A 125,178-nucleotide genomic window follows, 5' to 3' on the forward strand; every position below is an offset into this window, starting at 1 on the left:
GTAAATAAACCAATGAATGATGCTTTATTGTGTATATTTTAGTAAATAAACCAATGAATGATGCTTTATTGTGTATATTTTAATAAATAAACCAATGAATGATGCTTTATTGTGCATATTTTAGTAAATAAACCAATGAATGATGCTTTATTGTGCATATTTTAGTAAATAAACCAATGAATGATGCTTTATTGTGTATATTTTAATAAATAAACCAATGAATGATGCTTTATTGTGTATATTTTAATAAATAAACCAATGAATGATGCTTTATTGTGCATATTTTAGTAAATAAACCAATGAATGATGCTTTATTGTGTATATTTTAGTAAATAAACCAATGAATGATGCTTTATTGTGTATATTTTAGTAAATAAACCAATGAATGATGCTTTATTGTGTATATTTTAGTAAATAAACCAATGAATGATGCTTTATTGTGTATATCTGAGTAAATAAACCAATGAATGATGCTTTATTGTGTATATTTTAGTAAATAAACCAATGAATGATGCTTTATTGTGTATATCTGAGTAAATAAACCAATGAATGATGCTTTATTGTGTATATTTTAATAAATAAACCAATGAATGATGCTTTATTGTGTATATTTTAGTAAATAAACCAATGAATGATGCTTTATTGTGTATATTTTAGTAAATAAACCAATGAATGATGCTTTATTGTGTATATTTTAGTAAATAAACCAATGAATGATGCTTTATTGTGTATATTTTAATAAATAAACCAATGAATGATGCTTTATTGTGTATATTTTAGTAAATAAACCAATGAAAGATGCTTTATTGTGTATATTTTAATAAATAAACCAATGAATGATGCTTTATTGTGTATATTTTAGTAAATAAACCAATGAATGATGCTTTATTGTGTATATTTTAGTAAATAAACCAATGAATGATGCTTTATTGTGTATATTTTAATAAATAAACCAATGAATGATGCTTTATTGTGCATATTTTAGTAAATAAACCAATGAATGATGCTTTATTGTGCATATTTTAGTAAATAAACCAATGAATGATGCTTTATTGTGCATATTTTAGTAAATAAACCAATGAATGATGCTTTATTGTGTATATTTTAATAAATAAACCAATGAATGATGCTTTATTGTGTATATTTTAATAAATAAACCAATGAATGATGCTTTATTGTGCATATTTTAGTAAATAAACCAATGAATGATGCTTTATTGTGTATATTTTAATAAATAAACCAATGAATGATGCTTTATTGTGTATATTTTAGTAAATAAACCAATGAATGATGCTTTATTGTGTATATTTTAATAAATAAACCAATGAATGATGCTTTATTGTGTATATTTTAATAAATAAACCAATGAATGATGCTTTATTGTGTATATTTTAATAAATAAACCAATGAATGATGCTTTATTGTGCATATTTTAGTAAATAAACCAATGAATGATGCTTTATTGTGTATATTTTAGTAAATAAACCAATGAATGATGCTTTATTGTGTATATTTTAGTAAATAAACCAATGAATGATGCTTTGTGTATATTTTAATAAATAAACCAATGAAAGATGCTTTATTGTGTATATTTTAATAAATAAACCAATGAATGATGCTTTATTGTGTATATTTTAATAAATAAACCAATGAATGATGCTTTATTGTGCATATTTTAGTAAATAAACCAATGAATGATGCTTTATTGTGTATATTTTAGTAAATAAACCAATGAATGATGCTTTATTGTGTATATCTGAGTAAATAAACCAATGAATGATGCTTTATTGTGTATATTTTAGTAAATAAACCAATGAATGATGCTTTATTGTGTATATTTTAATAAATAAACCAATGAATGATGCTTTATTGTGTATATTTTAGTAAATAAACCAATGAATGATGCTTTGTGTATATTTTAATAAATAAACCAATGAAAGATGCTTTATTGTGTATATTTTAATAAATAAACCAATGAATGATGCTTTATTGTGTATATTTTAATAAATAAACCAATGAATGATGCTTTATTGTGCATATTTTAGTAAATAAACCAATGAATGATGCTTTATTGTGTATATTTTAATAAATAAACCAATGAATGATGCTTTATTGTGTATATCTTAGTAAATAAACCAATGAATGATGCTTTATTGTGTATATTTTAGTAAATAAACCAATGAATGATGCTTTGTGTATATTTTAATAAATAAACCAATGAAAGATGCTTTATTGTGTATATTTTAGTAAATAAACCAATGAATGATGCTTTATTGTGTATATTTTAGTAAATAAACCAATGAATGATGCTTTATTGTGCATATTTTAGTAAATAAACCAATGAATGATTCTTTATTGTGTATATTTTAGTAAATAAACCAATGAATGATGCTTTATTGTGTATATTTTAGTAAATAAACCAATGAATGATGCTTTATTGTGTATATTTTAGTAAATAAACCAATGAATGATGCTTTATTGTGTATATTTTAGTAAATAAACCAATGAATGATGCTTTATTGTGTATATTTTAATAAACCAATGAATGATGCTTTGTGTATATTTTAGTAAATAAACCAATGAATGATGCTTTATTGTGTATATTTTAGTAAATAAACCAATTAATGCTGCTTTATTGTGTATATTTTAGTAAATAAACCAATGAATGATGCTTTATTGTGTATATTTTAGTAAATAAACCAATGAAAGATGCTTTATTGTGTATATTTTAGTAAATAAACCAATGAATGATGCTTTATTGTGTATATTTTAGTAAATAAACCCATGAATGATGCTTTATTGTGTATATTTTAGTAAATAAACCAATGAATGATGCTTTATTGTGCATATTTTAGTAAATAAACCAATTAATGATGCTTTATTGTGTATATTTTAGTAAATAAACCAATTAATGCTGCTTTATTGTGTATATTTTAGTAAATAAACCAATGAAAGATGCTTTATTGTGTATATTTTAGTAAATAAACCAATGAATGATGCTTTATTGTGTATATTTTAGTAAATAAACCAATGAATGATGCTTTATTGTGTATATTTTAATAAATAAACCAATGAATGATGCTTTATTGTGCATATTTTAGTAAATAAACCAATGAATGATGCTTTATTGTGCATATTTTAGTAAATAAACCAATGAATGATGCTTTATTGTGCATATTTTAGTAAATAAACCAATGAATGATGCTTTATTGTGTATATTTTAGTAAATAAACCAATGAATGATGCTTTATTGTGTATATTTTAGCAAATAAACCAATGAATGATGCTTTATTGTGTATATTTTAGTAAATAAACCAATGAATGATGCTTTATTGTGTATATTTTAATAAATAAACCAATGAATGATGCTTTATTGTGTATATTTTAGTAAATAAACCGATGAATGATGCTTTATTATGTATATTTTAGTAAATAAACCAATGAATGATGCTTTGTGTATATTTTAATAAATAAACCAATGAAAGATGCTTTATTGTGTATATTTTAATAAATAAACCAATGAATGATGCTTTATTGTGTATATTTTAGTAAATAAACCAATGAATGATGCTTTATTGTGCATATTTTAGTAAATAAACCAATGAATGATGCTTTATTGTGCATATTTTAGTAAATAAACCAATGAATGATGCTTTATTGTGTATATTTTAGTAAATAAACCAATGAATGATGCTTTATTGTGTATATTTTAGTAAATAAACCAATGAATGATGCTTTATTGTGTATATTTTAATAAATAAACCAATGAATGATGCTTTATTGTGCATATTTTAGTAAATAAACCAATGAATGATGCTTTATTGTGCATATTTTAGGAAATAAACCAATGAATGATGCTTTATTGTGCATATTTTAGTAAATAAACCAATGAATGATGCTTTATTGTGTATATTTTAATAAATAAACCAATGAATGATGCTTTATTGTGTATATTTTAATAAATAAACCAATGAATGATGCTTTATTGTGCATATTTTAGTAAATAAACCAATGAATGATGCTTTATTGTGTATATTTTAATAAATAAACCAATGAATGATGCTTTATTGTGTATATTTTAGTAAATAAACCAATGAATGATGCTTTATTGTGTATATTTTAATAAATAAACCAATGAATGATGCTTTATTGTGTATATTTTAATAAATAAACCAATGAATGATGCTTTATTGTGTATATTTTAGTAAATAAACCAATGAATGATGCTTTGTGTATATTTTAATAAATAAACCAATGAAAGATGCTTTATTGTGTATATTTTAATAAATAAACCAATGAATGATGCTTTATTGTGTATATTTTAATAAATAAACCAATGAATGATGCTTTATTGTGCATATTTTAGTAAATAAACCAATGAATGATGCTTTATTGTGTATATTTTAGTAAATAAACCAATGAATGATGCTTTATTGTGTATATCTGAGTAAATAAACCAATGAATGATGCTTTATTGTGTATATTTTAGTAAATAAACCAATGAATGATGCTTTATTGTGTATATCTGAGTAAATAAACCAATGAATGATGCTTTATTGTGTATATTTTAGTAAATAAACCAATGAATGATGCTTTATTGTGTATATTTTAGTAAATAAACCAATGAATGATGCTTTATTGTGTATATTTTAGTAAATAAACCAATGAATGATGCTTTGTGTATATTTTAATAAATAAACCAATGAAAGATGCTTTATTGTGTATATTTTAATAAATAAACCAATGAATGATGCTTTATTGTGTATATTTTAGTAAATAAACCAATGAATGATGCTTTATTGTGTATATTTTAATAAATAAACCAATGAATGATGCTTTATTGTGCATATTTTAGTAAAGAAACCAATGAATGATGCTTTATTGTGTATATTTTAATAAATAAACCAATGAATGATGCTTTATTGTGTATATCTTAGTAAATAAACCAATGAATGATGCTTTATTGTGTATATTTTAGTAAATAAACCAATGAATGATGCTTTGTGTATATTTTAATAAATAAACCAATGAAAGATGCTTTATTGTGTATATTTTAATAAATAAACCAATGAATGATGCTTTATTGTGTATATTTTAGTAAATAAACCAATGAATGATGCTTTATTGTGTATATTTTAATAAATAAACCAATGAATGATGCTTTATTGTGCATATTTTAGTAAATAAACCAATGAATGATGCTTTATTGTGTATATTTTAATAAATAAACCAATGAATGATGCTTTATTGTGTATATCTTAGTAAATAAACCAATGAATGATGCTTTATTGTGTATATTTTAGTAAATAAACCAATGAATGATGCTTTATTGTGTATATTTTAATAAATAAACCAATGAATGATGCTTTATTGTGTATATTTTAATAAATAAACCAATGAATGATGCTTTATTGTGTATATTTTAGTAAATAAACCAATGAATGATGCTTTGTGTATATTTTAATAAATAAACCAATGAAAGATGCTTTATTGTGTATATTTTAGTAAAGAAACCAATGAATGATGCTTTATTGTGTATATTTTAGTAAATAAACCAATGAATGATGCTTTATTGTGCATATTTTAGTAAATAAACCAATGAATGACTCTTTATTGTGTATATTTTAGTAAATAAACCAATGAATGATGCTTTATTGTGTATATTTTAGTAAATAAACCAATGAATGATGCTTTATTGTGTATATTTTAGTAAATAAACCAATGAATGATGCTTTATTGTGTATATTTTAGTAAATAAACCAATGAATGATGCTTTATTGTGTATATTTTAATAAACCAATGAATGATGCTTTGTGTATATTTTAGTAAATAAACCAATGAATGATGCTTTATTGTGTATATTTTAGTAAATAAACCAATTAATGCTGCTTTATTGTGTATATTTTAGTAAATAAACCAATGAATGATGCTTTATTGTGTATATTTTAGTAAATAAACCAATGAAAGATGCTTTATTGTGTATATTTTAGTAAATAAACCAATGAATGATGCTTTATTGTGTATATTTTAGTAAATAAACCCATGAATGATGCTTTATTGTGTATATTTTAGTAAATAAACCAATGAATGATGCTTTATTGTGCATATTTTAGTAAATAAACCAATTAATGATGCTTTATTGTGTATATTTTAGTAAATAAACCAATTAATGCTGCTTTATTGTGTATATTTTAGTAAATAAACCAATGAAAGATGCTTTATTGTGTATATTTTAGTAAATAAACCAATGAATGATGCTTTATTGTGTATATTTTAGTAAATAAACCAATGAATGATGCTTTATTGTGTATATTTTAATAAATAAACCAATGAATGATGCTTTATTGTGCATATTTTAGTAAATAAACCAATGAATGATGCTTTATTGTGCATATTTTAGTAAATAAACCAATGAATGATGCTTTATTGTGCATATTTTAGTAAATAAACCAATGAATGATGCTTTATTGTGTATATTTTAGCAAATAAACCAATGAATGATGCTTTATTGTGTATATTTTAGTAAATAAACCAATGAATGATGCTTTATTGTGTATATTTTAATAAATAAACCAATGAATGATGCTTTATTGTGTATATTTTAGTAAATAAACCGATGAATGATGCTTTATTATGTATATTTTAGTAAATAAACCAATGAATGATGCTTTGTGTATATTTTAATAAATAAACCAATGAAAGATGCTTTATTGTGTATATTTTAATAAATAAACCAATGAATGATGCTTTATTGTGTATATTTTAGTAAATAAACCAATGAATGATGCTTTATTGTGCATATTTTAGTAAATAAACCAATGAATGATGCTTTATTGTGCATATTTTAGTAAATAAACCAATGAATGATGCTTTATTGTGTATATTTTAGTAAATAAACCAATGAATGATGCTTTATTGTGTATATTTTAGTAAATAAACCAATGAATGATGCTTTATTGTGTATATTTTAATAAATAAACCAATGAATGATGCTTTATTGTGCATATTTTAGTAAATAAACCAATGAATGATGCTTTATTGTGCATATTTTAGGAAATAAACCAATGAATGATGCTTTATTGTGCATATTTTAGTAAATAAACCAATGAATGATGCTTTATTGTGTATATTTTAATAAATAAACCAATGAATGATGCTTTATTGTGTATATTTTAATAAATAAACCAATGAATGATGCTTTATTGTGCATATTTTAGTAAATAAACCAATGAATGATGCTTTATTGTGTATATTTTAATAAATAAACCAATGAATGATGCTTTATTGTGTATATTTTAGTAAATAAACCAATGAATGATGCTTTATTGTGTATATTTTAATAAATAAACCAATGAATGATGCTTTATTGTGTATATTTTAATAAATAAACCAATGAATGATGCTTTATTGTGTATATTTTAGTAAATAAACCAATGAATGATGCTTTGTGTATATTTTAATAAATAAACCAATGAAAGATGCTTTATTGTGTATATTTTAATAAATAAACCAATGAATGATGCTTTATTGTGTATATTTTAATAAATAAACCAATGAATGATGCTTTATTGTGCATATTTTAGTAAATAAACCAATGAATGATGCTTTATTGTGTATATTTTAGTAAATAAACCAATGAATGATGCTTTATTGTGTATATCTGAGTAAATAAACCAATGAATGATGCTTTATTGTGTATATTTTAGTAAATAAACCAATGAATGATGCTTTATTGTGTATATCTGAGTAAATAAACCAATGAATGATGCTTTATTGTGTATATTTTAGTAAATAAACCAATGAATGATGCTTTATTGTGTATATTTTAGTAAATAAACCAATGAATGATGCTTTATTGTGTATATTTTAGTAAATAAACCAATGAATGATGCTTTGTGTATATTTTAATAAATAAACCAATGAAAGATGCTTTATTGTGTATATTTTAATAAATAAACCAATGAATGATGCTTTATTGTGTATATTTTAGTAAATAAACCAATGAATGATGCTTTATTGTGTATATTTTAATAAATAAACCAATGAATGATGCTTTATTGTGCATATTTTAGTAAAGAAACCAATGAATGATGCTTTATTGTGTATATTTTAATAAATAAACCAATGAATGATGCTTTATTGTGTATATCTTAGTAAATAAACCAATGAATGATGCTTTATTGTGTATATTTTAGTAAATAAACCAATGAATGATGCTTTATTGTGTATATTTTAATAAATAAACCAATGAATGATGCTTTATTGTGTATATTTTAATAAATAAACCAATGAATGATGCTTTATTGTGTATATTTTAGTAAATAAACCAATGAATGATGCTTTATTGTGTATATTTTAATAAATAAACCAATGAATGATGCTTTATTGTGTATATTTTAGTAAATAAACCGATGAATGATGCTTTATTATGTATATTTTAGTAAATAAACCAATGAATGATGCTTTGTGTATATTTTAATAAATAAACCAATGAAAGATGCTTTATTGTGTATATTTTAATAAATAAACCAATGAATGATGCTTTATTGTGTATATTTTAGTAAATAAACCAATGAATGATGCTTTATTGTGCATATTTTAGTAAATAAACCAATGAATGATGCTTTATTGTGCATATTTTAGTAAATAAACCAATGAATGATGCTTTATTGTGTATATTTTAGTAAATAAACCAATGAATGATGCTTTATTGTGTATATTTTAGTAAATAAACCAATGAATGATGCTTTATTGTGTATATTTTAATAAATAAACCAATGAATGATGCTTTATTGTGCATATTTTAGTAAATAAACCAATGAATGATGCTTTATTGTGCATATTTTAGGAAATAAACCAATGAATGATGCTTTATTGTGCATATTTTAGTAAATAAACCAATGAATGATGCTTTATTGTGTATATTTTAATAAATAAACCAATGAATGATGCTTTATTGTGTATATTTTAATAAATAAACCAATGAATGATGCTTTATTGTGCATATTTTAGTAAATAAACCAATGAATGATGCTTTATTGTGTATATTTTAATAAATAAACCAATGAATGATGCTTTATTGTGTATATTTTAGTAAATAAACCAATGAATGATGCTTTATTGTGTATATTTTAATAAATAAACCAATGAATGATGCTTTATTGTGTATATTTTAATAAATAAACCAATGAATGATGCTTTATTGTGTATATTTTAGTAAATAAACCAATGAATGATGCTTTGTGTATATTTTAATAAATAAACCAATGAAAGATGCTTTATTGTGTATATTTTAATAAATAAACCAATGAATGATGCTTTATTGTGTATATTTTAATAAATAAACCAATGAATGATGCTTTATTGTGCATATTTTAGTAAATAAACCAATGAATGATGCTTTATTGTGTATATTTTAGTAAATAAACCAATGAATGATGCTTTATTGTGTATATCTGAGTAAATAAACCAATGAATGATGCTTTATTGTGTATATTTTAGTAAATAAACCAATGAATGATGCTTTATTGTGTATATCTGAGTAAATAAACCAATGAATGATGCTTTATTGTGTATATTTTAGTAAATAAACCAATGAATGATGCTTTATTGTGTATATTTTAGTAAATAAACCAATGAATGATGCTTTATTGTGTATATTTTAGTAAATAAACCAATGAATGATGCTTTGTGTATATTTTAATAAATAAACCAATGAAAGATGCTTTATTGTGTATATTTTAATAAATAAACCAATGAATGATGCTTTATTGTGTATATTTTAGTAAATAAACCAATGAATGATGCTTTATTGTGTATATTTTAATAAATAAACCAATGAATGATGCTTTATTGTGCATATTTTAGTAAAGAAACCAATGAATGATGCTTTATTGTGTATATTTTAATAAATAAACCAATGAATGATGCTTTATTGTGTATATCTTAGTAAATAAACCAATGAATGATGCTTTATTGTGTATATTTTAGTAAATAAACCAATGAATGATGCTTTATTGTGTATATTTTAATAAATAAACCAATGAATGATGCTTTATTGTGTATATTTTAATAAATAAACCAATGAATGATGCTTTATTGTGTATATTTTAGTAAATAAACCAATGAATGATGCTTTATTGTGTATATTTTAATAAATAAACCAATGAATGATGCTTTATTGTGTATATTTTAATAAATAAACCAATGAATGATGCTTTATTGTGTATATTTTAGTAAATAAACCAATGAATGATGCTTTATTGTTTATATTTTAATAAATAAACCAATGAATGATGCTTTATTGTGTATATTTTAGTAAATAAACCAATGAATGATGCTTTGTGTATATTTTAATAAATAAACCAATGAAAGATGCTTTATTGTGTATATTTTAGTAAATAAACCAATGAATGATGCTTTATTGTGTATATTTTAGTAAATAAACCAATGAATGATGCTTTATTGTGCATATTTTAGTAAATAAACCAATGAATGATTCTTTATTGTGTATATTTTAGTAAATAAACTAATGAATGATGCTTTATTGTGTATATTTTAGTAAATAAACCAATGAATGATGCTTTATTGTGTATATTTTAGTAAATAAACCAATGAATGATGCTTTATTGTGTATATTTTAATAAACCAATGAATGATGCTTTGTGTATATTTTAGTAAATAAACCAATGAATGATGCTTTATTGTGTATATTTTAGTAAATAAACCAATTAATGCTGCTTTATTGTGTATATTTTAGTAAATAAACCAATGAATGATGCTTTATTGTGTATATTTTAGTAAATAAACCAATGAAAGATGCTTTATTGTGTATATTTTAGTAAATAAACCAATGAATGATGCTTTATTGTGTATATTTTAGTAAATAAACCCATGAATGATGCTTTATTGTGTATATTTTAGTAAATAAACCAATGAATGATGCTTTATTGTGCATATTTTAGTAAATAAACCAATTAATGATGCTTTATTGTGTATATTTTAGTAAATAAACCAATTAATGCTGCTTTATTGTGTATATTTTAGTAAATAAACCAATGAAAGATGCTTTATTGTGTATATTTTAGTAAATAAACCAATGAATGATGCTTTATTGTGTATATTTTAGTAAATAAACCAATGAATGATGCTTTATTGTGTATATTTTAATAAATAAACCAATGAATGATGCTTTATTGTGCATATTTTAGTAAATAAACCAATGAATGATGCTTTATTGTGCATATTTTAGTAAATAAACCAATGAATGATGCTTTATTGTGCATATTTTAGTAAATAAACCAATGAATGATGCTTTATTGTGTATATTTTAGTAAATAAACCAATGAATGATGCTTTATTGTGTATATTTTAGCAAATAAACCAATGAATGATGCTTTATTGTGTATATTTTAGTAAATAAACCAATGAATGATGCTTTATTGTGTATATTTTAATAAATAAACCAATGAATGATGCTTTATTGTGTATATTTTAGTAAATAAACCGATGAATGATGCTTTATTATGTATATTTTAGTAAATAAACCAATGAATGATGCTTTGTGTATATTTTAATAAATAAACCAATGAAAGATGCTTTATTGTGTATATTTTAATAAATAAACCAATGAATGATGCTTTATTGTGTATATTTTAGTAAATAAACCAATGAATGATGCTTTATTGTGCATATTTTAGTAAATAAACCAATGAATGATGCTTTATTGTGCATATTTTAGTAAATAAACCAATGAATGATGCTTTATTGTGTATATTTTAGTAAATAAACCAATTAATGCTGCTTTATTGTGTATATTTTAGTAAATAAACCAATGAATGATGCTTTATTGTGCATATTTTAGTAAATAAACCAATGAATGATGCTTTATTGTGTATATTTTAATAAATAAACCAATGAATGATGCTTTATTGTGTATATTTTAGTAAATAAACCAATGAATGATGCTTTATTGTGTATATTTTAGTAAATAAACCAATGAATGATGCTTTATTGTGTATATTTTGATAAATAAACCATTGAATGATGCTTTATTGTGTATATTTTAGTAAATAAACCAATGAATGATGCTTTATTGTGCATATTTTAATAAATAAACCAATGAATGATGCTTTATTGTGCATATTTTAGTAAATAAACCAATGAATGATGCTTTATTGTGCATATTTTAGTAAATAAACCAATGAATGATGCTTTATTGTGTATATCTTAGTAAATAAACCAATGAATGATGCTTTATTGTGCATATTTTAGTAAATAAACCAATGAATGATTTATTGTGTATATTTTAGTAAATAAACCAATGAATGATGCTTTGTGTATATTTTAATAAATAAACCAATGAATGATGCTTTATTGTGTATATTTTAGTAAATAAACCAATGAATGATGCTTTATTGTGTATATCTGAGTAAATAAACCAATGAATGATGCTTTATTGTGCATATTTTAGTAAATAAACCAATGAATGATGCTTTATTGTGTATATTTTAATAAATAAACCAATGAATGATGCTTTATTGTGTATATTTTAGTAAATAAACCAATGAATGATGCTTTATTGTGTATATCTGAGTAAATAAACCAATGAATGATGCTTTATTGTGTATATTTTAATAAATAAACCAATGAATGATGCTTTATTGTGTATATTTTAATAAATAAACCAATGAATGATGCTTTATTGTGTATATTTTAGTAAATAAACCAATGAATGATGCTTTATTGTGCATATTTTAGTAAATAAACCAATGAATGATGCTTTATTGTGTATATTTTAATAAATAAACCAATGAATGATGCTTTATTGTGTATATTTTAGTAAATAAACCAATGAATGATGCTTTATTGTGTATATTTTAGTAAATAAACCAATGAATGATGCTTTATTGTGTATATTTTAGTAAATAAACCAATGAATGATGCTTTATTGTGTATATTTTAATAAATAAACCAATGAAAGATGCTTTATTGTGTATATTTTAATAAATAAACCAATGAATGATGCTTTGTGTATATTTTAGTAAATAAACCAATGAATGATGCTTTATTGTGTATATTTTAGTAAATAAACCAATGAATGATGCTTTATTGTGTATATCTGAGTAAATAAACCAATGAATGATGCTTTATTGTGTATATTTTAGTAAATAAACCAATGAATGATGCTTTATTGTGTATATTTTAGTAAATAAACCAATGAATGATGCTTTATTGTGTATATTTTAGTAAATAAACCAATGAATGATGCTTTATTGTGCATATTTTAATAAATAAAAGAGAATGAAAGCAAATAAGAGTAATACTTTCCAGTTCATGAAATGGTTTCAGTCCTGTTACTGGTTCGCGTGCAGCCTCATAATCAAGTGTCGGATGTCGTCACGTTTCTGTCGTGCCCGTTGTCGCGGAAACCAGTTGAGCAAACATGGAGGGAGGTCAAAGTGCACCACAGGGTTCTGAGGAGTGAAACAGCATTTCATTCTTTGCTTGTGCAAATATGCAAAGTGTGATGACGTGGTCATGTGCCCATGCATCACCTGAAGGAAGCTCTCCACGTACTGCAAGAGGTACAAACCACAGTCACTGCTGTTGTCCTGGCGTGGGACGTTGCAGCTGCAGCTGCGCATGCTATCTGAGCAGAAGACACGACGCTGCTCCCTGCGCTCCTCCCACTCCACCTGTAGGTAGCTGCACACACGTGATTGGTCAGCACTCGTGTGACTCTGCTTTGATGCAAACGAATCTTCTTGAAAGGTAAACGCTCACTCTCTCAGGAGCTTGCAAACACGTTCATGCTGCTGCATTTTCAGAGAATCCATGACCAGGATGCATGGCCTGTAGCGGAAGAACAAACAAGTTCAAAGAAGCCACAGCACAGAGAGCTGATCCGTGGCAGAAGACTCACCGTGCCAACACCACCTCCCTCATGCAGCCTTGCTGTGTACACGCCTGCAAAAAGACACATTTTAAACCTCGGCCTCAAATGATACATGGATTTGATATTCATTCATTCATTCATTCATCTTCTATGCTGCTTCATCCTCATTGGGGCCGCGGGGGTATGCTGGAGCCAATCCCAGCCGACTTTGGGCGAGAGGCGGCGTAAACCCTGGACTGGTCGCCAGCCAAACAACCAACCATTCACGCTCACACTCATACCTATGGACAGATTAGAGTTAACCAGGTAACCTCACACGCATGGGAGGAGAACATGCAAACCACAGAGATTCCAAGCCATCATCTCCCACATCTCCTGCCTGCGTGTCCAACATGCTAAGCACATCTATTCCATGTGTATATGCTACGTGTATGTTCATTCCATTCCATGCTCACCGGCTGCTGCTCTGATGTCCGACTGAGGAGCTTGGATGCATCTAAGACAAAAGATGATGCATTCAAGTGCCACGTCTCACTTCTGTTACCACTGATTGACAGGTGGCGTGGAAATGACTTACTTTTTTGCTGCTCATAACGAACGCCATCTTGACCGGGGAAACAAACCACTGCCAGGAACCAGTGTGCTCTGCACAAAGTACAAAGTATAAAGTACTAGACGCAGTCAGGAGAACAAAGACGGAAGCCAAAGAAACAACTTTTCTTACTCCTGATTGATGGGCACAAACAGGAAGTCTTTGCTGAAAACATCCACATGGCGAGTCCAGGTCTTCACTCGCTGGTGCCTGCTGTATGGATCTCTTATAACAACACAGTATCATCTTCATATAAAACATGATATCAGGCGTTCTTACGTGGCATCAGTGAGACTGATTGTATCATCTTCATATAAAACATGATATCAGGTGTTCTTACGTGGCATTAGTGAGACTTTGATTGTATCATCTTCATATAAAACATGATATCAGGCGTTCTTATGTGGCATCAGTGAGACGTTGATTGTATCATCTTCATATAAAACATGATATCAGGCGTTCTTACGTGGCATCAGTGAGACTTTGATTGTATCATCTTCATATAAAACATGATATCAGGCGTTCTTACGTGGCATCAGTGAGACTGATTGTATCATCTTCATATAAAACATGATATCAGGCGTTCTTACGTGGCATCAGTGAGACTGATTGTATCATCTTCATATAAAACATGATATCAGGTGTTCTTACGTGGCATCAGTGAGACTTTGATTGTATCATCTTCATATAAAACATGATATCAGGTGTTCTTACGTGGCATTAGTGAGACTTTGATTGTATCATCTTCATATAAAACATGATATCAGGCGTTCTTATGTGGCATCAGTGAGACGTTGATTGTATCATCTTCATATAAAACATGATATCAGGCGTTCTTACGTGGCATCAGTGAGACTTTGATTGTATCATCTTCATATAAAACATGATATCAGGCGTTCTTACGTGGCATCAGTGAGACTTTGATTGTATCATCTTCATATAAAACATGATATCAGGCGTTCTTACGTGGCATCAGTGAGACTTTGATTATATCATCTTCATATAAAACATGATATCAGGCGTTCTTACGTGGCATCAGTGAGACTTTGATTGTGTCATCTCCATATAAAACATGATATCAGGCGTTCTTACGTGGCATCAGTGAGACTGATTGTATCATCTTCATATAAAACATGATATCAGGTGTTCTTACGTGGCATTAGTGAGACTTTGATTGTATCATCTTCATATAAAACATGATATCAGGCGTTCTTATGTGGCATCAGTGAGACGTTGATTGTATCATCTTCATATAAAACATGATATCAGGCGTTCTTACGTGGCATCAGTGAGACTTTGATTGTATCATCTTCATATAAAACATGATATCAGGCGTTCTTACGTGGCATCAGTGAGACTTTGATTGTATCATCTTCATGTAAAACATGATATTAGGCGTTCTTATGTGGCATCAGTGAGACTTTGATTGTATCATCTTCATATAAAACATGATATCAGGCGTTCTTATGTGGCATCAGTGAGACTTTGATTGTATCATCTTCATATAAAACATGATATCAGGCGTTCTTACGTGGCATCAGTGAGACTTTGACCACAGACTTGCTGTCTGCTGAGCTGTCTGAAGAAGAAGCTGCTGAAGATGTGACTGCGCTCTGCCACAGCACGGCCACCACCCTCCACCAGGAGGTACCTGCACCAAGATAACAGTCAGTGGTGAATGCCAGTCAATGTCTTTGATGACTGAGACCTCCTGTTGACGTACTTGAGGTAAAAGTCAATAATGATATCATTCAGGAAGTGGCCCTTTTCCAAACAGGCCAAGTCCTCCTTTGTCACCGTGATACGGCCTTTGGAAGGCGCTGGCGGATACTGGATCAACCTGTGCACCAAACAAGGTCACACAGGGGCTGCAATGATGGCCGCTATGGTAAAGTTGAGCAATTCACCTGCTGGCCACCTGCAGAACAGAAGACTGCTTTGTGTTGCTGCTTATTCCCGCACTGGACACCACCTGGAGCACAAGCACAAACTCACAAACCACCCCTGCTCCTTCCCCCTGAAATGTTCGTCTTACTGGCGACTGGCCTAGCAGACCAAAGAGGTGTTCATCCAGGGGGGGCGGGCAGCTGTGGAGGAGCAGTTGGCCATCACTCCAGTCCAGGGGGGAGGTCAGCTGCCCTGCTGAGGTGGAGCGGCTCTCCCTGAACTCCATCATCTCCAACATGGATACCAGCAGTGCAGCCTTGAGGTCAGGTAGCTGCTCTGTCATCACCAGCAGCAGGAAGGAGCAGGCTGGACCTGCAGCAGCAGGAAGAAACATTCCAAACATCTGCTAGTCTGTCTGGAAGAAAGCTGAAACATCTGCAATAAGCATTCCATTGCTGGATGGCTTTGCAGATCTGACAAGCTTAAACGTACACATCAATGGTCCAGAATAGAAACACAGGTTACTATGTAGGTTTCTTCTCTACGTTGGGTCAGTGAACAAAGACCATTAGCTATGGTGGCCTTGCAGTATGATGAGGAGTCTTTGAAGGTGACAGGGTGATTAAGTGGCTTGGAGATGAATGTGTTTCACCTGTGACAGTGGTGTTGTGGATGATGGCCATCTCCCGCTGCAGCATGTTGGCCTGAGCGTCCGTCACCCACAGGAAGAAGAGCGAGGGGGCCTGCCCATCCAGTTCATCGAGCAACGTTCCGCCTCGAGCTATAGCCCCACTCCATAAACCATAACCTCGCACCTGCGACGCAACGACAGTGACCTCCCCTTCCTCCTCTCCTGTTGGACAGACACAGCAGCATATCACTTTCACGCTCTCAACACAGAATCGTGAGGAAAAATACAAATGTTTGGTACCCTTTAGAGGAAGATGGATGCCGCTTGACGTAATCTAGGCCCAAAGACACCCAAGTCCCATTAGAAGCACATTTGTCTCATGGAACAGGGCTCCAGACTGCCGTGCATGTGTGGTACCGGTTTATTTGATGATTTGCTTTCATTATTATTGAACATTTTACGTTGCTCCACACTAGTTGATGTAACCCAGGGGCTTTTTAACATGAAGGACACCTGCAACACACTTCCGGCCTTAACTATAAAAGCGCCACATGTTACATTCTGTAACATGTGACTGCACCAAGCAAAAGGTTCCGAAAACAGAACAACACGGTGTGAATTTATTGAAAGTGTTGAAGAGGCCTTCCAACAGCAGGCTGGCTAGAGAAGACAGTGCTATTTATTCTCCAAGTATTTACTTGTCATGCAGTGGCAATGGGAAGTCCATTTTGGTGCGTGCCTGTACCTTTTCTGCTTGCCAGTCATGGGTCACTGTGCCCCTAGTAAAAACAGCTAGTTTGGAGCCCTGTAGAATCAAGTGTATTTCCTGTTCCTGTTGAATTAAAGCCATGTAGTCACCATCATCTTGCCGTTGGCATCAGCATGCGACAGGCCGGCGTGAAGCAACAAGAAGTCCAGCTCCAGGAAGGAAGGATGTGCCCCTGGTATCTGATCAGGAGTTTTGGCCATCTGGCTGCTCTCACCACCTTCGCCATGCTCGTCTTCCTCACTAGACAAGACGACTGGAAGGACAAGGAATCGTGTCAATAATTTGTGTTGCAAGGAAGTTTTTAGGTAGAGTTGGCTGGACTCACTGGGTTGGGACTTGGCCGCTTTTTTGCGACCGGGACGATGACCCACCAACCTGCTGCTTTTCTTTCTCTGTCTGAAGGCCATCCACCTCCTTCTCTCTTCCTCTCCCAGCTCTGCATCGGCCTTGCTCCTGCAGGACTTCCTGCTATCTCTTCCTCCAGCAGGTGTTGTCTCCAGCCGTGGAGGGGACATCACTGAGGAGGAAGAAGGCCTGTAGTGGTTTGAATCAGATGTTTTGTTTGTAGCAGGAGAGGCAAAGTCTGCCTGGCCATCTGAAGCACACTGAGAAGAAGCAGCAAGATACATTGTGCCAAACTTTCTATGACCTCAACCACAGCCAACGATTTCATAACCTTTGAAGTTCACCTCCTGCATGGTAACAGCTCTCATCCATGGTTTGTGTCCTGGCAAGGAGAAAGTCAAGCTCCCATCATGCACATGTCCTCTTAGCTCAGCAAGAGAGTCACGTGCCTCCACAGATACACTTTCATTAGGTGAACAAACTCCTTGGAGGGACAAACGCACATAATTGTGTTCTTTATGTAATACAGGGTGCATCATTTCATAGTCTAATAACTGCCAATTGTCTCTCACTGAGCACAGATCTGCCTTTGGGTGACCTCTACAGTGGTATGAAAAAGTATGTGAACCTTTTGGAATTTCTCACATTTCTGCATAAAATCACCATCAAATGTGATCTGATCTTTGTCAAAATCACACAGATGAAAAAACAGTGTCTGCTTTAACTAAAACCACCCAAACATTTATAGGTTTCCTTATTTTAATGAGGATAGCATGCAAACAATGACAGAAGGGGGAGGAATAAGTAACTGAACCCTCTGCCTCAGGAGACTTAAAGAGCAATTGAAACCAATTTTTACCAAACAATTCAAGTCAGGTGTGTGCCCAATCACTGATGAGTGGTTTCAAGCTGCCCTGCCCACTATAAAACACACAGAATTGGTAAGAATTGTCTTGATGAGAAGCCTTGTCTGATGTGCACCATGGCTCGCTCAAAAGAGCTGTCTGAAGATCTGCGATCAAGAATTATTGATTTGTATAAAGCTGGGAAAGGATACAAAACCATCTCTCAAAGTCTGGATGTTCATCAATCGACAGTCAGAGAAGTTGTCTACAAATGGAGAGTTTGGCACTGTTGCTTCTCTCCCAAGGAGTGGCCGTCCACCAAAGATGACGCCAAGAGTTCAGCGGAGAATACTCAGAGAGGTAAAAAAGAACCCTAGAGTGTCCATGTGGAAAAATGAATTCAAAAGTTTATCAGGATGTTTTGCAGGAAAACCTGAGGCCGTCTGTCAGACAGTTGAAGCTAAAAAGAGGATGGATGCTGAACCATGACAATGATCCTAAACACAGAAGTAAATCAACTTCAGAATGGTTTCAGAAGAACAAAATACACGTTCTGGAGTGGCCAAGTCAAAGTCCAGATTTGAACCCCATTGAGATGCTGTGGCATGACCTCAAGACAGCGATTCATGCCAGACATCCCAGGAATCTGACTGAACTACAGCAGTTTTGTAAAGAAGAATGGGCCAAGGTTAGTCCTGATTGATGTGCAGCTCGAGGAAGTGTCTGGTTGAAGTTATTGCTGCCAAAGGGGGGGGCCCACAAAATATTAAATGTGATGGTTCAGTTATTTATTCCTCCCCCTTCTGTCATTGTTTGCATGCTATCCTCATTAAAATAAGGAAACCTATAAATGTTTGGGTGGTTTTAGTTAAAGCAGACACTGTTTTTTCATCTGTGTGATTTTGACAAAGATCAGATCACATTTGATGGTGGTTTTATGCAGAAATGTGAGAAATTCCAAAAGGTTCACATACTTTTTCATACCACTGTATATCCAGTATGTCCTCCAGCAAGCATAGAGACATGAAGGTAGCATGTTACATAAGACGTGCTACCGGGTGTTGGGTGGTACGACTGGCTGTGTGTCGTGTTGCAACGCAATCTCACCATTTGTCCAGCTTTGGAAAATCTCTTACATAGAGGCAGTGTGAATACGTTGTTGGGATTTTCATTTGCAAGACATTGTTTTGAATTCTACTTCATGTGGTTTGCCCTGGGCATGCGTTACTCGGATATTCATACACTCCTGATATCAGTGTTTAGACCAGTTGAACAATGTGAAGAATGTCAATTTTGCACTGTTGGATCTTAATGAGGTTCTCAGTAGAGCTTGAAAATGCAAGATGAAGAAATAGGAGGGAAACAAAAAGGAAGCATTCAAATGAAATAGGCTGTCCATCAACCTTTGAAAGGCCAAATGTTGGTAAAAATGTGGATTGAATGTGATGTAGTGTCAGGTATTCACACTATCCTGAAGATGGCAAAGACAAAAAAGCTTTCTCTCTTTGAGTGCGGTGGGATTGTTGCTCTCAGCGCACCATTGCTGCTGAGGTTGGACGGAGTAAGACAGTCATCCCAAACTTCTGAAAAACATCCCGAGGCTCATGTAACAAAAAAGTCAAGTGGTAGACCCAAAAAAATGAGCTGGAGGATCCCATTGGCTGTCCGTCAAGAAACAGGACCGTCCTCGGCCCAAATGAACGTTGTTACTAGTGTTACTGGTCCTCTCATCTGAATCCAATGGAGAACATTTGGGGATGGATTTTGAAAAATGAACATGAGTTCCAGGCAGTGAAGCCATCTTCAACACATGGAGCAACAATGCCATTCGTTCATATGCTGTAGTAATAAAAAAAAAAATTAAGGGAACACTTTATGCTCATCATGACGGAAACTACAAACAATTGTGCTACTTTGTCTCTAGTGTTATGCAGAGACTGAACTAGAACTGAGACTAGAACAGAATAAAACGTCTTCTCTCACCTTTGCATTCACTCACTTGCATTCTGTGGTGGAGAAAGGCCCTGTAAAGCCTTGGCAGGGCGCAGAAGCTGATCTGAGGCGGTCTGTGGGCGCCATCTGGTGGACGACGTGCACAACAATTCATCCAGTAATCGTTAGCATAGTTAATGTCTACAGCGTGGGGTCAGCACGGCTGCAAAGGTGACTGAATGGTTCCCTGTGTCTTCGTCACTCCACACATGTCTTTATTTTCCTCTCAATATATTTACTGTATGTGCGTCTATTTGTCTCTTTTCATCTCAATATGCTTCTGTATGTCCCCTTAGATCCAGATATGTCTGTGTGTCTCTATACATGGTAGTCTGCATAAAAAGGTAACAAACCGTAATATTAGTTTGGCTGCTGTGTCATCCTTTCCACAAACAATCTGCTTAGATCTTTTCTCATGCTTGTTGCTAATATTTTCAGATGAAGATCTTTTCTGTGACCACAAGGTGCGTCTTTCCACATGCTTGTTTAGCAAACTCGTCACTGCTGCGGTTAGGCTTAAATAAGGTGTTGCCATGCACTAATCATCTTAGCAGTATCTCCAGCTCAGTCTAGCTCTACGTGTGGCCTGTGATAGGTTAGAGTTAGGTCCCAGCTACACCCAGCAGGACCGTATGGTGGACAGGTGCCTTTTCACTTCAATATCCAAATCTTTTTGAATGCAAAAAAGCAACAATTGTGATCATTTGCACATCATTTCTATGAATTCAAAGTTAGTGCTTTTGCCTAGGGACTGTCTGACAATTACATCTTTAGTTTGACAGTGTATGCTGGGTATAAATAATCATAATGGTTCATCACACATTTCCCTTGGGCTTTATAAAGTCTATATCTATTGATTCATTCGGGCTGTCAAATGATTCAACATTTGACTCAGATTAATCACAGTTTTTAAATGAATGAATGATGATGAATCCCCACGAGCTACTAGAGTGTGTGTGGAATATGGCCATTTGGACTGCATAGGAAGATAAATGATGATATATATTTCTACTGTATGTATTATGAAGTGACTACAGTATGTCGATCAGGCACACAAGGATCTCCATCTGTCTGCCGTCGTAACACAGTACTAAATACTTGCCAAAACTTCACAAGACAAAAACCCTCACCCTGACGTTAAGGCCGAGGCTCCGGAAACGTTGATGGGCCGAAGCAAAGGTTGTTGTCGTCTCAAAAGGAGACGTCATGGATCTGAAAAAGTGTCACAATTAATTGACAATAAAGAAGCCAATATGTTATAATAATAATAATAATGTTGCAAAATACTTCAAAACTATAATTACTACTTACATCAAGGCTACACTTGCTAGTCTTCCATCCATCCATTTTCTATACCGCTTAACCTCACTAGGGTCGCGGGGGCATGCAGGAGCCTATCCCAGCTGACTTCGGGTGACAGGTGGGGTACACCCTGGACTGGTGGCCAGCCAATCGCAGGGCACATATAGACAAACAACCATTCACACTCACATTCATACCTATGGGCAATTTAGAGTCACCAATTAACCTCACCTGCATGTTTTTGGAATGTGGGAGGAAGCCGGAGTACCCGAAGAAAACCCACACACACACACGGGGAGAGCAAACTCCACACAGAAATGCCCAAGGGAGAATCCAACCAGGCTGTTACTGTGTTGGCCAACGTGCTAACCACTAAACCACCGTGCGGCCCACTTGCTAGTCTTGTCAAAATATTATTCACAAAATACTGGACAACACTTCTCACATTCCATGTCACTTCACTGAGCACTTCATACTTAATATTATATTAATATTTCAGTATTCTGATTTGATCTTATACCTACTCTACATGTATCTATTTTACTTTTAAATCGCATTGTACATGTGTATATGACAATAAAAGCCATTCTATGATTCTACTCTTTTTCTTACCTTTTCCACTACTACAGAAGTCTTATTTGATGGTAATACCACTACTACAGCAGCCTTATCTTCTATCATTACTTCGGTTCTCTACTACAGAACAGTGCTTATTTAATCTTCTACCAGTACTAGTCAGAGTAGTATAGTAGGAGTACAGTACTGTTATTTGCTCTTATGGCACTTTATCTTGATCTGGAACAGTGGAACTACATGACCAATTACATCCCCTACCGCACATACAACACGACTGCATATTATCTATTCAGTTATGACTTGACAACCGCAAGACACGGCCTACATAACCTGTATGTCCATTTGTTCCTTGTAGCTATATAACCATTACCGGTATTAATGACTAACGGCGGTTAGTATTGCCGTTTCAAATGAAAATGATGGTAAAAGCGTGATTGATAACCGTGTTTGGATAAACTCACATACCAGTGACATTGCTCATTACAGCGAGGAAAGTATGGAGGATAGTAGTGGCTGGTCAGAAGTAAGGTCCCACAGAAAAAGTAAAGGGGAAAAAGTTTTTAGGGCATACAGTGGCTCAAGTAGCATGAGCGAGACGGAGAGAGTGGTGCTGAGGAAGATTGAAGGCGAAGACTTTAAAGTGCTTCTCCAATTGAAGGTAGAAAAGTGGGATTGCTGTATGAAAGAACAGGTGAAGTTATGACAGCAAGAGTGCACACTGATGGTGACTAATGATAGGATGTCTCAATGAGGGTCAAAGAGAGAGGCCGCTAAAATTAACAAACATTTGTAAGAAAGAAATCGTGGCGAGGGAAAACGAAGAAGTCAGGAGAGTAACTAGAGGAGTGATTTATGGAATACCAGTGGAGTATTAAAGGAGGATAAGCAAATCACCTGAAGAGACTAAAGACATGGAGAGTTACTTTGTCAGTGTTGAGAGAACTATAATGTGATTGTGTTGCTATAAGTGCCAGTAATATGGACATATACCGTAGCAGCATATTGCAAAGGAAAGCAAACATAAGGAAGGTGTGGAGATCACAATTATGGTGCACGTGGGGTAAGTGTTTGAGAGAAATGTGTGAATTGTGGTGGAGCACATAGTGTGGCCATAGAGACTGTAGGGCAGCTGAAATACAGCAAAAAAGAACAGAAGGGAAAATCTCATATGCAGAAGCAGTCGAAAACCTTCAAGGCCCTCTAACTGTTAAAAAGGAACATTTTTTGTACTTCATGGTGGATGTCATAAACCGTACATTTCAAGCTAATCAGAGATCTGAGAAAACAGCCATTGTGGTGAAGTGCAGCTCCATAATTGGGCATTAGGGGCATCTCCTGGGAGCAAGCATATGAAGTGCTTGGAAATCAGGAAAGGACAGAGGAGGAGACAGTATCCCATCCATAAACTTAAAAAGACATAAACATGAGACTGATAAAGGTGACAGTGGTAACGTTTTTGAGACTGTAGGGCATGTTCTTATACACTGCACAAGGTATGACAGAGAAAGAAACAACATTGTGGCCGTAGGAGAGACGTATTCAGCATGAAAGATATCCTAAGTAAAGAATCAGGGCATAAGGTTACAAAAATACGGTACATGTTCAAAAAGCTATTAAAATTAGCAATAGAGTATAATCCGATTCTATTTGTGTGTTTGTATAGATTGTGGATATAGCCCGTAAGCCACAGCGATCATTCACATCATTATTAGTAGTAGTATAAGTAGTCTCCTCATAAGTTAGTATAAAGTAAGATACTGTCTATGGCCCATGTTACATACTCTGGTACAGTAGGTGGCGGTATGCACCTTTTAAAGTCATGGTTGCAACCCGCCATTAAACTAAAAGAAGAAGAAGATCATTCACATCCGGAGGGTGGCGGTAGTGCACTAACATAGCTTGCCGTTAAACCACAAAGAAGAAGACGATGGTGCGCATGCGCAGTTTGCAATGTTGGGTTTGGCCAAGTATATTGTGTGTATACATATATTTTTTAAATTAAAGATTGTTACACTTGATTGCGTGTATCAGTACTTAAAAAAATGTTGAGTACATTCAACAATATCAGTGATCATTTTGGTCACAATAATTTCTAGTTTCTTCTTTGTCATACCACATCAACAACCAAATACTCACTTTGCTTTGGGAATGGATTATGTTCCACGGTTTCATTAGAAACTTGGCATTTGGACAACATACCGCTTTGTAGAAACTTTGTAGCCTAACTAGTGTCTCTCTGTGGAAGCGTTAACATGACTAGTTAGTGTCTGCAGGTAACCACGAGACGGTTCACAACTAACTAGCCAGCTAAACTAATAAATTAGTCCACCTAGCTAAGCTAGCCAGCGTAATGAAACCTCCTGCCTGTGTTTATGTCATTCCTAAAAACTCTAAAGTCGGTATATATATATATATATCACGTGCTGACTATCCGGGAGAAAAAGATTACGAGTATATTACCATTACTCCACAAATATGCTGGAAATCTGCCGTTTGTCGCCGAGGCAGGTAGCTGCACAGGCTAACTACAAAAATGACGTAATGCGTAACCACGTAATTTCACTACGTCGACGTTGTTGTAACGTTTAGGGGGCACCAGAGTGTCGTAAAAACGGAACTCCAAAACACATCATTGAACTACAGTACAGTACTTGAATGAATTACGACGACGTAGAATTAATCATGTATTGTTTGCAGGGTAGTTCTGATTCCATCACAAATTTCGATTTAATAGACTCTGATTCTATTGATTCTAGACCAATAATATGACCTGCGTTGGGCAAAGTAATAATTCGGTAATTGTCAAAGCACGTTAAGGGCGGTAACTAATTTATTAAATTAATTACGTTAAATTAAGTCATTTTGGAACTCTTAATACGAAAGTACAATTTGCTGCATTAAGTATACTCGGAAATCCCAGAAAATAACTCAAAACAAGCGAGTACAACTAACTGACGTGGTGTCTTTGAACGCAACGCCTCACTGCTCATAACGCGGTTCGAGTGTGATTCAAATGTTGTGCTGCTATTATTATCTTTTAGCTTCATTTGGAGCTGTTACTAAATACAAATATACATTACATAATCCTGTCCTGCCATTTTTCTTTCAATAAAATACAGTAACAATGTATATTTACATATTTCAGAGATAGTTCCAATCATTAATTTGAAAACTGCAATTAATCTAATTACATTTTTTAATTGACATTGACAGCTCTAGTAGTAATAGTTACTATTTACTCCCCACACCCACAAAAAAGTAATTGAATTAGTAATGGAATGACTCTTTGATAAATGAAGTGGACCTTAGAAGAAGCAAACAACGTGCCATAAAAGTAAACATGGACCCAAAGCTCAGGTCCATGGTTGAAAGTTGAAATGTAAAACAAAAACATGAACAAGTCAGCATGGAACACACAAGGCTGACTTTCAGCTTGCATGTCAAGGACTTGGAGTTTATGTTCAACCAAGATGATGACCTTTGACCTCCCCAAAAGCATGTTTTGTGTTTGAAGAGCATGAGGGCGTGACCTTTGCCCGCTGGTAAATGGAGTTGTTTTGTGACTCGGAATCAGTGACTTGCACAGGAACGACGACGTGAATGTTTGATGACGAGCACGTAAACAATCACCTACTAGTAGTCAGCTTGCAGCACACGAACACGCACGCACACACACACACACACAGGGGTGCATCTGTTAATGATTCAGCCCTGCATAGCAGTGTGTGTGTGTGTGTGTGTGTGTGTGTATGTGTGTGTGTGTTTCAGGAGAGAAGTGAGTAGTACACGTCGTTCCTTTTGGAGTGAAGACATCATGGCTCAGCTGGTCGAATGTGTCCCAAACTTCTCAGAGGGGCGCAATCAAGAGGTGAGTTCTTGTCCTTCATCTGATATTCTGTTCCATTCACATCTTGGCCCACTTTGGCTCATGTCCAACATGTGATTGATTGATTGGTGAGGAACAGAAGATCAACATGTGAGTGGATGTAGGTCCTGGCCTCATCAATGGTTTTCATGTTTTGCTGGTCTGAGAAAAGAAGAAATGTTTTTCAGGTGATTGACGCCATTTCAGCGGCCATCAGCAGCACGCCTGGCTGCAGCCTCCTGGATGTCGACCCCGGAGCCTCCACCAACCGCACCGTTTATACTTTTGTGGGTCCGCCTGAAGCTGTGGTGGAAGGCGCTCTGAATGCCGCTCATCAGGCCTTCAGCCTCATTGATATGAGCAGACACTCAGGTGAGTACACAACGTCTACAAAGATACGCTCTACCATTTCATGTGTGTGTGTGCGTGTGTGCGTGTGCAGGGGAGCACCCTCGTATAGGAGCGCTGGATGTCTGTCCTTTCATCCCTGTCCAGAATGTCAGCATGGAGGACTGCGTCCGCTGCGCCAACGTCTTTGGACAGAAGTTATCGTCCTTGCTGCAAGTGCCTGGTCAGACGTCAACCCCAGAAAAGAAAATCCCAAATGAAAATGAAAAATTTTAAGCAGTTGTGTGTTGTCAGTGTTCCTTTACGGCGAGGCAGCACGTAGCGAGGCAAGGAGGCGTCTTCCGTCTGTGAGAGCTGGCGAATATGAAGCTTTGGCGGACAAGGTGACAGCCCTGATTGCATTTCTTTCATTTCTTGGTGTGAAAGGATCAGCTTTGTTCTCCAGCTCAAACAGAAGGAGTGGGCTCCAGACTTTGGGCCCAGCAACTTTGTGGCGTCTTGGGGCGCCACAGTGACAGGAGCTCGTAAGCTCCTCATCGCCTACAACGTCAACCTGATTGGCACCAAGGAGCAGGCGCATCGCATCGCGCTGAACATCAGAGAACAAGGACGGGGCAAAGACCAGGTGCATGCTGGGAAATGAATGAGTAATATCATAGTAATATGATAGACGTGATAACATGAAGCATGGATGATGTCAGCCAGGGTTGCTGAAAAAGGTGCAAGCAATGGGCTGGTACCTGGAAGAAGATAACCTAGCTCAGGTGTCCACCAACATCCTGGACTACCACCACACGCCCCTCCACCGCGTCTATCAAGCCATCTGCAAGGACGCCCAGGTACATCCATATGACACATGCTCATTACGTCATCATGTCATGATGTATCATGATGTGGAATTATGATGCCATGATACCATGATGTCATTATGTTATGATGTGTGATGATGTTAAATGATCTCATACATCATGTTACGATGTCATGTCATTATGTGATGATGTCATGATATAATTTTATGATGGTGCGATATCATGTCATGATATCACAAAGTCCCAAAGGAGACTGTACTTCCTGAGAAGACTGAGGAAATTTGGCATGTCCACCACAATCCTGAGTTGCCTCTACAGATGCACTATGGAAAGTGTCCTTACCGCCTCCATCACTGTTTGGTACGGTAACTGTACAACACGTGATAGGAAGGCACTCCAGCGGGTGATCAAGACCTCACAGAACATTGTTGGGGCAGCCCTCCCCTCACTGCACGACATTTATAAAACTAGAGTCCTACGAAGAACACACAACCTCATCAAGGACAGCACACATCCACAACACTCATTATTCACACTCCTACCGTCAGGCAGACGCTACAGGAGTTTGAAGTCCAGGACCACAAGGCTGGCAAACAGCTTTTACCCACAGGCCATCAGGCTTCTCAACGAAGCACTCACACACGCCGCACGCAACACAAGCACACACTCATAGCACTTTATTTATTTATTTGTATTATTTATTTGTCTTAATGTCTCTTCTGTTGTTGTTGCTTAATTTATTGGTATATATGTTTATGTGTTTATGTTTCTTATGTTCTTATTCTTTCTTGTGTTTTCTTTCTTTTCTTGGGAGAATGAACAGAATAAGATTTTCATTGCATAGTATAACTGCTGTTTTACTATGCACATGACAATAAAACTCTCTAGAATCTTGAATCTTGAACAATGTCACGGTGTCATGAAGTGATGATGCCATGGTATCATGTTGCGATGATGTCATGATGTGATGTGATAATGACGTCATCATGTAAGATGCCATGGTATTATGATGTGATATGGTATCACGACGTGATGCTGTCATGAAGTTTTGATGCCATGGTGTCATGATGTGATGATGTCATGAAGTGATGATGGAATGGTATCATGATGTCATGAAGTGATGATGCCATGGTATCACGATGTGATGATATCATGTTGCGATGATGGCATGGTATCACGATGTGATGATGTCTGAAGTGATGATGCCATGGTATCATGTTGCGATGATGTCATGATGTATCATGATGTGTTGAAGGCATGTCATGATGTCATGTTGTGATATCATGATGTTATGATATCCTGATGTCATTATATAATATGATGTGATGTATGATGCCATGATATCATGATGTGACGTGATAATGACATCATAATGCAATGATGCCATGATATCATGATGTGACGTGATAATGATGTCATAATGTAATGATGCCATGGTATCACAACGTGATGATGTCATGAAGTGATGACGGCATGGTATCATGATGTCATGAAGTGATGACGGCATGGTATCACGATGTGTTGTCCTGTATCGTGATTTCCAGAACTGTGGTGTGTAGCTTGACATGCACCTACTAAAAACCAATGTAATCCTGGGCTGTAAAGGCTGTGTCTCACACCTTGTCTGATCAGGAATGAACATTTTCAGTAAAAGTGAGTGTTTAAGGTCCCATCCTTTAGTTCCACCTTCAGACCTCAGCGGAAAACACTGCAACTAGCGTCTGAGCGGAGAATTGTACGTCCCTCGCTCAACCCGGACTTAAACATGGAAGGATGACGACGCCGGAAGGGACAACGTCGTGACTCGGAGGAAGACTAAAGCAACCTTTAGGGAAGTAAGATGAGATGGGCAAGCTGACAAGTTCCGCTCATGTCTTTAGGATCTCAAGCTGCCAGTTGTCGGCTCTCAGGTTGTTGGTTTGATTCCTCTCCAAGCTCTTCTGGACGCTGCAGACTTCTACATCCACACACAACAACTTTTCATCCTGGAGGAGGAGCACAAAGTGCGGCTGGTGAGAATTCATGATCCTCAAGGCTGTGTCTCAAATGGAATACTTGCGTATACTGCACTACACTTCAATAAATACAGTATACTGTATTGTAGTACCCTTCCAGATCTGTTGCTGTGGTTGTACACGTACAGACAATATTCACCTTCTTCTTCCGCACACTGCTTTGCATCGCTTTGCGTTGCTCTTCATGAGTACAAGTTAGTCTCTCCACTTGCACTACATAACCAAGATGGCGACCATTTAGGGTAGTAAGCGTCCATCACCATTTTGAGCATTTGGAGTAAAACATCCAGGTACTGACAGTGTACTGCATTTTGCAATACTTCACACTTATTGTGTGCACTCAAAATGCTGAGTGTAAGTACGCAAGAGCACCAACTGGGACACAGCGCAAGAGTTCATTGGTTCACAGCTTCTAACCTTCTCAACCTCGTGTGCGTGGTCAGGTGATCAACAAGCTGGGTCTGGACTCACTTGGACCTTTCAAACCAAAGGAGCGAATCATTGAGTGAGTTTGACTCATCTGATGTTGTAAGACCTGCAAATGTTCCATGCTAATGTTATAAGATGTGCACATGTTCCATGCTCATGCTAATGTTGTAAGACATATAGTAGTAGTAGTAGTAGTACTTTATTAATCCCATAGCAGGGAAATTCACCTGTTACAGCAGCAAGCAAGATACACAAGTAAAGAATGCATAGTCATAGCCAATGCATGCAATGCATAGACATAGTGAATACAAAATGGTTCAGGTGTTGTAGAGCCTGACAGCGGTCGGTATGAAGGACATGCGGAACCTCTCCTTCTTACACCGTGGGTGTAACAGTCTGCTGCTGAAGGAGCTGCCCAGGGAAACAACAGTGTCATTTAGCGGGTGAGAGGTGTTGTCCATGATGGATGTCAGCTTAGCCAACATCCTTCTCTCCCCCACTTCCTCCATGGAGTCCAGAGGACCGTCCAGGACAGAGCTCGCTCTCCTGATCAGCCTATTGATCCTGCTCCTGTCCCTGTCCGTGCTGCCCCCTCTCCAGCAGCCCACAGCATAGAAGATGGCTGAGGCCACCACAGAGTCATAAAAGGTCCGTAAAAGAGTCCTGCACACACCAAAGGACCTCAGTCTCCTCAGCAGGTGGAGGCGACTCTGGCCCTTCTTGTAGAGGGCGTGGGTGTTGACGGACCAGTCCAGTTTGTTGTTAAGGTGAACACCCAGGAATTTGTAGCTGTCTACCAACTCTATGTCCGCTCCCTGGATGTTCACCGGTGTGAAGTGGGATGTTTTCCTCTGGAAGTTAATGATCATCTCCTTTGTCTTGCTGGTGTTGAGTTGTAGCTGGTTAAGCTCACTCCAGCTGACAAAGTCCCTGATGACCGTCCTGTATTCCAGATCATTCCCCTCCGAAACACAACCAACAATGGCTGTGTCATCGGAGAACTTCTGGATGTGACACTGTGTGGAGTTGTGTGTGAAGTCCGAGGTGTAGAGGGTGAAGAGGAAAGGGGAGAGCACCGTACCATGAGGGGCACCTGTGCTGCAGAGTACCATGTCAGACACACAGTGACGGAGCCTCACATACTGTGGTCTGTTGGCGAGGTAGTCTATAATCCATGCAGTCAGGTGTTGGTCCACTCCCACACTCTCCATCTTCACTCTGAGTAGTGACGGCTGGATGGTGTTGAAGGCACTGGAGAAGTCAAAAAACATGACCCTCACAGCGCTCCCGCTGTCCTCCAGGTGTAGCAGTACATATGCATGCATGCATATACATGTTCCATGCTAATGTTGTAAGACATGCACATGTTCCATGCTCATTCTAATGTTGTAAGACATACACATGTTCCATGCTAATGTTGTAAGACGTGCACAAGTTCCATGCTCATGTTGTAAGACGTGCACATGTTCCATTCCATGCTCATGCTCATGTTGTAAGACGTGCACATGCTCATGCTCATGTTGTAAGACATGCACATGTTCCATTCCATGCTCATGCTCATGTTGTAAGACGTGCACATGTTCCATGCTAATGTTGGAAGACGTGCACATGTTCCATTCCATGCTCATGCTCATGTTGTAAGACGTGCACATGTTCCATGCTAATGTTGTAAGACCTGCAAATGTTCCATGCTAATGTTGTAAGACCTGCAAATGTTCCATGCTAATGTTGTAAGACATACACATGTTCCATGCTAATGTTGTAAGACATGCACATGCTCCATGCTAATGTTGTAAGACATGCACATGTTCCAAGCTAATGTTGTAAGATGTGCACATGTTCCATGCTCATGCTAATGTTGTAAGACATGCACATGTTCCATGCTAATGTTGTAAGACATTCACATGTTCCTTGTAAGAGGTGCCAACATGTGGCGTGTGGTGTACCTGTGCAGGTACATGGTGGGGTCGCAGGACGACGGCCGCCTGGTGTCACTTCCCCTGCAGCAGTTTGTTCGCAGCGTGGGTGCTCGGACAGCGGCCCCTGGTGGAGGATCAGTGTCTGCCGCCATTGCCGCTCTGGTAACAAGTTGTTTGCCCCACAGCATGTTTGACATGGTTGTCATGGTGACGTGTGCACTGCAGGGAGCGGCGCTGGGCGCCATGGTAGGCCAGATGACGTACGGCAAGAGGCAGTTTGAGAGCGTGGATGCGGTGATGAGAAGGTTGATTCCTCCGTTCCATCAGGCCATCAATGAGCTGCTGGACATGGTGGACAGCGACTCTTCTGCCTTCAGCGCTTACATGGTGACCATTCACTTCATCCATTCAGCTACCATCACCAGCTCGTCCTCTCATTTGTCCTTTGGACCGTAGGCAGCGCTGAAGATGCCCAAAAATTCTGAGGAGGAAGTAAAAAGGTAGACAGGCTTGTTGTCACGACGCAGCAGAGAAAGATGATTTGATGGAGGTGGTGTGCGTCCTGACAGGCGCGAGGCGGCGATGCAGGATGGCCTGAAGCGAGCAGTGAGTATCCCATTGGCTCTGGCTCAGAGAATCAGTGTCCTCTGGCCACCACTCAAAGAACTTGTCCTTCATGGAAACATGAGCTGCAAATCAGACGCTCAGGTGTGTAATCATGACGTTTGAGGAGCTTGAAGCAATGGTCACATGTGTGACATCTGCGCGTGGCTTCTAGGTTGCGGTCAAAGCGTTGGAGACGGCGGTTTTTGGGGCATACTATAACGTCATCATCAACCTTCAGGACATCACAGACCACACTTTCAAGGTGGAGGTAGGTGTCCACACGTGAACGAGACTCCCGTCTCAACGCCTGACCTTCTGTCCTGTGCTGCAGACTCGTTCCAAAGTGGAAGCGTTGTTGCAGGAAGCCACAAGCTGCGCTGCCACTATCCTCCATGACGCCAACAAGCGGACCTGAGCGCTGAAAATTCTTCATCCACAAAGTGCCAGCGTATTCTTGGCATGTGGCAAATGATCAAAAATACAAGCATCAACACTAAAATGTTCCAAAAATTAACATAAATAAAAATAAAATACAAATAAAAATAAACAGCTGAAAGGTCCAGCTATGAAAATGTCTTTGCTTCCTGCGGAGCATACCTTTTGTTTCGGCAGGAGGTCGAAGGCCGCCACAGCAGCTCATGGCGTCACCTCTTCCATTAGAAGAGCTTTGGAGACACTTGGTCCAGTGAAGATGCTCTACACCCAACAGGAAATGATTGCTTTTTTTCAAAGCTACATTTACATACAACTTTACAACATAAGGAAAACACGTACAAGTTGAAAAGACATTGAGATAGGACTTTACCATGTAAAGATGACACGTATAACATAACAAGACATTGAGATAGGACTTTACAAGGTAGAAATGACGTGTAGAAGATTGAAAGGAAAGAAGGTCAGGTGGAAGGTGTGTGGAGAATCATCACCAGGAAGGCTGAGCCTTCCAACAAAAGAAGCACGTCGACGTGTAGGGTGTGTAGGCCTCCAAATGCATGTTCCTGTCCCACTGACGACATCCCAGCCTGGTGCTAATCTACACAACCTGATGACTGACCTTTAACACATCATCATGCGTGTTTGCATTCACTCTTCATCATCGTGCACCACCGTGACATTGTGCGTGTGTGTGTGCGTGTGTGTGTGCGTCCTTGGCTGACAGAATAAAAGCGGACCAAGAGGAGGATACAAGAAGAAGACCGCATCCAAAAGAGAACAACAATGACACAGCACAGGTCAGACTCAACTTTTATTTTTTTTACTACTCATTGGCTATACACATATACAGTACCTGTACTATGTACTGTACTGTATGTGTAGTAACACACACATATATACACATATACAGTACCTGTACTATGTACTGTACTGTATGTGTAGTAACACACACATACTGTATATACACATATAACACATATACAGTACCTGTACTATGTACTGTACTGTACGTGTAGTAACACACACACACATATATATACACATATACAGTACCTGTACTATGGACTGTACTGTATGTGGAGTAACACACACATATATACACATATACCTGTACTATGTACTGTACACTATGTGTAGTAACACACACACATACAGTATATATACACATATTCAAGATTCAAGATTCTAGAGAGTTTTATTGTCATGTGCATAGTAAAACAGCAGTTATACCATGCAATAAAAATCTTATTCTGTTCATTCTCCCAAGAAAAGAAAGAAAACAAATGAAAGAATAAGAACATAAGAAACATAAACACATAAACATATATACCAATAAATTAAGCAACAACAACAGAAGAGACATTAATACAAGTAAATAATACAAATAAATAAATAAAGTGCTATGAGTGTGTGCGTGTGTTGCGTGCGGCGTGTGTGAGTGCTTCGTTGAGAAGCCTGATGGCCTGTGGGTAAAAGCTGTTTGCCAGCCTTGTGGTCCTGGACTTCAAACTCCTGTAGCGTCTGCCTGACGGTAGGAGTGTGAATGATGAGTGTTGTGGATGTGTGCTGTCCTTGATGAGGTTGTGTGTTCTTCGTAGGACTCTAGTTTTATAAATGTCTTGCAGTGAGGGGAGGGCTGCCCCAACAATGTTCTGTGAGGTCTTGATCACCCGCTGGAGTGCCTTCCTATCACGTGTTGTACAGTTACCGTACCAAACAGTGATGGAGACGGTAAGGACACTTTCCATAGTGCATCTGTAGAAGCAACTCAGGATTGTGGTGGACATGCCAAATTTCCTCAGTCTTCTCAGGAAGTACAGTCTCCTTTGGGACTTCTTCAGAATTTGTTGGGTGTTGTGAGACCAGGTGAGGTCCTCGCTGATGTGTGTGCCAAGGAACTTGAAGGTTTTCACCCTCTCCACCTCAGTCTCATCAATAAACAGGGGTCTATGCGGCTCCTTTTCCCTTGTTCTTGGGTCGATGATCATCTCTTTAGTCTTATCTGTATTGAGAAGGAGATTGTTAGCACGACACCAAGCTATGAGGTCCGCCACCTCTCTTCTGTATGATGTTTCAACACCACCAGTGATCAGTCCGATGACTGTAGTCTCATCCGCAAATTTAATGATGCTGGTATTGTTCTGGGAGGCCACGCAATCGTAGGTGAAGAGCGTGTAGAGGAGCGGACTCAGCACACACCCCTGTGGGGTCCCAGTGCTCACAATTCTTGAGCTGGATGTGCGATTGTGGACTCTGACTGACTGGGGCCTGCCTGTTAGAAAGTTAAACACCCAGTTACAGAGGGAGGGAGACAGGCCAAGTGTGAGGAGCTTATCTGTGAGTTTGTGGGGGCTGACTGTATTAAAAGCAGAGCTATAGTCTATTTGTATTTGTACTTTATTTATCCCACAGCGGGGAAATTCACTTGTTACAGCAGCAAGCAAGATACGCAAGTAAAGAGTACAGTGTAAAGAACTGAACAGTGTAAAGAACATATGTCAGAATGCTATGAATAGCATTCTGACATATGTGTCCTGGCCCTGTAGGTGAGAAAGGGCTGTGTGGATGGCAGTGTTGACTGCATCATCCGTGGACCGGTTCTGGCGATATGCAAACTGTAGAGGGTCCACTGTTGCCGCCGGGATGCTCTTTTTGATGTGGGTCATGACTATTCTTTCAAAGCACTTCATAACAATAGGAGTGAGTGCTATAGGGCGATAGTCATTCAAGCAGGTCACATTGCTCTTCTTGGGTACGGGCACTATGGTGGTGGGCTTAAAGCAGGTCGGTACAGATGCTTGTGCAAGCGACAGGTTAAATATGTCAGCAAGCACATCAGCTAGCTCTGATGAGCAAACCCAAAGTGCACGTCCTGAGATGTTGTCTGGGCCTGCTGCTTTTCATGGGTTTGTTTTGTTCAGAACCCTGCGCACATCAGCTGATGTCACCATGAGAGGTGAGTCCTGTGTGCTCCCCAAGTCCAGCCACCCTCTCTGCTCATCAGGAGTTTGGGTGTCAAAGCGGGCATAGAACTCATTCAGTTCATCTGGAAGTGTGGTTTGGCTGGACGTGGCTACGCTACTCCGCTGTCGATAGTCTGTGATGTGCTGGAGCCCCGCCCACATGCGCCGAGGGTCTGAGGTGGAATAGTAGCCCTCCAGCTTCTGTCTGTACTGTCTTTTGGCCTCCCGTATGGACCTCCTCAGGTCATATCTGGCCTTTTTGTAGTCCTCAGCGGTGCCCATGACAAATGCAGTCGAACGAGCACGTAGCTTAGCCCTTACATCACAGTTCATCCACTGTTTTTGGTTAGGGTATTTTCTGTAATACTTGGTGGTGGTAACAGTCTCTATGCATGTGCAGTACAAGCAACAGTACAATCTTCCCTCCCTGCTGCAGTTTTAAACACATCCCAGTTTGTGCAGCCAAAGCAGTCCTGAAGTACTTGATCAGTTTCTTCATTCCACACTTTAACTGCTGTACTTACAGGGGAAGCTTTTTTAAGAAGTTGTCTGTATGTTGGATAAAGGAATATAGAGATGTGGTCAGCCTTTCCAAAGTGGGGTCTTGGAACAGCCTTCAAAGCACCTTTCATGTTGCTGTAGACTTGGTCCAGGATGTTATTTTCCCTTGTGGGAAAGCTCACATGCTGGTAATATTTGGGGAGGACAGTCCTGAGGTTACAGTGGTTGAAATCGCCAGATATAATGAATACAGCGTCTGGGTGTTTAGTATCGTGTTTATCAATGATGTCATGCAGGAGGCCTAGTGCGTTAGCGGTGTTAGCTCGTGGTGGAATGTAAACAGCAGTTAAATACACAGGGCTAAACTCACGGACCATCATCCAAACTCACTCATAAGTGCTGGGGGGGGCATGGTCATGCTTTGCTGCCCTCCAGGTAAATAAAAATCTGAAGGCTGTGATTGGCCGGCACGGGATACATTATTTTCTGGGAGTATACGACTCTTTCACAGCCCACCTCTGCATTTCAGATCAGCATTTGCAATAAAAATGAGTGTTGGAACGCATCCATCTGCAAAAACACCCCCCTTCTCCCTTGAGGGACACACAGCACACCTCAATTTCATTGACGCGCATGGAGAGTCCAAAATACTGTACTGTACTGTATATTCAACCCTTTCATCATCATCATGGGACCTTTCATTACATCACAAACACCCATCAATCATCCATCCATGTCTATCATCCATCCATATCCACCATCCATCCATCCATCATCCGTCCATCCATCCATCCATCCATCCATCCATCCATCCATCCATCCATCCATCATCCATCCATCCAGCCATATCCATCATCCATTCACCATCCATTCATCATCCAACCATCATCCATCCATCATACATATATCCATCCATCATTCATCCATGTCCATCATCAATCATTCATCCATATCCACCATCCATCCATCCATCATCCATCCATACATCCATCCAGCCATATCCATCATCCATTCACCATCCATTCATCATCCATCGTCCATCCATCCATATCATCATCCATCCATCATACATACATACATCCAGCCATATCCATCATCCATTCACCATCCATTCATCATCCAACCATCCATCCATCCGCTTCTACTCAAGAGCTTCTCCCGGATGACAGTGCTTCTCACCTTATCCCTGAGGGAGAGCCCAGCCACCCTACGGAGAAAACTCATTTGGGCCGCTTGTACCCGCCATCTTTGTGTCACTACCCAAAGCTCATGCCCATAGGTGAGGGCAGGATTGTAGATTTTGGGAAATGAGCTCGCTTACCTGCTGACACCACTGATCTGTATTATATATCTGGATAGCTCATTGGCGATGACTTGTGAAGCCACACGGCCGCCATATTGCTACTCGCAAGAAACACTTCTGGACAAGCTTTTGCATTTGTGGTGAACTTATTTTATTAATTCGGATTGGACACAAATGTTGCCTTAAGATGCCTGCATGTGCAGCTATTAACTACACAAATCGCCAGTTCAAAGGCTGTGGACGAACATTTCACCTGTAAGTATGATTGAAATGTAGATTTATGATTGATCATTTAAGGGTTTTGCACTGTCGATCTCTCAGATATTTTCGATCGTGTAAAATTCCTCTGATTAAATGTATGTCCAGAATTGATACGTTTATATAGCTCTATAATAGCTAAGAGGAAATGTACTTTTTTGTTATATCGTGATATATGTATTTCTTTAAGGGACGAAGGTTGCGTTATTTGAAGGAATGGGAGAATCTCAGTGCTTCCATGATGCTTACCAGGCATTGTATACAGTGCAGTTAGCAAGCCAGTTTGCATACAAGTGACCCGGCATGACCCTTCATTTGGATAAACAACCTTTTTTTTTTGCTGCTGAATGACTGACGTAAAAGGATTTTCATATGATATGTTCTGGAAAATAATATTACTGAACATGCATACCGGTATGTTTGAGATTGCAAACAACGTATTGTCTTACCCAAAGCATATGGTTTTGTTTCAGTGTTGTTGTTTTTTTCTGTGTGTGTGTGTGTGTGTGTGTTTATGGTTATTACACATTATGGTTATCACATATGATTCCTGTGGTTTTTGTTCAAATATATTTCTATATCAGAAAAGAGGTTATTTCTATTTCATAGCACAAACAAAAAAAATCAGCAAAATGTTAAATGATTTTAAAACTTGTCTCTTTTATCGAGGGAAAGGCTTCTTGAGATGTCATCTGTACTTCTGTGAAGAAGGTGTCGGATGTTTCGCTCCTCATCCGAAGAGCTTCGTCAGCGAACTAACAAGTGCTGGTAGCCTAGGCCTTAAATACAGTACGAGTGGGCAGAATTGGTGTGCCAACACCCTCCTCCTATTGGTTCCTTACACTAAGCCTGGGCGGAGTTGTGGTCTAACCCTCTCCTGCCATTAGCACCTCCGATCAAAGGGAAGTGTAGCTGCCTGTAGTTGGGTATGAACGACTCTGATACTGGCTCGTTAGCATCTATTGTTCTGGCTCGGCCCTGGCTCCACCTCATTTGCAAGACTAAGAGCTGTGGGTTTTGGTCTCAGTAACCTGCTGAACACAGGGTCCAAATTAAACCTCAAACCACCATTCCGATTCAATGATGGCTTCTGTTGTTTGTTTCTGTTGTAGCATCCTTTACTCCTCTTTCAAACCATCTGTTTTCTTTGGCCAAAGTCTTTACCTCGCTGTCCTCAAAAGAGTGATTGGTTGCTTTAAGGTGTAGATGTACTGCTGATTGAGGACCACTAGAATTGTCCTTGCAATGTTGATAAAGCCTTTTTTGGAGCATTTGCTTAGTTTCCCCAATGTAGTGCTCTTTGCATTCCTCATCTTTACAGTGGATGGAATAGACCACATTGCTCTGTTTTTGGTTTGGAGCCTTGTCTTTAGGATGCACTCATTTGGTCTCAGGGTATTTACTGGTTTGAAATAGGTAGGAATTTTGTGTTGCCATAAGATCCTCTGGAGTTTTTCGGAGACCCCCACTACATAAGGGACTACCACTCCTCTCCTTTTTGCTTCTGTGGGCTTTTGGGTTTCTTTCCCTACTCTCTTCTTTTGACATTTGTTAAAAGCCCACCGCGGGTACCCACAGGTTGAGAGCGCTCTCTGGACATGTTGTGTCTCTTTTATGATTCATATTTTGTACAGACGAGAGCATAGTGAATTGTATGAAAGTAAGAAAAAAAGGTAAAGCATCATAACCATGGATTTTAGTGGAAAAAAGGGATGGGATATGCAGTTCAAATGAAAATCTCTTTCTAGAGGAGTAAAACTATCATTGCTATAGGGGAGTGCTGAGCCAGGGTGCACAGTAGAATTTTGTCCCAAAGGCAATGAGAATTGGAAGGGAAAACGTACATTTAATATAGCAAAAGATAGAGAATAACGTATCAAATGGTTTTTAAGGGCGAACGTTGCGTTACTTGAAGGAATGGGAGAATCTCCCCGCTTTTTAATTTAAAATATAGATGTTCTGCGAACCTTTTCATCTGCTTTGACATGTGAGTGGCAAGATGGCGTCTCTTTGCCTTCAGGGCTTGCACGGGTGGGTGCGACGTATGAGCTATCCAGATATATTATACAGATCAGTGGCTGACACACTGCCATTTTGGAGACACAGCATGGCTTCTTATAGGTTAATACTAAAAGTTAGCTAGTTCTTGTAGCTTGTTCTCTATGAAATCATTGAAGGAATATAGTAAGAAGAGTAGAATTGTAATATTGGACAGCCTGTAAGTGCATTACAGTTGTTGTATAGATTTAAAATGAGCTCTCATGGTTAAAAAAAAAAAAGCATTTAGAAATGAGCTAGCTTACCTGCTGACATGCTGCCATTTTGAGGACACACCATGGCTATAAAAGCTAGCTAGCTTCTGTAGCTTGTTTTCTATGAATTCGTAATATTTTCACAAAAAATTGTAATATTTGACACGTCACTCTGTCACATGACAAGCACTCGATGTTTCTTCTATCACGTAAAGACTTGATGTACTTATTTACTGTACGCCCTTAAGCCTGCATAGCACACGTTTGAACACATTTAAAATCTTTTTGTGTGTTCCTGCTGAAAGGTGGGGTTAAAAAAGCTAATGTAATCAAGTATTTAAGGAATTATTGACTGACGTTATGCAGTAGTTGAGGTGGTTCCTGACCGTGGCCACTGGGGGGCAGTGGTATGCCACACGTTGAAAGACGGTGTTGTTGTCTTGCTGGGGGGGATGGAGCGTGTAAGAGCCGTCATGGGACCATGTTTGCTGTTGTCCAGACAGCACGGTGGTCATATGAGCAGCAGCAGCAGAAGAAACAGTGATGGAGGGCTTGTTCCGCTGGATGAGGTGCTGCTGTGGCGAGGGCGACGCGGCGAGAGAAACAAACAAGGAAGAGGAAGAAATGGAAGGGCTGGGGATGGAGCAGAGCGTCGTCAAGAAGAGCAGAAGTTCATCATCTCTGCCAGCTGCTCAGGTAGCACATGGAACTTATGACAGTTTTTAAAAAATCATCTTGATACTTTTTAGTGGACAAATACAACTTGCACACTTGAACAACAATCTGTCCCTCCTCTCTCACAGCTACAGACTGTATATTATATACAAAATGTACAAAATGTTACAAAAATACTTTCATTCCATTCATAACTAAATACATCCAATAAAAACATTTACAGTTATATAATTCAACTACATACGTACAATACGTCTAATGATAATGCATTAAAGATAATCCATATACTGTAGATGATATAGATAAGAATGCATTACAATTAAAACATTTTTTCCAGACCCGACCGCAAGAAATGAATTTCCGCAAAGCAGGTTTCAATATTAATAAATAGAATATTTTCATAGTTTTGGCATGTTTACCACCTTCGAAATATACATTTTTAACATTATAGAGCCCTCTACACATGAAATAACACCCCTATAGTGACCTTTACACTCCTATTAGCCAATATAGTAGACATAAGAGAAAATAAGACATATTAGGCATAATAAACCTGTTTACCACCTTCTAAATACACTTTTTGACATTGTAATTTTGTGCGTCCAACCCCATAGATTAGATTTGAATTTTAATTTGAAGGAAATGTGAATTTTGAGTGTTTAAACAAGAGAGAAATGTGAGAAAATGTTAAGAGAAAAGTGTATCAAGTGTATGGTGAGGGCTTTTACAGCTGTAAAACATACAGTATATAATGATGGTAAACAAATACAGTGTGCTACTTCATGGATTTCACTATTTTGGGAACCTATCCACTGCGATAAACGAGGGAACACTGTATATTTAAGTTGAATATGCTTGAAAACAACTCTGTGAGAAAGTCATTGTGAAGTTGATCAAACAATTCATGGACATTTCATCCAAACAGAACTCTGGTTAGCACCCTCATTTAAACCATGCCAACTTTCATCACCGTGCCTCTGAAAAGCATCGGAATGGAGAACCAATAGGGACCAAAATCCAAAGGAGGAATCAGAATCAGAACTGGAATGGTTGACATTCAAACGATGGCCAACCGTAGTCCAGACAGTAGGGCCACCCTGTAGAGTTCATTGATCAGCTCTGGATTTTTCTGTGTCTGCCGAGCCCAGTTGGATCAGGATGGTCCTGGCAGGGAGCCTCACTGGTTCCGCACGCTGCAGATGCGACGGCTTCGGGTGCAGCGAGGGCGCAGTAACAGTGACCCGTGGAGCAGGAAGAGCTGCCAGGATCCCTCTGTCTGGGTTGGCTGTTACACAATCCTACACCTCATGCCACACTTCATGCCACCTTTGCTAACCTTAAGCTGTGCGTGTGTGTGTGTGCATGCGTGTGTGTGTGTGTGTGTGTCAGAAACCACAGCTTCAGTTCGGAACAGCTACCTCGTACGTGAGTCTGGAGAAACTTGGTGAAGGCTCATACGCGTCTGTTTATAAAGGCATCAGCAGGTCAGATGTCACATGGTTGATGATCTCATCAGGACACCATGATGATGATGATGATGATGATGATGACACGTCCTTGTTCTTTTCTATCCAGGATTAACGGGCAGCTGGTGGCGCTGAAAGTGATTGAGACAAAGACCGAGGAGGGCGTGCCGTTCACCGCCATCAGAGAAGGTGATCAATTCAATTCAATTCAATTCAAGAGTTTTATTGTCATATGCATAGTAAAACAGGTGGTTCTGCTGTGCAATTTAATTCTTGTTCTGTTCATTCTCTCAAGAAAGAAAGAAAAACACAAGAAAATGAATAAGAACAGAAGAAACATTACTACCAATACTGTAAATTAAGCAACAACAACAGAAGAGACATTAGCTTTTCCAAAATGGGGTCTTGGAACAGCCTCCAAAGCACCTTTCATGTTGCTGTCGACTTGGTCCAGGATGCTATTTGCCCTCGTGGGAAAGCCTACATGCTGGTAACGGTCCCGAGGCTCTGTGTCCACAAGACGCTGAAGTCCGATCTCCTCGGCAAGCGGCAAGAGAGAGCGGACGCTGGCCAGCAGCAGGCGCGGTAGCGGTGGCCGAGTCGCTCCAGCTTTTAGCCTAGCACGCAGGCCGCCCCTCCTGCCACGCCTCCGCCCCGGACGATTCGCTTGCCGGGCATTCAGCTCACCAGGCCCGCAGGCTACTGCGTCCTCCCGACGCAGAAGAAAGCCAGTCCGAGAGGCTGAACGAAACCTCATGGTGAACCCCGCCTATGCTCAAAAGTTGCCTTAGCAAAAAAATAGAAAAAAAACGGGAGAGTGAAACAGAGACGTCTGCCACGGAGGGCGCCATCTTGCTTCATCAGCGCTTTCACATGCAATATCACATGATGTAGATGATGTTCTCTTGGGCACATTTCAAGTCCTCTTACGGCCTAAAACATGCGTGTGTGTGTGTGTGTGTGTGCGCGCAGCCTCTCTGCTCAAAGGCCTGAAACACGCCAACATCGTCCTCCTCCACGACATCATCCACACTAGAGACTCGCTCACCTTTGTCTTCGAATATGTGGTGAGACATACGTAGGTGGTCTTCAGCGGCTGGTCACCTGACAGTACGCCTGGGATGGATGTATTTGTTGATGTAAGGTGTTGTGTTGTTGCAGCAGACGGACCTGGCCCAGTACATGAACCAGCATCCGGGGGGTCTGCACTCTCACAACGTACGGGTACGAGTACTCGACCGGCGATTTTTCACAGCATTCCTCCTGAAGGGTCACAAGCTGGAGCCTATCCCAGCCGGCTCTCAGTCAGTCTCAGGCTGACACTTAAAGCCATATAGAAGTCATATAGGAACAGAAAACAAAAATATTGGTGTGCAAATCTGTCAATATCATGCAGCACAACAATATGTTGAAACATAACGATATTGAAAACACGATATGCGACATAACCATATCATGCAGCACAACGATATCGTGAACTACACGCATATTCAAAACACGATATCATGCAACACAACCATATCATGCAGCACAACGATATCGTAATACACAACGATATTCAAAACACGATGTCATGCAACACAACTGTATTGTGAAACAACGATATTCAAAACACGATATCATGCAACACAACCCTATCATTAGCACAACGGTATCATGAAACACAACGATATTGAAAACACGATGTCGTGCAACACAATATCATGCAGCACAACCATATCTTGAAACACAACGATATTGAAAACACGATATCGTGCAACACAACCATATTATGCAGCACAACGGTATCATGCAGCCCAACAATATTGTGAAACACAACGATATTGAAAACACGATGTCATGCAACACAACCATGTAATGCAGCACAACGATATCGTGAAACACAATGATATTGAAAACACGATGTCATGCAACACAACCATATCATTCAGCACAACGATATCGTGAAACACAACGATATTGAAAACACAATATCATGCAACACAACCATATCATGCAGCACAACGATATCGTGAAACACAATGATATTGAAAACACGATGTCATGCAACACAATATCATGCAGCACAACGGTAGCGTGAAACACAATGATATTGAAAACACGATATCATGCAACACAACACATTATGCAGCACAACGATATCGTGAAACACAACGATATTGAAAACACGATGTCATGCAACACAACCATGTAATGCAGCACAACGATATCGTGAAACACAATGATATTGAAAACACGATGTCATGCAACACAACCATATCATTCAGCACAACGATATCGTGAAACACAACGATATTGAAAACACAATATCATGCAACACAACCATATCATGCAGCACAACGATATCGTGAAACACAATGATATTGAAAACACGATGTCATGCAACACAATATCATGCAGCACAACGGTAGCGTGAAACACAATGATATTGAAAACACGATATCATGCAACACAACACATTATGCAGCACAACGATATCGTGAAACACAACGATATTGAAAACACAATATCATGCAACACAACCGTATCATGCAGCACAACGATATCGTGAAACACAATGATATTGAAAACACGATGTCATGCAACACAATATCATGCAGCACAACCGTATCATGCAGCACAACGATATCGTGAAACACAACGATATTCAAACGCGATATCATGCAACACAACCATATCTTGCAGCACAATGATATTGTGAGATGCAACAATATTCAAAACACGATATCATGCAACACAAGCCTATCATGCCGCACAACGATATCGTGAAACACAACGATATTGAAAACACGATATCATGCAACACAACCATATCATTAGCACAACGCTATCGTGCAGCACAACGGTATCATGCAGCACAACGATATTGAAAACACATCAATTGTGTGCGTATTCAATCCAAGGCAGATCCGATGACCATGTGGTGGGCAGCACAACGGTATCGTGCAGCACAATGGTTTCGTGAAACACAACGATATTCAAAACACGATATCATGCAGCACAACGATATCGTGAAACACAACGATATTCAAACGCGATATCATGCAACACAACCATATCTTGCAGCACAACTGTATCATGCAGGACAACGATATCGTGAAACACGATATTCAAAACACGATATCATGCAGCACAACGATATCGTGAAACACAACGATATTCAAACACGATATCACGCAACACAACCATATCTTGCAGCACAATGATATCGTGAGACGCAACAATATTCAAAACACGATATCATGCAACACAAGCCTATCATGCACGATATCGTGAAACACAACGATATTGATAACATGATGTCATGCAACACAATATCATGCAGCACAACGATATCGTGAAACACAACGATCTTGAAAACACGATATCATGCAACACAACCACATTCTGCAGCACAACGATATCGTGAAACACAACGATATTGAAAACACGCTATGCGACATAACCATACCATGCAGCACAACGGTATCGTGAACTACAAGGATATTCAAAACACGATATCATGCAACACAACCATATTATGCAGCACAACAATATGTTGAAACACAACGATATTGAAAACACGATATGCGACATAACCATATCATGCAGCACAATGATATCGTGAACTACAAAGATCTTCAAAACACAATATCATGCAACACAACCATATTATGTCAGCACAATATCGTGAAACACAACGATATTGAAAACACAATATCATGCAACACAACTATATTATGCAGCACAACCGTATCATGCAGCACAACAGTATTGTGAAACACAACAATATCCAAAACACAATATCATGCAACACAACCCTATCATGCAGCACAACGATATCGTGAAACACAATGATATTCAGAATGTTCGGGTTGCGTGTGCGCAGGATCACAGAATGTGGAGACAAGGTGAGTTGCCGACAACGTTTAATTGTCTTTCAGCATTGAGATAGTTGCAGGAGTAAACAGAAAGCGCTGGCGTCCGCAGCTTGCGGAGCTCCAGGAAAAAAGTTTCAAAAACACAAGAGGCTTGCAAAAGGGTCGAGTCAGAGGGACAACTGGAGCACCAGCTGTGGAGACGCCGAATCTTGAAAGACTTGTGTTGACGAGCCGCAAATGCGCTGTTCGAGCAGTAAGGAAGGAACCGGCGTCTCACAGCTGCCCCTATTCAGGTAGGTAGGGGGAAGGATGGCCGCTTACTTAATTTGTCGGGAAACCTGATATAAAAATCGGTGAGGAGACGTGGGTCGAGGATGAATGCTCTCGAGACCCAAGAACGTTCTTTGGGGCCGTACCCGTCCCAGTCCACCAGGTACGGAATTGTGTGCGTATTCAATCCAAGGCAGATCCGATGACCATGTGGTGGGCTGTTGGTGGCATACACACCGGATTGCTGCCTCCAGGTCTTGGTTGTTCGTTGTGGTACCCCCAGAGCAACGGCGGTATGGAGAGCAAATGCCCTCTATACCGCCGACGTGAACTGGGGTCTCTTGTCCACCACCTCTGTGGGTATGCCGTGGAGGTGGAATATGTGGCGGACCAGTAGTTGTGCTGTCTCCAAGGCTGATGGTAATTTTGGCAGGGCCACGACGTGAGCCATCTTGGAAAATCTGTCTACAATTGCCAGAATGGTGGAGTTCCCCCGGGAGGGGTGCAAGCCGGTTATGAAATCTAGGGCAATGTGTGACCAAGGCCAGGGTGGAATGAGCAGAGGGTGGAGGAGCCCTGCCGGTGGTTGTCGGAGGCCTTGTTTCTGGCACAGATCGTGCAGACGGCCACGAACCTCTTGGTGTCCCTAAGGAGCGTGAGCCACCAAAAGCGTTGTCTGAGGAGGAAGACTGTGCAGGTCACGCCTGGGTGACAGGCCAGCTTGGACTCATGAGACCAGCACAGTGCCTCCGAGCGGAGTTTGGGGATGACGAAAAGGCGTCCCACAGGGTATCCGTTGGGGATGTGACTGTCGGGACTCCTTGACCCGCTTCTCTATGTCCCATTGGAGAGCCCTGATGATGTGTGCGTCCGGGACGATGGGTTCTTGATGGGTGGGCTAGGTGAGAGGGGCGTGGATGCGAGAGAGGGCATCCGGCTTGACATTCCGGGACCCCGGATGGAAGGTGATAATGAAGTTGAATCGGGTGAATAGCAGGGCCCACCTGGCTTGACGGGGGTTGAGTCTCTGTGCCGAGCGTAGGTAGGTCAGGTTTTTGTGGTCCGTAAGTACAGTAAATGGAAGTTCAGTCCCCTCCAGCCAGTGCCTCCACTCCTGAAGGGCCAGGACGACAGCCAGGAGTTCCCTATTGCCAATATCGTAATTTCTCTCTGCCGGGGTCAGGCGTCTACAGAAGAAGGCGCAGGGGTGCAGCTTCTGGTCGGTGGCCGAACGCTGGGAAAGGACGGCCCCCGCGCCGGTATCGGATGCATCTCTCCCTCTCTGCCGCCGTGACTCTCCCTCCTCCCAACTGCATGGGCTCCTCCGTTGTCCAGGTGGGCGTGGCAATACGGCATGCGGGCTGGAGTGGCTGCTGTGACTCCCTGGCGTGGTCCTCTGGAAGGAGACCTCGGAGAGTTTACGGCGCCGGTCAAGCTCCTCCCCGTGGTCGCTGAGGCGCTTGTAAATCCGTGTTGCCAATTCTAATAAATCATCCAAATTTGAAGGCAGTGCAAGTGGAATCATGTGTATTCTGATGTGCTCCGATAGTCCAAGAAAAAACGCGTCCAGGAGCGCGCCCGCGTTCCAGTCACTTTCCGAAGCCAGTGTGCGGAATTCTATGGCATAATCGGAGACTGGACGCCGCCCCTGGCGCAGCGTGAAGAGAGCCCGAGAAGCCTCTCTGCCGGGCGGGCTGCGCTGGAACACTTGCTGTAGTGCTTTTGCGAAGGCGGGGTAGGTCATACTGGAGGGAGCGTGGCGATTCCACTCCGCCGTAGCCCATGCGCTGGCTCGGCCCGTGAGGTGGGAGACGACAAACGCCACCTTGGCGCGTTCCGTGGGGAAGGTGGCAGCGTGCAGTTCAAAGTGCAGCTCGCACTGCGTGAGGAAGGGGCGGACGTCGCCTGAGTCCCCCGAGAACCTCTCCGGTCTAGATATCGGCGTACCGGATGCGAGTCGCTTGAATTGGTGGGGCCGGCGGGATGGCAGGTGTGGAGTCGTGGCCCTGGGGAAGCGCCGCAAGCACCGTGTTGATTCGAGAGCCGAGGCTCTCCATCATCACCTCCTGGCGCGCTGACAGTTCTTGGAGGCTTGTACCCATGGTGCTGAGCTGCTCTTCCTGTTTGCCCAGGCGCTGCGCTTGGCTGCGCAGTGCCTTCTTTACGGGGTCTTGCTCCGCGTGATCCATCTTACTGGCCGGTTCCTTCTGTTAGGGTTGTGTGTGCGGAGGATCACAGAATGCGGAGACAAGGTGAGTTGCCGACAACGTTTAATTGTCTTTCAGCATCGAGATAGTTGCAGGAATAAACAGAAAGCGCTGGAGTCCGCAGCTTGCGGAGCTCCAGGAAAAAAGTTTCAAAAACACAAGAGGCTTGCAAAAGGGTCGAGTCAGAGGGACAACTGGAGCACCAGCTGTGGAGACGCCGAATCTTGAAAGGCTTGTGTTGACGAGCCGCAAGTGTGTTGTTCGAGCAGTAAGGAAGGAACCGGCGTCTCACAGCTGCCCCTATTCAGGTAGGTAGGGAGAAGGATAATTAGCTGCCGGTGTGTCCAGTTGTCCCGTCTCCTGCTGTGCGCCCAGCTGTGGAAGAGAGAGAGAGAGAGAGAGAGAGAGAGAACGAGGCGCAGCAGCAGGTGATCGTCTCACAAAACACGATATCATGTAACACAACCCTATCATGCAGCACAACGATATCGTGAAACACAGCGATATTCAAAACACGATATCATGCAACACAACCATATCATGCAGCACAACGGTATCGTAAAACACAAAGGTATCCAAACACGATATCATGCAACACAACCATATCATGCAGCACAATGACTTTGTGCAACACAACGACATGCAAAACAATGATATTATGCAACACAACGATACCATGCAAAACAATGATATCATGCAACATGATGATGTAGTGCAACACAATGATATCATGCAACACAACAATACCATGCAACACAATTATATCCTTCCATCCTCATAAGGTATGCTGGAGCCTATCCCAGCTGACTTGGGGCGACAGGCGGGGTACACCCTGGACTGGTGTCCAGCCAATGGCAGGGCACATATAGACAAACACTCACATTCATACCTATTGACCATTTAGAGTCTCCAATGAACCTGGGAGGAAACCGGAGTACCCGGAGATTTGAATACAGGTCTTCCCGATCTCCTGACTGTGACTGTGTGGCCAACATGCTAACCACTAGACCACCGTGTGGCCCACAGTGATATCGTGCAACACAATGATAACATGCAACACAACGATATCGTGCAACACAACGATACCATGTCTGTTGCATGTACCAAGTAAAAGGTAAACATCTGTTGTGGTCAACTAGAACTGTGAAGTTCCATTTACTTGGTTTTTCAAGGCAATGGGTTTGCATGTTTTTTGAAGTAATGGTGCATAAATGATACTGTACAAAACAACAACTATACGTGCTAGTGGCAGAAGAATACCTACAGAAGAAAACGTAGGTGGTAGAACCCAAAGAAGGAAATATGTAGGACGTAAGATATGGAAGAGGAAGAATAAGTAGGAGGAGGTGTGATACTGAGGAAGAAGAACGTCACCTTGGTTCTTTTTAGTGAACTTTTTCCCTTCATGATGCCTTCAAGTGTGTGAGAGAGACTGTGAAAGGATGTGCTCCTATGAAATGGACAGTGATAACTAAGCAGCGTGGTGCTCTCGTTTGTTTCTTCCTCCCTTGCAAGGACCATTTCATTTTATTCTTGTATCCAGTATTTGATATGTCCTTCATGTACCGTGTGTACAGTGTGGATCATTTAGCTCTCATTTAGGTGTCATGATCGCCGACGTAGGAATGGAACTCGTACGTACAGTACTGAGGAGCTCCTGTGGGCCAAAAGTAAAAAGCGGTGTTGGCCACAATTGGCGCTGGCCAGTGGCAAAGCCAGAAATGTTTGATTGTGGTGGCCAAGGTGAGACCATCACTCACATGGGGCGGGGGCAATAAGTTGATGTCTGAATTGTCTAGATGGCCACCACTGCTTTAGGAGCGTCTATGAGAGCAATTCATAGCTGAGAAGTGTGCTGAGGACATGTTTTCTACCTATAGCTTGGGGATTCTTCTCCCTATCATGGCGGCAGGGCATAACACGGAAGTGGATGCCGATGGCCACTCCTGTTTGAACTCGACTCCTTGGTTTACATGCCCGCTCGTGCTGCTACAGAGAGCTTGCAGTATTAACAGACATACAGTATGTACTCAAGAATACTGTACACAGTGAGAAAACTTGAGTGGAGCCGACCAAAGTAATCACGGAAAACATTCCTTCCGCTTGCGCTTCATGCAAGACGCTTTGACTGACAGCTCCTCCGCACAGGAAGTTGTGTGTTGCAGTCAAATGCGTCCAAGTTAGGCTGAACTAATGTTCTGCACCACAGAGAGCATTTGTCAAAATTGTCCCCCGGCCGTGGGGGTGGCCACTGGGGTGGCTGGACAGCGACCAAGGGTGGCCACCCCGTAGCTCCCCCACTGGCTCTGTGCTACACTTTGGACACTCCCGGTGTTTCGTCTTCAACGATGTAAACATGCTTTAGTGTCCCCCAAGTACAGAAAAATCCTCAACAGACCCTCTCCTTGTAGATCTTCATGTTCCAGCTGTTGCGGGGCCTCACCTTCATCCATGGTCGCCAGATCCTCCACCGCGACCTGAAGCCTCAGAACCTGCTCATCAGCTACTTGGGAGAACTCAAACTGGCTGATTTTGGTAGGTTTCTTCATGTGGGCCGTGCCTATTGCTGCGCTAACACCTCCTCGGATTCTACATGCAGGTCTGGCCCGGTCCAAGTCTGTCCCCTGCCAGAGTTTCTCATCAGACGTAGTTACACTGTGGTATCGGCCCCCGGATGTTCTGCTGGGTTCTACAGATTATTCCACAGCTCTGGATATCTGGTACGTTGTGCTTCAGCTCGGATGTATGAAGAACACCACGATGAGGAAACTTGAAAGCGTTTTGATGTGTGTCAGGGGTGCGGGGTGCATCTTTGTGGAGATGCTGCAGGGGGCGCCGGCTTTCCCTGGACTCACTGACGTGTTCGACCAGCTGCGGAAAATCTGGACGGTTGGTACCGTTACCTTAGAAACTGAGACGCTACTAAGCTCCACCACCTGTCACACCTGACCTGTTCCCTGCAGGTCCTTGGTGTCCCGTCAGAGGACAACTGGCCTGGGCTGACCCGACTGCCCAATTATCAACCAGGTCAGACCTACCTGTACCGACCTATCGTGTTGTGTAAAGTCCTTTTCCAAAACCGATTGAATGAGCCCTTTGCAGTTTCACTGTACAGGTCGGTGTGTACTTAGACTTGCATGGCTTCATCTTTGAGACAAGCAGTACCTACTCACCAGAGACTCCTTAGCATTGTCACAGGTACTCCATGGTCCTACCAGGTACTGTTTCCTGGAGCTGGTCAGCCAGACCATCAGGATATGAACCGTAAAGCCCCAGTGATCATTTGTTAGCCATCCTGACCAAGTATTTAACGACAGTGCAAGCTTGCTCATTGGATGCCCCACTTTTTGTACCATTCCAAAAGTTACTGCCAAAAATGTCTCGTTTGCGTACACTGTCTCGGCTACCCAGCAAAGCATCCACTCATGAATGCTGAGTGACAAATATCCTGTACAGCTTCATGGGGAGAGAGTGAGGATGTTGCAGTACACTTGGTGTCCACTCGGAGGGGCCATCAGACTGCTGATGCTGTCACATGATTGAAATGTCACATGACAGCACGAATGAGGAGGTCTTCATGGCCTTTTTGTTGCAGACTGGTCTCTTCCCTCCAAGTCGAAGCCAATTCGCTGTGTATGGAAAAGGTGAGGAAGGAAAAGCTGCAGATATTAGGTGTTAAAGTGCTAACCCCCCAATGCAGTCATGCTAACAATAAAGTGAATCATCATTTGTCTCTGCTGTGTGTGGATCAGGTTAAACCAGCTTCCATCCAAAACTGAAGATCTTGTCCAGAAGATGCTGATGTTGGCGCCCGCCGACCGGATGTCGGCGCCAGACGCCCTGCACCACCCGTACTTCAGCACCCTGCCGCAGCCCATCATGCACCTGAGGGACAGTAAGAGCCCATCCCGTCACGGACGTGCTGCTCATTGAACATTCCAAGTCACCTTGATGTCTCTCGGCAGCCGTGTCCATCTTCAAGGTGCCCGGCGTCTACCTTGAGACTGAGGTCCGTGACACCTTCAACCCCAGCAGGCGAGTCAGACCTTCACTGCTTCCGACCGCCAAGTTTTGGTGACAACATCAACTCAAGCAATCGGGTGCTAACAGTCAAAGCTCTTCTCAGCTCAAAGGGAAAGTCGTCATTTCCTGCTCGCATCTGTTAGCAGCTGCTGAGTGTTCAGATGTCTCCCAAGAGCTGCCACGAACAATTCATCCCTTCATTCATTTGGAAAAAGTCCTTGTCGATTACACAGAATAACAATTTGAAGCGTCTGCAAGGCTTCTCAATGAAGGCTGGCAGGAAGTACTCGTCCTAATTGTCCCATTTGAAAAGTGCTCATTGATGATTTCACATGTTTTACCAAACAAGCAGTGACGTGCACCCAGGGGGGAAACGGGTAAGGCAGAAAGAAAATGAGGATAACATGAAAGAAATAGGAATGCAGTAGTACCTCGCATAACATAAACCTCCTTTTACATAAATTCCACTGAACATAAAAAATTTATGTAAAGTTTTTGCTTCGTATTACAGAAGAAATGCCATATAACATAAAGCGTCAAGTCAGTGCAAGTCTTTTTTTTTCAATCAACTTTATTAATGCCTCAAGTCGGTGCATGTTCAGACTAACACTTGGTGACGCCTTCTGACGCTTCACGCTCTCGTTGGCTGATTTTCGGGGCACCGCCTCCGCTCTCATCTCATTGGCTGATTATCGGGGCACCGCCTCCGCTCTCATCTCATTGGCTGACTTATCCCGCGCGTACGTGAGTTTGTGTGAGAGACAGGCTTATCCCTTCAACCTCCTTCCTCTTCGTAGTCGCCCTGAAACTAACAAACAATTAAGTTACAAATTCAAATTTTGCACACAGCATTATCGTGTAGTGCGTGTGCGTTTGTCTGTGAGACCAGCTGACTCTTAGACTCTTTGAGGCTAGTCCTCCTCCTCCTTCCTGCCTCCACTTGTGCTCCTGATCAAGACATCTCGTGAACGGTAAGATTGTTTTTGATTTTCAGTTTTATTCATTTACAGTAATCTTATTTATTACTTTATTTTATATTGGAATGTTACTCTACTATGTTTATGCTAACGTTTTCTTATATTTTCTCAGTATATTTGGTGGACTTTGAATATTTTGAAGGCCCAATAGGGGTGAGTTTGGGAAGATCTTGGAACGGATTAGGCTATTTACATGTATTTTACGCTTCGTAGAACATAAAATCCCTATAACATAAAGGTTCTTGGGACGGATTATTTACGTTGTAGGGGCGTCTACTGTACTTGTGTCACAAACTGCAGAAGCAGGAAGGAAGTGCGAGGAAAAAGAAGAAAGAAAGAAGCTCCCAGGTGGGCTAAGTAGAAGGCTCCAGCTCGCGCCAGCTGTGCATGAACACAAAAGTAAAGGCAGCTGAAAAAGCAGCAAATGAAACAGGAAGAGGAACAAAATAAAGGCATGAAAACCTGAACTAAGGCATAAAGTAACAAACAGTTTGAGTTGAATGAAATTATAAAAGTATTGTCTGTATGAGTCCAATCATTTTCTGAAGTAACATTGCTGAATTTCCTCATGAAATCCTGAGCAGAAACCTAAGATGAGGCTGCAGCTTCTCTCTCCTCTCCTCCTGACTGCACGGCACAGTCTGCTGCCTGACTGCGCTGAGTTATATCATGTTGCAGAAACGTTTCTTCTACACTAATCCCTCCGTTATGGCGGTTCATTGCTTCCAGAACCCAAGCCTGCTTTCCACACAGTAGGCTTCCTTATTTACAAATGGAATATTTTGGTAGTTAGAGCATAGAAGACCTGTTTACCACCTTCTAAATACACTTTTTAACATCATTAGAGCCCTCTAGACATGAAATAACACCCCTATAGTCACCTTTACACTCCTATTACCCAATATAGTAGACATAATAAGAGAAGATAGGCCATAGAAAACCTGTTTACCACTTTCTAAATACACTTTTTAACATCATTAGAGCCCTCTAGACATGAAATAACACCCCTATAGTCACCGTTACACTCCTATTACCCAATATAGGAGACATAATAAGAGAAGATAGGCCATAGAAAACCTGTTTACCACCTTCTAAATACACTTTTTAACATCATTAGAGCCCTCTAGACATGAAATAACACCCCTATAGTCACCTTTACACTCCTATTAACCAATATAGTAGCCATAATAAGAGAAGATAGGCCATAGAAAACCTGTTTACCACCTTCTAAATACACTTTTTAACATCATTAGAGCCCTCTAGACATGAAATAACACCCCTATAGTCACCTTTACACTCCTATTAACCAATATAGTAGCCATAATAAGAGAAGATAGGACATAGAAAACCTGTTTACCACCTTCTAAATACACTTTTTAACATCATTAGAGCCCTCTAGACATGAAATAACACCCCTATAGTCACCTTTACACTCCTATTAACCAATATAATAGCCATAATAAGAGAAGATAGGACATAGAAAACCTGTTTACCACCTTCTAAATACACTTTTTAACATGATTAGAGCCCTCTAGACGTGAACTAACACCCCTATAGTCACCATTACACTCCTATTACCCAATATAGTAGACATAATAAGTGGAAATTCGACATATAAGACTTGTGCTGGTGTGTGTTGCTCCAAAGGAGTAAAAAAGTCCGACGGAATCAGTGCCTCATCAGCCATGAACCTCACCACACATCACTGGAAACAAATATTGGAAAAGATGGCTTGACAAAAATCAATGCTACTGCTGCAAAATCATTAGCTGGACATGCTAATATTAGCGACCACCACAGCTGTTATTTCTCCTGACGTAAGAAGCACGTTATACTGATTTTTTGACTTGCTTTGTTTACACGTCACTTGTGCCACTTTGTGTTGGCGCTACGTAGGACAAGTTTGTTTTTTTGTTGTGAAACTTGTCGGCGATGTCAAACAAAAGTGTGTTCCCAAGCAAAAAGTAGCTTTCCCCTAACGCCTTGATGAGAATATCATCATCAGCTTTGATTGACAGCAAGCGGCATGGAGATAAAAGCTTGGTGTGAATATTAACCGCTTGTTTGTTTTCCTCACACATTCATTCCAACTATTTGACATAAATAAACATCAGGCTTTGATTTTTGCTCTCCGTAGAACGTGACAATTATCTGAAAACGTCTTATTTTGATAAGCTTTTTATTGCTAATGGCATGCAAGCGATCAAAGTTGAAAGGAAGTGCTGCATTCTTTTCATCTTTCAAAGTCTAGCGAAAAAGTCAAGGTTGAAGTGTGTGTGTGTGTGTGTGTGTGTGTGTGTTATTCAGTAAAAGTAGAAAAGAATTCATAGAAAAAGTCATAGTAATACTAATAGGAACCATTCTACGCTCCCTCACTGCATTGCGTTTTTTCAAGTAATATTTAATAATGGCTGTTTGGTGGCTAACGATGGCCCATGTAGTCCAAAGACACAGAAAGACAAGTTGTACGTAGCACTGTGGTCGTTAGGACTCGGTACCTTTCACACTGCATGGAGACTGGCTGCTGAACCAGCAGAACCCAGACCACATGCCATGGCTGAGACAGACACGCCATGGCAGACAACGTTCTCCTCTCATTCAGTGTGGAAGTGGTAAGCTTTTGTCGTCTCCTTCCCCATTCCATTTTGAAACACTTAAATTTAGAATAAGTAAATTGGAGAGGCTAACTAGTTAGCTTAGTAGCTTGCTTTGCTAGCGGCAGCCGTCTGTTATGTCCCTTCAGTGATCCCGTAGCTTGCACAATGTGATGTAAACAAAGTATAGGAGTGTAAAGGTGACTATAGGGGTGTTATTTCATGTCTACAGGGCTCTAATCATGTTAAAACTCGTATTTAGAACGTCGAAAACTTTTTTTTTCCAATGTTTTCTATGTTCTAACTACCAAAATATTCCATTTATTAACATATATTTGTATTACTCATATATTCATTTAACACGGTCGGGTCTGGAACCAATGAAGCGCCATAAATGAGGGATTACTGTAACAGTAAATAGTCAGTGAAAAAAGTCATTAGGTACAGTTACTAGTTACTTTCCCAAACAAGAACTGGATGTGTAATGGAAAGAGTCCATCACAAAAGTAATCAATTAGTTTTGCAAACACTGTACAGTGGAATCTTGGTTAGTGTCATGATTCCCTTCCAGAAGCTCCGACTCTAACCCACATCTCCTCTAACCCTAACCTACCCAAAACCAACTCTAACCCACACCTTTTCTAACCCAACTGTAACCCAGACCTACTCTAACCTAAATCTAGTGTAATCCCATAAGAAATGATGCCAATCCAATTCCTCCCTTGCAGGAAGCCAAAGAAGACATCTTTTTATACGGCATCAAACTATTGTCACTGCATGGAAATGATGAATGAACATTGAATGTACCTTTACCTTCCTTGAAGATGTGATTGTTGCCAAATGCACCAACACAGACACCACCTTCCTGTTGGACTACGGGTTGCCATGTCTGTATTCTTATATACATACATTAAAAATGCAAAAAACAGCCATCATTTTATGACAATAAAGTCAAAATATTAAAAAAAAAGAATAAAAAGGTGCAATTTTACCAGAATAAAGTCGTAATATGATGAGGAAAAATGTCATGTCATGTTAGTAGCATAGAGTAATAATTAAATAATGTAAAAAAAAAAAAAAAAAAAGTGGTAATATGAGAAACAAAACAAACTAAAGTTGTCATTTTTGGAAAATTGGATTGGGGAAAAAGTTATGTAATGGGAATAAAGTCATAATAGTATGAGAAAACACTCATTATGTGGTCCTCATTGTTGGGAAAAAGTTTGGACACCCTGGTTGTACCGCGTAGGAACATGTGCTGGAACACAGTTAGCGCTTTTACTTTGAAGGTGTGCACCATCTTTACCAACGGAGCACGGGGAATCAAAAGCATCTCGCTGGGAATTGTTTTGAAGACTCCTCAGCACCTGGTCTCCTTCCCATGGCGGATGTCCTTGTGAGCATTCCAGACGGTTCTCTGGTGTGGAAATCCTTGCTGAGCTCGGAAAAGCTTTCAGTTATTTTTACCACAACATTTCTTTTGTTCTGTCAGTGACTGCCTGTGGCCCCGCCTCCTGAGCCAATCAGTGCCAAGAGAGCATCTGATTGGTGCCAACCCACGATGGAGCGGAAGACCCTCCGACTGCAGATGAGTGCTAGAGCGGGGGTCTGCACATGCAAGCGAGCTGGGGGTCTGAAGACACACATGAGAAGAAGAAGAAGAAGGTGAGCTGCAACATTGTGCGTGAAAGCAGAAGTGCAAGCTGGAGGTTGGAGCCCGTTAGCAGACCTCATTTTCCCCCCTCGGGGTAAAGACGACCATGGCAGCAGCAGGGGGGACCCGGCCGTGGTGGTTGAGTTACGCTCTCCCCCTGCTCTTGCTGCCACGCTCCGCTCAGCAACAGCAGGGCTTTTCGATGCCAGAACACGGTCTTTGCCAGACCATCTCCATCCCGCTGTGCACTGACATGGCCTACAACCAGACCATCATGCCCAACCTGCTAGGCCACACCAACCAAGAGGACGCCGGGCTGGAGGTTCACCAGTTCTACCCGCTCGTCAAAGTCCAGTGCTCGGGGGACCTCCAGTTCTTCCTGTGCTCCATGTACGTGCCCGTGTGCACGGTTCTAGAGCAGGCCATCCCACCCTGCAGGACTCTGTGTAACCGGGCTCGACAGGGCTGTGAGGCGCTCATGAATAAATTTGGCTTTCAGTGGCCCGAGAAGCTGCACTGTGAGAACTTCCCTGTCCATGGCGCCGGAGAGATCTGCGTGGGTCAGAACACATCTGAGAGCAGCGATCCAATGACGGATCCTTCACCAGATCTCCCAGAGCCGTTCAACTCACCGTCATTTGCCGTCAGGAACCCGACTTTCTCCTGCCCGTCACAGCTGAAGGTGCCAGCCTACCTCGGCTACCGCTTTCTTGGCGCTGACGACTGCGGTGCCCCCTGCGAGGTGTCCACGCCCGGCGGACTGATGTACTTCAGAGAGGAGGAAGTCAAGTTTGGACGGCTGTGGGTTGTCTGTTGGGCTCTGCTGTGCTGCGTCAGCACTCTCTTCACCATCCTCACGTACGGCGTAGACGCGCAGCGGTTTCGCTACCCGGAGAAACCCTTGGTCTTTCTCTCTGGCTGCTGCTTCATGGTGGCGCTGGTGCACGTCGCCGGCTTCCTGCTGGAGGACAAAGTCATCTGTTTGGACAAGATGAAAGCGGACGGTTGGAAGATGGTGGTTCAGGGTACCAAGGAAGAGGGCTGCACCATCCTTTTCATGGTGGCCTACTTCTTCAGCACGGCCAGCTCCATCTGGTGGGTCATTCTGTCGCTCTCCTGGTTTCTGGCGGCGGGGATGAAGTGGGGTCACGAAGCCATCGAGGCCAATTCCAGACACTTCCACCTGGTGGCGTGGACCATGCCAGCTTTGAAAACCGCCGCCATCTTGGCGATAGGACAGGTGGAGGGCGACCTTCTCACCGGTGTGTGCTACGTGGGCGTGTACAATGTTGACGCGCTGCGGGTCTTCGTGCTGGCACCGCTCTTGATCTGCCTCTTCCTCGGGACCTCCTTCCTGCTGGCCGGCTTCATCTCGCTCTTTCGCATTCGCTCCATCATCATGCTTGGCGGCGCTGAGGCTGACAAGCTGGAGAAGCTGATGGTGCGGCTCGGCGTGTTCAGCGTGCTGTACGTGCTACCCGCCACCACCGTGGTGGCCTGCCACTTCTACGAGCAGACCCTCCGACCGCGCTGGGAACACACGTGGCGCGTGCTGACGTGCGAGCAATTCGCCCTTCCGTGTCCTTCTGGAAACTTTGCTCCGACAACGCCGGACTTGACCGTGTTCATGATCAAGTACCTGATGACCATGGTTGGTGGGATCACATCAGGGTTCTGGATCTGGTCTGGAAAGACCGTGCAGTCCTGGCGCCACTTTTATAAGAGACTGAGCGGCTCAGAGCTGGAAGACGTGGCGCTATAAGGCAGGTGGGGTCAGACCGCTATGTTATGTTGCTACTTTGGTGCTACAGCTAACGCCAAGGCACTAAGGGCGTATTCACGTCTTTTCTGCTTCTTGCTTTCTCTTTATGTTTTAATGCTTGAAAAGGCTTCACTTTTCCCAAGAATACGCACAGTTAGCTTAAAAACGCATAGTTTTGGACTACTAATAGGCCGTATTCAAGCAGCAAACAGCAGGATTTATTCATTGGTATATTTTGAAAGAGCAGGGAACTGGAGGGGACGACTTATGACGTATGTCAGTGGCCGTTCTTTCTCATCACAAATGACAGTTTTTGCTGTCTTTTGGTTTGTCCTGTCAGCGTGTTTGGTTTCGCTTTTACGCCGGGTGCCCTCCCGTTCATTGTACATTTGAAAGGCAAACATATGAAACTTCCAATCTAATGGAAAAGGACAGGAAGTGATTGTTTGACCTTTGTTTGCTTTTTCCAGGCAGGAACACACAGCAAAAAAAAAAAAGACAAACAACTGTTGGCCTCTTTGATGCTTTTAATTTTGTTAACAGGCTACAAACGTAAACGTGCTCAATAAAAAAAAGTGACTGATGATTCATTGTGTTATTATTTTTAATGTTTTCTCCTTACATTTGTCCCTTTTGTTCAGTTATCCATTTTTGCTGTACTTTTCTTGTTTCTTTGTATTTTTAGAATGGCCAATAAAAAACACGCGGTTCTTGGGACACCTGCGGTTAACGACAATGCAAGGTCCCGGTGAGCCACCATCCATGAAAAACACTGAAATATGACTTAGGAAAAACGGCAAATTCCACAATATGTTGTCCAAACATTGACTTTACTTGCTTTCATGTTTGTGTTTGTGTTTTCCGTCATTTCATTTGGACCCGCGTGCATCAGTTTAGACGTTTGTGTTGGCCTGCGCCACATTCTAAAAGAAATAAATATAAGAAAACTAAAAAAAAAACTAGAATGAAGTCAAAATACAAAGAGTTATTTTAGGAGAAGGACCTGGTCATATGATGAGGATCATTTTAGTAGCACAGAGTTGGGATATTAAAGAAACAAGACCTTATCTTTCAAAAAAGTTGGAATATGAGAAAGAAAATAACGTCATTTATGGACAATCGGATTGGGGGTAGAGTTACGATGTTACGAGAGTAGAGCCAAAATATGAGAATAAAGTGACAATTATGAGAAGAAAGTTAGAATAGTTGGAAATGTTAACAAAAACAACAGTAGAAATGCAAATAAGGTCAAAGTATGAATAGAAAATGTCTTATTCTAACGAGAAAAACGTCACAATTTGACAAGAATAAACCTGTGAAGAAAAAAATGTCAATTAGTTGAAATATTAAAGACGTAAGATGTCAGAACCAAACAAAAGCAAATCGTGTTTGGCAAATGAGTTGTTCCGTGTTTTGAAGCTGCTAGAAAGTCCTTGAAGTGGTCACAGGGAAAGAAAAGATCAACACACGCTGCTGGTGTTGGGCTGCTGATCAGTATGGAATCACAGGAGTGCCAAAATTAAAAGGCAATACGTGTGGAAATACAAAGACAATCAATAACACAAAAGTATACAAATGTGGTCATATTTTTTGGACAATTTTGTCTTTGTTTTTCTGTATTGTCTTTGTTTTTTACAATTTGCCGTTGTTTTTCCTGTTTTGTATTTGTCTTTTCCACTTGCGTTTTGTCATTGCCTTTAGTAATAGCATGCAAATGCGGAAGGATGACGACTACTCCACACGTGATTACACGATTCCTGCTTGCAGGGGCTATGTAGTTAAGGAAACTCGGGAGCCCGGAAATATGTCACGGACACAAAGTAGACGCAAATACATGTTTATCAAAAGGAAACGGGGAAATTTAAATATGATGGATGTGGACGAATTGAGAAGAGGTGTTCAACGAGAATTATGAGCAATTGCTCGGTTGGTGGAAAAAGTCATGGAAGGTTTTGATTTAAAAAAAGTCTTTAAAGGCTATATCTTTGTTGATGAATGCAGATATGGATGAAGCTGTGTGGCAATCTTTAAGAGGTAAATGCCTTATTGTATCTTATTTAAATTTCCCCCGTCTACGTTTGAATGACCCGCCCACAGTCATCCTTCCGCAACAATACCTGACACTCTCATTGTGTCACGCTGGAAAACAGCAATGATCACAAAGGTCTTCACCAATACCGTACAGTATATGTACTGTACAGTACAGTATATGCACAGTATGTGTACTGTATTTACAGTACAGTACAGTATGTGTACTGTATGTACAGTATTCACACTCCTACCGTCAGGCAGACGCTAAAGGAGTTTGAAGTCCAGGACCACAAGGCTGGCAAACAGCTTTTACCCACAGGCCATCAGGCTTCTCAACGAAGCACTCACACACGCCGCACGCAACACACACACACACACTCATAGCACTTTATTTATTTATTTATTTATTTATTTATCTGTATTAATGTCTCTTCTGTTGTTGTTGCTTAATTTATTGGTATTTATGTTTCTTATGTTCTTATTCTTTCTTGTGTTTTCTTTCTTTTCTGGGAGAATGAACAGAATAAGATTTTCATTGCATAGTATAACTGCCTGTTTTACTATGCATATGGTTCATGGTTCATGGTTCATGGTTTTAATTCATCTTGAACATGCATACAAGTCAAACAGTTGCACATCACACAATACAGTTCACAGTTTTGCATGTCCAAAAAGGAGTAGGAAGAAGCAAAGCTTATTTAATCCTACCCCTCATCAGCTTCACATCAATTGCAATACATTCACTCACCTCTTTTTCTTCCAGGTATGCTTTGTAAGGCTACATGACAATGTAGTGCGATCATAACAAGGTTTTCACTTACTACAAGGAAGCTACAGGCATAATGATAACTGATAGAATGATTGAAGAAGTGTTTGATTGATAATGAATGAGTACAGACCATGTACTCACCACAATGAAGAGTTAATAGTCAGTATAGTAATGGTTAGATGTTGTATTGTATGTACACAGTGGTTCAGGTCTCTTCTTCTTTGTATTTTGTGAACATCAACTGCTTGTACTTTTTATTAAAATCGCTCATTGTTGGGCATTGTTTGAGTTCCTTACTCAATCCATTCCACAACTTGATTCCACATACAGAAATGCTGAAAGTTTTCAGTGTTGTCCGTGCATATAGGTGTTTTAGGTTAAATTTTCCTCTCAGATCATATTTCTCCTCTCTTGTTGATAAGAATTGTTTTACATTTTTCGGTAGAAGGTTATTGTTTGCTTTATGCATAATTTTAGCCGTCTGAAGGTTTACTAGATCCGCAAATTTTAATAATTGTGATTTTATAAATAAGGAATTTGTGTGTTCTCTGTAGGCAGCATTATGGATGATCCTGACTGACCTTTTTTGTAGCACAGTTAGTGGCTGAAGTGCACTTTTATAGTTATTGCCCCATAACTCGGCACAATAAGTTAGATATGGTAATATCAGTGAACAGTAGAGCGTATGTAGTGCTTTTTGATCAAGGACAAATTTAGCTTTATTCAGTATTGAGGTGTTTCTTGCCACTTTATGTTTTACATTTTTAATGTGAGATTTCCAGTTCATCTTCTCATCTATTATAACCCCGAGAAATTTATTTTCGTTCGCCCTGTCAATGTCTACCCCATCAATTTGTATTTGCTGGTACGTTTCTTTTTTACACTTACCAAATAGCATTACTTTAGTTTTACTGAGGTTCAGTGATAGTCTGTTTTTATCAAACCATCTTTTTAGTAGAGTTAGTTCATCTGTGATTTGTTGTACTAGCTCTGGTGTGCTGTCTCCAGAACATAATGCGATTGTATCGTCTGCAAATAGTACTAGCTTTAGGTCTCTTGGGACTTTACAGATGTCCTTTATATATGTAGACTGAATAGTTTTGGTCCTAGAATTGACCCCTGGGGAACGCCGCATGATATGTTTAACTCCTCGGACGTATGTTCTCCTAGCTTCACATATTGCCTCCTGTCAGCTAAGTAGCTTTTAACCCAGTTCAAGACTAACCCTCTAATTCCATACCTTTCTAGTTTAGTGATTAGAATATCATGATTAATTGTGTCAAAGGCTTTTGTTAAATCCATAAATACTGCAGCCGTGCACTTTCTATGATCTATAGCATTGGTGATTTCCTCTGTAAGTTCTATCAGTGCCATGGAAGTTGAGATGTTGCTTCTGTATCCGTATTGACTCTCCGTGAGTAACTCATTTTTTTTATAAAGTTGTCCAACCTGTTATTAAATAGTTTTTCAATGATTTTGGAAAATTGTGGCAGTAAGGACACTGGTCGGTAATTTGTGAATTGATGTTTGTTTCCATTTTTATAGATTGGAACTACTTTAGCTATTTTCATTTTATTTGGGAATTTACCTGTCTGGAATGATAGGTTGCTAAGGTACGTTAGCGGTTGTACAATCTCATTTATAACCCTTTTTATCGTTTCCATTTCTATTCCGTTGCAATCGGTTGATGTTTTCGCTTTGAATTTGTTGACAATATCTATGATTTCCTTTTGTGTGACGTTAGTGAGGAACATGGAATTGGGATTATTGTCTATGATCTCATTTCTTTCTTCTACTGGTGGGTAATTTGGGATCTTTGTTTCCAAATCCGGTCCAATATTTACAAAGTAATTGTTGAACTTTTCAACTACCTGATTCATATTATCATATGTGAAACTGATGAGGGGTAGGATTAAATAAGCTTTGCTTCTTCGTACTCCTTTTTGGACATGCAAAATTGTGAATTGTACTATGTGATGTGCTACTGTTTGACTCATGCATGTTCAGGATTAAAACCATGAACCATGATAATAACAAGCCTAGTAGTGCTGTACAACTTTTATCAGCAGTCCGCAGTGCCATCTACTGGTTATTATTATTATTTTTTTTCCCTTTTTTCCTCTACTGGTCAACATTCAAACTGGACGCCAACCTGTCTATAGAGGCCACCTGTCTATAACGGCCACTTTTGCAGACTCCCTCTAGTGGCCGCTATAGACAAGTTTGACTGTATATATATATATATATATATATATATATATATATATATATATATATATATATATATATACCTGTACTATATAATGTACTGTATGTGTAGTAACATATATATATATATACCTGTACTGTTTATGTCAAATGATATTCTGACATTCGACATTGACATCTTTTCTGTTTTTCTTGTACAATGACAACTTTTTGTCTCATAATATTTGGTCTTTTGACAATCAAGTAAAAGGATCAGTTCAAAATATATGTATAAAATAGTGGCAAATACATTTTTCTCAATTATTCCAGCTAAAATCTGAATGAATACATTTGCTGATTTAGCCTGTTATTGTTTCTGTTCCTTCCTTAGTTCCTGTTGTCATGCTTTTATTGTGTAATATTTCCTGGTTGGTTTTGTAATGTTGCATATGGAGAAGTAGATTGATTCTGAGTGTTTGTCCTAAATGTGTCAGTTCTGATGGTTGGATAGAAAAAGGACGTGTCCACTTGTGTGATTGTCAGGATGTGTCCTGCATGGCTATTGGTGTGTGTGGCTCTGGCGGGCGTGTCAAGAGGAACAGTCGGTCAATGTTGGGACCAATCAGAGTGCCAGGAGTCGGACTTGGCGCCGGATGTGATGGTAAAGCTCAACAGCGCTCATTTCCTGTGTGTAGCAGCAACGCACTGACCGGTGTTTGTGTCACTTCCTGTCTGCAGGACTGTCTGCACCTCAGTGACCCCGACGACGCACGACTCCAGCCTCCTCCTCCACGAGACTCCTCTTCCTCCCCAGTCGCCAAACGCTCCTACTCCATGGAGCATTTCTGCTGGGGGAAGCCGGTTGGCCGAAAACGCCGTCCCATCAAAGTGTACACCTCCAGTGGGGTGAGGGACTCAGCGGAAGTGTTCCCTGCTGAAATGAGGCGAGATTTAACCAATGAGCTCCAAGCAGGAGCAGAGGAGGAGGTGACAGAGGAGCAGCTCTTGGACATGGCCCAGAAGAAAGACGGTTCCTACAAGATGAAGCACTTCCGCTGGAGCAGCCCACCCGCCAGCAAACGCTACGGCGGCTTCATGAAGAGCTGGGACCCCGCCGAGCAGGTGCCGCTGGTCACGCCCCTCATCAAAGATGCACAAGTGACACACGCACACAATCATCAGTGTAAATATTCATAAAGTTCTTGCAAACCAACACCCGACTGCTCATTTATTAGCATCATCATCATTATTTGTATTTGTATTTGTATTTGTACTTTATTTATCCCACAGCGGGGAAATTTACTTGTTACAGCAGCAAGCAAGATACGCAAGTAAAGAGTACAGTGTAAAGAAATGTTGACTACAACATGGTTCAGGTGGTGCAGGTGTTATAGAGCCTGACAGCGGTCGGTATAAGGACCTGCGGAACCTCTCCTTCTTACACCGTGGGTGTAACAGTCTGCTGCTGAAGGAGCTGCCCAGGGAAACAACAGTGTCATGTAGCGGGTGAGAGGTGTTGTCCATGATGGATGTCAGCTTAGCCAACATCCTTCTCTCCCCCACTTCCTCCACGGAGTCCAGAGGACCGTCCAGGACAGAGCTCGCTCTCCTGATCAGCCTATTGATCCTGCTCCTGTCCCTGTCCGTGCTGCCCCCTCTCCAGCAGCCCACAGCATAGAAGATGGCTGAGGCCACCACAGAGTCATAAAAGGTCCGTAAAAGAGTCCTGCACACACCAAAGGACCTCAGTCTCCTCAGCAGGTGGAGGCGACTCTGGCCCTTCTTATAGAGGGCGTGGGTGTTGACGGACCAGTCCAGTTTGTTGTTAAGGTGAACACCCAGGAATTTGTAGCTGTCTACAGTACCAACTCTATGTCCGCTCCCTGGATGTTCACCGGTGTGAAATGGGATGTTTTCCTTTGGAAGTTAATGATCATCTCCTTTTCTTGCTGGTGTTGAGTTGCAGCTGGTTAAGCTCACTCCAGCTGACAAAGTCCCTGATGACCGTCCTGTATTCCACATCATTCCCCTCTGAAACACAACCAACAATGGCTGTGTCATCGGAGAACTTCTGGATGTGACACTGTGTGGAGTTGTGTGTGAAGTCCGAGGTGTAGAGGGTGAAGAGGAAAGGGGAGAGCACGGTACCCTGAGGGGCACCTGTGCTGCAGAGTACCATGTCAGACACACAGTGACGGAGCCTCACATACTGTGGTCTGTTGGTGAGGTGGTCTATAACCCATGCATTAATATGGACCACTTGTCTTCCCGTGGATAAGATTCAAGAGAGTTTTATTGTCATGTGCATGGTAAAACAGCAGTTATACTATGCAAAGAAAATCTTATTCTGTTCATTCTCCCAAGAAAAGAAAGAAAACACAAGAAAGAATAAGAATAAGAACATAAGAAACATATATACCAATAAATTAAGCAACAACAAAAAGAAGAGACATTAATACAAATAAATATACAAATAAATAAGTAAATAAATAAAGAAAGAAATAAAGTGCTATGAGTGTGTGCGTGTGTTGCGTGCGGCGTGTGTGAGTGCTTCGTTGAGAAGCCTGATGGCCTGTGGGTAAAAGCTGTTTGCCAGCCTTGTGGTCCTGGACTTCAAACTCCTGTAGCGTCTGCCTGACGGTAGGAGTGTGAATAATGAGTGTTGTGGATGTGTGCTGTCCTTGATGAGGTTGTGTGTTCTTCGTAGGACTCTAGTTTTATAAATGTCTTGCAGTGAGGGGAGGGCTGCCCCAACAATGTTCTGTGAGGTCTTGATCACCCGCTGGAGTGCCTTCCTATCACGTGTTGTACAGTTACCGTACCAAACAGTGATGGAGACGGTAAGGACACTTTCCATAGTGCATCTGTAGAAGCAACTCAGGATTGTGGTGGACATGCCAAATTTCCTCAGTCTTCTCAGGAAGTACAGTCTCCTTTGGGACTTCTTCAGAATTTGTTGGGTGTTGTGAGACCAGGTGAGGTCCTCGCTGATGTGTGTGCCAAGGAACTTGAAGGTTTTCACCCTCTCCACCTCAGTCTCATCAATAAACAGGGGTCTATGCGGCTCCTTTTCCCTTGTTCTTGGGTCGATGATCATCTCTTTAGTCTTCTCTGTATTGAGAAGGAGATTGTTATCACGACACCAAGCTATGAGGTCCGCCACCTCTCTTCTGTATGATGTTTCAACACCACCAGTGATCAGTCCGATGACTGTAGTGTCATCTGCAAATTTAATGATGCTGGTGTTGTTCTGGGAGGCCACGCAATCGTAGGTGAAGAGCGTGTAGAGGAGCGGACTCAGCACACACCCCTGTGGGGTCCCAGTGCTCACAATTCTTGAGCTGGATGTGCGATTGTGGACTCTGACTGACTGGGGCCTGCCTGTGAGAAAGTTAAACACCCAGTTACAGAGGGAGGGAGACAGGCCAAGTGTGAGGAGCTTATCTGTGAGTTTGTGGGGGCTGACTGTATTAAAAGCAGAGCTATAGTCTATTTGTATTTGTACTTTATTTATCCCACAGCGGGGAAATTCACTTGTTACAGCAGCAAGCAAGATACGCAAGTAAAGAGTACAGTGTAAAGAACTGAACAGTGTAAAGAACATATGTCAGAATGCTATGAATAGCATTCTGACATATGTGTCCTGGCCCTGTAGGTGAGAAAGGGCTGTGTGGATGGCAGTGTTGACTGCATCATCCGTGGACCGGTTCTGGCGATATGCAAACTGTAGAGGGTCCACTGTTGCCGCCGGGATGCTCTTTTTGATGTGGGTCATGACTATTCTTTCAAAGCACTTCATAACAATAGGAGTGAGTGCTATAGGGCGATAGTCATTCAAGCAGGTCACATTGCTCTTCTTGGGTACGGGCACTATGGTGGTGGGCTTAAAGCAGGTCGGTACAGATGCTTGTGCAAGCGACAGGTTAAATATGTCAGCAAGCACATCAGCTAGCTCTGATGAGCAAACCCAAAGTGCACGTCCTGAGATGTTGTCTGGGCCTGCTGCTTTTCATGGGTTTGTTTTGTTCAGAACCCTGCGCACATCAGCTGATGTCACCATGAGAGGTGAGTCCTGTGTGCTCCCCAAGTCCAGCCACCCTCTCTGCTCATCAGGAGTTTGGGTGTCAAAGCGGGCATAGAACTCATTCAGTTCATCTGGAAGTGTGGTTTGGCTGGACGTGGCTACGCTACTCCGCTGTCGATAGTCTGTGATGTGCTGGAGCCCCGCCCACATGCGCCGAGGGTCTGAGGTGGAATAGTAGCCCTCCAGCTTCTGTCTGTACTGTCTTTTGGCCTCCCGTATGGACCTCCTCAGGTCATATCTGGCCTTTTTGTAGTCCTCAGCGGTGCCCATGACAAATGCAGTCGAACGAGCACGTAGCTTAGCCCTTACATCACAGTTCATCCACTGTTTTTGGTTAGGGTATTTTCTGTAATACTTGGTGGTGGTAACAGTCTCTATGCATGTGCAGTACAAGCAACAGTACAATCTTCCCTCCCTGCTGCAGTTTTAAACACATCCCAGTTTGTGCAGCCAAAGCAGTCCTGAAGTACTTGATCAGTTTCTTCATTCCACACTTTAACTGCTGTACTTACAGGGGAAGCTTTTTTAAGAAGTTGTCTGTATGTTGGATAAAGGAATATAGAGATGTGGTCAGCCTTTCCAAAGTGGGGTCTTGGAACAGCCTTCAAAGCACCTTGCATGTTGCTGTAGACTTGGTCCAGGATGTTATTTTCCCTTGTGGGAAAGCTCACATGCTGGTAATATTTGGGGAGGACAGTCCTGAGGTTACAGTGGTTGAAATCGCCAGATATAATGAATACAGCGTCTGGGTGTTTAGTATCGTGTTTATCAATGATGTCATGCAGGAGGCCTAGTGCATTAGCGGTGTTAGCTCGTGGTGGAATGTAAACAGCAGTTAAATACACAGGGCTAAACTCACGGACCATCATCCAAACTCACTCATAAGTGCTGGGGGGGGCATGGTCATGCTTTGCTGCCCTCCAGGTAAATAAAAATCTGAAGGCTGTGATTGGCCGGCACGGGATACATTATTTTCTGGGAGTATACGACTCTTTCACAGCCCACCTCTGCATTTCAGATCAGCATTTGCAATAAAAATGAGTGTTGGAACGCATCCATCTGCAAAAACACCCCCCTTCTCCCTTGAGGGACACACAGCACACCTCAATTTCATTGACGCGCATGGAGAGTCCAAAATACTGTACTGTACTGTATATTCAACCCTTTCATCATCATCATGGGACCTTTCATTACATCACAAACACCCATCAATCATCCATCCATGTCTATCATCCATCCATATCCACCATCCATCCATCCATCATCCGTCCATCCATCCATCCATCCATCCATCCATCCATCCATCCATCCATCATCCATCCATCCAGCCATATCCATCATCCATTCACCATCCATTCATCATCCAACCATCATCCATCCATCATACATATATCCATCCATCATTCATCCATGTCCATCATCAATCATTCATCCATATCCACCATCCATCCATCCATCATCCATCCATACATCCATCCAGCCATATCCATCATCCATTCACCATCCATTCATCATCCATCGTCCATCCATCCATATCATCATCCATCCATCATACATACATACATCCAGCCATATCCATCATCCATTCACCATCCATTCATCATCCAACCATCCATCCATCCGCTTCTACTCAAGAGCTTCTCCCGGATGACAGTGCTTCTCACCTTATCCCTGAGGGAGAGCCCAGCCACCCTACGGAGAAAACTCATTTGGGCCGCTTGTACCCGCCATCTTTGGGTCACTACCCAAAGCTCATGCCCATAGGTGAGGGCAGGATTGTAGATTTTGGGAAATGAGCTCGCTTACCTGCTGACACCACTGATCTGTATTATATATCTGGATAGCTCATTGGCGATGACTTGTGAAGCCACACGGCCGCCATATTGCTACTCGCAAGAAACACTTCTGGACAAGCTTTTGCATTCGTGGTGAACTTATTTTATTAATTCGGATTGGACACAAATGTTGCCTTAAGATGCCTGCATGTGCAGCTATTAACTACACAAATCGCCAGTTCAAAGGCTGTGGACGAACATTTCACCTGTAAGTATGATTGAAATGTAGATTTATGATTGATCATTTAAGGGTTTTGCACTGTCGATCTCTCAGATATTTTCGATCGTGTAAAATTCCTCTGATTAAATGTATGTCCAGAATTGATACGTTTATACAGCTCTATAATAGCTAAGAGGAAATGTACTTTTTTGTTATATCGTGATATATGTATTTCTTTAAGGGACGAAGGTTGCGTTATTTGAAGGAATGGGAGAATCTCTGTGCTTCCATGATGCTTACCAGGCATTGTATACAGTGCAGTTAGCAAGCCAGTTTGCATACAAGTGACCCGGCATGACCCTTCATTTGGATAAACAACCTTTTTTTTTTGCTGCTGAATGACTGACGTAAAAGGATTTTCATATGATATGTTCTGGAAAATAATATTACTGAACATGCATACCGGTATGTTTGAGATTGCAAACAACGTATTGTCTTAGCCAAAGCATATGGTTTTGTTTCAGTGTTGTTGTTTTTTTCTGTGTGTGTGTGTGTGTGTGTGTTTATGGTTATTACACATTATGGTTATCACATATGATTCCTGTGGTTTTTGTTCAAATATATTTCTATATCAGAAAAGAGGTTATTTCTATTTCATAGCACAAACAAAAAAAATCAGCAAAATGTTAAATGATTTTAAAACTTGTCTCTTTTATCGAGGGAAAGGCTTCTTGAGATGTCATCTGTACTTCTGTGAAGAAGGTGTCGGATGGTTCGCTCCTCATCCGAAGAGCTTCGTCAGCGAACTAACAAGTGCTGGTAGCCTAGGCCTTAAATACAGTACGAGTGGGCAGAATTGGTGTGCCAACACCCTCCTCCTATTGGTTCCTTACACTAAGCCTGGGCGGAGTTGTGGTCTAACCCTCTCCTGCCATTAGCACCTCCGATCAAAGGGAAGTGTAGCTGCCTGTAGTTGGGTATGAACGACTCTGATACTGGCTCGTTAGCATCTATTGTTCTGGCTCGGCCCTGGCTCCACCTCATTTGCAAGACTAAGAGCTGTGGGTTTTGGTCTCAGTAACCTGCTGAACACAGGGTCCAAATTAAACCTCAAACCACCATTCCGATTCAATGATGGGTTCTGTTGTTTGTTTCTGTTGTAGCATCCTTTACTCCTCTTTCAAACCATCTGTTTTCTTTGGCCAAAGTCTTTACCTCGCTGTCCTCAAAAGAGTGATTGGTTGCTTTAAGGTGTAGATGTACTGCTGATTGAGGACCACTAGAATTGTCCTTGCAATGTTGATAAAGCCTTTTTTGGAGCATTTGCTTAGTTTCCCCAATGTAGTGCTCTTTGCATTCCTCATCTTCACAGTGGATGGAATAGACCACATTGCTCTGTTTTTGGTTTGGAGCCTTGTCTTTAGGATGCACTCATTTGGTCTCAGGGTATTTACTGGTTTGAAATAGGTAGGAATTTTGTGTTGCCATAAGATCCTCTGGAGTTTTTCGGAGACCCCCGCTACATAAGGGACTACCACTCCTCTCCTTTTTGCTTCTGTGGGCTTTTGGGTTTCTTTCCCTACGCTCTTCTTTTGACATTTGTTAAAAGCCCACCGCGGGTACCCACAGGTTGAGAGCGCTCTCTGGACATGTTGTGTCTCTCTTTTATGATTCATATTTTGTACAGACGAGAGCATAGTGAATTGTATGAAAGTAAGAATAAAAAGTAAAGGATCATGACCACAGTTGTTGTATAGATTTAAAATGAGCTCTCATGGTTAAAAAAAAAAAGCATTTAGAAATGAGCTAGCTTACCTGCTGACATGCTGCCATTTTGAGGACACACCATGGCTATAAAAGCTAGCTAGCTTCTGTAGCTTGTTTTCTATGAATTCGTAATATTTTCACAAAAAATTGTAATATTTGACACGTCACTCTGTCACATGACAAGCACTCGATGTTTCTTCTATCACGTAAAGACTTGATGTACTTATTTACTGTACGCCCTTAAGCCTGCATAGCACACGTTTGAACACATTTAAAATCTTTTTGTGTGTTCCTGCTGAAAGGTGGGGTTAAAAAAGCTAATGTAATCAAGTATTTAAGGAATTATTGACTGACGTTATGCAGTAGTTGAGGTGGTTCCTGACCGTGGCCACTGGGGGGCAGTGGTATGCCACACGTTGAAAGACGGTGTTGTTGTCTTGCTGGGGGGGATGGAGCGTGTAAGAGCCGTCATGGGACCATGTTTGCTGTTGTCCAGACAGCACGGTGGTCATATGAGCAGCAGCAGCAGAAGAAACAGTGATGGAGGGCTTGTTCCGCTGGATGAGGTGCTGCTGTGGCGAGGGCGACGCGGCGAGAGAAACAAACAAGGAAGAGGAAGAAATGGAAGGGCTGGGGATGGAGCAGAGCGTCGTCAAGAAGAGCAGAAGTTCATCATCTCTGCCAGCTGCTCAGGTAGCACATGGAACTTATGACAGTTTTTAAAAAATCATCTTGATACTTTTTAGTGGACAAATACAACTTGCACACTTGAACAACAATCTGTCCCTCCTCTCTCACAGCTACAGACTGTATATTATATACAAAATGTACAAAATGTTACAAAAATACTTTCATTCCATTCATAACTAAATACATCCAATAAAAACATTTACAGTTATATAATTCAACTACATACGTACAATACGTCTAATGATAATGCATTAAAGATAATCCATATACTGTAGATGATATAGATAAGAATGCATTACAATTAAAACATTTTTTCCAGACCCGACCGCAAGAAATGAATTTCCGCAAAGCAGGTTTCAATATTAATAAATAGAATATTTTCATAGTTTTGGCATGTTTACCACCTTCGAAATATACATTTTTAACATTATAGAGCCCTCTACACATGAAATAACACCCCTATAGTGACCTTTACACTCCTATTAGCCAATATAGTAGACATAAGAGAAAATAAGACATATTAGGCATAATAAACCTGTTTACCACCTTCTAAATACACTTTTTGACATTGTAATTTTGTGCGTCCAACCCCATAGATTAGATTTGAATTTTAATTTGAAGGAAATGTGAATTTTGAGTGTTTAAACAAGAGAGAAATGTGAGAAAATGTTAAGAGAAAAGTGTATCAAGTGTATGGTGAGGGCTTTTACAGCTGTAAAACATACAGTATATAATGATGGTAAACAAATACAGTGTGCTACTTCATGGATTTCACTATTTTGGGAACCTATCCACTGCGATAAACGAGGGAACACTGTATATTTAAGTTGAATATGCTTGAAAACAACTCTGTGAGAAAGTCATTGTGAAGTTGATCAAACAATTCATGGACATTTCATCCAAACAGAACTCTGGTTAGCACCCTCATTTAAACCATGCCAACTTTCATCACCGTGCCTCTGAAAAGCATCGGAATGGAGAACCAATAGGGACCAAAATCCAAAGGAGGAATCAGAATCAGAACTGGAATGGTTGACATTCAAACGATGGCCAACCGTAGTCCAGACAGTAGGGCCACCCTGTAGAGTTCATTGATCAGCTCTGGATTTTTCTGTGTCTGCCGAGCCCAGTTGGATCAGGATGGTCCTGGCAGGGAGCCTCACTGGTTCCGCACGCTGCAGATGCGACGGCTTCGGGTGCAGCGAGGGCGCAGTAACAGTGACCCGTGGAGCAGGAAGAGCTGCCAGGATCCCTCTGTCTGGGTTGGCTGTTACACAATCCTACACCTCATGCCACACTTCATGCCACCTTTGCTAACCTTAAGCTGTGCGTGTGTGTGTGTGCATGCGTGTGTGTGTGTGTGTGTGTCAGAAACCACAGCTTCAGTTCGGAACAGCTACCTCGTACGTGAGTCTGGAGAAACTTGGTGAAGGCTCATACGCGTCTGTTTATAAAGGCATCAGCAGGTCAGATGTCACATGGTTGATGATCTCATCAGGACACCATGATGATGATGATGATGATGATGATGACACGTCCTTGTTCTTTTCTATCCAGGATTAACGGGCAGCTGGTGGCGCTGAAAGTGATTGAGACAAAGACCGAGGAGGGCGTGCCGTTCACCGCCATCAGAGAAGGTGATCAATTCAATTCAATTCAATTCAAGAGTTTTATTGTCATATGCATAGTAAAACAGGTGGTTCTGCTGTGCAATTTAATTCTTGTTCTGTTCATTCTCTCAAGAAAGAAAGAAAAACACAAGAAAATGAATAAGAACAGAAGAAACATTACTACCAATACTGTAAATTAAGCAACAACAACAGAAGAGACATTAGCTTTTCCAAAATGGGGTCTTGGAACAGCCTCCAAAGCACCTTTCATGTTGCTGTCGACTTGGTCCAGGATGCTATTTGCCCTCGTGGGAAAGCCTACATGCTGGTAACGGTCCCGAGGCTCTGTGTCCACAAGACGCTGAAGTCCGATCTCCTCGGCAAGCGGCAAGAGAGAGCGGACGCTGGCCAGCAGCAGGCGCGGTAGCGGTGGCCGAGTCGCTCCAGCTTTTAGCCTAGCACGCAGGCCGCCCCTCCTGCCACGCCTCCGCCCCGGACGATTCGCTTGCCGGGCATTCAGCTCACCAGGCCCGCAGGCTACTGCGTCCTCCCGACGCAGAAGAAAGCCAGTCCGAGAGGCTGAACGAAACCTCATGGTGAACCCCGCCTATGCTCAAAAGTTGCCTTAGCAAAAAAATAGAAAAAAAACGGGAGAGTGAAACAGAGACGTCTGCCACGGAGGGCGCCATCTTGCTTCATCAGCGCTTTCACATGCAATATCACATGATGTAGATGATGTTCTCTTGGGCACATTTCAAGTCCTCTTACGGCCTAAAACATGCGTGTGTGTGTGTGTGTGTGTGCGCGCAGCCTCTCTGCTCAAAGGCCTGAAACACGCCAACATCGTCCTCCTCCACGACATCATCCACACTAGAGACTCGCTCACCTTTGTCTTCGAATATGTGGTGAGACATACGTAGGTGGTCTTCAGCGGCTGGTCACCTGACAGTACGCCTGGGATGGATGTATTTGTTGATGTAAGGTGTTGTGTTGTTGCAGCAGACGGACCTGGCCCAGTACATGAACCAGCATCCGGGGGGTCTGCACTCTCACAACGTACGGGTACGAGTACTCGACCGGCGATTTTTCACAGCATTCCTCCTGAAGGGTCACAAGCTGGAGCCTATCCCAGCCGGCTCTCAGTCAGTCTCAGGCTGACACTTAAAGCCATATAGAAGTCATATAGGAACAGAAAACAAAAATATTGGTGTGCAAATCTGTCAATATCATGCAGCACAACAATATGTTGAAACATAACGATATTGAAAACACGATATGCGACATAACCATATCATGCAGCACAACGATATCGTGAACTACACGCATATTCAAAACACGATATCATGCAACACAACCATATCATGCAGCACAACGATATCGTAATACACAACGATATTCAAAACACGATGTCATGCAACACAACTGTATTGTGAAACAACGATATTCAAAACACGATATCATGCAACACAACCCTATCATTAGCACAACGGTATCATGAAACACAACGATATTGAAAACACGATGTCGTGCAACACAATATCATGCAGCACAACCATATCATTAGCACAACGGTATCGTGCAGCACAACGGTATCATGAAACACAACGATATTCAAAACACGATATCATGCAACACAACGATATCTTGAAACACAACGATATTGAAAACACGATATCGTGCAACACAACCATATTATGCAGCACAACGGTATCATGCAGCCCAACAATATTGTGAAACACAACGATATTGAAAACACGATGTCATGCAACACAACCATGTAATGCAGCACAACGATATCGTGAAACACAATGATATTGAAAACACGATGTCATGCAACACAACCATATCATTCAGCACAACGATATCGTGAAACACAACGATATTGAAAACACAATATCATGCAACACAACCATATCATGCAGCACAACGATATCGTGAAACACAATGATATTGAAAACACGATGTCATGCAACACAATATCATGCAGCACAACGGTAGCGTGAAACACAATGATATTGAAAACACGATATCATGCAACACAACACATTATGCAGCACAACGATATCGTGAAACACAACGATATTGAAAACACAATATCGTGCAGCACAACCGTATCATGCAGCACAACGATATCGTGAAACACAACGATATTCAAACGCGATATCATGCAACACAACCATATCTTGCAGCACAATGATATTGTGAGATGCAACAATATTCAAAACACGATATCATGCAACACAAGCCTATCATGCCGCACAACGATATCGTGAAACACAACGATATTGAAAACACGATATCATGCAACACAACCATATCATTAGCACAACGCTATCGTGCAGCACAACGGTATCATGCAGCACAACGATATTGAAAACACATCAATTGTGTGCGTATTCAATCCAAGGCAGATCCGATGACCATGTGGTGGGCAGCACAACGGTATCGTGCAGCACAATGGTTTCGTGAAACACAACGATATTCAAAACACGATATCATGCAGCACAACGATATCGTGAACCACAACGATATTCAAACGCGATATCATGCAACACAACCATATCTTGCAGCACAACTGTATCATGCAGGACAACGATATCGTGAAACACGATATTCAAAACACGATATCATGCAGCACAACGATATCGTGAAACACAACGATATTCAAACACGATATCACACTAGATCCGCAAATGTTAATAATTGTGATTTTATAAATAAGGAATTTGTGTGTTCTCTGTAGGCAGCATTATGGATGATCCTGACTGACCTTTTTTGTAGCACAGTTAGTGGCTGAAGTGCACTTTTATAGTTATTGCCCCATAACTCGGCACAATAAGTTAGATATGGTAATATCAGTGAACAGTAGAGCGTATGTAGTGCTTTTTGATCAAGGACAAATTTAGCTTTATTCAGTATTGAGGTGTTTCTTGCCACTTTATGTTTTACATTTTTAATGTGAGATTTCCAGTTCATCTTCTCATCTATTATAACCCCGAGAAATTTATTTTCGTTCGCCCTGTCAATGTCTACCCCATCAATTTGTATTTGCTGGTACGTTTCTTTTTTACACTTACCAAATAGCATTACTTTAGTTTTACTGAGGTTCAGTGATAGTCTGTTTTTATCAAACCATCTTTTTAGTAGAGTTAGTTCATCTGTGATTTGTTGTACTAGCTCTGGTGTGCTGTCTCCAGAACATAATGCGATTGTATCGTCTGCAAATAATACTAGCTTTAGGTCTCTTGGGACTTTACAGATGTCGTTTATATATAGATTGAATAGTTTTGGTCCTAGAATTGACCCCTGGGGAACGCCGCATGATATGTTTAACTCCTCGGACGTATGTTCTCCTAGCTTCACATATTGCCTCCTGTCAGCTAAGTAGCTTTTAACCCAGTTCAAGACTAACCCTCTAATTCCATACCTTTCTAGTTTAGTGATTAGAATATCATGATTAATTGTGTCAAAGGCTTTTGTTAAATCCATAAATACTGCAGCCGTGCACTTTCTATGATCTATAGCATTGGTGATTTCCTCTGTAAGTTCTATCAGTGCCATGGAAGTTGAGATGTTGCTTCTGTATCCGTATTGACTCTCCGTGAGTAACTCATTTTTTTTAATAAAATTGTCCAACCTGTTATTAAATAGTTTTTCAATGATTTTGGAAAATTGTGGCAGTAAGGACACTGGTCGGTAATTTGTGAATTGATGTTTGTTTCCATTTTTATAGATTGGAACTACTTTAGCTATTTTCATTTTATTTGGGAATTTACCTGTCTGGAATGATAGGTTGCTAAGGTACGTTAGCGGTTGTACAATCTCATTTATAACCCTTTTTATCCTTTCCATTTCTATTCCGTTGCAATCGGTTGATGTTTTCGCTTTGAATTTGTTGACAATATCTATGATTTCCTTTTGTGTGACGTTAGTGAGGAACATGGAATTGGGATTATTGTCTATGATCTCATTTCTTTCTTCTACTGGTGGGTAATTTGGGATCTTTGTTTCCAAATCCGGTCCAATATTTACAAAGTAATTGTTGAACTTTTCAACTACCTGATTCATATTATCATATTTATCATTTCCATCTATAAAATAAAGAGGGTAGTCTTTCTTTGCACCGTTCCGTATAATACTCTTTAGAATGCCCCATGTTGCTTTAGTGTTGTTTTTATTCTTGATTAATAATTGACTATAATATTCTTTCCTACACACTCTCAGGATGTTTGTTAACTTATTTTTGTATGTTTTATATATGTTTCCTGCTTCTTTAGTTTTTAGAATGATAAATCTCCTATATCGTGTATTTTTCTTCTTCCAGGCGTTTAGTAGTCCCTTGGTCATCCATGGCTGATTTCTCTTCCTTTGCTTATTAAATACTTCTCTCAGTGGACAATGTCTGTTATAGCACGTCATGTAAACATTAAGAAAGTTTTTGTACGCCTCGTTCACATCATTCTCACTATATACGCACTCCCATCTTTGTCTTTCCAAATCTTTCCTAAAAGCACTGATACTTTCCTCTGTATGTGATCTTCTGACTGTCCTGATATGGTCCTTCTTTCTCTTTTTATAGTTTTCATTATAAATGGTAAACACCGGAAGATGGTCAGTAATATCATTAATTAACAGTCCACTTGTCGTGTTGTTGTCGATATCATTGGTAAATATGTTGTCAACTAATGTTGCGCTGTGATCTGTAATTCTGCTTGGCCTGGTGATTTTTGGATAAAGACTTAAACTGTTCATTGTATCTAGAAAGTTATCTATTCTGTTTTGGTTATTTGAATTTAGAAGGTCAATATTGAAATCTCCACATAAAAAGATTATTTTTTGGCTAGTGTCTGTGAATGTTGCTTTGATCCAATCCTCAAATATTTCAATGCTAGACTTAGGTGTTCTGTATGTACAACTTATTAGTACATTTTTACTTTTCTCTTTACTCATTTCAATAGTTATGCATTCTAGAATGTTATCAATAGCAATTGACATGTTCTTTACCACTTTATAATTCAGATTTTTATCCACATACACAGCCAGTCCTCCTCCACTTTTGTTGTTCCTATTGACGTAGTTCAGGTCATAACCTTCCAGCTCAAAGTCCACGCCTTTGTAGTCATTCATCCAAGTTTCTGAGATAGCGATTATTTTAAAGGGTTCCTTAAATAGACTCAAGTATTGTTTGATGTTATTATAATTTGCATACATACTTCTACTATTAATGTGAATGATTGACAACTTATTGCCTATATTAAAGTTGTCGTTGTATTGTTCATCTGTATAGTAGCAGCAGTCATTTCTGATATGAGAAAAGAAGTTTGTGTCTGGGTCTATGTCCTCCTCCAATATTGTTTGTATGTGTTATGAAGTGTAATAGTTTAATGTCTACATATGTTAACCAGCTACCATCGTCATGAAGTCAATCATGAGCTATTATCAATAAGACAATTTGTATTATATTAGTTTCTCCAGATCCTTCAGACTCCTGACCATTAGTACTTTTGCTTGTTCTGGTGTTCCGTTTAACTTTATGTAAATTTTGCAGTTGGAGGTCCAAGTTGCTTGTATTTTTCTTTCTTTCCGTAGATATCTAGCTCTCTTTGCTATTTCCGCATTATTTTTGGTCAGGTGTTCATTAAGGTAAACATTTGTTCCTTTAAGCATCTTACCTTGCCGCAATAATTTGTTTTTACATTTTCTGTTGAAAAACCTCATGATGACGGTTGCTGGTTTACTTTTGTCTTTCTGTGGGAGAGGATGACAGGCTTCTATATTATCTATGTGTATATTAATTCCTTTATCTTGCAAAAAATCTACCACTTGCTGTTCGACAAAGTCCAAATCTTGGTTCCCACCAACTGTCCCGTCCCCCCTTGGCAATACTGCTGCAGCAAATGACCGAGGTCGTGTTGGTAACCCGGTGACAATCACATCATTCATTCGTGTGTATTGTTCCAGCTCAGATAATCTACTTTCCAAGTTTGCAATTAAGACATCTTTCTCCTCATTTTGTCTCTTCAACACTTTGATCTCTTGCATCATGTTAATTAATGTGTCTTGCTTACTTGTGACTTCTTCCATGCGATGACTCATAAATTCCACAGACTTCCGTAGTTCTTCGTTTGACCTTTTTAGTTCCTCCATGTCCCTTTTGGTAGCCATGTTTCTCGATCTTTGTCAGTTGCAGTCTCGTCTGGCGATTGCAGCTGTGTTCTCGGTGGTGAGGGATGGAACCCAGCAGCAAACGGCAGATCGCAGCAGTGAAGGCAGAGGCCTGTAGGCCCTGCGGTGGCCTTTGCAGCTAACGTTAGCTTCACTAGCCTTCGCTAGCAACGTCCGTGATGGCAGTTGTCAAGACTTAGTGATGAAGGCAGAAGTCAAGTGGCAATTGTTGGGTCTTGGTGATGAGGGCCGTAGGCTCTGTGATGACTGTACCAGCGGGAGACGTCGATGTCAGCACAGGAACAGGACGGCAGGAAGCGAGTTGCTAGTCTGGAGCTAATGCGGCTAGCAGGGCGCATTAGCAGGAACTGTGGACGATAGACACAGCGGCCAGTACCATTCGTAGTTTTTTGAACTACCGACTTGGTCTCGAATGTTGCCACCAGATAATGGCACAAAACAAGACTTACGCGCACGGGCTCCTATCGGAGCCCGCTTTAGGTGATCGACGGACTGGCCGGAATAAAGCGGAAACTTACCGACACAGGCCCAAACCTGGGCCTGCTGAGGTGGATTTGGCTCTGGTAAGTGTACCTTTCTCCTGTTGCAATTCTGGCGTGCGAACGGCGTGTGTTCCCTAGCTGGGTGGCTTGTTGAGTTGAAGTTAGTTGTCCAGCAGCAGAATCAGAACCTACTCAGATTGCAACAAGCTGTTGACAACAGACAGTTGTTGTGACAGTTGTTGTGTTTGCAGAGACACCGACTTGACAATAAAAGTCTTCAATCTGTGTACTGTACAGTACAGTATGTGTACTATATTTACAGTACAGTACAGTATGTGAACTGTATGTACACTAAGCCATAGAAATGCATGGCCGTGTGCAGCCCTTTTATTTCTCTTTCTATTGTGCAAACACAAATAGATGCTATGTTCAGCTTTTATATTGAAATACATCATCCACAATGATTATATACAGTACAGTATACCTGGTACTACAATATACAGGTATAGATATAGATATGCACATGCATGGGATTTTAGACACAGACTGTACAGATTAAGATCTGGTGTCCATCAACACAACAATGAAGTGAATAATAAAATATATTGCCATGCGCATGCGTGTCTGGTAGGAAGAGGCTTCACACTGTGCATTGCTTTCAGCACCATAGAACAACGGCATGAAGGGGGTGAGCCCTTCTGTCAGTCATACAGAGTGTAGAAGAGTGCAACCCAGCAGAAGTTCCATTAGCAGGTTGCATCTACTGTCATCTGTTTTTTCATGGTGTCTTTCTTAAAGGCAACGTTAAAATCTGCTCTTGTCTCGTAGACCCGATCTCGTGTATCGTCTGGTGATGAACTATGAGTGCTTGTGTGCCATTCATCCATGATGACACAGCGTAGTGCGTCATACCAGGATGTACTGTACCTATTCACCAGTGCATCTAAAATCAGTCAATGCTGTTGCTTGATCCAAACGGCTCAAGTCAGGGCGTTCATCATGTTTCATTCCAGAAGGTTCTTTGCACTGACACGTACTCTGCTCTGGTTCTGACGGTTCCGACGTGGGTGTGTGCGGGCTACGTGTCCAGTGGGTCGGGGACGTGAAGGCTCCGCAGGGACGCACACGAGGTGAGCAACAAAACTCCCGCCATCAGGTGCAGCACACCTGCCGTCCAACCGCAGAACAGCGCGTCCCCGAACTCCCAGCGCGGTACCACCTACGGCAGGGACTCGAAGAAGCGCCGCGCGGCCACGTGGGCGACGTACGAGACGGGAACCAGAACCAGAACCACGCACACAAGGCTCACCACCCCTCCCCACGTCTTCATCAATCTCTTGGCACGTCCGTCGCACACCTTGACCACGTGCAAGCCAGGTATGGCGAGGCAGAGCGCGACTAGCCCAGCGCACACGAGCACGTGCGCCAGCTTGATGTCACGGCACCGACACAGGAGCGCGCCGTGCACCTGCACCATGCACGTCTCCCACAGGCCCAACTCGTACATCTCCGCCGGAAGTAGCACCGTGGACAAGGTCAGCCACGCGGACATGAGCGTGCACGCCAACAGCAACCACCAAGCGCACGCACACAGCGCGACCCCGACCAGCTCCAGAACTAGAGTGCTTGGGTCCATGATCTCCCCGATTCTCAACATCGGTTCTAATTACGGCTTTTTAGGAACCCCCCTTCCTGGGAATAGCCAGGAAGTGCTTCCTAACTTTTTTGGGGGGGGAAGGAGATGACGATTTTAAAAATAAAAGTTAAAAAAAAAGAGCGTGAATTTGTGTGATAAAATACTTAAGCCAACATTTTTTAAATGAGCGTATTATTAATGAAATGTTCATCTATCCGGGAGGAGCTCAGAGTAGAGCCGCTGCTCCTTCACATCGAGAGAAGCCAGCTGATGTGGCTCGGGCATCTAGTCCGGATGCCTCCCTGGTGTCGCAGCTGGCCTGGGAACGCCTTGGTGTCCTCCCGGTGGAGCTGGAGGAGGAAGCCCGGGACCGGGAAGTCTGGGCTTCCCTACTAAGACTGCTGCCCCCGCGACCCGGACCCGGATAAGCGGAGGAAAGTGGAATGGAATGTTCATCTAATGTTCATCACGAGTATTTATTTTATTTCTGCAGTGGTAACTTGGTTGATGCTAATTTCCACGTTTGTCGCTAGAGGGAGACATCGCTTAAAGAAGACTTGAAGAGCACGCGCGCCATCCAATGGCCAATAAGTGCATTGCACCTATACAGGTACAGCGTGCCTAGTCCAAGACGACCAAATACTGCACTTTATTTACAGTTCCTGATTTGTCTCTAACAGTGTTAAACGTTTTGAATCATCACGAACTGGATAAAATAAAATTAAAACTGCACTGATATTTTAAAATGAAATAGTGTTTTAAAAAATCTACACAGATCTGCTCGTACTACACAAATAAGTTTTCAAGAGATTCAAGAGAGTTTTATTGTCATGTGCATGGTAAAACATCAGTTCTACTATGCAATGAAAATCTTATTCTGTTCATTCTCCCAAGTAAAGAAAGAAAACAAATGAAAGAATAAGAACATAAGAAACATAAACACATAAACATATATACCAATAAATTAAGCAACAACAACAGAAGAGACATTAATACAAGTAAATAATACAAATAAATAAATAAAGTGCTATGAGTGTGTGCGTGTGTTGCGTCCGGCGTGTGCGAGTGCTTCGTTGAGAAGCCTGATGGCCTGTGGGTAAAAGCTGTTTGCCAGCCTTGTGGTCCTGGACTTCAAACTCCTGTAGCGTCTGCCTGACGGTAGGAGTGTGAATAATGAGTGTTGTGGATGTGTGCTGTCCTTGATGAGGTTGTGTGTTCTTCGTAGGACTCTAGTTTTATAAATGTCTTGCAGTGAGGGGAGGGCTGCCCCAACAATGTTCTGTGAGGTCTTGATCACCCGCTGGAGTACCTTCCTATCACGTGTTGTACAGTTACCGTACCAAACAGTGATGGAGGCGGTAAGGACACTTTCCATAGTGCATCTGTAGAAGCAACTCAGGATTGTGGTGGACATGCCAAATTTCCTCAGTCTTCTCAGGAAGTACAGTCTCCTTTGGGACTTCTTCAGAATTTGTTGGGTGTTGTGAGACCAGGTGAGGTCCTCGCTGATGTGTGTGCCAAGGAACTTGAAGGTTTTCACCCTCTCCACCTCAGTCTCATCAATAAACGAGGGTCTATGCGGCTCCTTTTCCCTTGTTCTTGGGTCGATGATCATCTCTTTAGTCTTATCTGTATTGAGAAGGAGATTGTTATCACGACACCAAGCTATGAGGTCCGCCACCTCTCTTCTGTATGATGTTTCAACACCACCAGTGATCAGGCCGATGACTGTAGTGTCATCCGCAAATTTAATGATGCTGGTGTTGTTCTGGGAGGCCACGCAATCGTAGGTGAAGAGCGTGTAGAGGAGTGGACTCAGCACACACCCCTGTGGGGTCCCAGTGCTCACAATTCTTGAGCTGGATGTGCGATTGTGGACTCTGACCTTTGATGTTTTAACAGACATATTCAAATCGAGACTACTTTTTAAACTACACATTATTTTGGTGATCTTGCAGCTATGGATGGCGCCTTCCCTGCAAATTACGTAGAACTTTAACTCTTCAACCATCAAAAGGTGCTTTGTTCACGAGATGAAAATAAAATCTGACGTCATTAATGCGGCCCCTGGTGATGTAGCAGACTTGTAATGGCATCCGGATTGAAGAACACACACCAAGTCAGGATCTGTACATTTATTTTCTGTGGAACAATGCCAAAGAGGGCCCACTATTAGCAGGCACACACAGCAGCATCCCCTGACTTCAGCTGCTCAAACGTCCACGTTATCTTTGTTTTGGACAACATAAATAAAACTGTTCACATTTAAGGATCCATTTTCTTAAAGTGACATTTCAATAACAAAAATAAAACATTTAAAAAAATAAAGGCTTCACCGAGCGTTCTAGCTCCCATAGACAATGTACTTCTAAGTTTTATAAAGTGCACAACATAGTGTACTTTCTCTTAACAGTGAATGGTGCAATCCCTCCAAGTGCATATTAAACATAGAAACATTTGGCAATTAACATACCTGTGGAACAATGGCAAGGAGGGCACAATATTAGCGGGCACACACAGCAGCATCCCCTGACTTCTGTAGCAAGTCACATAAAAGGGGAATTTTCATCACACTTAAATGGAATATTAATGACGTACTCTTTCCAGCTAAAAGTCACCAAAACAGCTCCACAACGATTTAGCAAATGCTTATAATATTTACACATTCAATATACATTGAAAAGAACGATTTTTAAGCATTTTGTTACACACTGGAGCAGACAGCCTAGACACGTCTTACCAGCTGCTCTAACATCCGCGTTATGGCTGCAGACACGCATATCTCCCTGTGTGCGTCGCTATAAAGGGTCCCCCTTGCAACAGCAACCGCAAAAAAAATAAGTTGCATCAAAACATAAATGCAGGTTTTGAGAATGTTCACAACAAAAAGCACAGTATTTTAAATCAAAGATTTCACTCTGCTACAGTGAGTCTAAAAAGATCGCTTGGATTGTATGAACTAGACGTTACTTTTAAACTAGCCATCATAACTTTCCTTATATATGACTTAGTGCACTTTTTTAAACTATGAACACCAGGCCCGTAACCAGATATTTTTCGGGGGGTGCAAAAATTTGAGTGAACAGACCTTACAAAACAAAAAGTGTTCCAATTGGTTGTGATGGTATCGTATATTGGTTGGCTAACCCTTTCTAATTCCCCTTCACATTATTATCTTCACATTTTATCATTTGTCTCACACGTGTACTGATATTAATACAATAAAATATTTAGTTATCCAACTTACGATACAGGACAAGTTAACACATTCAAACTTCTTTTGCATGATGTTCCTGAACACATCTCACGTGGCCAACATGGCTGCTGCACAGCGTGCAATACTAAATGAGGCCCAGCAATTAGCATTAGCAAAGCAGCAACAAGTAGAAACAGCATATTGAAGACAACATCGTCACAATGACATAGAATATGACCTGTAACAACAGTTTTACAGAGGAATGACAGGTGATCATCTACATTGCACATAAATGATTCCAAGTTAGTTCAACAAAGAAACTGCATTAAAGTCTAGAAAACTTCACTCAGAAGTGCAGACTGGCTCTTTCCAATGAGTGAACACTATCAAATGCACATGACAAAATATAAACACACAGTAAACATTACATCACCAAATATCCCCGACAGTGCAAAACGTGACTCACCATGTCTCATTCCCAGTCCTCATTCCTAACAGTTAACAACTTCCTGCAGCAATGTGCACATGCCACTATTCACCAGCAACAAGCGCTGTTGCAACACTTCTGCCATCATTTATCACAGTACATCTACACTCCGTTACAATTGCACACCTTGATAGCAGCTTTTTTTTTTTTAACCAAGCGGACCTTTGGTCGCCCGCCGGGGGGGGGGGGGGGTTCGTTCGAACTCCCCGAACCCCCCCCCCCTCCCCGGTTACGGGCCTGAACACTATGAAGTCGGATCTTTGAACTTGAAGGGTCATTTTCTATTTTTCCAGGAATCAGGAACGCAGCATTTTTTGCATCTGCCGTCATATATTAGCGACACGGCGCATGTGACGTCAGCAAGTGGCGACTGCATATGTTTTGGTCAATGTGGGTTCCACAGTGACAGGACTATTGAATCTTTTATCCATTTAAATACATAATTTCTTTTTTTATTCTTTTCATCATTTGTGAGTGGAAAATGTCTGTTTTTCACGACGAAGTGGAGATCGAAGACTTCGAATACGACGAAGACACGGAAATGTTTTACTTTCCGTGTCCCTGTGGAGACAAATTCGCCATAAGCAAGGTGAGTCATGCTAGCTATCGGCTAACATATTTTTAATCATATCTGGGATCATCACTTTACAGTAGGGCTGTTAAAAATGGAGCGTAAACCTTAGTAACAAATGTATTTCATTAATTACTTGATTCTGTTGCGTCATTAACGCATGCGCATCAGCCACGCCGCTGTTATGACAGCCGACGCAGGCAGCAATGTAGTGTCCGCGCAGGGTCACACAGTCTGTCGCTCTTGTATAACTTCAGGCTGACCCCAACACATCAACAGCAGTGCAGTTCCAACACCATATAGTGAATGTATACAACTCACAAACACCTTTCTAGTCCTCCTCGGCACGACGCTTGTCACTAGACTAGGGCAAGGTGCATTCATGGACACTCCGAAAATCACAACAACGTCTTTATTATGCATGTATGTGTGGAATACAAAAACATAAAGACAAAGAAAAACAATAAGTGGATATTCTTCACTAACACAACTCTGACAATATATGTGTGTATATATATATGTGTGTGTGTATGTATATGTGTATATATATATACTGTATATGTGTGTGTGTGTGTGTATGTGTGTGTGTGTGTGTGTATGTATATATATATATATATATATATATATATATATATATATATATATATATATATATGTGTGTGTATGTATATATATATGTGTGTGTGTATATATTTCTATTTTTTGCTATTTTATTGTTCATTTTGGACATTTAACACACTCACGCAGTACATTACAACAGAGAGACACTTTTGAACATCGGCAGGGTTCACCATGAACTTTCATTTAGCCTCTCAGACTTTGCCTTTCTTCTGCGCCGGGAGAACGCAGCAGCCTGCGGCCCCGGTGAGCTGAATACCCGGCGAGCAAAGCATCCGAGGCGTAAACGAGGCAAGCGGGCCGGCCTGCATGCTAGGCTAAAAGCTAGAGCGACGAGGCCACCGCAACCAAGCTTGCTGCTAGCCAACGTCCGCTCTCTTGAAAACAAGATGGACGAACTAAGAGCAAGGATTACAGCTCAACGTGAGATCAGGGAATGCTGTGTCCTCACCTTCACAGAAACCTGGCTGACGGAGGATATACCGGACTCGGCGATCCAGTTGGAAACATTTGCTGCTTACCGGGGAGATCGGACTTTAGCGTCTGGTAAACACAGAGGTGGCGGCGTCTGTGTTTACGTAAACAAACGGTGGTGCACAGACGTACAGACGATGGAAAAGCACTGCTCGCAGGACATTGAGCTGCTGATGGTGAAATGCAGACCTTTTTATTTACCTCGTGAGTTTAGCGCTGTGTATTTAACTGCTGTTTACATCCCACCATGAGCTAACACTGCTAATGCACTAGGCCTCCTGCATGACATCATTGATAAACACGAGACCAAACACCCAGACGCTGTATTCATTATATCTGGCGATTTCAACCACTGTAACCTCAGGACTGTCCTCCCCAAATATTACCAGCATGTGAGCTTTCCCACAAGGGAAAATAACATCCTGGACCAAGTCTACAGCAACATGCAAGGTGCTTTGAAGGCTGTTCCAAGACCCCACTTTGGAAAGGCCGACCACATCTCTATATTCCTTTATCCAACATACAGACAACTTCTTAAAAAAGCTCCCCCTGTAAGTACAGCAGTTAAAGTGTGGAATGAAGAAACTGATCAAGTACTTCAGGACTGCTTTGGCTGCACAAACTGGGATGTGTTTAAAACTGCAGCGGGGAGGGAAGATTGTACTGTTGATTTGGATGAATACGCTTCTGCTGTTACTGGCTACATTAGCACATGCATAGAGACTGTTACCACCACCAAGTATTACAGAAAATACCCTAACCAAAAACAGTGGATGAACTGTGATGTAAGGGCTAAGCTACGTGCTCGTTCGACTGCATTTGTCATGGGCACCGCTGATGACTACAAAAAGGCCAGATATGACCTGAGGAGGTCCATACGACAGGCCAAAAGACAGTACAGAAAGAAGCTGGAGGGCTACTATTCCACCTCAAACCCTCGGCGCATGTGGGCGGGGCTCCAGCACATCACAGACTATCGACAGCGGAGTAGCGTAGCCACATCCAGCCAAACCACACCTCCAGATGAGCTGAATGAGTTCTATGCCCGCTTTGACACCCAAACTCCTGATGAGCAGAGAGGGTGGCTGGACATGGGGAGCACACAGGAATCACCTCTCATGGTGACATCAGCTGATGTGCGCAGGGTTCTAAACAAAACAAACCCACGAAAAGCAGCAGGCCCAGACAACATCTCAGGACGTGCACTTCGGATTTGCTCATCAGAGCTAGCTGATGTGCTTGCTGACATATTTAACCTGTCGCTTGCACAAGCATCTGTACCGATCTGCTTTAAGTCCACCACCATAGTGCCCGTACCCAAGAAGAGCAACGTGACCTGCTTGAATGACTATCGCCCTATAGCACTCACTCCTATTGTTATGAAGTGCTTTGAAAGAATAGTCATGACCCACATCAAAAAGAGCATCCCGGCGGCTACTGTGGACCCTCTACAATTTGCATATCGCCAGAACCGGTCCACGGATGATGCAGTCAACACTGCCATCCACACAGCCCTTTCTCACCTACAGGGCCAGGACACACATGTCAGAATGCTATTTTTAGACTATAGCTCTGCTTTTAATACAGTCAGCCCCCACAAACTCACAGATAAGCTCCTCACACTTGGCCTGTCTCCCTCCCTCTGTAACTGGGTGTTTAACTTTCTCACAGGCAGACCCCAGTCAGTCAGAGTCCACAATCGCACATCCAGCTCAAGAATTGTGAGCACTGGGACCCCACAGGGGTGTGTGCTGAGTCCACTCCTCTACACGCTCTTCACCTACGATTGTGTTTTAGAATATTTTTAGAGGATCGTGTTCAGTCGGCACACAGAATGACACAGACACATCAAGGTATTTTAGCCTAAACAAGGGCGTATTTATTTAAGCATCAACACACAAGATATATGATTGCAGCGAAAAAGCCTCTTACCTACGCCAACAGGGTGGAGAGCCAACACCCGTGGAAGAGTTCGCATCAATCGGCTGGGCGTTCGATCACAACCCGCAGCAGACTCCATCTAGGTGTTTTCGCTCTCCCCTCTTTATGCCAGTCTGTTCGTGCGAGCGTGAGAACAGGGTGGCCGGCCCCGAAACTCAGGCATTCGCACACAGAGTTACTGTTTTTAACAAAACAGGCGCCAGGCAACCTAGTTTGGTTATATGAGTGTCCTGTCTTCCTCAGTACATAACAAGCACCTGGTAGGCAAGGTCAGCAGATAACAATAACAAGATACAGTGGGAAGTGAATATTCAGAACAACACAAACCCTTTCTCACATTCGTATCCTGGGAAATGAATGTTCAGAACAACACAAACCCATCACCCTTTCACATTCCACTCTTGATGTTCTGAACATCATTTTCCTCAATTCATAAAATCTTCCACCGTCCATAACATAGCATTATTCATCATGTTCCCCTCCCAATTATTCCAATTAACCAGATCGTGTTGCACCCTCTCAAGTAAATCCGCCCGTGTGTCACAGACAAATTCACCCCACATCATATTCCCCGCAACATGAAAATTCCAAACATAAATATCCGGTCCCCCGCTTTCCACAATTACCTCAATTTTGGTAAGCCCAAAAAGGGGCATCGCTTTCACACACAGCAATTTGCATAATACTACCACTGATTAAAAATTATTCTCTCAAGCTGTCTTTTAGCTCGTCTAACATACAAGCAAGTGAATACGTTACATAAGGTTAATATAATTAAGCATCCTGCCAAAATAAACAAGGGTGGCAGTATGGTTTTCCTGGCAGTTACAGACATTCCAGATAAAATATCCCACCAATGATGGGCGGAACTCTGCTGCACTAGCCTCGCTACATGTTTCACTTCATCCCCGGCTATTAATGTGGACACCCACAACCGCGTGACATTGTACCTAGGTCTTTGTATCAGATCCTTCAATTCTGTGGACCGGTCCAATGCGCATTTGAACCGGTCCAGAGACACAGTCCAGGGGTGGCGCAAAACCTCCCACTGCACCGCTGACAATCTGGACTCCTGGGAGTAATTGGGGAGATAATAAGTTTGATTATTCCAATGCCACAGGTGTACATCATTAAGACAGCCAACGAATGGAGCTGAAGGTAACTGTGGGTGTTGTCTCATGGTAGCTACGCATAGGTAATGTGGCCCTACCTGCCATAGCATGTCTCGTGGTGTCTCAACACTCCAATCACATAATGTTACCTGACTGTCACTCAAACATGGATTAGCGTGACCCATCTGTAAAGTACATACCATCCCTTGATCAGTTTTATCACATAAATCAGTGTCATAAGTCGTATTTGTTGCGGCTTCAAACCACTCTCCACTCACATGCAGATAATGATATCCATGTATTGATATTACCGGAAGTACTTCATATCGGCATACAGTTTTCACTTGAGTTACATTGTATTGATACCAATAACCTTTGCATTGGGTGTTATTGCAAACAGTTTGTTCCGGAAATAGTTGGAGCCATAGTTTTTGACTAATATTCCAAGTATTTCTCCACTGATGATAATTCCTTGTATAAACTCCAGTTATAAACCTTTCCTTCTGAATGCGTGCATGTAACATTTGTATATTACAAGCAGTCCAATTGGCAGTTTGGGTCAGATTCATTAAGGAGCGATAAGTTTCGTTAAACATAGTCAATTGCCAATTGTACTGATGCGTCCATAAATTGACATTACTCAATTGTGTACCTATCCCGTTAGGTAACCACTCCCCAACTTGGTGTAACGCCCGTGATGTATACTGTCCAGTGGTCGACAGCACTGTACGCGTGACCTCCCCGTCGATGGTGTTGGACACCCCCAACACCGTTCCAGTCCCTCCAAGCAGCGTGTCATACCACTCTCGACGTCGTCGATGACATGTTGGGAGATTTGGAAACTTGATTGTCCTTGACACCACAGTCCTCTGAGTAGCTTGGGCCATTCGGACGTGAAGAGTTTGTGCCAGGCATGTGTAACAGACGTAGATGTTACAGTCACTGGTGATGTTGGCCATCAGACATGCTTGACCTGCCGGACAGCTCACGTGGTCCTGCACTCGTTCCGGGTCGTTTCTTGGGTTGTTCCCCAAGAGTGGACCACCATGACACCAAGAGCAAGGAGGCGCGTGACCAAAGAGCCGGCACCACCAGGTCCGCGGTCCCCAGCCATCTTGTCGATGTCGAGCCCTCCTTGGCACTCCAGTAAAGCGTTTCCAGTTGATCATTTACCTGCACAAAGAAGCACAGTTGGACATAGCATCCTACACTTTCTAATCTTCCCTTAAGTAACATTTTGACACAGGTACATTGACCCATTTCTCCTGTCCTGAATACATGACACTCACGGTAGCATCATTTCCCTGTGCTATAATTTCAGCGGGTTGTGGAGGACCATCCCGCTGCTTCACCCACACTTTAGCTCCCACCTTATCTGTTGAACCAAAACCTCTAGTACTTCTAAAAGTAACAACCTCAGGTGGAGTAATCTCCTGTACTGAGGTTATATTGCATGGTTTAATTATTAACTGTGTAATTTCGTCATCTTTTTGTACAACCACGGGTTGTTCCCCCCATAATCTACAAATTACCCCAATTTCTCCTTATCTTTTATTGTTTTAGTAATCTCCTCCTGACCCCCACGGATTCTATATTGTTTCATGGAGATTAACGTCGTCGCTTCAGGTATGGGGAATGGTGCCATGTGCACTTTTCCCACCAAAACAGACTTTATTTTCCTAAGATCTCCAAACATAAACTTCCCGTGTCTTAAATGCAAAGTCATTCCTGTCAAAATGTCCATTCCCACTATCCACTCCTTTATGGGAGTGACTACAACGGTATACTTTTTAATGGGCGTTTGTCCGATTTTTGGTGGTAGTGTTATACTTTTCCCGTACACTACTTGTCCCCCAATTCCCGTTAGGGGCACGATTTTTCCTTTAATTTTGTCCGGATTTCCACTAATCAACGAGCCTCAGCCCCTGTGTCCACCAACGCTGTTACCTTTTGTACAGATTTCTTCCAATAAATTTCTAATTCTACATGAGGCCGTATATCCGTGGCGGACCAGGTAGTCTTAAGGACTTCGGCTTGGCCTTCATCCTATTCATCCTCCCTGTCACGCCTTCGCCTATCTCTTTTCTCCTTCTTCCTCTGCTTCTTGGTCTGCTTTCTGCTCACGGCAGCAACATACTTTTCTTCCTCTCCCGAATCTGAGGAATCATCATCAGACTGATCCTCCACTCTTGAACGGGGTGGCGCCGTAGGAGGTGGCCTGACCACTTCCTTCAGCATAGCGACCAAGTCTGCCACACCCAGATCCACCCTAGGAGCCATATTACACCTCACTTGTATGCCCTTCTGCCTACACTTCTCCATTAACGCATTCGTTGGGATGCCATCTATTTCCTCTGCTGGTACTCCCGCTTTAATCAAAGCCTTCCACATCTCAGTCCTGGTAGCTCCGCTACCACTCTCCTTCACGAAAGGCTTACGCTCTTCTCGGGTTTGGGGGAGCTTACTCGGCTCAGAAGCCGTCATGCCCCAATCCACCGATACCGGACCACCGATACCACCACCAGCCGATCTGGCGAGAGACCCGGGGGACATAGACCCTGATGGAAGGCTGGGGATGACCTTACGCTCGGAAGCTGTTCCCTTTGATCCTCCAGACCAGGCCATATGGGCAGGAGTATGCCAGAGACCCAACAAGGCTCCTGTGACAGTACAGGATGTGTATAAGGCGTCCGAGCGGCTAGCAAGAGATCTAGGCGCTGGCTGCGTGACAACTCGTGATGGGAGAAGGGCTTACGTGCCGGAGGCACACCAGAAGGACTACCCAATCCCCCTGGCATGTTACGGGAAGCTGGACGATGAGGCGGATTTTACCGTAACAATGCCGTGGGGGGAAGCGGCGAACTTACTGATGGCCCCGTCCTACCACACCTTAGTGAAGTGCACGGAATTGACAAAGAACTTTCGTGATGGCTTCGTGGCAATAATGTATGATGTGATGCTTCGACGCCTGAAACAGACCGTTTATGACCGGTCTCAGGATGACTTGGACACTTGTGACCTGATAAATGAGCGTGCCCGAGTGGGTTCTGCAGCTGCCCAAGCTGCCCCTCCCAGCCCCCGGCTAAGCAATATGACAACTATGATGGGAGCTGGCCCAGCCGGGGGAGGAGGATATCAGGGACTAAAAACTTTGAAAACCGTTGTGCAACCGAAGGCTACCGACGAGTCTATAAAGGACTACCTGAAAGCCAACTGGCACATAGTAAAGAATTGTGATGTGGATGACGCTGCAAAGAAAGCCTGCCTGCAACTTATAACCTCTGACACCATAGGAGTGGGAGAAACGGCACAAGAGGTCTATAACCGCTGGACCGGTGATGAGGAAGATGATGAGGACACTTTTATTTCCAGAGCGAAAGACGACCTTAAAAAAGGACATACCCTTACACAGGTGTGGCACAAGTTGAGGCCGGAGGTGGTGCCTTCTAGATATGTTAAGGTACTAAGAAAAGTGACGACGGGAGGAGAAAACGAACAAATTTTTGTTCAGATGGCACCTGAGGCCAACACCAGCGTAATTGATGAAGCGGTCAGGAAATGGGATCGACTGAAAAGACATTACTCTGAAAAACGGAAGGCCCGCCAGGAGACAGGCTGACGGGGGGTCGAGCTCATCTTCACGGCCAAGTCAGCCTAAGAGAGTTCCACCGCCGCAGCAACAGCAGAAAGCCAAAGAGACAACACCGAAACCCACCCCAAGAGCGAAAGCGAGCACCTGTTTGACACCAGAGCTGAAGATAGCTCTCCGGGAAGCCCGTAAAGCTGCGGGTACCGGAGGGCCATCAAAATAGCTGCCAAGGAGGTACAGGACATTAAAGGACCGGTCTACCGGAGGGGGGACAAGCTTTACGCCGATGTTGACAGAGTACCCTATCTGGTGGATACCGGAGCAGAAGTGTCGATGATCTGTAGAAGCCTCAAGATGAAAGGGCACTTGGACGTTATCGTTGCTGATGGATCCAAAAGGCAAATGCCGTTTGGGACATGGAAAGGACTGTTATGGATCATTGGTCCATATAACCTATTGACATTACGGGATGCCGAGGATTTATACAAGCCCCGAGCGAGGCGTGTTTCACTGACGAAGCGCCTGGAAAAGCTTCACTCCAAGATGGTCCGTATCGGAGTTGTGCTACCCTCAGACGGAGGATGGTATAAGCCAGTGGACGTTCCGACGGTGAGAGAGCAGCAGGTCCAGGACAGCGACCTGTCCCCTGAAGGGAAGAAAAGACTTACCGAGATTTTGGAAAAAACCCTGGTGGCCCATTTTAAGAACGATTGTGGGGACTTGGGCCCAACATACATACACACGATTGAAGGAGGACTGCATCCCCCAGTGAGGCAATACCCACTAATCCGGGAGCCGTAGCTGAAATGGACAAAATAGTAAGTGAGCTATTATTACTAGGCATATTGCGTGAGGAGCGATACCCGCTCACCAACAGCCCTATACAGGCAGTAAAGAAGCCAGAGTCTGTAGGTGGGGGCTGGCGGCCAGTAATTAATTTTAAAACGCTTAATCGCCAGACAGTGGCAAACAGAGCGAGTCTTATAAATCCCCAGGCATCCATAAAGACATTGAGAGTAAAAAAGTACAAATCATGTATAGATTTGGCAAATGGTTTTTTCTCGGTACGACTGGCCAAGACATCACAAGGGAAAACTGCTTTTACACACTGCGGAAGAGCCTATGTACGGCAGAGACTTCCACAGGGATATAAAAATTTCCCCAATGTGTTTCAATCAGCAGTATTGGAAGTACTGTCGGGACTGGATGTTGTAGTGTACATAGATGATGTGTTCATTGCAAGTGACACTGAGGAGGAACACTTGGACTTGTTGCAATCGGTCCTTGAGCGAGTCTCGAGTGCGGGACATATATATATATATATATATGTGTATGTATGTGTGTGTGTGTGTGTATATATATATATATATATATATATATATATATATATATATATATATATATATATATATATATATATATATATATATATGCATATATATATATATATATGCATATATATATGCGTATATATATATATATGCATATGTATATGTATATATGTATATGTGTGTGTGTGTGTGTGTATATATATATATATGTGTGTATATATATATATATATATATATATGTGTATATATATATATGTGTATATATATATGTGTATATACAGTATATGTATATATGTATATATATATGTATGTATGTATGTATACTGTATATATATATATATATATACAGTCAAAAGTCTTAGCGGCCACCTTTATAGAACAGCCATCTCCCTATAGCAGCCACTGAAAAATCCCCCCCAGCAAATTTACATGTTATAGACCCTGTGTATAGCAGTCACCTGTCCAACGCAGCCAGCGGCCATCCATTTTGTCTCCCTTGGTCAATATCTGACCGCGTATAGCGGCCAAATTACCGACTCAAGTAGAAGCTTCATGCACGAAAAAGTTTTGTTTTTCAATCAATGAAGCCGTCGTGTGTAGACTTTAATTACTGAGTCCTAGCTCAGTCACAATCATTCACAAGATCCACACAAACTGTTAGTTGTTCCACATAAAAAAGCCGTCTTCTTTTGAGCTTGCTATTTCCTGGTCAAACATGTAACTTTAAGAGCATTTGCACCAAAACATTACCGCAAAGTAGGCTGGGAAACAGGACGTGCTCCCAGCGACGCTACAATAAATAAAAAAAAAACATACGCCAGCATGCATGCGGCAGCGGGAGCAAAACTGAGTTGGGTTGTACTTAATTGAAGTATTTTAGAATGTACTCACGCTATTTTTCATCAATCCTCATCCACAAATCCATCAAAGTCCTCATCTTCTGTATTCGACACAAAAAAAGCCATCTTCTTTTTCCGTTCTCTACTAGTCTGTTAACTTGTCAGTGTTATTCAGCTCCGAAGCAAAGAAGGAAACTTCTCCTGTTGCTTCTGCCAACTTTATTTATTGAACGCGGCCACCAGACAGCAGCTCAGAACACACACACATCTCTCAGCATCGTCTCTCCTTCCTGCTTGCCCACAAGGCAAAGGTTAAACAAGCCCCACTACATAGCTGTCCAGCCAATGCCTGTAAGAAATGACACCGTTTATTTCCTGGTGTGCACTGGTCAATACTGTAATGTCGCTTGTTGTGGGGAAGGAGAGACTCACGTCGCCGATGCGCTTTAATGGCTTTATTAACAGCGGAGAACACTGCAGGACTTTACATCCACGCCAACATAAACACACTTCCCAACTCTCTCCAAACTCACAGCTAGCACTGAGCCTAGCTCTCCTGCTCGGGACGCCCACCGTCACTTCCCGTCACTTCCTGATGAACTAAAGCTGTAATGACACTCTGCCGTATAAAAAGTAAAATATTAAAAACAAGCGTAAGACATTACTAGCACAGCTTTGTTCTGTGGGTCGTGGATAATAACAAGCCTTGTAGTGCTGTACAACTTTTATCCGCAGTCCCACACTGCCCTTTACTGGTCAACATTATTATTTCCCCCTCTTTTTTTTCTTTTTTGTTCCTCTACTGGTCAACATTCAAACTGGACGCCAACCTGTCTATAGAGGCCACCTGTCTATAGCGACCACTTTTGCAGTCTCCCTCGAGTGGCCACTATAGACAAGTTTGACTGTATATACTAGGGGTGTGCATTGCTTATTATCTGGCGATATCGCGATTCATAGGTCACGATTCGATTCGATATATTGCGATACTTAAGTGCAAGACAATTATTGTGATTTTTAAAAAATATATGATTCTGGAAACAACTAATTCCTAAACTGGTACACATTCAAAAGAAAATGAGTATGAATGTTATTATGTGAAATGTCAGAAAGGTAAGTGCAGCAGCAACTGTATTGAACAAGTTGCAGACTGTGTTTGAGGTTTCAATGTTGGGAGCATTGCCACAGGATGTTTTGCACTTACGCCCCAATCAGCCACAACTTCACGCAGCAGCGCCTCAATATTCTCTCCCGTGTGACTGTCATACATTGGACGTGTTTGTAACACATGAACGCTTCTTCCACATGTCGTGGATGGAAGTCCAGGCATCACATGTTATTGCAACTCACTCCGCAAAATGCAGATCATCCAGCACATCCTTTTTTACTTCTTTGTACAATCGAGGCAAAACGACGTCAGTGAAGTGTTGGAAGGTTTGGAATAACGGGGCTCTGAAGTGTTCATCACGTAACGAAAAAGCCATCACTTTCCACCGAGCTCAGACGGCGCATGTCTTTGCACATATAGTAGGTCACTGAGTGTTATTTTGGTGGCACGCGGTGAGCTTGAAGACAATTTGGCTAAATTAGCTTGTTCAAGCGTTAGTTGAGACGAGTCGCTTGTTGTCCCTTTACCTCCACTTCGCCGTGATGTCTGGCAACACGTGCACGGAGGTTCGTGGTGTTTCCGCAGTATTTCATCCTCGCGTAACACATTTTGTAGATGGCGTAGCTTTTGTCATAATCTGGGCCCCCGTCTGTGGTGCTGTAAAAGCCAAAATGAGTCCAAATTGCAGATTTATAAATGTGCTTCGGAACATCTCGTAATTCCCTCTCCATGTTGAAACTTTAACTGTTCTCTAAACACCGCGAGAATATAGTGTAAAGCTAACTCTCGCGAGATGTTATTACTCTAGCGGGCTTGGGTGGTGTGCTGCCAAGGCTGCCATGTAGTGGCCTGGAGTGTAAGTGCAGGACAAAAGACGCAGCAATGAAAACAGTACTTCCAAAATACATATAAAAACATTGATATGAACATCTTTTGAATCCATATGAGAATCATGCAATGTAACATCGCCATATATCGCTGAATGGATTATTTTAAACACACCTAGTATATACTGTGATGAATTTGATTTAAAAAAAATAGCGATTGTTGACAGTATTACTTGAAAGGTTGCCACTCTTTGCTTAACAGCTATATTTCAGCACTAACATTTTGTAGTAATAGTCCATAACAAGGTACTCTTTTCATTTACACAATTCACAATTGCACAATTCAGTTTCCCCTCTGTGTGACTGTAATAGGGATGCGTCAAAGAAGAAGGAATATACACATGTCCAACGCATATATACAAATATACATGCTTTGGAAGTGTTTGCAAATGTGATAAAAGTAAAAAGCTTAGCAAAGCAAATGGATGACTAAAATGTGAGCTATATTTATCTACTCAGGCATGTGCAGGCAGATAAAAGTCCACATCCCGTAAAATAAATTCTCTGGTGTGGTGAAGACAAAGATTGACGTGTTTGGCGTCATATTTGGAGGAAAGCCAGTAGCATCCTTACAGTGAAGCACGGTGGTGGCACAATCACGCTGCAGGGATGTTCTTCAGGGCAGGAACCAGAAGATGATTGCAGTAACGTACACACACATCCTGCATGGCCACTAGACCTCAGACTGGGATGATGCTTCATCTCCCAGCAGGACTACCATCCGAAACACGCAGCCAAGATCTCACACGAGTGTCTTCAGGACATCATGTTTGTTGTCACTGTTGTAACCTGAACATGTTGTAAACTGAGCGTGTTTGTTTTCGTGTTGTTGACAGGAGGAGCTGGAAAACGGTGAAGACGTGGCCACGTGTCCAAGCTGCTCACTGATTGTCAAGGTCATCTATGACAAGGTGAAAGTCGAGACATTTCAAGTGATACCCCAGGAGAAAGTCCAAGAAGAACATGTCTTGGTTTAGTTGCAGATGAGTGTGTGTTAGAAATGGAGGTCAAGATCTTCAGACCAACCGAGTACATGTTGCACTGTTGGATGAGCATGGACACACACGTCTTTGTATTTTCTGTGAGTTCTAAAGATATAAAAACAGATAAAAAACAGGCAGCTAAGAATGCACGTAATGGGACGTGGCTATTCCACCTGCAAAGCCTTCTGAAAAACCCTCCAAAAAGCCCACAAGGCTCCGTTTCTGTAATGTGAAGCTCATTGTTGTTGTTATTATTGTTATTGACATTGTTACGCCCAAGAACTACCTTACACCTTGCTACTAGCCACTAGCTTCACCACACGCTAGCCAAAGGTAACGCTACATATTGGAGCTGTGTTGTTTTTGGCGCTAGGCGTTGCGTTCCTTTCTATGTGGCTGTGTGATATCATTGCACCCAGGAAGGACGTTCTCCATGTTATGATGAACGTACCTGTTATTACATGCTCACAGCGTGGATACAACACCACTAAACCTTGTTGGAGGTGTTTTCATAGGTGCGTCCCATTACGTCCCATGAATTAGCCGCCTCTTTTGACCTGTTTCTATCTTCAGATGGCACAGCAAGTAGAAGGACGTGTGTTGGCGTCACACACAAGGGTTGTGGATAATGGCAACACCTTTCCTTTTGCCCAGCAGGGGGTGCTGACATGGATTTTGATTTTGCCTTGCAGGAGTCCTTCATGGCGGGTGAAATCCTGGAGGCGCCGTTAGGAAGCAAAGTGGAGATGCTTCACACCTGATCACCCATGAAGGTGACCTTCATGCCTGCTGATTTCCACGTTCAGGTGCTTCACCGTAAGACACTTCCATCAAGTCCACGGCTCACGCTGTGCCGTACGTTTTCATATTTGATCAGCAAATACGCACAGGCAGTTTTTACTGGAGAGGATGATGTGAAACACGTTGATAAGCCACATCAGTGTGCAGATCTTTATTTTCAAGTGCTGATGTTTCACCTGACAGCTAATGGCTCATGTGATCAGCTGATGATGTCCCAAGCAGCCTAAGAAAGTGTGCTGTCTTTGATAAGGACACGGTTCCAACATCGCTCCCTCACTCTATCACGCTTTTTCAGAAATGAATGAATGAATTAATCAATCAATGATGGCTGACTATGGCCAGAAAGTCCCAACTACTCCTTTAAGACTGCATCGAGTCGGCCAAGGATGCAAAGTCCAACATGACCATTATCCTCCTGTTCCGTGTGGAAGTGGTACATTTTGGGTTTTTTACTTTATCCTTCTTCTCCACTGCGTTTGAAACCCTTTCCTAAGTTTATAATAAAAACATTGTTGGCTAACCAGTTAGCTCACTAGCTTGCTAGTGGGGGCTCGTTTCTTGTGTCCCTGCAGGGATCCCATATCCCGTACATGAGAGTTGTGTAATGTGGGGTAAACAATGAATAGGAGTGTCGGGGTGACTGTAGGGGTGTTATTTCATGTCTTCTTCATCTTCTTCTCCTTTGGGCTTTTCCCTTCAGGGGTCGCCACAGCGAATCAATTGCCTCCATCTAACCCTGTCTTCTGCATCCTCTTCTCTCACACCAACTACCTTCATGTCCTCTTTCACTACATCCATAAACCTCCTCTTTGGTCTTCATCTAGGCCTCCTGCCTGGCAGTTCCAAACTCAGCATCCTTCTACCTATATATTCCCTATCTCTCCTCTGGACATGTCCAAACCATCTCAGTCTGGCCTCTCTGACTTTATCTCCAAAACCTCTAACATGTGCTGTCCCTCTGATGTACTCATTCCTGATCCTATCCTTCCTGGTCTCTCCCAGAGAGAACCTCAGCATCTTCATCTCTGCTACCTCCAGCTCTGTCTCCTGTCTTTTCCTCATGGACACTGTCTCCAGACCAAACACCACCACAGTTTTGTACACCTTTCCTTTCATTTTAGCTGAAACTCTTCTATCACACATCACACCTGACACTTTTCTCCACCCGTACCATCCTGCCTGTACACGCTTCTTCACCTCTTTTCCACACTCTCCATTGCTCTGGACTGTTGACCCTAAGTACTTCAAATCCTCCACTCCCTGTAAGCTCACTCTTCCACTTGGGTCCCTCTCATTCACACTCATGTACTCTGTCTTACTGCGGCTAACCTTCATTCCTCTCCTTTCCAGGGCAAACCTCCACCTCTCTACCTTCTCCTCCACCTGTTCTCTGCTCTCACTGCAGATCACAATGTCATCTGCAAACATCATAGTCCATGGAGATTCCCGTCTAACCTCGTCTGTCAGTCTGTCCATCACCATAGCGAACAAGAAGGGGCTCAGAGCTGATCCCTGATGCAGTCCCACCTCCACCTTGAACTCCTCTGTCACACCTACAGCACACCTCACCACTGTCTTCCAGTCCTCATACATGTCCTGCACCGCTACAGGCCTCTAACGATGGTAAAGGGGTGTTTAGGAAGTCTAAAACAGGTTTTCTGTCTCACTATGAAAATATTCTTGTTCTTTCGCTCAACCCAAAGCTCATGACCGGAGCTGAGGGTAGGAATGTTTTACGACGGTGCAGTGCGGTGAGTGCATTACTCATTACGCTGTGCCGATCCACCTGTCGATCTCACGCTCCCACCCTCTCTTGCTCGTGAAGAGACCCTGAGGTACTTTCTCCTGACTCATCCGCCTGGGGCAAGACCTCCCTCCCAACCCCAAGGGCAGACCTAGAACACGCTGGAGGGATTATGTCTCACAGCTGGCCTGGGAAAGCCTTGTTATCCTCCCGGTGTAACCGGAGATCTTCCCTACTGAGACTGCTGCCCCCGCGACCCGGACGGAGGAAAATAAATGGATGGATGGATGGATGGATCAAGTGTTTCTCACTTTCTTTATAAAAAAAGGCTGCCACTTGCAGCTTTCTTTGGCTCATTTTGCAGCCATGATCAATAAGAAAAGCAGAGACTTGTGCTGTAAGTGCAGAGTCATCCACTGTGACTTCCTGTTTCCACGGTTAGCAAGCAAATAGGATGCTAGCAAGGACGTTTGGTGATAGAAGTACATGAAGAACACCACAAGACATGTGCCGTATCGTACACTAACTGCAAAATGTTGGCCTACATTTTGGATGTTAACAGAAAAAGACACTAAGCGAGCTTCCAGTGTACTGTGTGTTACACAACGTACACACAGTACACTGTGTCCACAGTATATACTACAGGATGTACACTGTGTACTTAGTGACAGCTGTTTAGTGTGCTTTGGAGACCAGAAAGTAAGAGGACATATCTCACTGCGAGATGTTCTGCTATCGGCACTGGTGAGCTGAAGTCAAACTAATGCTAGCTGCAGCATGTCTTTGTTGGCTTGTCTCGATGTTTCCCAGGCAGAAGTCAAATGAAAGCCACGTCTCTGACGCTCGCCTGCGGATGTTGACGCCTCCTGTCAGCCTGCCTCACGAGGAAGTCGTTGAGCACTCAGGTGGCAAGCGAACCTCAGCTGTTGCCAGCCCTGCGGGTCCTTCACGCCGGCGTCTCTTATTGTGAAAATCCACACAGACGGCTAGGGTGGGGGTATGTCCACAGCGCTGCATGTGGTAGAAGATGAAGCACGCCTGGTGAAAAGTCAGCTCCTCATCCCGAAAGCAGTGAAATTGTGTGTTTGCCGCAGTTGCTATGGTAACAGAGTGATGCTAGGTTAGCTTTGACTTACTGACAACATACTTGACCTAATTCAGCTGTACCGTGTGACCTGTAGGAGGTGGACTACAATTCAGTCAAGTGGAACCCACTTAGCATGTTTTTCGGTAAACGTACAACATCTACGGCAAAATTTTGCCTGGGTTAGCGTACGATACGGAACATGTCTTGTGGTGTTATTAATAAACTGTGTGCGTCACCAAACATCCTTGCTAGCATCCTGTTAGCTTGCTAACCGTGAAAACAGGAAGTCAGCTCTGTCTGTGATGTCATCAGTGGATGACTGTGTAGTTCTTTGCTCGCGAACAACACTTTTACCTTCATGGAAGAATGTGATCGTTGTCCGAGGCACCAAGTGGTAGCGAGGTCAGCTTCCTGTTTTGTGATGAATTGTGAGTTGCTTTTCTTATTGGTCACGGCTGCAAAAGAAGCCAAAATGGAGGCAAACTAAGTTGGAAGTGGCAGCATTTTGATGAAGGTGAGAAACACAGAACTGCTAGCAAAACAGGAAGGTGGTGTCCGTGTTCATCTCACTCCCACACGGTGTCTTTGGGAACAATCACAATCAATGACACCAACAAATACTTGAAGTATTAGTCGTGATACATGAGAACATGTCAGTCAGTATGCTGATGTTGTTCCATTTGCATATGATGAACATGCACTGTTACACATAAACTACAATGACATTGCTGAAGGCTAATCATTAGTAATGTGTGTGTGTGTGTGTGTGTGTGTGTGTTTCCGATTCCATTCCTGCTGCGAATCTGCAGGCACAAAACCAAAATAATCAGAAGGTGTGAACGTGTCAGACAGAGAAATGATGTGCACAATGTTCCACTTAGCAAGGAAGATCATCCAACATCTGCCAAGCTTTCATTGCTTGGCACTTGGAGCTCGTCAAGTTTCAAAGAACAATTCCATTCAATTCATGAAATGTCTTATTGGCGTTTTACCCACGTACTCTATGTACTGTATGTATGTACTGTAAGTACTGTAGGTACATATACTGATATTGTCCACCCATAGCAATACTGGCACCGATGCCAGGTGATGTGGTGTGATGAGCGAACACGTGATACCTCCAGCCAAACCCGCATCGACTCTTATCTCATTTTCCTGCCAGGAGACTTTGATGCCACCTCGTTATTACCTCCGCCAAGCACAACTACAGTCATCGCTCACTATTTTGCAGTTTTTCAAATAATAATGAATGAATGAATAATGGCTGTTTGGTGGTTGGCTGAGGTGTGATATTAGTGCAAACATGTCTTGCATCAGTAATCTGATTACATGATATTACATGACTTTCACGCTGCATGGAGGCTGGCGACTGAACCAGCAGAACCCAGACGGACACGCCACGGCTGACACGTGCCATGACATAGAGGCTGCTGGAAACGTTTGTGGAATTGATGACGTCAGTGAGTTCCTGCTGTAGATGCCTGCTTTTTCACACCCCCGGTTATTCTAAGAGAACATAAGTCTAACCCCCGAACTGGTGTGTGCCTGGGGGGAGGGGGTGACGTGTTGATGACGTGCCCACTCAGTATTTAAGAGCGTGGCTGCTGGGTACAAAGTATCAGTTACTATCAGCTTTTCTAAGGTAGTGCCAGGTACTTCATGGAGTAGTATGAGGTGTATCAGGTAATGTTGGCTAGTATTAAGTATTAGTGTAACGGATGCCAGCCTGTGAGGCTGTGCAAGTGTACGTTGGTCGTACACTTGCGGCCGACAGTCCGGGCTTTTAGTCGTGTGGTCAGCGCCCTCAACTCCCATTACGAAGGTCCGGTGTTCAAGCCCCGGTGCAGGCAGTGCCAAACAGGTCGGGTTACATTAGGAGGTAAGCTGAGGTGTCTGGTTGGGTTCTGAGAGCTGATGTCACCTGATGTGTGTGTATTTCCATCCCAGGTGCGCGCGCGCGCGCACACACGTGCGTTAGACTGGGTGACATGATGTTTTCAGAGGGGGCGGGCCTGACCCCTGACCTCCGGTTTGGGCCCGAACGAGCGGGACTGGACGTCTCCGCCGCAGGGCCAGCTGACGCGTGGCGGCCACCGTGCGGTGTCGCTGTTCTTGGGTTCCATCATGGTGTTTGGCGTCCTCAACAACATGTTGGTGCTGGTTCTGTTCTGCAAGTTCAAGACCCTGCGGACGCCCGTCAACGTGCTGCTGCTCAACATCAGCGTCAGCGACATGCTGGTCTGCACGTGCGGAACCACGCTCAGCTTCGCATCCAGTCTACGTGGCCGCTGGTTGTTTGGTCGGCTGGGATGCGTGTGGTACGGGTTCATCAACTCATGCTTTGGTAAGTCTATCTACTCTAGATCTACCTTCATGATGGTATTATGTATATTGTGATCAAGTTGTCATTTCTGGGACGTTAGTTTAGGGAAAAAGTCCAAATATGATGACAAAGTCATAACGTAACAAAAAGAAAAAGTACAACCAGCGCTTAAGAAGAAAGTTTAAATAGATGTAAAACTGAAAAAAAGCAGCTGTAATTTGACCAGAATAAAGTCAAAACATGAAGAGAAAAAAGTCATATTCTGGTAATATTATGAGGAAAAATAATGTCATTTTAGTAGCATGGAGTTGAAATATTGAAGAAAGAATATAATAAACAAAACGACAAATAAAGTTGTATGTTTGCAAAGTTAGGGTGCAGAAAAACCTCTCATGTTCCAGCAATAAAGTCAGAATATTATTGGAATAAAGTCATGACAAGAAGAACATTTGCAAGAACAAAGTTGAAATAGTTGGAACATTAAAACATTTTCCATATATGAATAAAGTCAAAATATGAAGAGAAATGAAAAGACAAATGTTATGTTCTAAATAGAAATCAAGTGGTAGTATGACGAGGAAAAATATCATTTTAGTAGCATAGAGCTGGAATATTCAAGAGAGATGTTTTATTGAAGTGTTAATCATATGACAAGCAAACATTACATTGAATAAAGTTGTCATTTCAGGAGAATAAAGCAGTAATATGAAGAACAATGTGAAACAAACACAGAATAAAGGTGGCATTTTTGGACAAATTTAGTCAGGGAAAAGGTCCTAACATTATGAGAAGAAAATGTACTAAGTATGTGGAAAAAGTAAGCAAAAATGGTAGCAAAAGATGAAAGAGTGAAGTAGATAGGAATAATATGGTTTGTCAGCTACCACATGACAAAACTGGAGGGCGGGGCGGAGCCGTGTGGTCTGCGAACTGACTCCGACACCAGTTTCATTTTCCATTCTCCTGGGGGTCCGTGTCGTCACGTCACAGGGCTTACACCTCCCATCAGAAAATAACAGGACATTTCAAGTGTTTGGAATCAAAACACAGGAGTCACTGTAGTCCTTGCCACTGCACATTACTTATATATTATAATAATATAAATGTCAAGGTGCCAAATGCAGAACGTGAAAATAAAGATGGCTCGCTGCAGGCTCGGGCTTTGTGGGGAGCTCGTAGCCAGGGGGGGGATGATCCATCTCACCACCAGTGAAAGATAAAGCCTACGTTGCAAATCAGTTTTAACTTCTTGCATGACTATACATGGCTTTACAGTCAAGCTAGTTAAGGGGCTCATTCGTTCCACAACAGCAAGCTAGCACGCTGACATTAACAGCAGGCCAGTATTTACACCCAAAACTGTGCTGTGGACATGAAATGAAACAAATACAACCTACAGACGTCCAGGCAGGTCTGACTTGTGCCTGAGTCTTCTTTTGTGACGGCCTCTCGGATTTTGGTGGAGTTGGGAGAAGTACAGCTTTGTGGTATTTAACCCACCAGCACCAGCAAGCTGGCACGCCCAAAACTTTGTTAGCTCCTCAAAATACAGCATGCTGCGTGAATGGTGGGTGTCTGGTGACTAATCTGCCCTCAGGTATCGTGTCCCTGGTGTCTCTGGCCCTGCTGTCCTACGAGCGCTACAGGACGCTGCTGGTGTACAACAAGCAAGCATTGGACTACAGGAAGCCTCTGCTAGCTGTGGGCGGGGCTTGGTTGTACTCTGTGGCGTGGACGTTGCCCCCACTGCTGGGCTGGAGCAGCTACGGGCCAGAGGGGGCCGGAACCAGCTGCTCCGTCTCCTGGACCGAGCCCACGTCTGGCTCGCGTTCCTACATCGTCTGTCTGTTTGTCTTCTGCCTGGGCGTACCCGTCCTCCTCATGGCGTACTGCTACAGCCGCTTGCTGCAGGCCGTCAAACAGGTGGGTCTCCATCGACCAATCACAAGACATCATGACATTTACCTTGCCAATCACCACCTTCGGCAAACTTTATTGTCACGTCTTCGGAGAGTTCTTTGCCATCAGGTGCCACGTAGAACTTCCAGTGAAGCACCACACCTGCTCCCCCGTCACATGACCCCGGGGTGGAAGAATGGCTAATTGGGCCTAATTAATACATACTTGACCATAATCCCTCGCCACTTTCAATTTCCACTTTTCAATCATACATTCATGAATAAATCTTGTGTTTCATGGTAGAAGATGGCCATTTATTAGTCACAAAAGGTGCCATTTATCAAATGTGATGTGGTTTTTTGAGCAAAATGAAGTATTTTCAAGCATAAACATGGCTAAATGAAGTGAAATACAAATGCTGTCATCCCTCACCACATTGTGTTTTTTCAAATCATGAATGAATGATGGCTGACTTTTGTGAGTACAAAATGATTCAGAGACAAGTGATACGTAGTACTGTGTGTCGCTAGGTGTCAGTAGTAATGTTACATTGATGAGGCATTAGCTTAACTTGCACTGCATGGAGTCAGCCATGGATGCAAAAACATATCCTCCCATCCCGTGTGGAAGTGGTTTAAAGTTTCTGGCTTCTTACCTGAAATTGGAATGAAGTTTTTGCCGATGAAATAGTATAATATGTGGTATTTCACTGGCATCATCCTCTCTTTCCTGTACAGGTTAGTGAGATTGTTAGCTGTCATACAAGTGTTCAATAATAAAGTCAATGTGGTGGTAGAAGTTCCCACTATTTATCATCCACCACATTGTACTGAGCAGCCACAACACACACGTTTGCTCTTCTCTGGTACTGTTACCTCTCTAGTACTTGTGTAGTACTGGTACTGTGGTGGTGGTGTAATAAAAATAATAATAATAATAATAATACATTTTACTTAGAAGCGCTTTTCTAAAAACTCAAGGCACTTTAGCCAGTGTGACCTGGAGGGGCGTGATTGGGAGGATCTGAACCCGTGTGGTGTGTTGTTGGACTTCTCCAGTTTGTCCATCACAAACACCATGTTCCAGCATAAGGATGTCCAGCAAATGCACATGGCACCAGGACACCCTAGGCCGCAGGTCTATGATGGACTTTGTACAATGTAGTCGTATCATCAGACCTGCGTCCACATGTTCTGACCACGCGGTTGAAGAGAGGGGCTGGGGCGCCGGGCTGGCTGGTGGGTGGGGCTTGATCATGCTTGCGGGTACTGCGGGCCTGGGTGGCGGGGTGGGAGTGGGGGGGCGGGTGCCCTAGGGCCGGCCCCGCTGGGGGGAGTTGTGCTCTGCTGGGCGCTTGGGTATTTGTCGCCGTTGCGCTTTGTGCTCTGCTGGGCCACTGTCTGTGTCCTCGCCTCCCCCGGTCTGTCTGCGGGCTTGTCGGGGGTGGAGCTCCGGGGCGCGGGTGGTGCGCTGTCGGCTCTGGTGGCATGTGGCTGGTCTGGCTTCTGGTGGTTTGTGGGGTCCGTCGGCTGGTCTGCTGCTGGTCTCGCCTTCTCGGCTCTGGTGCTTGGCCTCCGTGCGGCTTGGGGTGCAATGCTCCCGCTCCCTCTTCGGGGTTTGCTGGCCCGCGGGTGTCGGTTAGCGCTGTGTGGTGGTTCGCCTGGCTGCTCGCCTGTTTTCCCGCCCGCCTGCTCAGTTTCCCGCTTTCCTCCTCGCTGGCTCCTCTGTCTGCCTTTCTGGCGGCGTCCTACCGTTAGGAGGGTGTAGCCTGGTGTCTTCCTGCTCCCCGGCGGTCCGCGCTGTCCACGCCTGGGTTCTGGATTGTATGTCTGGTACCCCGTGGTCCCCGGCTCCGCTGCTCCTTGGGTTACCAACGGGGGATAGGGTGAGGCTTCCGGGTGTCGGGCAGTCGACCACTGTGTGCGTGTGTGTGTGCGTGTGTGTGCGCGCTTGGGTGCGTAGGATTGTGTATGCGCGCTTGGGTGCATAGGATTGTGTATGTGCGTGCGCGTGGGGGCGTAGGGGTCTGTATGTGCGTGCGTGTGGGTGCGTAGGAGTGTGTATGTGTGTGCGTGTGTGTACTTTTATTTATTGATTTATTTATTTTAGTTATTTGTTTTGGGGGGGGGGCATACAGGGGTTTGCTCCGTGGGTTCGGGTGCTGGGTGATATACATCTCTGCCGCCCCTTGCCTCCACCGTGTGGGTGGAGGGTGTGCCTCCTGCATCCCTGGGTGGGGCGGCCCTGTGTCGGGGGTCAGGCGGGGGTTGGCCCGGGGCGGGCCGGGCTCCGCTCCCTGGGGGCGAGGGTGGCGGTGGGCGGGGATTGGCGCTTCCGGCGCGGGCTGGTTTCTTTCCGATTGTGGGGGCGTCTCTGGGCCTGCCGGTTTGTGGCCCCCGGTATTCGTCTGCCTTTCTGGGGTGTGATCTCTCGCTGGTCTCAGGGGTTTGGCAGACCTCCGGCCCGCCGGCACCCTGTCCTTGGCTGGGATTACCTCTCTTCGGCCCCTTGCGGGTCTTCCCGGGGGGGAGGGCTCTCTGGGCTGGCTCTTGGGGCACTGATCTTTGTGCTGCCTGCCCCTGTGGGCCTGGTGGCCTTCTGGCGGCGGGGGCTCGGCCTGGCTATTTGGGACGGGGCTCTCTGGGAGGTGGAAGACGGCCCCTTTCCTTTCATGCATTCTCAGTGACAATTACACGCCCACACATTCTTGCGACTTTATATACAGACCCTTTCCAAAAAATTAGAATGTCATGGAAAAGTTGTTTAATTTCCATAATTCCATTCAAAAAGTTAAACTTTCATAGATTATAGATTCAGGGCCCACAATTGAAACGATTTCAAGTGTTTATTTGTTTATTTTTACGTAATTTGGGCTTCCAGCTCATAAAACCCACGAAAACAGGAATTCAAAAAATTAGAATACTGTGAAGAAATCACCATTTACTTCTCAGTTTTTGCAGGAAAAAAAAGAAAGAATTTAGGATCACATCAAATCAATCAAAATATGGTACTTTCAAAACGATATGTCCATCTTCAATCCTTGGTTGGGAATCCCTTTGCCTTAATCACTGCCTCGATGCCACGTGGCATTGAAGCAATCAGCCTGTGGCATTGCCTGGGAGTTATGGAAGCCCAGATTTCCTTGATGCTTGCTGTCAGCTCTTCTTTGTTGTTGGGTCTGGTGCCCCTCATTTTCCTCTTGAGAATACCCCATAGATTCTCAATGGGGTTTAGGTCCGGTGAGTTGGCTGGCCAGTCAAGCACTGTGATGGCATGGGCATCAAACCAGGTTTTGGTGCTTCTGGCGGTATGGGCAGGGGCCAGGTCCTGCTGGAAGATGAAATCTGCATCTCCATACAGATCCTCAGCAGAAGGAATCATGAAGTCCTCTCAAACATTCTGGTAGACTGTTGCGGTGACCTTGGATTTAAGAAAGCAGAGTTTACCAACACCTGCACCGGACATTGCTCCCCAAATCATGACGGACTGTGGATATTTCACACTGGACCTCAGGCAGCTTGGGTTCTGTTCCTCACCCATCTTCCTCCAAACCCTTGGACCTTGATTCCCAAATGAAAGGCACACTTTACTTCCATCGGAAAAGAGGACCTTGGACCACTGGCCAACAGTCCAGTCCTTCTTCTCCTTGGCCCAGTGGAGACGCTTCCTACGTTGGCTCAGGTTCAGAAGTGGCTTGACCCGAGGAACCCGACAGTTGTAGCCCATCTCCCGGATGCGTCTGAATGTGGTGGTTTTTGAAGTTGTGACTCCCGCCTCATTCCACTCTTTCTGGAATCTCTGCCAGATTCTTGAATCTTTCCTGTTTAATAATCCGCTGAAGCCCAAAGTCATCTCTTTTGCTGGCGCATCTTCTCCTGCCACATTTTGCCCTTCCTCTAGACTTTCCGTTGATATGCTTGGACACAGCACTCTGTGAACAACCAGCCTCCTTAGCTATGAACAATTGTGGCTTACCCATCCTATGGAGGGTATCAATGATGGTCTTCTGGCCAGTTGTCATGTCTGCAGTCTTCCCCATATTGAACCGAACTGAGACAATTGAACCAAACTGAAGCAATTTAATGACACCTGGGGAAGCCTGTGCAGGTGATTTGAGTTTAGTAGATGATTAGTGTGTGACACTCAGTTTAAAACATTCATGCCCTGCAAAATTTGGGCTGATTTCTTCACAGTATTCAAATTTTTTGAATTCCTGTTTTCGTGGGTTTAATGAGCTGGAAGCCCAAATTATGTAAAAATAAACAAATAAATACTTGAAATCGTTTCAATTGTGGGCCCTGAATCTATAATCTATGAAAGTTTAACTTTTTGAATGGAATTATGGAAATTAAACAACTTTTCCATGACATTCAAATTTTTTGGAAAGGGTCTGTATATGAAGTCTTCCCCACATACAGAGATACCTGTACATATGCACACTCACAGTACATACGTACTTCCCCACATTACTCACTGAGTTAACCAGGGTGTTATTATGTTGTTGGTTTTATTACAGCGACGGTGATGTCAGCAGTAAGGCTATAGTTTTTTTTTTACAATGATGTGCATTACAGTAATTATCATTCTGTTCACTATCATAGATAATCATTTCATTACCACTATTATGTGTGACTGTTTCAATGCAGTATTGTCATTGTTATCACTATCATAGTTCATCATTTCATGACTACTATTATGTGTGACTGTTTCAATGCAGTATTGCCATTGTGATCACTATCATCGTTCATCATTTCATCACTACTACAAGTATTATGTGTGACTGTTTCAATGCAGTATTATCATTGTGATCACTATCATAGTTCATCATTTCATGACTACTATTATGTGTGACTGTTTCAATGCAGTATTATCATTGTGATCACTATCATAGTTCATCATTTCATTACTACTATTATGTGTGATTGTCATTGACAGCGTTGTCACTGTGGTTGTTGATATTGTTTTGTCCTTTGTCCTTATGTCCTTGTTCGTCTTTATAGTTGTCACAGACATTTATTTGCTGATGTCATTCTGTATGTTTCTGTTGTCCTGTTCCTGTTGTCACAATTGTTGTTGCTGCTGTTGTCCTTGTCTCTTGTCTCTCTTTTTTTTTGTCCCCCTCTCATCCCCGCACCCCTCCCCACACTTCTCCCTGGCAGAGTAAATCTGTTGAGCACTTGACGGCGTTTAGATCTACAATTCGATCTGCTTTAAAGGCTGGACAGGACAGGGGTAAAAAGAAAAAAAAATAAGAGAGGGGCTGAGCTGTCAACTGATCACCACCTGGCGATGAGTTGGATTAGATGGTGGGGGAGGATGCCGGACAGACCTGGCAGACCCAAACGTGTAGTGAGGGTATGTTGAGAGCATCTGGCAGAGTCTCCTGTTCGTGAAGTCTTCAACTGTCACTCCGGCAGAGCTTCTGCATCCCGGGGGAGCATGAGGACATCGAGTCCAAATGGACCGCATTCCGTGCCTCCGTTGCTGGAGTAGCCGATTGGAGCTGCGGCCGCAAGGCGGTCATTGCCAGTCGTGGCGGCAAGCCCCGAACCCGATGGTGGACACCAGAGGTCAGGCATGCCATCAAGATGAAGGAGTCCAATCAAGCATGGATGGCTTGTGGGACTCCTGAATCGGCAGGCCAAGCGGCACACGGCTTCGGCGGTGGTCGCGGCGAAAACCCGGGTGTGGGAGGAGTTCGGTGAGGCTCCTCCCACACCCGACTTTCAGTCATCCTCGAAGAGGTTCTGGCAAACCATCCAATGCCTCAGAAAGGGGAAGCAGTGGCCGGTCCACACTGTTTACCATGGAGACCGCTGACATGCCTCTTCAACATTGCGTGGAAGTCGGTAACAGTACCTCTGGATTGGCAGCCCGCGGTGGTGGTCCCCCTCTTTTAGATGGGTGACTGGAGGGTGTGTTCCAACTATAGGGGATCACACTCCCTGGGAAAGTCTATTCCAGGGTGCTGGAGAGAAGGGAACCACCGTTCGTCCAACCTAGGCTACAGGAGATGCAATGTGGTTTTGGTCCTGGTCGTGGAACACTGGACCAGCTCTACACCCTTGCAAGGATCCCTTCGCATCTGGTCTCTGCTATTTGCAGACGATGTGGTCCTGATGGCCTCATCGGGCTGTGACCTGCAGCGTTTACTGGGACGGTTTGCATCTGAGTGTGAAGCTTCTGGGATGAGACTCAGCACCTCCAAATCTGAGGCCATGGTTGTCAGTCGGTAAAGAGTGGATTGCTCCCTCCGGGTTGTGAATGAGGTCCTGCACCAGGTGGAGGAGTTCAAGTATCTCGGGGTCTTGTTCACGAGTTAGGGAAGGTCGGAGCGTGAGGTCGATAGGCGGATCAGCGCAGAGTCTGCAGTAATGCGGTCGCTGTACCGGATCGTTGTGGTGAAGAGAGAGCTGAGCTGAAGGCAAAGCTCTCAATTTACATCCCCCATCTATGTTCCCACGCTCACAAATGGTCATGAGCTTTGGGTCGTGACCGAAAGAACGAGATCGCGGATACAAGCGGCTGAAATGTTTCCTTCGTAGGGTAGCTGGACAGGATGAGGAGCTCAGAGTAGAGCTGCGGCTCCTTCACATCGAGAGGAGCCAGTTGAGGTGGCTCGGGCATCTGGTTCGGATGCTTCCCGGACGACGCCCTGGTGAGGTGTTCTGGGCATGCCCAGCCGGGAGAAGGCCCCGGGGAAGACCTAGGACACGCTGGAGGGATTATGTCTCACAGGGAATGCCTTGGTGTCCTCCCGGTGGAACTGGAGGAGGTGGCCAGAGATCTTCCTTACTGAGACTGCTGCCCCCACGACCCGGACCCAGATAAGCAGAAGAAAATGGGTGGATTCGTGATTAGTTATGAGTTAATAAGTTAGGTGTTATGAGTGAATGAGTTATTAGTTATGAGTTAATAAGTTAGGTGTTATGAGTGAATGAGTTATTAGTTATGAGTTAATAAGTTAGGTGTTATGAGTGAATGAGTTATTATTTATGAGTCAATAAGTTAGGTGTTATGAGTGAATGAGTTATGAGTCAATAACTTACGTGTTATGACTGTATGAGTTATTAGTTATGAGTTAATAAGTTAGGTTTTATGAGTGAATGAGTTATTAGTTATGAGTTAATAAATTAGGTGTTATGAGTGAATGATTGATTAGTTATGAGTTAATAAGTTAGGTGTTATGAGTAAATGAGTTATTAGTTATGTGTTAATAAGATAGGTGTTTTGAGTGAATGATTATTAGTTATGAATTCATAAGTTAGGTGTTATGAGTGAATGAGTTATTAGTTATGAGTTAATAAGTTAGGTGTTATGAGTGAATGAGTTATTATTTATGAGTCAATAAGTTAGGTGTTATGAGTGAATGAGATATGAGTCAATAACTTACATGTTATGACTGTATGAGTTATTAGTTATGAGTTAATAAATTAGGTGTTATGAGTGAATGATTAGTTATGAGTTAATAAGTTAGGTGTTATGAGTGAATGAGTTATTAGTAATGAGTTAATAAGTTAGGTGTTTTGAGTGAATGATTATTAGTTATGAATTCATAAGTTAGGTGTTATGAGTGAAAGAGTTCTTAGTTATGAGTTAATAAGTTAGGTGTTATGAGTGAATGATTGATTAGTTATGAGTTAATAAGTTAGGTTTTATGAATGAATGAGTTATTAGTTATGAGTTAATAAGTTAGGTGTTATGAGTGAATGAGTTATTAGTTATGAGTTAATAAGTTAGGTGTTATGAGTGAATGAGTTATTAGTTATGAGTTAATAAGTTAGGGGTTATGAGTGAATGAGTTATTATTTATGAGTCAATAAGTTAGGTGTTATGAGTGAATGAGATATGAGTCAATAACTTACATGTTATGACTGTATGAGTTATTAGTTATGAGTTAATAAATTAGGTGTTATGAGTGAATGATTGATTAGTTATGAGTTAATAAGTTAGGTGTTATGAGTGAATGAGTTATTAGTAATGAGTTAATAAGTTAGGTGTTTTGAGTGAATGATTTATTAGTTATGAATTCATTAATTAGGTGTTATGAGTGAATGAGTTATTATTTATGAATTAATAAGTTAGGGGTTATGAGTGAATGAGTTATTAGTTATGAGTTAATAAGTTAGGTGTTATGAGTGAATGAGTTATTTGTGTTGTCAGGTGGGGAGAATTCGGCGTAGTGCGGCAAGGCGGCGTGAGTTCCACGTCCTGCTCATGGTCGCGGTTACGGTGGTGTGCTTCCTCCTCTGCTGGATGCCGTACGGCGTGGTCGCCATGATGGCCACGTTCGGCCAGCCGGGTGTCATCAGCCCGGTGGTGAGCGCGGTGGCGTCCATCCTGGCCAAGAGCAGCACCGTGTTCAACCCTGTCATCTACATCCTGATGAACAAGCAGGCAAGCGTCCACATTCACGGCCGTTAACCTGCTAGTAGCCGTTAGCATAGCATCTGGCTACACTCACCTGCTAACTCCAATGAAGAAATGGGCTCAACTGCACACGGCTTTCTTTGTCCTCCCTAGTTCTACCGCTGCTTCCTGATCCTCTTCCACTGCCGCCACCACCTGATGGAGAACGGACACTCCGCCCCATCCAGAACAACCGTAATCAATCTTCACCCTGTGGTTGGGGACTACAGCCCTGCCCAAGCCGTCAACACTGCTGGAGTCTTGATCAAACCTTGGAACACAGCAGGCACCAGTGCCACCGCATCAGGAAAAGATTAACCACCTGACAACACAAACGCCTGACATAATGACAACATGAGCACCTGAGAACATGCATGCCTGGTGTAATGACAACATGAACGCCTGACAACATGAATGCCTGGTGTAATAACAACATGAACACATGACAACATGTACGCCAGGTGTAATGACAACATGAACACATGACAACATGAATGCCTGGTGTAATAACAACATGAACACATGACAACATGTACACCAGGTGTAATGACAACATGAACGCCTGACAACATGAATGCCTGGTGTAATAACAACATGAACACATGACAACATGTACGCCAGGTGTAACGACAACATGAACGCATGACAACATGAATGCCTGGTGTAATGACAACATGAGCACCTGAGAACATGCATGCCTGGTGTAATGACAACATGAACGCATGACAACATGAATGCCTGGTGTAATGACAACATGAACGCCTGACAACATGAATGTCTGGTGTAATGACAACATGAACGCATGACAACATGAATGCCTAGTGTAATGACAACATGAACGCCTGACAACATGAATGTCTGGTGTAATGACAACATGAACGCATGACAACATGAATGCCTGGTGTAATGACAACATGAACACATGACAACATGTACGACAGGTGTAATAACAACATGAATGGCTGACAACATGAATGCCAGGTGTAGCGACAACATGAACACATGATAACATGAATGCCTGGTGTAATGACAACATGAATGCCTGACAACATGAATGCCAGGTGTAATGACAACATGAACATATGACAACATGAATGCCTGGTGTAATGACAACATGAACACATGACAACATGTACGCCAGGTGTAATGACAACATGAGCACCTGAGAACATGCATGCCTGGTGTAATGACAACATGAATGCCCGGTGTAATGACAACATGAACGCCTGACAACATGAATGCCTGGTGTAATGACAACATGAACGCATGACAACATGAATGCCTGGTGTAATGACAACATGAACACATGACAACATGTACGCCTGACAACATGAATGTCTGGTGTAATGACAACATGAACGCATGACAACATGAACGCCTGGTGTAATGACAACATGAATGCCTGGTGTAATGACAACATGAACGCCTGGTGTAATAACAACATGAATGGCTGACAACATGAACACCTGACAACATGAATGTCTAGTGTAATGACAACATGAACACCTGACAACATGAACGCCTGGTGTAATGACAACATGAATGCCTGGTGTAATGACAACATGAACGCCTGGTGTAATGACAACTTGAACCCATTACAACATGAATGCCTGGTGTAATGACAACATGAAATCCTGACAACATGAATACAAGGTGTAATGACAACATGAACATATGACAACATGAATGCCTGGTGTAATAACAACATGAACACATGATAACATGAATGCCTGACAGCATGAATGCCAGGTGTAATGACAACTTGAACACATGACAACATGAATGCCTGGTGAAATGACAACATGAATGCCTGGTGTAATGACATGAACGCCTGGTGTAATAACAACATGAACACATGACAACATGAATGCCTGGTGTAATGACAACATGAACGCCTGGTGTAATGACAACATGAACACATGACAACATGAACACCTGGTGTAATAACAACATTAATGGCTGACAACATGAACACCTGACAACATGAATGCCTGGTGTAATAACAACATGAACACCTGACAACATGAATGTCTAGTGTAATGACAACATGAACACCTGACAACATGAACGCCTGGTGTAATGACAACATGAACGCCTGGTGTAATGACAACTTGAATCCATTACAACATGAATGCCTGGTGTAATGACAACATGAAATCCTGACAACATGAATACAAGGTGTAATGACAACATGAACATATGACAACATGAATGCCTGGTGTAATAACAACATGAACACATGATAACATGAATGCCTGACAGCATGAATGCCAGGTGTAATGACAACTACATGACAACATGAATGCCTGGTGAAATGACAACATGAATGCCTGGTGTAATGACAACATGAACACCTGGTGTAATAACAACATGAACACATGACAACATGAACGCCTGGTGTAATGACAACATGAACACATGACAACATGAATGCCTGGTGTAATGACAACATGAACGCCTGGTGTAATGACAACATGAACACATGACAACATGAATGCCTGGTGTAATGACAACATGAACGCCTGGTGCAATGACAACATGAATGCCTGGTGTAATGACAACATGAACGCCTGGTGTAATAACAACATGAACACATGACAACATGAATGCCTGGTGTAATGACAACATGAACGCCTGGTGTAATAACAACATGAACACATGACAACATGAATGCCTGGTGTAATGACAACATGAACGCCTGGTGTAATAACAACATGAACACATGACAACATGAATGCCTGGTGTAATGACAACATGAACGCCTGGTGTAATAACAACATGAACACATGACAACATGAACGCCTGGTGTAATGACAACGCAAACACTTTGTGAACACCAGACAGCGACTCAGACAAGCAGCGGCCTCACGAGGTAACTTGCATTCATGTGAAAGCGTTGAAGTTTGGCGGGAACATTTGACCAAAAGTGTCCTTTACGCTGAAGGTCGGTGCGGTGGTGATTTGAGCAGGTGTTGGTGTCTCAGGATAATTGATTGTTGATCATTTGACGTTCGATTGTGAATCAATGTCAGTGTTCCTCTTGTGAAGTCCATCTGACGTGCTTATAAAAGCTAGAATAATTCCCTCACACCACTAAAGATACGTAGGCCTCATCACACACGGACAGATGGAATCTACCAATCAGGCAATGACAACGTGAACCACGACATAGAAAGTTACGGGAATAAAGTCATCTTATGAGAAGAAATTGCAGAAATTTAAAAAAGTAGCTGCAATTTGACAAAAATAAAGTCCAAATATTACCAGAAAAAAGTGGTAATTAAAATAATGTCATTTTAGTAGCATAGAGTTGAAATATTAAACGCAAGACATGTTTTCTAAGCTGTAATACGAAAACAAAAACAAATAAAGTACGTTTTGGCAAATTAGGGGCAAAGTTATGTTATGTAATGTTCCAACAGGAAAGTGCAAAGATTATGGGAATAAAGTCATAATTACAAGAAGAAAACTTACAAGAAAGTGGAAAAACAACAGCACAAATAAAAGCAAACAGTTGTCATTTTATTACAATGAACATAGAAAAAGTCTGATGAGTAGCATAGAGTGGAAATACTAAATTAAGAATCTGTAATTATTTGATAGTCCTGAGTGTGAGAAGAGTGTCACCATTTCCATGTCAGCCTCGCACTCTTCTGTGTCGCTTTCCATCGACACCACACTACAAAGTCACTCGGCGCCGTCATCAACACATTTTGAAACAAATAGATATTAAATTCGCTTTGTATCCTACAGGACATCACTTGAATCTTGTCCTGAAGCTCCCATCCATGAGTTGGAAAGTTTTCATCATTGGAAGCCGTGGTATGAGTGGAGGTGGTCCAACCCAGTCATCAATGTACCGATGAAGACACTCCCCATATCGGATGAAAAAGCAGCATTTTCACAGACGTCCCCAAAGACTCTCCTAATCGAGCGCGCACACACAGTGTTAGCTATTACCCTCGCTTATTCCGGGAATTGTAACATTCCTGCTAGTGGGATCCTTATTGATTGATTGATTAGATTCAAGATTCAAGTTTCAAGAGTTTTATTGTCATATGCATAGTAAAACAGGTAGTTCTGCTATGCAATGAAATTCTTATTCTGTTCATTCTCCCAAGAAAAGAAAGAAAACACAAGAAAAAGAATAAGAACATAAGAAACATAAATACCAATAAATTAAGCAAGAACAACAGAAAAGACATTAATACAGATAAATAATACAAATAAGTAAGTAAATAAATAAATAAGTAAGTAAATAAATAAATCCATTCATCCATTTTCTATACCGCTTCTTCCTCATTAGGGTCGCAGGGGCATGCTGGAGCCTATCCCAGCTGACTTCGGGCGACAGGCGGGGTACACCCTGGACTGGTCGCCAGCCAATCGCAGGGCACATATAGACAAACAACCATTCACACTCACATTCATACCTATGGGCAATTTAGAGTCTCCAATTAACCTCACCTGCATGTTTTTTTTGGAATGTGGGCGGAAGCTGGAGTAAAACCCACGCGCACACGGGGAGAACATGCAAACTCCACACAGAAATGCCCAGGGGAGAATCCAACCCAGGTCTTCCCATCTCCAGGCTGTTACTGTGTTGGCCAACGTGCTAACAACTAGACCACCGAGCAGCCTAAATAAATTTAAATAAATAAATAAAGTGCTATGAGTGTGTGCGTGTGTTGCTTGCAGCGCGTGTGAGTGCTTCGTTGAGAAGCCTGATGGCCTGTGGGTAAAAGCTGTTTGCCAGCCTTGTGGTCCTGGACTTCAAACTCCTGTAGCGTCTGCCTGACGGTAGGAGTGTGAATAATGAGTGTTGTGGATGTGTGCTGTCCTTGATGAGGTTGTGTGTTCTGCGTAGGACTCTAGTTTTATAAATGTCTTGCAGTGAGGGGAGGGCTGCCCCAACAATGTTTTGTGAGGTCTTGATCACCTGCTGGAGTGCCTTCCTATCACGTGTTGTACAGTTACCGTACCAAACAGTGATGGAGGCGGTAAGGACACTTTCCATAGTGCATCTGTAGAAGCAACTCAGGATTGTGGTGGACATGCCAAATTTCCTCAGTCTTCTCAGGAAGTACAGTCTCCTTTGGGACTTCTTCATAATTTGTTGGGTGTTGTGAGACCAGGTGAGGTCCTCGCTGATGTGTGTGCCAAGGAACTTGAAGGTTTTCACCCTCTCCACCTCAGTCTCATCAATAAACAGGGGTCTATGCGGCTCCTTTTCCCTTGTTCTTGGGTCGATGATCATCTCTTTAGTCTTATCTGTATTGAGAAGGAGATTGTTATCACGACACCAAGCTATGAGGTCCGCCACCTCTCTTCTGTATGATGTTTCAACACCACCAGTGATCAGTCCGATGACTGTAGTGTCATCCGCAAATTTAATGATGCTGGTGTTGTTCTGGGAGGCCACGCAATCGTATGGAAGAGCGTTTAGAGGAGCGGACTCAGCACACACCCCTGTGGGGTCCCAGTGCTCACAATTCTTGAGCTGGATGTGCGATTGTGGACTCTGACTGACTGGGGCCTGCCTGTTAGAAAGTTAAACACCCAGTTACAGAGGGAGGGAGACAGGCCAAGTGTGAGGAGCTTATCTGTGAGTTTGTGGGGGCTGACTGTATTAAAAGCAGAGCTATAGTCTATTTGTATTTGTACTTTATTTATCCCACAGCGGGGAAATTCACTTGTTACAGCAGCAAGCAAGATACGCAAGTAAAGAGTACAGTGTAAAGAACTGAACAGTGTAAAGAACATATGTCAGAATGCTATGAATAGCATTCTGACATATGTGTCCTGGCCCTGTAGGTGAGAAAGGGCTGTGTGGATGGCAGTGTTGACTGCATCATCCGTGGACCGGTTCTGGCGATATGCAAACTGTAGAGGGTCCACTGTTGCCGCCGGGATGCTCTTTTTGATGTGGGTCATGACTATTCTTTCAAAGCACTTCATAACAATAGGAGTGAGTGCTATAGGGCGATAGTCATTCAAGCAGGTCACGTTGCTCTTCTTGGGTACGGGCACTATGGTGGTGGACTTAAAGCAGGTCGGTACAGATGCTTGTGCAAGCGACAGGTTAAATATGTCAGCAAGCACATCAGCTAGCTCTGATGAGCAAACCCGAAGTGCACGTCCTGAGATGTTGTCTGGGCCTGCTGCTTTTCGTGGGTTTGTTTTGTTTAGAACCCTGCGCACATCAGCTGATGTCACCATGAGAGGTGAGTCCTGTGTGCTCCCCAAGTCCAGCCACCCTCTCTGCTCATCAGGAGTTTGGGTGTCAAAGCGGGCATAGAACTCGTTCAGCTCATCTGGAAGTGTGGTTTGGCTGGACGTGGCTACGCTACTCCGCTGTCGATAGTCTGTGATGTGCTGGAGCCCCGCCCACATGCGCCGAGGGTCTGAGGTGGAATAGTAGCCCTCCAGCTTCTGTCTGTACTGTCTTTTGGCCTCTCGTATGGACCTCCTCAGGTCATATCTGGCCTTTTTGTAGTCCTCAGCGGTGCCCATGACAAATGCAGTCGAACGAGCACGTAGCGTAGCCCTTACATCACAGTTCATCCACTGTTTTTGGTGAGGGTATTTTCTGTAATACTTGGTGGTGGTAACAGTCTCTATGCATGTGCTAATGTAGCCAGTAACAGCAGAAGCATATTCATCCAAATCAACAGTACAATCTTCCCTCCCCGCTGCAGTTTTAAACACATCCCAGTTTGTGCAGCCAAAGCAGTCCTGAAGTACTTCATTCCACACTTTAACTGCTGTACTTACAGGGGGAGCTTAATTAAGAAGTTGTCTGTATGTTGGCTAAAGGAATATAGAGATGTGGTCAGCCTTTCCAAAGTGGGGTCTTGGAACAGCCTTCAAAGCACCTTTCATGTTGCTGTAGACTTGGTCCAGGATGTTATTTTCCCTTGTGGGAAAGCTCACATACTGGTAATATTTGGGGAGGACAGTCCTGAGGTTACAGTGGTTGAAATCGCCAGATATAATAAATACAGCGTCTGGGTGTTTGGTCTCGTGTTTATCAATGATGTCATGCAGGAGGCCTTGTGCATTAGCAGTGTTAGCTCATGGTGGGATGTAAATAGCAGTTAAATACACAGCGCTAAACTCACGAGGCAAATAAAAAGGTCTGCATTTCACCATCAGCAGCTCAATGTCCTGCGAGCAGTACTTTTCCATCGTCTGTACGTCTGTGCACCACCGTTTGTTTACGTAAACACAGATGCCGCCACCTCTGTGTTTACCAGACGCTAAAGTCCGATCACCCCGGTAAGCAGCAAATGTTTCCAACTGGATCGCCGAGTCCGGTATATCCTCCGTCAGCCAGGTTTCTGTGAAGGTGAACACACAGCATTCCCGGATCTCACGTTGAGCTGTAATCCTTGCTCTTAGTTTGTCCATCTTGTTTTCGAGGGAGCGGACGTTGGCTAGCAGCAAGCTTGGTAGCGGTGGCCTAGTCGCTCTAGCTTTTAACCTAGCATGCAGGCCGGCCCGCTTGCCTCGTTTACGCCTCGGATGCTTGGCTCGCCGGGTATTCAGCTCACCAGGCCTGCAGGCTGCTGCGTTCTCCCGGCGCAGAAGAAAGGCAAAGTCTGAGAGGCTAAATGAAAGTTCATGGTGAACCCTGCCGATGTTCAAAAGTGTCTCTCTGTTGTAATGTACTGCGTGAGTGTGTTGAATGTCCAAAATGAACAATAAAATAGCAAAAAATTGAAAAAACCGGGAGAGTGTCACAGAGACGTCTGCCACAGAGGGCGCCATCTTTGAATTATTAATGATTAATTGATTGATTGATTGATTGATTGATTGATTGATTGATTTGTATTAATGTCTCTTCTGTTGTTCTTTCTTAATTTATTGGTATTTATGTTTCTGATGTTCTTATTCATTTTCTTGTGTTTTTCTTTCTTTCTTTTTAGGAAGAATGAACAGAATAAGAATTTCATTGCATAGCAGAAACACCAGTTTTACTGTGCATATGACAATAAAACTCTTGAATCTTGAATGCGCCGCGTATCTAGGAAATGAATGGCTGGATGGAAGGAGCGAGCTAGCTTGCTACTAGCCACCTGCAGTCGTTGACACCCTTGAGAGGTGGTTTGCTGAGGTCTTCTTTTGCGCGCTGGCGAATACGGGAGCCATAGGCGTACATACGTACCGCGTTATGTTTATTATCCACTGCATTCAAGGGAAAACTCCCCACGCCCACACTGACCCATATTACATTTTTATGCCAAAATCGCCAATACTTATCAGACATCCCAAGCGGGTACGTATTCGTCCCCAACTAGTTGTCAACTGGTTGC

The 125,178-nt window shown here is 42.1% G+C and overlaps 8 protein-coding genes across 31 annotated transcripts; 7 read left to right on the top strand and 1 right to left on the bottom strand.

Annotated features, from left to right (window-relative positions):
- Positions 1 to 13,264: 13,264 nt before the first annotated feature.
- LOC129190029 (sentrin-specific protease 6-like) lies at positions 13,265 to 25,382 on the bottom strand. 20 transcript variants are annotated; one of them, XM_054792391.1, is made up of 19 exons: positions 25,297 to 25,365; positions 24,973 to 25,072; positions 22,270 to 24,193; positions 22,089 to 22,170; positions 20,966 to 21,045; positions 18,102 to 18,310; positions 17,866 to 18,029; positions 17,308 to 17,341; positions 17,029 to 17,229; positions 16,397 to 16,748; positions 16,213 to 16,329; positions 16,021 to 16,140; positions 14,622 to 14,714; positions 14,475 to 14,542; positions 14,353 to 14,393; positions 13,925 to 13,968; positions 13,786 to 13,854; positions 13,557 to 13,707; positions 13,265 to 13,475 (listed from the first exon to the last, which is right to left on the bottom strand). In XM_054792391.1, the coding sequence occupies exons 3-19, from the start codon at positions 22,299 to 22,301 to the stop codon at positions 13,356 to 13,358; spliced, it is 1,977 nt and encodes a 658-aa protein (XP_054648366.1). In that variant the 5' UTR covers positions 22,302 to 24,193; positions 24,973 to 25,072; positions 25,297 to 25,365; the 3' UTR covers positions 13,265 to 13,355. The 20 variants fall into 20 exon arrangements, with proteins under 20 accessions (XP_054648366.1, XP_054648355.1, XP_054648346.1 ...); XM_054792380.1 differs by having other exon boundaries at positions 24,973 to 25,372; XM_054792371.1 differs by having other exon boundaries at positions 22,270 to 24,242; positions 24,973 to 25,372.
- A 1,087-nt stretch (positions 25,383 to 26,469) lies between these two features.
- ftcd (formimidoyltransferase cyclodeaminase) lies at positions 26,470 to 33,383 on the top strand. 2 transcript variants are annotated; one of them, XM_054777910.1, is made up of 14 exons: positions 26,470 to 26,704; positions 26,890 to 27,073; positions 27,144 to 27,272; positions 27,344 to 27,432; positions 27,495 to 27,674; positions 27,751 to 27,888; positions 29,739 to 29,861; positions 30,317 to 30,378; positions 32,257 to 32,383; positions 32,447 to 32,608; positions 32,678 to 32,721; positions 32,791 to 32,929; positions 33,000 to 33,095; positions 33,159 to 33,383. In XM_054777910.1, exons 1-14 carry the CDS (start codon positions 26,537 to 26,539, stop codon positions 33,240 to 33,242), a joined length of 1,725 nt encoding a protein of 574 aa, XP_054633885.1. In that variant the 5' UTR covers positions 26,470 to 26,536; the 3' UTR covers positions 33,243 to 33,383. The 2 variants fall into 2 exon arrangements, with proteins under 2 accessions (XP_054633885.1, XP_054633884.1); XM_054777909.1 differs by having other exon boundaries at positions 26,472 to 26,704; positions 29,739 to 29,870.
- Positions 33,384 to 33,536: 153 nt separating this feature from the next.
- Positions 33,537 to 58,366, top strand: cdk15 (cyclin-dependent kinase 15). Of its 3 annotated transcripts, XM_054777913.1 has the most exons (14): positions 33,537 to 34,059; positions 41,039 to 41,235; positions 42,363 to 42,494; positions 42,604 to 42,698; positions 42,790 to 42,869; positions 43,653 to 43,747; positions 43,842 to 43,904; positions 51,429 to 51,552; positions 51,617 to 51,737; positions 51,813 to 51,906; positions 51,981 to 52,044; positions 52,613 to 52,661; positions 52,770 to 52,912; positions 52,983 to 58,366. In XM_054777913.1, the coding sequence occupies exons 2-14, from the start codon at positions 41,083 to 41,085 to the stop codon at positions 53,093 to 53,095; spliced, it is 1,326 nt and encodes a 441-aa protein (XP_054633888.1). In that variant the 5' UTR covers positions 33,537 to 34,059; positions 41,039 to 41,082; the 3' UTR covers positions 53,096 to 58,366. The 3 variants fall into 3 exon arrangements, 2 of the variants coding, with proteins under 2 accessions (XP_054633888.1, XP_054633889.1); XM_054777914.1 differs by lacking the exon at positions 33,537 to 34,059 and having other exon boundaries at positions 40,695 to 41,235; positions 43,842 to 43,898; XR_008570576.1 differs by lacking the exons at positions 33,537 to 34,059; positions 52,983 to 58,366 and having other exon boundaries at positions 40,695 to 41,235; positions 52,474 to 52,661; positions 52,770 to 52,876.
- LOC129193410 (pro-opiomelanocortin-like) lies at positions 53,970 to 66,211 on the top strand. Its single transcript, XM_054797801.1, has 4 exons — positions 53,970 to 54,011; positions 60,713 to 60,775; positions 65,558 to 65,675; positions 65,753 to 66,211. Exons 2-4 carry the CDS (start codon positions 60,714 to 60,716, stop codon positions 66,209 to 66,211), a joined length of 639 nt encoding a protein of 212 aa, XP_054653776.1. The 5' UTR covers positions 53,970 to 54,011; position 60,713.
- On the top strand, positions 58,372 to 62,468 carry LOC129182083 (frizzled-7-A-like). Its single transcript, XM_054777912.1, has one exon. The coding sequence runs from the start codon at positions 58,372 to 58,374 to the stop codon at positions 60,025 to 60,027; it is 1,656 nt and encodes a 551-aa protein (XP_054633887.1). The 3' UTR covers positions 60,028 to 62,468.
- Positions 66,212 to 73,015: 6,804 nt separating the features above from the next.
- Positions 73,016 to 83,748, top strand: LOC129192202 (cyclin-dependent kinase 15-like). The gene is made up of 7 exons (XM_054795966.1): positions 73,016 to 73,553; positions 74,681 to 74,812; positions 74,922 to 75,016; positions 75,108 to 75,187; positions 75,971 to 76,065; positions 76,160 to 76,222; positions 82,919 to 83,748. The coding sequence occupies exons 1-7, from the start codon at positions 73,401 to 73,403 to the stop codon at positions 83,228 to 83,230; spliced, it is 930 nt and encodes a 309-aa protein (XP_054651941.1). The 5' UTR covers positions 73,016 to 73,400; the 3' UTR covers positions 83,231 to 83,748.
- A 3,653-nt stretch (positions 83,749 to 87,401) lies between these two features.
- dph3 (diphthamide biosynthesis 3) lies at positions 87,402 to 102,896 on the top strand. Of its 2 annotated transcripts, XM_054780603.1 has the most exons (4): positions 87,402 to 87,736; positions 100,454 to 100,528; positions 101,293 to 101,406; positions 102,752 to 102,896. In XM_054780603.1, exons 1-3 carry the CDS (start codon positions 87,629 to 87,631, stop codon positions 101,359 to 101,361), a joined length of 252 nt encoding a protein of 83 aa, XP_054636578.1. In that variant the 5' UTR covers positions 87,402 to 87,628; the 3' UTR covers positions 101,362 to 101,406; positions 102,752 to 102,896. The 2 variants fall into 2 exon arrangements, with proteins under 2 accessions (XP_054636578.1, XP_054636577.1); XM_054780602.1 differs by lacking the exon at positions 102,752 to 102,896 and having other exon boundaries at positions 87,406 to 87,736; positions 101,293 to 101,440.
- Positions 102,897 to 106,311: 3,415 nt separating this feature from the next.
- LOC129184125 (pinopsin-like) lies at positions 106,312 to 119,948 on the top strand. Its single transcript, XM_054780601.1, has 4 exons — positions 106,312 to 106,576; positions 108,153 to 108,478; positions 116,618 to 116,851; positions 116,978 to 119,948. The coding sequence occupies exons 1-4, from the start codon at positions 106,357 to 106,359 to the stop codon at positions 117,179 to 117,181; spliced, it is 984 nt and encodes a 327-aa protein (XP_054636576.1). The 5' UTR covers positions 106,312 to 106,356; the 3' UTR covers positions 117,182 to 119,948.
- The last annotated feature ends 5,230 nt before the right edge of the window (positions 119,949 to 125,178 follow it).

This window comes from Dunckerocampus dactyliophorus, chromosome 1 (assembly GCF_027744805.1).
Source record: "Dunckerocampus dactyliophorus isolate RoL2022-P2 chromosome 1, RoL_Ddac_1.1, whole genome shotgun sequence".
Lineage (NCBI taxonomy): Eukaryota > Metazoa > Chordata > Actinopteri > Syngnathiformes > Syngnathidae > Dunckerocampus > Dunckerocampus dactyliophorus.

Excerpts from the sequence above, each read along its gene's own strand:
- LOC129190029 (XM_054792335.1), bottom strand. The coding sequence starts at position 18,660 with ATGATGCACCCTGTATTACATAAAGAACACAATTATGTGCGTTTGTCC. Across the intron at positions 18,030-18,101 it reads AGCGGCCAAGTCCCAACCCA|TCGTCTTGTCTAGTGAGGAA; the intron begins GTGAGTCCAGCC and ends TTGTCCTTCCAG. Across the intron at positions 16,141-16,212 it reads ATTATTGACTTTTACCTCAA|GTACCTCCTGGTGGAGGGTG; the intron begins GTACGTCAACAG and ends ATCTTGGTGCAG.
- ftcd (XM_054777909.1), top strand. The coding sequence starts at position 26,537 with ATGATTCAGCCCTGCATAGCAGTGTGTGTGTGTGTGTGTGTGTGTGTG. Across the intron at positions 30,379-32,256 it reads CCAAAGGAGCGAATCATTGA|GTACATGGTGGGGTCGCAGG; the intron begins GTGAGTTTGACT and ends GTACCTGTGCAG. Across the intron at positions 32,722-32,790 it reads TCTGAGGAGGAAGTAAAAAG|GCGCGAGGCGGCGATGCAGG; the intron begins GTAGACAGGCTT and ends GCGTCCTGACAG.
- cdk15 (XM_054777913.1), top strand. The coding sequence starts at position 41,083 with ATGGAGGGCTTGTTCCGCTGGATGAGGTGCTGCTGTGGCGAGGGCGAC. Across the intron at positions 51,907-51,980 it reads AGCTGCGGAAAATCTGGACG|GTCCTTGGTGTCCCGTCAGA; the intron begins GTTGGTACCGTT and ends TGTTCCCTGCAG. Across the intron at positions 52,045-52,612 it reads ACTGCCCAATTATCAACCAG|ACTGGTCTCTTCCCTCCAAG; the intron begins GTCAGACCTACC and ends TTTTTGTTGCAG.
- LOC129182083 (XM_054777912.1), top strand. The coding sequence starts at position 58,372 with ATGGCAGCAGCAGGGGGGACCCGGCCGTGGTGGTTGAGTTACGCTCTC.
- LOC129193410 (XM_054797801.1), top strand. The coding sequence starts at position 60,714 with ATGGCCAATAAAAAACACGCGGTTCTTGGGACACCTGCGGTTAACGAC. Across the intron at positions 60,776-65,557 it reads AACGACAATGCAAGGTCCCG|GATGTGTCCTGCATGGCTAT; the intron begins GTGAGCCACCAT and ends TGTGATTGTCAG. Across the intron at positions 65,676-65,752 it reads ACTTGGCGCCGGATGTGATG|GACTGTCTGCACCTCAGTGA; the intron begins GTAAAGCTCAAC and ends TCCTGTCTGCAG.
- LOC129192202 (XM_054795966.1), top strand. The coding sequence starts at position 73,401 with ATGGAGGGCTTGTTCCGCTGGATGAGGTGCTGCTGTGGCGAGGGCGAC. Across the intron at positions 75,017-75,107 it reads GTTTATAAAGGCATCAGCAG|GATTAACGGGCAGCTGGTGG; the intron begins GTCAGATGTCAC and ends TTTTCTATCCAG. Across the intron at positions 76,223-82,918 it reads TGCACTCTCACAACGTACGG|TGGGTCGGGGACGTGAAGGC; the intron begins GTACGAGTACTC and ends CTACGTGTCCAG.
- dph3 (XM_054780603.1), top strand. The coding sequence starts at position 87,629 with ATGTCTGTTTTTCACGACGAAGTGGAGATCGAAGACTTCGAATACGAC. Across the intron at positions 87,737-100,453 it reads ACAAATTCGCCATAAGCAAG|GAGGAGCTGGAAAACGGTGA; the intron begins GTGAGTCATGCT and ends TGTTGTTGACAG. Across the intron at positions 100,529-101,292 it reads TCAAGGTCATCTATGACAAG|GAGTCCTTCATGGCGGGTGA; the intron begins GTGAAAGTCGAG and ends TTTGCCTTGCAG.
- LOC129184125 (XM_054780601.1), top strand. The coding sequence starts at position 106,357 with ATGGTGTTTGGCGTCCTCAACAACATGTTGGTGCTGGTTCTGTTCTGC. Across the intron at positions 108,479-116,617 it reads TGCTGCAGGCCGTCAAACAG|GTGGGGAGAATTCGGCGTAG; the intron begins GTGGGTCTCCAT and ends TTGTGTTGTCAG. Across the intron at positions 116,852-116,977 it reads ACATCCTGATGAACAAGCAG|TTCTACCGCTGCTTCCTGAT; the intron begins GCAAGCGTCCAC and ends TGTCCTCCCTAG.